This window comes from Leptosomus discolor, chromosome 1 (genome assembly GCF_034619465.1).
Source record: "Leptosomus discolor isolate bLepDis1 chromosome 1, bLepDis1.hap2, whole genome shotgun sequence".
NCBI classification, from domain to species: domain Eukaryota; kingdom Metazoa; phylum Chordata; class Aves; order Leptosomiformes; family Leptosomidae; genus Leptosomus; species Leptosomus discolor.
The window spans coordinates 140,016,612-140,160,790 of NC_141391.1; the positions used below are offsets into that span (position 1 = coordinate 140,016,612).

Here is a 144,179-nt window from a genome sequence, read left to right on the forward strand (position 1 = left end):
GATGGTTGCATTTTAAAATGTATTTTACAAGTGCTTTAGGCAAAATGAACATGAATTATCAGAAGCAGTAAAAATTCAGAGCTTTGCAAACGTTTAAGCTTATTTCTCACAATTTGCATGAAAGCTCTTTAGCCACTTAATGATGAACCACCAACTCCCTATTCCCTTTTAATAAAAAAAAACCCTTAAAAAAAAAAAAAAAAGATCTGATCACCATTGTTTGGAAGCACTCGAAAGCAATAAGATGGTCACAAGACTTGATCTGACTGTTCTGCCCCTTTACAAACTCAATAAAGCTTGCTTTTTATGACCGATTGCTGTGCTGTATTAATCCCCTAGCATATAAAACAAGCCTATTGGAGACCGGGACTCCACTGGGGGAGGACAGGGGAGCTGTTGTGTTCTAAGAATTAATCCATCTAGGAAAATCAAAAGCCAGCCACTCACAATACAGTAATCAGCATGTTCTCCACTGTGAAAGCCCTACATTTCCCATTTAGAAAACACAACTATTACTCCATTATGTACTGAAACACACAAAACCCTTTTATTTATTAGTGTTTGTTATTATTTGGCTTATATTTATGGGGTTGTGCGTATTCCATTGGTGGGTACACAACCATCAAGTTAAAAAAAAAACCAACACAACCCGTCTATTCCCAACTGCTTAAAAGGAAAAAAGGACTCCCACTGCTTTTTCCACAACCAAAGTTCTTTCTGGATTTGCTTTGTGAACAGGATTTTAACTCTTTATTACCCTAAATAAAAGGAAATTCTTTGCATTTTTTTTTCTTTACACAGAAAGTTAATTTTCTGTTCAGGATAATTATGTTATGTTTTTCTTTGTTAAATTATCTAACATGAGTTTCCTTAGTAGTGGTGCTAAAATAAAAAATGTTTAAAGTTGTATAATTACTCAATTGAAAATTACTTCACTTTAATTCTGGGTGCTATTATATTTGATGCTCCTTTGTTAACAAAAGTTTAATTATTTCCTTTTAAAAGCTGAATGATGCAGCCTTCTGAGTAAGACTTTTTTTTTTTTTTGAGTAGAATTCTTTTTTTTTTTTTTTTTTTTTGCCATTTAGGTGCTAGAAGTATGAATTTTCCATTGTGTTATAAAACAAAACCAGCTGTAAATCTTATGTGACACAGTGATTGCACTGCTAAATGAATTCTGGCCTAAACACAAGAATTAAGGCTTATGGAAATCATTGAGAAACAACAATCTGATAGACCATGTGCTCAAGATGAACGAAAAACATATATCCTTTCCACTTGGCTAGATACCTGTATAAGAAATGACTTTATAAAGCAGCACTTAAATACAAGTCTTTAATATCCGCTGAAATGTTCCTGTCTAATTATTTGAAAAAAGCAAATAAAGCACTTTGCTTATATTCATATTTATTCTTTGCTAAAACAAAGAACACTGTGCTCCCCCACTTGTTTTTAAAGAAGTCACTAAAAGCAACAAAAGTTATAGTCTTTGTTGCTATTGCCATTATCCTTTATATATATTCTTTACTTCATAAAGGGCTAAAGACAGTAGCTTTATATCATTGCCTTTAAAAAGAACAGGTGACTAAAATCCCACTCAGTCAATTCCCAGTTCCACCTGGTCAGCATGGTAGACACTGAAATCTTACAGTTAACTTGAAAAGATCTTCGTAGTCCAGCTATACTCACCATCAGTTTTAAGTACCACTATGTGCTTCTCATAGTTCAAAGTACCATGTGGTTTTTTCCACTTTTAAATTAAAAAAAAAAACCAAACCAACAAATAAAAAACCCAAGAGCTGATGCACACAGCCAAACATCTGTTACACGTACATGTAGTTTTAGGACTTAAACTTGCCTTTCCATTTAAGGGTGGTATTAAGTGACGACAACAACATGAACAATTTAACTTTCCTGGGACCTTCCCGTTGGACACACCGAAGATAACCAAATGACAGCCATGATACACAAGCACCATAATATTAAGCTGTAATTCTTGTTTTGCTTCTGCATAGAGGATTACATTTCTTGGCTACCAGGGCAAAGCTATGGCACAGACAGAGTTAATTGTGCCCCCCCACCCTTTCTTCACCCCCCTTTTCTCCCCATCTCATTCATGCCACATTCCACAGTGGCAGGGTCCAACAACAATATAGGAGGGTACCCAAAATGAAGAGGCAGGGCCTTCCATTCTTCTGCCTCTCTTGAATTAATTAACTGGAAATGAGTTTTGTCAATGTTTTGGAAAGGCAGAGGGGTGAAAAGAAACTGCTAGAATTAATCACAGTGAGAAACTACCTCTTCAGCAGTCTGCCAGAGTTCAGAAAACCCATGAGAAGTGCAAAATAAAAGGAAAGTGGGCTGACTTACCATCCAAAGGAACAAATAAAATTCAAACAAACACCCGAGTCTCCAAAACAGAGACATGCCCCAGTGCAAAGGAATGTAGCATCTGTTGCCACAACAGCTTCAGCTTTGTTTTTAATATACTTGTCATGAAGACTGAAAGGCAACAAGGTAGAAAAGACAATTTACTAATAATTTAAATACACAGAAGGCACATTGTGTTTAATTCACTAAATATTTATGTACATCCAATGTTCCACTGATCCTTATATAAGCAGAGATATTTAAGCACCATGACTGAAAACGAGTAAGTTTCATTGTTTAGCCCTGACTCAGCACAGATCTTTTAAACAGAGAAGGCAGACTGCAAAGCAGTTATTTCTTTGTTGAGTTTTTAATGATAGTTATCTCCAGGTTCAGCAATGGAAATTATAACAACTCAATACTGCACGCATGACATCTTTCTACTAACGAAACAAGAAAGTAATGAAATTTCACCCATCTGAAAGAAGGGCCTTTTTCCGTAGGTTTATTTACCTAGGTATTTAGAAAATGTGTAGGTGTCCTTTTGTTTACAACAGTGAGGCACAAGTATCATTTGGCAGTTTTTCTGAGAATGAACGTAACACTTCCAGCACACTGGAACTAAAACTGAAGAAATCTTGATTGCCCAAGCAAGGAAAAATATTTTAAAAGAGAAATCCTCTTTTAATGATTTGACTGTTCTTAATTCTTTATTCACGAGGGCTTTTTCCTGACAGATCTCAGAATTAACTTGTCATCTTGTTTCTCTACCTCTAAACCCATACTCTCAAGGGCAGAATTGTCTGCCAGCCCCTTCTCCTCCATCTGTGCAATAAGCTCTTGGTTTCTCTCATTCTGTTCAGTGAGATTTCGGATAGCATATACTGCCCACTGGTTCACAACTGTTGGACAAAGTTAAGGATCATTTATTTAAAGACGAAACAATGCTTACTTTAATTTATTACTGCATTCCCCTCCCCCTGCCACCCCCCTGCCCCCAATCCCTCAAACCCAGAAAAACAGTAGAAATCAAGGGTTAGCCAAAGTAAGGCATTTACAGGCAATGACTCTGAACCTGCAAATACTTGCGTACGAGGTAATTAAAGTTTAAATGAGGTATGTCCATTAACTTCAGGCAAGTTTACTAGGTTTCACCTTGAATTAAAAAAAAAACAAACCCACACAACATCAAAAAACTAACCCACCACAAATGAACTGCAGGAATTAAAAGGACATATTGTTTTAAACCAAAATTACAATTAATTTAAATGTTTCGATGATCTTCCTGGTGAGTAAAAAAAATAAAAATAAAAATAAAAGCAGTCACTGTGTTTACGATTCAAACACTTCAACACTATACTTTCAAGGACTGGCAAGGAGCCATAAATCAGGCACAAGACAGACAACTATTACTTTCACTGTACAAGCTGAAGTAGAAAAAGAGAATCTTACTCAGGTTAACAACTGAAAATAGCACAAATAATGTGGGAAACACTTAAAAATATTTAACTTCTAACGTTATCTAAACTCGGTTCTTTGTGCCTGGGTGCTTTTAAAAACTTGCCAACAGAACAGACGCTAAGATCACCAGCAGGTAGCTCCTGCTCGTGTTTAAATGGGCACAAGCCACAACTCATTCACCTTCTAAGGTGGTCCCTTGAGGCCAGGATTGAGGCACATGTCAGGGCCACAGACAAAGGATTTAAATTCCCAGGATTATCAGTCAGGCATCTTCCAAGTGAACCACAGTGTTCATTTTATGAAGTGTCAGAGATGTTAGTCCCAATTCCGCAGCTGAAAAGCTATGTTATGATACAATCTTTCCCAAGTTACCCATATGGGAGGCAAGCCATTCTGAATCGCACAAAAGTGGTTTGCCTGCAGGGCACCAATTATTTACTACATGTAGCTTCACATCCAGTAGACGAATATGCATAATTTACTCATCTCCTTGACGTCTTCTGGGTTGGACAGTGTCTAAGCGCAGAGATAAGATAGTGTTCTTACGGGCATTTGCCAGGGGGTGACTGCAGGGGAAAACTCCTCAGTTGTGGGAGATGGGAACTTCAGCCAACAGAACAGAATACAGGAACTGGACTTTCTTATACAATCTATCATGACAGCATTTGGAAAATCCAGTACCACCCCATGCACATTCTTACAGTATCACCCCATGCACATTCTTACAGTATCACTCCATGCACATTCTTACAGTAGCAGTCTTTTCAGTTTCTCTGCGCACCTTGCACTGACTGTTGTGCCTACCTTGCTGCCACCTCCAGCTACCCCTTAGACTTACACACTTACAGCAGAGGCAGTCTCTCAGGCTGGGTTGTTGGACGCACCAGGCCATGTGGATGAACAACAGAACGTAGCAGAGGCAGCTTGCTTAATATAAGACTCTGTCCTGCCTTCACCAGCTTACATTTAATTTACGAGATAGGAAGTGATAAACTGAGAATACAGGTGATCAAAAAATAAAAAGGTTATGACTATACCTAACCACAGCACTACTTAGGTGCTGTAAGAGAACAGAAAAGGGACTGACACATAAAGCACTGGAAGAATCTTCAACAAAGAGAGAAGCTTTTAGATGAAGAGCAGCTTGGACAAACATCAGAAGAAACATAAATGCCAGGAATCAATTCTGCACTGGCACGCATCAGTGAAACAGCCTCCTGCCTTTTAACAGCAGTTTATATTTACTTTCACATTTGAGCAGCCCAGAACTGAAAATCAAAAACGGCAAAGCAGTAACAACTATAGGGCTCTTTTCTGGCAGAGTTCTTGATACTTTGTCAGGAAACGTGCTGTACACCTCCTTCATTTAAAAAAATTATGGCGTGAAGTAATGACAGAGGAGAGAAATTAAGAAAAAAAATTATTTATCACATCAAGGCCTTAATAGGTGAACATGACAGAGAATATAAATATATTCTCTTCTGTCAGTGCGTTACTACTATAGTTAAGTGAAAAGAGAAGTGTCAAGCTACATTTAAGTTACATGAAGTATTTCCACTGAAGATTACATTTGATTATATAAAACAACAATAAAATACCAAAGAAATAAAATCATATATGAGCAGAATCTCACTCATCAGGTCCAATGGTGAGAATAAATTTCAGAATAGTAAAGCATGCAAGCCGATGAATGCAGATGAACAAAGGCTGATATCTAGCAGGTCTTTAGGAGGTCTGACTTAGGGCTTTTAATGAGTGCCAAAAAGTAACATGAAGTTCTCCCAATGGACTGTGAGAAACATGCTACAGCCCTCCCTGGCTCTCCTCCTACGATGAGGAGCAGACTTCTCTTGTTATGTCTCTAAAATACAGCTCTGCATAAAATACAGCACCTGCACAAAAGAATACCTCCCAAAAAAATAAAAGTAATTTTCAAAGAGTGACAGTTCTCAATCACGCCAAGTGCCACACAGAGAAAAAAAGTACTCTCAAAAATTATTTTGTGTATCAGCCTTGGGAACAATCCTGTTACCATCATCTTTATGTCCTTCAACACAAAACACTGCTAAACCCCCCAGCAAATTATGTTTTCCTATTATCATATCCATTCATGCTTACATAATATCTAAGACATCCCCATTATCTTATGAACTCTACCATCATTATGGCATTTATCATTATTGACTACTGTAGCTGAAGCTGCAAAATGGTTTCAATAACGTTTTCACTCACTCAAAAACTCTTTTCTGTATGTAGGTTTTCCATTGTAAATTCAGTCATGAATATGCATGATTTCCCTTGTTCGCATGCTGTGTGAGGCTAAGACCTTTGGATGGCTGTATGCAGACCTAGACAGACTAAAGTGTCAGCAGAGATTAAAGCTAGTCCCCAGCTAATATTCACATTACCCTCTTGCTCCTCTCCAAAGATAGAGACACAGAGAGAAAATTAAACATATTCTAGGGTCTCTAATCCTACCAACACTTTAAGCACTTTATTGTATGCCCAGCTTTAGAAAGAGAGCTTCTAAAGTTTCCATAGTTACTACAAATAAGAGCATGAGCCTGTTTGTTGTGAAACCGCATAAAAGAAAAGAAATGCAGCAAGCACAGTAGATCTGATTGTGTAGACTTGTCTAGATTTTTCCAAGAGGACATATTGCACTCTCAAATTAATTAATATTACAGACAAGGAAGTGAAGATTACAATATCTCCATCACAGCGCAGAGGACATATAAAACAAATAAAAATTTTCATTTTGCAGGAGCTTCATTACTAGGCTACCTGTGTTTAGGGAATGAAAGCAAACATTTGTATGCACTTACAGCAACTCTTTTCCAAAATCCATCAGTACTGTATGCTATGGGATTCCTATGTTGTTTTAACTCATATAAACAGTAACAAAACTGAATCACCTCGCCCTGTGTTCCATACTTGTGTAACATCTTCATACAGCAATTTAAAATTTATCATCTAAAATCCTTTCGGTTGTAACTTCAATTATTAGGGAAGGGGGCATAAAGGGAGAAAAGAAGAGAGGTGGAGAAAATGTGCTGGCATTCTGCCCTCGAGGATAAAAAAATTTTACTACCTAGAATCAACATAAACCATGAATATCTACACCAGTAAATTCTGTGGAAGTTTTGCCATTGACTGCAAAGGGAGCTTTTCACAATTCACAATTTCTTTTCATATGGATTCTGCTATAAGAGGTTGTTCCAGTCAATGCTAGCAATAACACAGGGACTGTTTTATAAATCTAAAGGTGTACGAAAATACAACTGCATACTGTCAGGAGTCACTAACCAATATCCTATTGTGATGCACTACTGGAGAGGAGAACTTACAAATCATTTCCCAAAGACAGTATTCCAGGTTTATCATTCTCATACTAGAAGGTCCAATTTGGACTAAATGTTATTGGCAAGTCTATTGCAGCCATCAGGACCTCTATGAATTGTTCTATAAAACAATTTGGATGAAAGATAGTAGACATAATAAGGTTTGAATCTGATAAGGTAGGTATAGAGCAATGAGTAGGTAACGTTGAAAGAGTGTTGCTTGAAAAAGGCTAGTAAGTTTCAAAAGTTAAGTGTTATCATTAACTCATATAGGATGCCGAAGAGTGGTGACAAGGACAACGAAATATGTACATCTGTTTTCTTAAGTCCCCTTGATATTTATTAATACTGAGGAATTTCTAAATATAACATCCTTGGTGGAGAGTTTGATTTATCACAGAGTGCAGACAATGTTTGGGTTTTTTTTTTAGTTAGACCATTTCCTGCACTACAGTTGACTATTAATAATTAAATGATTACTTAGGAAACTCTGAAGAGTCATTCGGCCTAATGAGAAGAAGAGGATATTCTTTGCCCAATTCTATTACCTATTTAAATCAGATTTTTTACTATTTAAATATTAACTTAATTTTAACCAAATATAAGAAGAGATACAAAACCTGATCAAGAAAGACAACTCACATGGATTAGAACCCTAGTCAAATGGGCTGTTTATGTGACAGCTAAAGCCACCCAATTTCTCCAAGAGCTTTTCTAGAACAGGACTACAAGGCTAAAAACCAGAGATAATGAAAATACAATTCCTGTTGATTATATTTCTTTCAGGTCTTCAACACGTAATCCAATTATCACTAAAACTTCTGTAGACAGGAATGAAATACTGAAGTGCCACATTAGAAGACTCACTTCCACTTAGAGACCTGACTGGACCACACTGAAAAGACATAAACCATTTCCCCTTCACATCTTCTAGTCGTTTTAAGTACTTTTGTTTCACAGCAACTTGAAGATAATTCTTCTCACCATTGAAAGAGGTCTCTAGACAGCTACCACAACTGTTAATCACAGTTCAGATCAAGTGTTGTGACTGACCACACGTAGCAGGCAGTCAGGATTTTGGTACCTCACAGTCAGCCAAATTGCTTACAAAGCTCTACAAGTTTCTTCCTGTTCGGGGTTTCAGTGGTTTTATGAGTCTTAGAAACTGTATAAAACGACAGCAATGCCTTACAACTCCTCCTTTACCTTTTTTACTTAACTTTTACTTCTCTCTAAGACATTACCAAAAAAAGTAATCACAGAAAATGGAAAGAACTATAGGTATTATCTTAATTTATTTACCTATTTTAAAGAAGCTAATTTGTATTTTTAGAATCAATATTTTGGATTCTCTTTATTCCCAACATTGAGTTACCAGCATAAGAAAACCTCAGAAATCCAGCCTATACAAACTTAAAATACTCTGCCTAGAAGTTAGAATAAAAGTCTGAAGTATTTTGGTTGCCTGTATTTTTATTCAATCCATATCAGTTATTATCATATATTATTACAATCACCATGTTCTGGTTTAAAGGCTAGAAAGAAGCAGTGTCATATCAGCCAGGAACGTTCTTTCCCCTGTTTGACCTGGCTCTTACAGAGAAGACACAGCATAACTCATCTAACCTAGAAGCCTCCAAGGTGGAGCAGTACCATGGGATGCTGGAAAAGGCATTTTATTCATGATGATACTTTTTAGGGATAAGATTTGTAACACTGAGGAATCTAAAGTAGAGGTTCATTTCTGCTACAGGTAACTCTCACCTGGTCCAAGAGATCAGTAGGAGGGCTGGACCATCCATTGCCAAACAAGCTTCGGTCTCCACCACTACGTGGCAGCAAAGCTTCACTGGAAATGCATTAAAAAAGACGCCTGCAGCCAGCCCTTTCCTACCATTTACTGGGACAGGAAGACCAGAGTGGGGCTGCTGATGCTTACTGCAAGCATCCCCCATACCAATTTGCTTCCACAAAATATTTTGGTAAAGCCAGAAAGCCTATCTCCAAAACCTGAACTGGGGTTTGCAGCTCGAATTCCACTCTGTAGAAGAACGCTGCTTTGCCAGAGACAGATCTCAAATGACACCAACTGAGAATAGAGAAATGGGCAAAACTACTCAGTTTAAAGTAATCAAAATAGTTTCAATACTGAGGCAGCATTCTCTGTAATTCACAGCCTACAGAAATTAGGAAACATCTGTAGCAGAAAATAATTCTACATTAAACACTTTTTTCCAGTTCCCAAGCACGCACTAACCTTAGGACATAAGTGTCTTAAGTGTGCTTTGTGGGATAGAGGTTTCTTTAAAATGGCATCTTCCGTATAATCCACAGACAGGCATGTTATATCTCGTGTAACTTTCAGTGAAAGCTCACCCACTTAAGTATCTATGGCCAACCAATGTATTTTAAGACCAGAATGGACGATTACACCTCTTTTGCCCAATACTTCTGCACGGAACACAGATAACCAAAGGTCAGACACTCTTGAAATCAAGCCTGCCAATCCTGTTTCATGTACAAGATTATTTTCACTCCTTTTTGTGAAAGACATCTGATGTTGACCAGGAGATACAACTGTGTCCCTAAATAAAGTGTTCCAGTGGGTAAATGTCTCATTCATTACAGCCCATGATTTATTTCTGGTTTAGTTTTGTTTAGAATTGTTTCCAAACACTGATTTTCATTACAGATTAAAAAAAAATATATAATTCACAGATCATACTCAAGGCACTCGGTAAGCATCTTTTGCATGAACTAAAGCGAGAAACTGAGGGAGATATTCCAAGCTTTGCATAATTCTTGTACCTCTTCCCTCCATTTGTATTTTTTTCAGCATCCTTTTTGAAGCATACACACCAGAGTTATGTAACAATATGGCTGATTACAGGTGTAACACAGTTGCCTGCTCCTTCTGGCTATTAATGATTCAGAAAAAGTGAAAAACAAAAGCTCACAATATTCAGTTGCCCTCTCACTGCTAGCTATGCTCCCACAAGTAGAATCCAAGCTCTCAAGGTCATTAGAATCACATTTTCAGCACTGTCCAATTCTGACACCCAGAGTCAAATCATGAGGCTCATTCTTAGTTCCCAGGCTTGACTGCTTTTAACTGCATACTTACTTAAGTGATGTCCAGCTAAATGGTACCCAATGTTCATTAAAAAGCTGTTTACTGCTTCAACAATTTGGGTTACTAAAACATTTCTTACCTAAAGCAGCGTGAGGATTTTTCTCCCCTGATCACTAGTATTTCTAGGTTAACAGATCACACAAGACACCACTGAACAGTATTATATACCGAGACTGCTATTAGTCTTTAATGCCTGACGGTTAAACAACATTTAATCCATATGTTATGTGCCTCCTTTCATGCTCTATGGGACTTAAAAGCACAGTGCCAACACACCTTAGTATACTATGAAATTAAACACAAAATTTTGGTCAAGTACTCCAGAGCTACCAAAGCCATAATACGAGTTCAGTTATATCAGGTTATTTTTATTATAATCTCTCTTATGCCAAAACTTACAGAACTTCTTTAAAAAAATTAAGCCATAACCCCTAGATTGTTTTACTTTTTCATACACTCAGACTTGTAATACTAGCTTAAAACCATGAATATGACACACTCATATTTGCTGCTGAGGCTGCCAATTTTTTAAAAAATTATGACTTACATTTTTAATAGAAACCCATAATTTATGGGTAACTATAAATCATCTGGTTTTAGAACAGAAAGAATCACACTCTTGATCAATCTCAAGCTAATCCTCCACAGTTATAATATTCTGTTCTTACAGTCCCTTCTATTTCACTAATCCCATTTTAAGAATTTATGACAACTAAATCTGTTAGTTATCTGTAAGAGGTACCAGAGAGTTAGCAGGTTGTTACACTAAAAAGAAAAGCTCCAATTGCTGTTACCTAACTGTTAAATATGCCTTAGCTTATCTTCTTTTCCCAGGTACAGAAAGAAAATACAAAATTCCATTAAGTTGAAACTCGTGAATCAAATTACTATTAAAACCTACCGCAAACATTGAGATGTAAAGCACTAAAGCACAGGGGGATGGTAATCGTGTTCACGAACTGATTAAATATTAGGCAGACTGTAGTAACATTAAATTTCCTTGGATATGTAAAGAAAATAGCTCCACCTACACAGAGAAATATATTCGTGTGCATTTATGAATACATATGGAAATAAATAGCTTTTCTAAAATGCTTTAAAATGGAAATTATAGAAGCCAAATAAAACTTTCAAAAATTTGCCACTAGACCTGAAAGCCCAACCTAGTTAATACCTGAGATGTGGTCAAGCTAATTATAATTTATCACCATAAGGCAGATGACAAGATAAGCTGACTCACAATTTTTCTATTTACAATCTCTAGAGATTCATCTACTTATATCGATTCAACAAGGATCTGTATGCCAGCTTAATCTTCAGCATTGTGCTTGAGTTCTTTATTGATTCAGGGTCTCTGAATAACTTATGTGGCACAGCTCCCACCTCTGCTGCTTTTGGTAATTTCAAATGTCACTTCATGACAAATAATCAAAACAATGAAGGTAAATGAAACTCCAGGTCCAGTCTCAGAGACACCAGATGATGTTCAGCATGCATCCAAAAATAACAACGATTAAATGGATGTTTTGAAAGATGAAACTAAATTATAACCAACTAAGGTTTTTCTTCCATGTTTTGCAAAACAGCCATTAGCCACAATTATATCTGCTACAATTTCAGGAAATGGTTGTTGCATCTCCTTGAAGAAATCTCAGAAAACCAAGAAATAAGAACAAATCAACAAGGTCAGTGGAATGGACTTCAAATATATCCTTGGTGAAAAAGGAAAAGTGAGATTTTGGAAACCATTTCAGAAATAGAAAGAACAAAGTCTAAACAAAGATCTGGGGAAGTGAGGGGAAAATGATTTAATGATTTAAGGATCAGGAAAGAGCTACACAGGACAGTGCATTCGCCAGCTGAAGTTACAGATCGTTTTAATAATAGTGACCAAAAAAGGGACAACAGAAAAATGTCAGAATAAGGATATTATGCAAAGCTTTGGCCATATGACATCTGAATAGCCTTTGGAGGCATGCAAGAAACAACGTCAAGACGACAGACGGAAATATGATAAGGTGGTTGTAGAAGGCATTCCATTCTCAACAATATTTTTGAACCACTCCTTGCTTTATCTAAAAAAATACAAAAACCTTTGGGTCTCATATTTCTAGTGCTCCGTCTCAGCCCAGAGGGGAATTTTTCAAAAGAAAGTCTACAGAAAAATCAAGTACGCTGTTTGAGCTATAAAAGCAGTGAAATATTATATTTTCTCTCTCTCTCTCTTTTTTTTTTTTTATTTTTTTTTTTTTTTATTGGTGCTTCTGGTAACTAAAGATCTGCTTTCTTTCAAGAACTCAAGCCTGTCATGGATTTAAATCCACCAAGAGGATTAGGGCAGAGGACAAATATGACAATATTTGGTTTAGAAAGAGAGTTATTAAGTTTAATTCCTCACTTTTACATGCACGAGTTGGTGCCAACAGAGATTACTCTTCTCAAGGGATTAGAAATATCATAATGTAACATTTGAAAGAGCCTTCTTGCATTCTGTGTACCTCTGTTAAACTTCCTTTTGCTCTAAGAGGAACCCTGTACATCACATGTGTCTCTTAATGAAGTTAGTTGTCACTTACTGGATCCGGGCAGAAGTGAGATAGTGAAGAACAGACTTCATATTTACATCTCTGCAAATCTGCTTTAGTATTTGACATACACTCAAGAAAATTAATACTACCCCCCATGAACTGTGAATTTCAGTATTTTAATCATCCTGCAGATGCACTAAATAAATTGCATCCCAAAATTATGGAATCAGCAACCTAAAATATACTATATTTTTTAAATGTTAAATGTCCAGACAAAATTTAATCTGTGGTCATTTCTGGAAGAAAAAAGAAGGGACAGCGCTTTCATTTCGCAGAGTATCTCTTCCTGTACTGCACACCGCGTTCCTTCTGTGCTCTTAGTCTTTGTCATATTAAGAGAATACTGCATTCGACAAAAGAAAATTTGGTCTTGGGGAACAGTGTGGATTACTGATAGAGCTACTAGATGGAGAACATCTCACAAGAAAACTTCATGTTTTTGTTTTCATTCTAAAGTAAACAATTTCTTGAAGTAAACTTTTCAGAAGTGCAGTCTTTGAGTCAGAATTTAGTTCTACCAAATATCATGCTTAATGTGGTAGGTTTTTTTGCTTGATTCTTCACCTTTCACTGAGTTCCGTTCCAAAGAGTTTGCAAAATACAGAAAAGATAAGCAATGAGTTAAGATGCGGAAGTTGTATTATCGCAGCTCTTCAGATGTGAAGTCAATGTCAAGAGTGATTTAAAATAGGATTAGGTTACACAAATGCCTCCTGTACCCTTTTCAACAGGGAGAATACACCTAGTTTCCCCTCCTTCAGAGCTTTGCAACAATCCCACTCAGGACACTTTATTCAGTATTGTACAGAAAAATCCTACTTAGACTAAAATCCAGACCTCTTTAGTCCATTAAAACTTCTGTAAGAACATACTTGCAATGCTTCTTTCAAGAGGGTAAAAACATCATGACACATAGGGACAGAAACAGGCACTAGTGGGCAGATGACCTTCCCAACTAAACCAAAAAAAACCAGTGTTTGGGAATAGCTGTGTTTTTCCCCTTTCACGATGAGAAATAACAAAAAGGTTGAAGTCTCTTGGGTATCACTCAGGAAACTGGCCTACTACTGCAGCCAAAAATAACCTCCCTTATCATACAACAGTGAGGGATTCCCTTGTGAGCCACACAGACCCTAGGCTCCATTAGTATCTAAAAAAAAAAAAAAGAAAAAAGAAAAAAGCTAAAAAATTCAACGCAACTTGCAGGAACAGGACAGGATTTGGTCTGCTGAACAAGGTGAAAGTAGTAAGCCTCTCTCAGACTGTCCTTGTTCAATGAATAGCCACACTTGTACCTGCTTCTAGTCTGATCAGTTCAGCCGAATATAATTGTAAGATACAGAGAAGCAGCTAAGGTTTGTGCATATGCCACAAACTAGAAATCCTCCACTCTCTCTTTAAAGAATTCTCAGCACACAGGAGTTGAATTTATCTGACCTGAAGTATGGCAATACAGTGATTTCTTCTCGCTTGACCATTTTTTTTCCTCTTCCTAGTTCCATCCATGGTAGTTGGTTTCCACTCAGCTGATAGTCTCTATTGTCTTTGGCACCATCAACCTAAAGGTTCAGGCTAACAAATTTCTGCTCTTTACCTGCGCTGACAAGTCCCATTCTTTCATTGCTCACCTCACCTGAGTCACTAAAAACTTACTATCTACCTTTTCTGTTAAAGTCACAGTGAAACAATCAGTACTGGTTTACAGAAAAGAAGATTCTAATAGTGCTGTGTCCATGTACAAGGGTTGCACCAGTAGCAACCTGTGATAATGCAAAATTGAAGCCCTCTACCAGAGAATAACACTTCCATTTAGCCCAGGTAGACTTCAAACTTACTTGTGCAGCAAGGCAAGCCTCAATGGGATGAGGAAAAGGCTAATTTCTTCCAAAGTGGGCAGAACTTGACTGGGCACGAGGAGGTGATTACCATTTTCATCAGCAGTCTAGGTCCTTTGCACTGACTATATCCATTGAAATAACATGATTTTATGTATGCTTATGAAAATACAGAATGAAATCGGTCACCTCAAAGTGCTAAATGCATTGGCAGTGCCTAAAAGTGAGCTTTCCAAAGAAAGGCAACCATTACTGATGTAATATTATGCTGTATTTTCTTGCCAACTTACATGAGATAGCCACATTTACATGAAAATGCTCAACTCTATGATGGTTTACTCTAAAAAGTCAACTCACACTCCTATTTTTGCTTGCTACTGGCTTCTATTCAGCTGTGAGGCTTTTTTACAGTATGTGGCCTGTTTTAGGTTGCACATTGCAACTTAGAAATAAAATGTCTGTCAGCTCCCCCAAAAGTCTTTGCTGGCATCTCACAAAAACAAACTGTGATTGTTGTAGACCATAGCAACTTGATTTCTTCTAGCTTTAGCCAAAAGTTTCATGAACCACAATTATACTTGCTGCTGCCATGAAGTCAAAACTATTTTCAATCTACCTCTCAGATGACTTTCAGACTGAATATAATAGAAGCAGCTCAGGGAAGGAGTATCTGAAAAATTAACTTATATTTTCTACATTTTCATCTGTTACCCAAACTAAGGGGCCTATGTATGGATATCCACAGCAACCATAGGTTTTCCTTTCACAAATGCTGAAAATTTTTACTCCTAAAACATAGCCAGCTGGGTGTTCACTCATATATCGAAACATATACATGTGGATGTACATCCCCCCTGCTCCCCCAAGCAGGATATTTTTCCTTCAAGTATGACTGCACTTTTGGCTAACAGAAAAACATGCCTGATGAGAGGTTAATATAATATGGACACTTACATATGGTCATTCCAATTAAATTCAGACATTCACAAAATCAATTTATCAAGAAATCTACTACAAGAATCTCAAAAGGCTAAGATGGGCAAGCATCCTGAAAAAAACAAGAATATTCCATCTTCAAAACTGCATTTCACTTCTGATTTTCAAGTTTTACCACTAACAGCTATTACATTGCAGTACTTTGGATAATATGTTTTTGCCCAAAGTAGTAATAAATACTTCTAAGGACCGCCATTAAATTAAAAAAAAATTAAAAAGCATATCTTTGTGTGTTACTCATGAGTATAAATGTTAGGAACTAGCAAAAAACCAGACAACTCAGTTAAGGTAAACAGAAAAGTCTTCAATAATAAACAGGTTAGTTTAATGTCCTTCATAAGCACCATTTTTGTACTATTAGGGTCAACAGTCTTTTGATCAGAATGGGCTGGTCTCCCTCCTTATGTTTGCCTTAAGCAAGTGGAATCTGTGAAAGGTCAGAAATGAAGCTGGAAGGAGCAGTAAGAGCTTAGGATGAGGTAAAAGACAAGAACAAAAAGAAGGGCTCTTGTCTGTTGCTAGAGCCTGTCAGAGATGAGGAAGATGGTGGCTCAGAGAGCAAAAGATATTTTAATTTAGAACATCTTTTCAACCCAAATAACCTGAAAAGCAGGATCTGGAGTAAGTTTTTTACTGGTATTACACAGATAGGCATCTCCAACCCACTCTGCTATTCTGCGGCAGGTTTAATTTATTTGTTTTTAAACACAGGTTACGTAAGTAAAGCACAATGCTCCCAACTTTTCAGAAGCAGAACAAGAAAGTGAATTTTCAGAACCAAAAATTTATCTCATGAAAGAACCTCTCCTTAATCTAAAGGTAAACAAGTTCACTTGCATTTTGAAACAGCCTTTTTTCTTTTGAATACAAAAGGACAGTTATGATTTGGATATAGCCAATCCAAGACGGGACACTCAGCCTTCTCTGAAGTTTAACTCTTCAGACCCCAAGGTCTATAATGAACTGCATCTCTCCTGTCTCACTCTGTTTACCTTTCCCCCTGTGCTAAAAGCCTAATAGCTACGAGTTTAAAACGTAGTACCTTTCAGCATTTCTCTGTTGAATTTACTTGGAATCACACAAAATTATAGTAGCCGAAAATTTAAAAATACCAATTAAAATAACTGCAAGAGGTATAGCAAATTTGTTTGTAACTGTTCATAATCATCTTCGAGTCTGTTACTAACGAGGGTGGGGTGTTTTGTTGCTTTTACTTGTAAAATATCCTCAAGGAATAAAATACCATTTGTTAGTATAAATGTAAAAGATGCAAGTCTGAGATGTAATTAGACAAGATAACAGTACTCCCAAACTGGGCACTGAAAGATGAAATCAGACCTAAAAAGTCAAAGCAATACAAACACGCCATTTGAATTTCAGCTAGCAATTTCATAAGCCATGAACCTCCTGATATTCCTACACACATTACAGAACTGTTCAGGATCTCAAAGGATGCAATTTTAATGACAAGTTTACAAATGAATTTATTTTAGGATAAGAGCAGATCCAATTCCTCTTTCAATATGCTTCCATACACTACAAATAAAAAGATTTATCGAAGAATTTCTCCTCTCAAAGGTAATAAAGAGCTCTTTTAACATCTAACACGTCAGTCCAGCTCCACCTGATGAATTGCATACTTTAGAGATTTTTTTTTCTGTCCAGAAAAAAAAAAAAGTATCACTTTTACCACAAAAGTTACATTTTTCTTTTGAAAATTTTGTATGTGTAATTTGGAGGCAGAACTTAGTAAAAGGTAGACAATTGGTATATCAACTCTGCTTTCAGTAGAAAACTTAATGACATCTTAACTGTAGAGGCTTGGGTGTCTCCAAAACAGATAAAGATCAAACAAAAATCTGCATCTACAAAGACTTTACCAAGAAATCTAAGAAGTTCTCATATAAAAAGTATCTGGATGAAACTTTTTCCAGTCAGCTTTATCCAAGGAGAAATTCAACTAACACAGGCTGAAACCACAAGAACAGGCACTAGAAACAAGAACATAAAGAGAAGTTTCTGGACATGACTCCCCAAAGGAACTGTGGCTAAAGTGCTTGACCAAGCTTTCCCTCACAGCTTTCTACATCACCTTGGCAAACTGCAGCACCACTGAGTGATTATATTCAAATTTCAACAACTCTCTCAACACCCAGCTCAAGAGCTCTCTAAATACTTCCCTTTAATTAATCTTCCTTGAAAAGAGAAAAGAGACAAAATATATTCACTTTGGATCACAAAGTTACAATCCAGGCAATTTTAGGATGTTTCGATTTTAAGGAAGTAGGTTTTCAAATCTTAGTAAGAGCATTGCTCTGGCTTACAAGCATCACAAAATGGATTTGTGCAAGACAGGACTGGGTACACAGAGGGAGGACAGAAACGGTCAAATCTCTTCAGAGGAATGTTATGCAATGGATTCAGGCACCTACATGCTACTAAGGGCTTGGTTTGTGGTGTCTAGAAGTAGCAGAATATGCTGCAAAGCAGATGAAAGTAGAGACAGATACAAACTGCAAACTCCTTTTCCGATTCCCTGCATAAGACATGCTGAGACAGAGCAGATGAGAAACATTAAAGGCAGGAGAGAAGCACGGGAGCATTAACTTCATGTAGCACAAGAGTGCCCGGAATAGCTCTAGGTCAGAATGATAAATAGAGCAGTAGCCAGCAGCTGTGCTCCAAAAGCTGATGCAGCAAACTTTGTCACAGCAGGCTAATTCCCCTTCTGCCAAAGTGCTACTTAGTTTTCCATGTTCCTCAATACTGTATGCTATGGATCAGTGGTGAAAACTCCTATTAAGAGGTGTCATTATGTCTACTAAGTCTTTAAAAACCAAGTAAGCAAAGTTTTATCCTCTGTTAAGAAGTTTACAGTACAGTCGTAAAACGTCAGCCTGTATCAAAAGGTTTAAGAAGTTCCACATTGCTCAAAATGCAGTAAAGGCTCCCATGGTATTTTATTTTCGTTTCATTCAAGATCGTAAATTACAACTCTACCCTTTGAAGGCCTCAAATTTTATTCTCTTTTACTAGCAGCTAAAAAGAAGGATTAATCCTAGAATGAAATTCTAAAAGTCATTGCACAGCTGTGCTTTCCAGCAAAGGAAGAGTAACTTGGGATCAAAACTCATTACAAGGTTTTCTCAGGGCTGCTCTTCTGCTTAAGGAAGGGTAACTTTCCCTGCCCTTCTCACCACATCTAGCAGTGCCCCTTACCAGAATCAGACTGTGGAACTACAACTCTGCCACTTGGTGCACTGTCAAGAGACACACTGTCAGGTCTCCAACCTGTATCTACAGGAATAGTGATGAATGTAAAAACCTTGCATATAAAGCAACAAAGTGAATAACTCAGAGGATACTTAACACCTATTGCTCCCCCACTTCAGCTTGTTAACAATTTGCTATCATCTGTCCCTTCATTATTTCATCCTTGTAAGATATATTTATATGTAGATGAAGTTCTACAGCACACAATTATGAGACTGTGTAACATTTTCACTTTTGTTTGTTTGTTTTTATGATACTTGTTTAAAAGTGAGCTTTTCCTGACAAATTAATTTAAAAAAACCAACCTTGTTTCATGTGTTCAGTATAAGAAAGCTGACATCACTCTAGACAGGAAAAGCATTTGATTTCCAGATGCACTTATCAGAAAGTTACAAGGAGCTTATGATCAGACGACAGAAAATAGCTCACAGCAGCAAAATTACTGTGCAAATTCATGAAGAGAAGGTTAAGTCTGCTTAACAACTGTTCATCTTCAATAAAAACTTATTTCCCTCTAATAGCAATCTATCTTGGAAAGTCTCTGCTCTTAAACGCCAGGGAAAAAAAAAATCCCAAATATGAAGCACAATGCCATTTATATGAAAATCTCACCAGCATTTCAGTAATCTGCATCACTAATTCTCTCAGTAATCTGCATCACTAATTCTCTCAATCATACCTGTTTACATTACAGCTTGCTAGCCTTGTCTCTGCTTAGAACAAGTTCTCCAGTCACACTTAATAAGCATATAGAATTGACAGGTACTTATTTCAGTCTACTGAATAGATTTCACATGAAGCAAAAGCTTCAAGATCTGACACAATGACCAACCACAGTCTTAATTCAGATTTCTATCACAGTTCACTTTCTGAATTGAGATTTGTAAACCAGTCATATTTATTATTTTAGGAAACAGAATATAACCACAGCTCAACTTACTTAGAATCCAGTTCATGAAAGCGTATTTCTGTTTGCTTGTTTCTGAACCAGGCATTTAAATACAACCTAGAATCTCATGAGGCCAGTTAGACTCAGGTACCAAGTGAAAGCAATGCTGGCATAAATATATTAACACCCCACCCCCCCCCCCTTTCTTAAGAGTAATATTTAATAATTAGAATTCTTTTGTAAAGGATACAAGGATTGTTGTCATCAATGCTGCAGTTGTCCAGGATCAAGGGGATGCCATCTAACTCATAAACCTAAATAAAAACAAAACTTTAATTTAACAGATGTCTTAACAATACTAACGATGTTTCATGCAAAAAATATATAAAAATGTAACAAGGATGTTTGCTCAATCAAAAATATTAAACATGTTAACGTAAATTGCAGAGTAAATCTGGTATTATCAGCAGTAATTATCACAAAATAGTAACACAAGTGAACATTAATTTCACATTCATCCTTCATTTAGCGTGCGTTTGACCTAGGTATTGTCTATGTTATGTTTCTCACACTGAGCCAGAAAAGCTATGCCTATTGACAGCTCTTGTTTGCTTCCAGAAGCAAGAACAAAAAGCTACTGAGTGAAAGAAATAGGAAAAAAAAGAAGTTTAAAAATACATATATTCATGCATGCAAGCTAGTATGGGGCCATGTGCTTTCTGTATCTTCTGTATCTATGCAGCCTTCAAAAGCAGTGTGTTACCTGTTTGTACCTAAGCATAAATTCTTTGTATCAAGTAAGAGCAACTTTTTTCCTTTCATCAGGTGGTCATGATGATATTAGCAAACCAGCAAATATGAGATCTGCATTTTTTATTTTCTATAGATACACATGTGAATTCACCAATTGCACTAATACATTTATGTGTATGGATGAGTTAATAACATATAATCCTAATAGACTCATACATACCTACACACATCCCCACACTAGCAAGAACTCAGGACAAGCTGATGTTAACAACACATACAGAGCATAATTATCCTAAGAAAAGTATATTCCATGAGAAATTTATCTAGACTTCTAAGGTCCACTGTAACATCATACATCATCATGCATATTTACAGCTTTACAAAGTGTTCCTTTTTAAATGAACACCTGTTCTAAATTATCTGCAAATTTCAACCTTGGTAATACCTTCTTAACATATATCAGTTGGGTTTTTTTTTTGTAATTACAAAAGTAGTTTTAAAATTACTTAAGAGCATGAGGATTAATTGTTTATATTCTTGTATATTATTTACATTCTTTAAGCCACCAGACACAGTCCTGGGCAATCTGATGTGCATTTAAGCAGGCAGGCTGGACAAGAGGTTCCTCCAGAAGTCCCTTCCAACCTCAATCATTCTGTGATTCTGTGATAGCCAAACTGTATGTGTCCAAATCGTAAATTCTTTAATTCCTTAAAATTTTATTTCAAATCAAGAACTGGCAGGCAAAGGAATTTAGACAGAACATCAATTTAGGTTGTGGCTTGATGATGGGATTCTCTCTTCCGTCTTTTTTGTCCAAAATAAGACACGTTTTTATGTACCATGCGAAATAACAAATCACACAGTTTACACTGCAGGATGGATCAGATTTCTGAAAGACAAGTTCTATGGTATGAGAGGAAAGGTGGTGGGTAGGAGGAGATTTAAATGTGAAATCCAAAAGAGACTATCGATCAGTAAAACTGAATTCAGAGACAAATCTGAGCACATCCCTCTTACAAGTCCCTTTTCAGGTAATCTTATTGCAGAGTCCCAAGCTAGAACATGAGAAAGTAACCATAACAGTGAAATGATGAACTGCACAAATTAATCTAGATTAAGTGCTGTCAACTGATATAAACCGCACAATCTGTTCCAGTTCAATTCAAACGAGATGTTCGGTTAACAGAGTAAGTATTTGGAGAAAGTAAAGTTTAATTAAGCTCCACACATGCTTCAAAATGTTACTATGGGGATATAATGAGATTCCCTCAAGGTTAAGTGGGAACAGAAGCAGCAAACCACAGCCTTGGTGATACCTTAACGTAAAAACCAGTTGCTGACTTCTACTGTCTCACTACCCGAGAGTCTCTTGAACATTGTATAATTAAACTGCACATATAATTTGACTGAGTTAGGCATAGCCTTTGTCACCACAACACTAGCTTTAGTATGTCACCTGTGACTTACTAAACAGTGAAATGAAGCAAGGAAAGGAAACCTTACAATGTACCCTCCCAAGACAAATCTATACACTTCTCAGAGTGACTTGTGAGGCAAAGAGCTCAGATTCCTGAGCAACCACTACTACCAAAGTTCCCGTCCATGCCAACTGTTCCTGAATCACCAGTGATCCACTGAAACAGCATTTCATGGTGACCTAAAATTCATGCCAGTGTACTGTAATAGTCTGGGCTGCAATGCTAGCCAGTTCAGCTCTTTGCACATAGTGAAGCCATTTCTGCAAGAAGAGTGCCACAGATAGTCAAAGGAAGGAATCGCTACCCCTCACCAGGTTGTCCCACTTGCATGCTGACAGTCTCTCAAATCTCACTCCCATCTGCCTGTAATCTCCCACACCAGCAGATTTTGTAAATATTGAGAAAACATCATCCTAGGTCTCAGCCTCTCACACAGATTATATTGAAACTATACTGCCCAATACAAAGACGTTAGTGAATGTTTCTTAGTAATTATTGGCGTCAGAGTTTTTCCTCTGAAAAGAAATATCTATGAAATGCACAGTGCAGAGTAACACAGTGGAGTCAATATCGCACAAGCCTCAAATCTCACTTTAAATAAGGTGCAAAAATATCTTGGGAAGAAAACATGTAGTGGCTGGTGTGAAACTGCCTGTAATCCATCCAGATTTTGGAAGAAACTATAGACATAAACTAAGGAATAGGACAGTTCTGATGTCTGTCTTGTAAACACAATTGCTCACACTGGCCTGTGTTGCAAAAGACCGCCAAACTTATTCTCCATTTACATTACTGACAACATAGCTGGCCAATAACATGGAACTGCACTGGACTGTAACAAAACCACAAGGTTATTTTATTAGAAAGAATGATAATACTGTATTCTGAACTACACTGAAACAGTAAATGAAGCTGCAATCTATGTAGGCTGAAAACTTGACCATGTTTAAGTTAATTACAAAGGTTACTTAACACAAGTTTAAACTTAAAAAAAATGCAGCTTGGTGCTAGTGATCTCTAGTGCTTCAGTCATGTCAGTACCAAAAATTTTGCCCTAATATTATGTCAGTTTCTGAAACTGTTTTCTAAAAAGCGGAAAAATAGAACATCCAGCATTCAAAGGCATGTATCCGTCTCTGCCACTTAAAAAGGGTATCTTTCATAACACAGATTTATATTGCTGTCCCACTTTTTTTCTGTACTTTGAAATACAATGAAGGTCGCTATCATGCCAGTGACAAATTTAAATGTATTACACTGAAAAGACAGACACTAAACAGAAGCCCATGTACGCAGAGGTGCTATATTAATATTAAACAAGAGCTTATGGAAGTGACCAGCCCAGATCATATATGCTCACTGCTCTCACAGCCAAGGAATACTACAATGTTTTACTTGGATGGTTTGGGACATGTCAGTCCTGAGGAAAAAAGCTGTGCTTTTTCTCTTGATAACCAATGAAAATATTCAGACCAAAATTAAAGCATTTCTGTTATCTTAGAGAATTCACTTTCATTGACCAATATATAAATAAGGTCACTAGCATAAATAAGGGTATCTGCCTGAACAGAACTAGTTCTGATAACCTCTCAGTATTTTCTTATGAAGCTCACAGAAGTAATTATCATTAAGACAATCATTCGCAGTAGAGCCCAGAAAAAGTATAAATTAACTGTAGACTGTTTCTTGAATCTTTCCCTCCAGCAGCAACAAAGCCAAGCTCAGGGGTAAGAATGCAAATTCTCTAAGCATGACCCTGCTTGTTGCCAAATCTGTGTGGATCTAGTAAAATATTACTACGATCTCCAAGTCCAGCAACTGTACAGACAGTAACAGAAAACCTCCAGCAAAAATAGTATCTTCAAATAATCATTAACACTTCAGGCATTAGAAACATTACCTAGTCAACTAAGAGAGTACTATTAAGCAAAAAGAATAGATAACAATAGCTCGAACAGAAATTATTCTTCCACCAGAATGTGACCAATTTTCAGCCTTCAAGTCAGAATGAGATAAGAAATACTATTTCTTAGAAAGTTTTTTTGGTCTAACTATAGATAACTAAAATGAAATGTGTTCTCACAAACAGAAGCAGACTACCAACAATTTCAGTAATCCATGACAAATTTCTAGTTTAAAAAGCAGTTGAGGGCGGGAAATACCTTTGTCGGTGACATGGACAGTGGGGTTGAGTGTACCCTCAGCAGTTTGCTGACAACACCAAGCTGTGTGGTGCAGTCGACACGCTGGAGGGAGGGGAGGCCACCCAGACAGGCTGGAGAGGTGGGCCTGTGGAAACCTCATGAAGTTCAACAAGGCCAAGGACAAGGTCCTGCACATGGGTTGGGGCAATCCCAAGCACAGAGACAGGCTGGGCAATGAGTGGATCAAGAGCAGTCCTGCCGAGAAGGACTTGGGGGTGCTGGTGGGTGAAAGACTGAACATGAGCCAGCAATGTGCACTCGCAGCCCAGAAAGCCAACTGTGTCCTGGGCTGCATCAAGAGAAGCGTGGCCAGCAGGTCGAGGGAGGTGATTCTCCCCCTCTGCTCTGCTCTGGTGAGACCCCACCTGCAGTGCTGCGTCCAGCTCTGGGGCCCCCAGCACAAGACAGACATGGACCTGCTCGAGCGGGTCCAGAGGAGAGCCATGAAGATGCTCAGGGGGCTGGAGCACCTCCCTGTGAGGACAGGCTGAGAGAGTTGAGGTTGTTCAGCCTAGAGAAGAGAAGGCTCCGGGGAGAGACCTTATAGCAGGCTTCCAGTACTTAAAGGGGGCCTGCAGGAAAGCTGGAGAAGGACTATTTACAAGGGCATGTAGTGATAGTACAAGGGGTAATGGTTTAAAGCTGAAAGAGGGGAGATTTAGACCAGATGTAAGGAAGAAATTGTTCACTGTGAGGGTGGTGAGGCACTGGAACAGGTTGCCCAGAGAAGCTGTGGCTGCCCCCTCCCTGGCAGTGTTCAACCCCAGGCTGGATGGAGCTTTGAGCAACCTGGTCTAGTGGAAGGTGTCCCTGCTCATGGCAGTGGGGTTGGAACTGGATGGTCTTTAAGGTCCCTTCCAACCCAAACCATTCTATGAAAGCACATACTCTAGAAGTCAAAAAATGGGAACAAGCAGGAAGCATTTATAAGGAAAAACTCCAGATAAAACATTCATTACAGATCACCAGTTTCCTACCAGAGAAAGTCTGTCTCAACAACTTTTAGCTCCAGAGTATTAAATTTCAATTCACATTATGGAACTTAAAACAAAAAAAAAGGTTTCTGGGAGCAACAAAACTGGCAAACTTCACATTTTATATACCTGTCTCCTTCACTCTTTGCAATGCTCCTAGTTCTGTCACATAGCTAAAAGTGTCAGAAAACACGCAAATAGCAGCATATGGTTCACAGATACAGGTGTGCTGATCAGTTGCCAAATGTCAGCCTTACTTTGCAGTGGAACAGGGAATAAGCTGCCACTACCCAACTTCCCCTATCAGAACCACTACTTTGGGTTTCTCATTTACCTATCTGCTGATTCTCAGGAAGCAAAAACTAGGAGTATACCAATATTTCTGATACCTGTATTTCTCTGACAAATTTGATTTAAACTGGCTAACAGATATAAAAGCTAGAGGAGGTAAAGTAACGGAAAAGGGGAAGAATAACAAAGCTGGGATGGCACGACCATAGAAAACATGAATGTATTAAGGTCACAGAAACCAAAATTATTTACTATATTTTCTGTTTTCTCTTAGTACCCTAGATTACTGAAATTATTACATCTCAACCTACTTCTCAAGAGTTGTATCATCAAGATATTAACATCCATCTTACATGAAATGACAGCATCGTAAGCTGTATCAACAGAAGCGTAGCCAGTAGATCAAGGGAAGGAATTTTTCTCCTCGGTACTCATTAGACAGCAACCTACTTAAGGGGCTCAAGCTATGCCATGCAAAGAGCAGTTGAGGTAATTGAGTATTTTAAGTCTGGAGAGAAGCCGACGGCGGCCTTCCCACACCTACAAAGAGGTTACGAAGAAGACAGCTGCTCTCCTGACTCAGTTTCACATTAGTTTAAATAGGAAAAAATACGGTCATAGAAATGAAACTGAGAAGGTTCTGACTGGATACAAGGAAAATTTTTTACTATGAGGGTATGGAGCAGGCTGCCCACAGACACTGTGGCCTTTCCATCTTGGAGACCTTCAAGACTTGTCTAGAAAAGCCCTGAGCAACCTGCTCTGAATTCAGCTTTGAGCAGGATGTTGGACTACAGACCTCCTGAAATCCCTTCCAGCCTGAATGAATGTGCAAGTCTAAGAATTTTCCATCTCACACCAACAAAAATGCAAGTTTTTCATGGAAAGAAGTGTAAGTCCATTCTTTTCCTGACACTAGTTCAAAAACAGATTCTTTGTACCCTAGTATGACCTTTTATTGGTTACAAAGCTGGGAAAAGTTGACAGAAACAATCCATCAGAGTATGAGTATGTAACAAACAGAAAGAGTTCTAGCAAAAAATATGATTCTTGCCCATTGGTGGAATAATCCTCCTTATTCACTGACTTCACATGACAGAGAAATCTTAAAATAATTGTTACTTTGGATGCCAGACTGTTCATATAAGTTTATTCCTATAAACTCATATAATTTCAAATTAATGCCCAAGAGCAAATAAAAAGGATTCCTCAAATGTACAAACTAAGACAACTTCATGTTTTCTAGAGTAGAAGGTAAGAATTTTGCACAATCCAATACACTGAAGAAATATCTGGTCTGACTCTGAAGAGAATAAAGAAAGGAAGAAAAGTGAGGTCTGAAAACCACAATTCATGGGGGGAAAAAAAAAAAAAAGAAAAAAAGAGATAGAGCATAAGCAACATGGTTGACCTATGGCAGAAGCTTGCTATTGAACACAGTAATCTTTTATCAGCTTCAAGGAAAAAAGTATGTTCCATCATCTACATCCAGGAGGACAGGAAGCAATGGGCCTAACAGAACATTCACATTACACATTCACAAAACATTTTTAACTGTAATGGTTAGTCAAGCTCTGCAATACACTGAAACATGAGTCTCAGAGTCCTGAGCAGTCTCCAATATTGCAAGTCTCCACAAATGACCTGGCAAACCTTAACCATAAATACTCTAACCAGTCCTGCCCTGGATAGGTAAATGGTTATGAGTCTTTGAATCCCTTCTGTCTCTACGTCTGGATGATATCCTCAGACAGAAAACTGATCCAATGAAATACAAATACAGGAATCAATTTTCCTCCAAGACCTGCTCAACAAGATAGGTAACTGGTAATTAGACCTCTGGGCAGAATCCAGCATTCTATTTGAGTAACAGAGAATTTAGCTTAATAAGAGTAGGAATATATCAACTAGTTAGGTTCACAAATTGGCTCCTCTGCAGCTACGACATTACCAAAAAAATGTTACTTCATTTTTTTTATTTGTGAGTCTTGGTTTTGGATTTTTGTTTTGTTTTGTTTTTCCAAGCAGCAGAAGCAACAGGAGAGACACAGGAGATTCTACTTCAAAGGACAAAAGAACACTTTAATCCCATGCTGCTAGTGGATTCCTAGGTCTACTGCAGACTACAGGCACTTTGGCTTAGAATAGAGGCAGCTGTGGCTTGCGGCAATCAAGTCTATTATTGGAGTTTACCACATCCTGCAGATCTACTGAAATTCTTGTGGACAGAGGCTCCTTCCTCCAGGGCATCACAGCAGACTTGCTTAGCTAGTTTGAGAGCTCCTTGCACCAGCATGAATGACTTTGAGAGCTAAGAGATCTTTATGTCCATTTCAGTCAAGCCAGTGTCCCCAGAATACTCTTCCACCTACTACACTGTTTAGGTAAGCATATATTTAACATTTTAATGTTTGAACTTCAGAAATCACAACAAAAAACCTTGTTGTTCCTGTTACCTTAATTTCAAATATATTCTCCCTCTTTCAGCATTATTTTCCAGAGAGACATGAGTTCTATTTCAAGTCTCCCAAAAGAGGTGACCCTTGTTCTTTCTGGGAGATTAAAAAAAAATAATTAAAAAAAATATCTTAGAATCTAAAAGTGTGATTCCTTTGTGATGCTCTAAAGCTCTCCAAAGAGAATTGGTTTAGAAGATGACGGTTTTGGCCTTACTGAGAGGGAAGGGAAGAGAAGAGAAGACGAAGGTACCAAGCACACAATCAGAACTGAGCCAAAACAAGCAGAAGCTAGACTGTCCAGCTACTAGGAGAGGGTAACAAGCCATCTCAGTTGCTGAATAACTTTTTCCACTAGTCTTTCCAAGAGCAAAACACAGGAGTTTCCAGTCATTGAGATGATAACATAAACACTTGAGAATTCAGAATAGGTTCCCGCAAGACACAGTAACACAATTGGTTCATTTGTTTTTTAAACAATACAGCTCTCATCATTCATTTATTTACAGTTCCTGAAACAGAAGCCACTTCTCAGTAACAAATAGATGCTGCTACGAGGAGCAGGCTCTTAGCTCTTTTTAGGTTTAGATCTGCTACTTAACATTGATAAAATAAGGTCCAACACAAGACTGATTTCGCTTGAAACACACAATATTTGCTAGTGTGGACTTTGCTTATCCTGGCAGCAACAGTAAGAGAAAACAACAGTACTAAGCATCATCCAGTATTAAACCCCTACACTTCATATCAGTTGAATTGGTATAAATTTGCATCAACAACAGAGTACATGTTTCTCCATTTCTAGTCACTCACTGTATTACTCTCACTCCACTAAAACCAGTAATCAGATGGTCTTAGTTGGCTGATTTCAATTCATTGCTATAGAAGAGGTTCTCTTAACTTTTTTCTTTCATCAGAACAAAAAAATAAGAAAGTTAAAGGAAATTAAGTGTAAGAATTAGCTACGTGACTAGGCCTGGGCTGAAGACAATTTATACAAGATCATCAAAATTTCAAAATTGTATTTTGTTCCAAAGCAGAGCGAAAACAGAAGACTCCAAATTACTCCAAAGTTCCAAAAAAATACAGAGAAAAAGGTTGGGTAAGTCATATGGTTCATTTCAGTCATTTTAATCACCATTGTAATAGGAAGTTCCAAGTCATTCTTGCAAGTTGCCAGTTTTGGTGGCTACGGTATTTTTGTCCACCACGTCAAGCTTAACAAAGCATTTTAAGGATCTCTCAATTAAAATGAGGGACTTTGTTGGTTGTGTGTACTGTTTTTTTGGGGGGTGGGGGTGTTGTTTGTTTTGGTTTTTGTTTTCAGCTTCACATTTTATATTACGTTGGAACAGCTTTTCTTCTGGAACAATATCACAGGCATTCCATTAAATATCCCAGTTTTGAAAATCATTGACATTGACAAATAGATTACCACAGAACATTTCTGTTGACGATTTCCTCATTATCGTTCTGCACTTGATCACACACTCTTCCAGCCAAAAGTCGGCACGACAGTCTTGTGGCTCTCTATTAACCTCTTTGCTCTATTACTCATGCCAATTTTGGTACTTAAATCATTTCTCCCCCTACGGCCTGCACACCTGCTTTGCTGCTACCTTCTTTCAACATTCCAGTTGGTCCTTGAAACCCAGTTCAGCTGAAATATGCCTGAAAACTACCAGCTGCTTACAACTTAGAGTGAGTGGGAATGGAGAAGGAGGAAAAGCAATTCAAATTCATACCCTCTTTTGATGAATACACACCCTCACTGAGGCCACATGTGTCATCAACTCTCCCACATTACTACTGTATTCCAAAATTGCTTCCACTCCCAACATCAAGGATTACAACTCTTCCTTGGAAACTTCTGAATTCAGCAAGTAAAAATAAATGCCAGTCAGATGTTCTAATAGATGTTCTAATTAGATGCTCTAATGATGACTTGTGTTATGTCCAGCATTACTTAGCATTCTCATTTTATGTCACTTCGAACCAAGGGTTTAAAAATATCCAGTGTCAGACATAGAAATTAATCTGTGGCAAAGGTATCAATTCTCAAATGATGAAAATAATGCATGAGAAAAGATCTACGATTACTTCAAAACGTACAATGATTTGTGCTGGTGATTGCTGCACTTCATGGTAAAATTCTGCAGCTCAATATACAACAGCATGCCACTTTGAATTGCAGTGCTTGGAGTGCACTAACAGACTCAAGACTAAAAGCAAAGTACCACAACCACCCAAGTGGTGGCAGTTTCCCATAATTCTCCAGAGTTTCCTTTTGCAATTATGAAGTGACTTTAGCAGTGATAAAATTTGTTAAGGAACTGTAAAGAATAAGTTATTGAGTATATTTCTATCGCCCCAAATTCACAGCCAAGGGGGCCGTGGGAGGAAAGAAAAAAAAGGAGGAAGCTAATAGGCTAGAAGACTGGAAGCAGCGCACAGACATTATTAATGACATCGACTGTTCTCTGTTTCCAGATTCCCTTGTATGCAGAGCTTCCAAAATTTTAGTGAAGGGTCAAAAGAACAAAACCATTAATTTCCTAGTATATGTGTAAAGGACGCATACACCGTTACCCGTTAAGCATAAAACTATTCTTGACGATAATCAAGTTTTTCAATAGGTTAAAGCATGGTAAAATGAAGCAAGTGTTTCAGGAAAGGACTGTAAAATGCCTTTCTGGAACTCTATAGAAATTGTAAATGGTAAACTGCAGGACCCGGCTGACTACTAAAGCTGGAAGACAGTTTAATGGTGTTTACTGCTTGCGTTTTAAACCAAGACTAGTCAGGGAAGCCTTCAGAAGTCAGTCAGCCATACAATTCCATCGCTTAATACCGCAGTAAATCGTACTTCTCACTAAGCAATGCCAATTTCATGCTCCATTTTATATGAAATGTTGCATTTTCCAAGAAATATATAAATAACAGAACTATGGTCCTTTTGAAGAAAATAAAAGAAATCTTGTAATTACAATAATTGCTTTGTTTCAGGACTAACAGATGTGGTCTTAATTTACTGCAGAGCAATACATACAGCCTACTGGGACGGCTTCAAAGGAGGCTAAAGCAGGTGCAAATCAAGTCTCAAGTCAGGAGGAAAGCAGCTTTAGACTTAACACTGTTAGATTCGTATCTTCTCCACAGTAACTTTTTCCTTTATGATACCTTCAAGAAACAGAGTATTCTCTACCCAAAATAGAACAGGTGGCACATCATTTCAGATACAAAGCAAACCAAGTACACTTCCTTTCATTTTTCAAAAGTAATTAACTGGCTTCCTTTTTATTTTATAATCCTGTTCAAAATATCTGTCCTAGTCTAAGTACCTCCCTGTAAAGCCCTTTCATTTATTCCTCCAAGACATTTTATAACCAAATTCAGCACAATTTTTATTTATTCAATGCTCAGTACGCAAATAAATCCCAACAACTTTCCTCAGGACGTTCAGGAAAGGTAAGAGAAGGCTGAAGTGTTCAGCTTAACTTCATAACAAGGACTAGGTCCTCTTTTAAACATGATCAAACACCAGGCTCCTTTCAATCCTCTTTCACAAGCTCTGTATACTCAGCTATCAGTTTCTGCCCTACAAGAACAGTAATTAAAACCTACGACATTTACTTCATATGTAGTAATAACAGACTGACTGACAGGTACTGGGGGTTCACATATTTAGATTTCTTACACCTCTTTTTGGTATTGTAGAAAGCATCTACTGCAAAGTAAAACAAATTGTTTGTCAAAGCAGTGTCAAAATAAGGAGTTACCATAAATTAAAGTGATTATAAAACGAACAGAGTAACTTTTGGTTCAGTCTAGCATTGTTTACAAGTCGGATTGAATTTATTTCTTCATGACCGAAATAATGCTACAAACTACTTCAGCAACATTTTTACTGAGACAACTATAGTCACACATTTCAAGAATAAAAACCCCTTATGGTTAAGAACTTTGCCTGAAGATATTCTCTTTAAAACAGAGTATCCCAGACAGACTAAATGACTTCTCAGATGATGAAACTGAACATTAAAAACAAAACAGAAGACTTTCAGTGTTGTATTTAAAAGATTTCATAGTATTAATGCAAGGGAAGCTGTGGCACGAGAGAAACACTTTTCAATGAAAAAGTGTTCAAATACATTGAGAGGCTTTATTCAAATTTACAATCAGTAATACGATGTGTCTTCCTTACTTTATGCCACCCTCTGAAAAAACAATGACTATTTTAACAAATGTTATTTTATAAATTTTGGGGTTTTTTTAAATTAAATTTTGTTTGATTTCACATCAGCTGTGCCTTATATAAACTAGTCATTTAACGAGAAGTAGGGATGTACTAATGACAGTGTTTCAAATTGTCAACCTGTTACGGAGTGGCTAGCAGCACTGTATGCTGATATGAAATCTAGAATACACCAATGTATGGGAAAATGAAAAACCAGCCCTTTCTGTTGTTTAAAGAGAAAAATATTAACCTAAGGTTTGTAAACCAGTGTAGTTGCATTAAAGTATTATTCTTTATCAGCTTAACTAAACAAGTGGGGCAAATCTTTGTGCACACATACTATTCAAGCATTCCTTGTTCACACTGCAGAACAAAAAGGAGTTTACTTTGGTTTGGGGTCTTTTTTACATCTTTTGTACAAACAGAATCAAATCCTCAACAATTCCAGGGTTTTGCTAGTAACGATGTTTCATTTTTAACTGAAAAAGAAATCTCAATGTTGATCTTTTAATGGCTGTTCATCATGCTTGATACTTGCAATGTAACCACAATTAAAAATAACTGCTAGAGAGTTTTTGAATGACAATCATTACAAAGTGTAATTCTGTCAGCATAAAGTTTTCATAACTTTTCCATTATAGTTTTGGAAAGTCCCAAATTGCCAAACCACAAAAGGATTCAGAAAGTAAGCAAAATTATACTCTAGGTTACACTAGTGTAATAGTTCACTACTCGGCCTCTTCCAGCAGTTACCTACAAACATAGAAATATAATAGAGCAGAATAAATCCTTGCACCTTACACTACACCCCAATGACACCTGAGGAAATCAGTTATCAAATGGCACGGTCCACTTACTTTAAAACCCAGCTCAACTGCATTCTGAAACGCCGCTGCTGACTCTGAATACCTATCCCCCGAGCACGCTTTGACAAAGAGATAAATGCAATACTTAAACCTCTCCTGCAGGCTGAGAGCTATCTGTGTTTTGAAAACTATTTTCAAGGAAAACAAACTACTGAAAAGGTTAGGAACTAGAGAATGTCATGAGGTTAATACAGGAGCAGGGCAGTGCATAGCGGCTTCAAAACCATGTGCTGCAATTAAAGAGATCTGCAAATGAACTAGCAATGAGTTGTCAAAGGCTTGCCTACACAGAATGTCTTGAGGCGGGGGTCTTCAGCATCCAAGCCAATGGGACCCAAGGCCCAATTTCTCTTACTGTGATCAAAATAAGTGCAAGAAACATTACAGGAGATATAGAACATAGGGTGGAAGGAAGGAAAAGAATCATCGACCTTATCTTAGGTGAACAACTAGCCTCCTCTGGACAACATTCAGGAATGGTTGGATATATAGTGTAGGCTATAGGCTCTTACCAAGGAGATGTATGGAAAAGGCAGTTATGTGATTCGATTTTGGTGGGGGAAGATTGAGGTGAAGGAAGAGAAGCCAATAAAGGAGAACGGCGTCACGCAGATGTGAACCATGCCAAAATCTGCAACTTGCCCTCAAGGCTAAAAATAGTCCCTAACACATTTTACTTGCTGTACCCACTAGGGACTGGCCCAGTCCTCATGTGACACTGACTGTGTATCTTTGCTGATGATCCAGACTTACAGGAAGTTGAGCAATTATTCTCTACATTTACCTGAAATTCTAAGAATACGCATTTTCTTTTAATGATTCACCAAGCATAAGCTTTGCACAGTATCAGATTCTCTTATTAAGATAAATTCAGCCACCTTGTTAAGATTAAGATCAACTTTACATTTAGAAAACACAAGAATCCTGATGTTGTGATTTATATGTCTGTAAAAGCCATATACTTAGTATGCACAAAATACAGTAACTCAGGTATGCATGCTCTAGGACTAAATTTCATGCTGAGAGCTTGCTAATGCCTCAGGCTGTTGAGCGAGATGATACATGAAGTGGTACATAAGGAGACTGCATACTAGTTTCTTAATTTACCCCTAAATTACAACTACCAGAGGTTTGAGGGTTTTTTGAGTATTTGTGTGTCTGTCTTGCAGTCTGATAATAACAATTGCAGGTATCATGAAAACAAAATTCCCAGCATATGCATGATGAACAGAATTCTAAGCTCTTAAATTTGTAAAGGTGGTGTTCAAATTGTTTTAAAAATTCCATAATAAATGTATCTTTTCATATGGTCAATTTACATAAAAATATTATTGTGCAAAACGAGGCCTATATACATATCCTCAGGCACCAAGCCAATTGTTTATAAAATTTTAAATGTTCTGTTTAGCTTTATTTATATTGTTATTTCCTTTCTTGCAACAGATCATTAATTTGATTACAGGTCTGTACCTATAAATCAGGACTGCAGGTTCTAACTAAAAACTAGAGAGTTCTTGTTTCAAGGTACGGTTTCATTACTCTACATTAAGTATATATATACACATCATGTTATTAAAACTCCGTTAAAGGAAATCTACACATGAAAAGCAAATCTACCTAGCAAGTCCATCAAAGAAAAAAAGATCTCATTAACAGAGCTGGAGGGTACATTTCAGTAGCTGAAATTCGTACCAAAATAAATACAATCATAAAATTAGAAACCTTGTTTTTAAAATTCTGTAAGTGACCTACAAGTCACTTTTTTTTTTTTTTTTTTTTTTTAAGGACAAAGAAAACTTCTGTAGGAGTTTATTAATAAACACTATTTTCTTTGAAGTTAATTTTCAAAGGGACGGGTCGACGCTTTCATAGACAAGCCTGCAGGAGCAGGTTGACAGTAATGGTGGGTCAGAAGGTGAACAGAGAAAAAGTGTTGAATCAGAACCTCAATCAACTGCCACTAGATTGATCTATTGTAGGGGCATTAAAAATGACATTTTTACTTTTAAAATTAAGAATGCATTTTTGAGCTTTTTATTCTCAGCAGCTACAAGTTCTAAAAGCACTTTCAAAAAATGCATTAAATGGTGAGGTGCTCATGAAATTGTATGACTCAAGAGCTGGAATTATAAAGCGACACTCCCAACCACCAAATATTCCAACTGGATCACAAGTTCCAGAAGAACTGGCAGTAGTGAATGCCCTCTCAAATTGCATCAGCTTCTCATGACTGGAGCTGTGGGGAACAGGCAGAGTTAAGACAACTAAATAGACCTGGTTGGAAAATACCAAGGTAGTTATGTCTAATTAAGTTCAAGGGAACATAAGTTAAACGCAAGTTCAAGGGAACTTACCAGTTTATTATTAATTGTCACTGAATGAACTGTTTCCATTTTTGTTGCAGGCAAAACATTGCCTCTTTTTTTTTTTTTTAAATTATTGTTTTATTTTACTACAATACTGAACAATCACCTAAAATAAAGCCCTGTGATATTTCCAAAGTCAAATCACAGAATCACAGAACGGCAGGGGTTGGAAGGGACCTCGAAAGATCATCTAGTCCAACCCCCCTGCCAGAGCAGGACCACCTAGCGCAGGTCACACAGGAACACGTCCGGGGGGTTTTGAATGCCTCCAGAGAAGGAGACTCCACAGCCTCTCTGGGCAGCCTGTTCCAGTGCTCTGTCACCCTCACAGTGAAAAAGTTTTTCCTTATGTTAATGTGGACAGGTAGCAGGTCCTACGCTCCAGCTTGCACCTGCTGCCCCTTGTCCTGTCACTGGACATCACTGAGAAGAGCCCGGCTCCATCCTCCTGACACTCAGCCTTTACATATTTATAAACACTGATGAGGTCACCCCTCAGTCTCCTCTTCCCCAAGCTAAAGAGACCCAGCTCCCTCAGCCTTTCCTCATAAGGGAGATGTTCCACCCCCTTAATCACCTTCACGGCTCTGCACTGGACTCTTTCACGCAGTTCCCCATCCTTCTTGAACTGAGGGGCCCAGAACTGGACACACTATTCCAGATGCGGTCTCACCAGGGCAGAGTAGAAGGAGAGAAGAACCTCTCTCACTCTACTGACCACGCTCTTCTAATACACCCCAGGATGCTATTTGCCTTCTTAACTTTGCTGGACTAAAGGGTGAAAGGATTTTTAGAGAAGTTGGAAACTGTACTATAGAAAATTGCAAGCCCTGAACAGATTCCATGGGTAGCACCCCCTCTTTTCTAGAAAGACAGGGGAAAACGTTGATTTGGACATAAAGGTTACCATTTACCCTTACGAAAACTCAAGAGAAACTCGCCAACTTCAATATGAATTCACTGAGCTACATAATGGTGCTCTAGAACAGTAATTTCTAGACCAAAACCTAAATCCTTCTTGTTTTGACATAGGCAAGATTAGTGTCAAACCAAAGCAGACTGTAATGCTGAAATACACAAAAAAGAAAGCAACTCAATACTTACTTTAGTTTATGAAGAATACAAAAATTTTTATTTTCTTAAGATGAAGCTTATCTTCATATTAACTCCAGTTTCAATATTTCACCTGAAATATCAGTCCGACTCTAATAATTCAAAAATATTAAAGCAACCTGAAATATTGCACATATGACTTCAAAAATTATTAGACTGAAATGAAGCAGACTGGTTATTTTTACTTTGGAGGCAGTCAACTATCTAAATTTATTTTGTTACACTTAAAAGCAGCAAAATTATACTAAGTTACACAAGCAGAATGAATCTCAAAATCAAATTAAAATACTGCAACAGCCTTGGTTATACTCATTCATATTGCAAATAGATCCCTTATACTGGGTGTTCTCTTCCTCAGGAAACTGTCATCAGGGGAATATAATTTCCATACCTAAATTGCACAGTGGGATATATACATTGTTCAAGACTCACACATTTTTGGCACTTGTAGTCAAAGTACTGCTGGCTTGCAAAGGAAGATTTTTCAGCCTCTGTAAATTCATATAATTTATGTTCATATGAAATTTTTCATGTTTTCAAGTATCAGTGTTGTTTTTCTTTTTTCCTTTTCACTTCATTAAGACTGCTCAACAGCTCACTTCTTAACAAAGTTCATTGAGAGATGCCAAAAGACATCTTGCAATCAATGAAAAAAAGATCTAACAAGGTACATAGAACTTAGTCTATTTTTTAATTTTGTTTAAATTTACTAACGCAACTTTTTCCCATGAACAGAACAAAAGTTTTGATTCTTACTCAAGAGATTAGTCTCATATTTGAAAAATCTCTTTACAGTATATATGAGTAATACAACCTAAACACTGTGGGAAGATTAGTAAATCAAAGATGTACAATGCATTTAGTTTCAACCAAAAATAACACCCCTCTTCTATATCTTTTCCAAAGAAGGCCCCACACAGTAGTATACTGATCAGTTTGTGTGTGTGTACATGTATATATCTCTCTCTAGATATCTGTCTATGTGTAATGGGTTTGCTTGGCAAGGTTTTGGTAGTGGGAGGTTGCAGGGGTGGCTTCTGTGAGAAGCTGCTAGAAGTTTCCCCTATGTCCGATACAGCCAATGCCAGCCAGCTCCAATATGGATCCACTGCTGGCCAAGGCTGAGCCCATCAGTGACGGTGGTAGCGCCTCTGTGATGACGTACTTAAGTTACTGCGCAGTTGCAGCCAAAGAGAGGAGTGAGCATATGTGAGAGAAACATTTCTGCAGACACCAAGGTCAGTGAAGAAGGGGGGGGAGAAGGTGCTTAATCTTACCTTACCGAGTGATAACCTTACAAGCCAGGAAAAAAATCAAATTGGAGGAACATGTTTCTTCTTTCCTTAAGAGAACAGCTTAGCATCAGGATATATGATGGAAGCAACCAGTCCTGTGGTGTTTTCTGGTGGACATGCTTGGAGGGAAGACTGAAAGAATCTTGCTAGCAGTCTCTAAGCAACTAAAGCTTAATAGATAAAATCAAGTCACCATCTTGGCTTTTGCAAGTTTAGCTCATTCTGCATTTCACAAACAGCAGAGGATTAATTCAACATCTCTTGACTTTCAGCACAGAAATAACTTGACGTTCTACTTTGATGAGGCTCCCACCGCTACAATATGTAAATATAGGCAGTGCTCCATTCAAGGAACTTAAACTAAAACCCAGTTGTTTTTCCAGTGTCTTTACTAGATCTTTGGTCAATGTCCTTCAAAATCTTTCCAGAAAACCACTTCTAACATAACAACCTGAACAAACTGCAGATTGACTGCAAATACGATGTGTGAACTTGGAGACATGCAGTTTTAAACATTTAAATGCTCACTAATGCAATTTTTATCTTTGCCATTTCTTTATGGAAATACTGAGCTTTTTTAATAAAAGAATAAATTTTTCAAAAAGCACAGTAAATTCATGTCCTGGTTTGAGCCTAACCCGTGAAAATGTGAATTGCGAAAATAAAGATATCAATAAACTGTAAAAGGAATATTATTAAGTCTGTTCTCCCTCAAAACAGAAGATGATCCTCACTATTTATGAAGTCCTTAAACAATGTGAGAACTGAGTTATTTTTCTAAAATCTCCTTAAAGATTACAAGAAATTCTCCTCTCTCCACCCTTTCTACCACTGCATAGATAAAAGAAGGTATGAAAAGCTAGATAGGTTTTATCCAATCATTGGCTGTAGATAGCAAGGAGATTAGATAGTCTATAGTTAATAAAAGGATGATGCAAAAGTGGCCACATGTTTTCATATTATTGCAGCCCTCTGATAGTATTAGGGCTTTTCAAAGAGCCCTGCATTTCAAGCAAAAAAGATAACTGAATGGAATTCTGCAAATACAAGTTGAACATGCAGAACCTACGTGGACATGAGCACCCTCATTTCTGCCCCTCCTCTCTGCTTCTGTAGCCTTTAAAAATGAGACTATTCAAGTACTTTGTTTCCCTTCGGGCACCCGCACCACCAAACTTCGCTCAACCATTGCCACGATGAACAAGGAGCAGAGTACTGCAGGTCTACAATTTAGAACAAACAGCATCACCCAATGGTAGAAATTCAAAACTGCAGATTACAGTCACTGCAATTTTCTTTCTCTTCTCAAAGACACAAAGGAAAAGGAAGAAAAGGTAAAAAAAGATAAGAAAACCAAATGCTCAGTCTCTGGACTCGGTTTCAGACTAGGTGCTCCAATATGGCCTCGTGTGCTTCAACAGGAGTTTTAGCAAACAATTTTCAGGCTGGTTACAGAAATTATACTGGCTCAAAGGCACACAGGCAAAGAGAATTGAAGGCTCACAGCTGCTCTTATGAGAAGGCAAAGCCAGGCTGAAGCCTGCAAGACATTACACCTCTACCAAACCTGATGACAGGCTGCCGCAGGAGTGGAGTGAGTTAATTAACTGAAACCCACTACAATGAAACAGAAACTGGACACCCGACTTCTGTAAGTACATTTGTAAGCTTGTGTCTAGCTTGATGCTTCTCTGATTTTGGTAAGAAAGTTAATATCGGGACTCAGTGGCATGCATTCAGCATCCTGCTTGCTGATCACTGCTAAGGGATCTTCCACTGCCTCCTTCCACAAGCCTTCACACAAGGACTTCTTCATGTCCTCCTCACCCTCAACGTAGCACAGGGTACCACTAAAACCAAGAGTTACTGCAGTAAACTCATCACAAAATATAGTCTATCACATATGTCATGCTCCATCATTTCCTCAATGAAACTATTTTACTGGTGCTTCCAAAATGTGAACTGAACTCACAAATTACAAGTAGTGATGGCCAAATCTCAACACCCAACAAAACAGAATTTTTTTTTTTTTTGCTTGTAACTATGTTTATAAACTTCATAAAAATACAAGCTGAGAAACTTTAATATTTCACAGTAACCAAAACTTAGTAACTACCCAGGAAACAGATGAAAAGATGATTGACTCCTGTGCCTCACAGGGCAATTAAACAACCTCTTATAAGTGGAAAGGAAGAGAAAATTTTATGTACCCAAAAGGGATCAGTTTCAACACTCACAGCATTATACCATCAGCCCATTGTGAACTCTGGCACAGCTTAAAAACAAACAAACAAACAAAAACCCCAACAAACACACACCACACCCCCAAAGAAACTGTGTGGGGAATGGCAGTCAAGAAAAGATAGGGAAACTCGAAGCTCATGCTGAGGTTTTAACAATGAAAAACAACATAGAAAACTCATGAAAATCCTTGTTATAGTAACGGAAAATCCATCACTTGTATCTGACACCAGTAAAGGTGAGAAGAATTTGGATTAACAGCTCAGATCTGAGATGGAGAAAAAGTATTCAGAAAGGTGGACTTTTTCCACATATGGTGGTCTTGCTTCCAGCTATCAGTAACACTGACAAAAAGCAGGAAACACAAATAAGACCCCTTCCTGCAATACAGGGTACAGTATGTCTTCTGAGGTTTGTTGGTTGTTTTTTTTTTTTTTAATATTAAATTAGTCATATCAGAAGGTGGTTATTTTAATAACAGTTTTCCTAACATTGAATACCCAAAACAAATCCAGTTCTTTATCACCTAGTAAAGTACCAAGAAACATTTTTGTTGACACTGTGCTCTTCACTGGACTGAGAATAATACATGGAACAACAACAACAACTACAACAAAAATCTCTTAACCCCTCAGAATATTTTGCAGGCTACTAGACTTTTAACAACCCATGTCTTACTGAAGCATCTGAATCCAAGCTGGCAAAAGGAAAAAAAATTGTAATGACTCCCAGACTCCTCCTTCTAGACAGCTAGGCCACATAGCTTCCCACCTTTATAGGCCTCGAAATATACACCTGAAAAAAGAAATGACAAGGCTGACGGAGATCGCTGAGGAAAGCAAAGACAGTTTCTGATTTCAGTGGACTCTAAATCAGGGCAATTGCTGAACAGATGCTGAGGCTATTCTTTAAGAGAGAAAGCGCCTGCAAAGCACCAGAGAAAACTCCTCTGTTTTACAAAGGCGGTAGCACGCCAAAGTACAGCTGTGACCCCCCTCATATGGTTCATGTTGGTGTTTACAGAAATTACTCCAAGCAGCGAGGACTGTCATACAAAACACCTTTCAGGCAGGTACCACATCAGGCCATTCTGCAAACTGACAAGTCTAAAAAAGCCTGCAACAGCACAGAACACTCTCTGGAGAACACCAAGTTTAATTCATGTCTGCCACAGGTATGATAACTACTGCTCAGCCCATCGGACCAGGAAAGAAGTTGAAAGAACCTCTGAGAATTCTTCCATAGAAAGGTCAATACCTTATTTTTTAGATTTCAGTCTGGCTTAAAATGAGTATTTTTATATGACCTGCTCATCTTAAACGGGCACATTAAATACCAATGCTATAGATGCAGTTTCAATTCTTAGAATAAGTGTTTACTGTGAGTTCGAAAAAGAACTGGAAATGGCTGTTTGACAAAAATGTGTTGAGCTTTCTTTAAAAAGGGCTAGAGTCCTGTGCTGCGCTGCAGTGGCAATAACTGGTTCAAAAACTATTCAGAGTCAAGAAGAGGCCAACAAGCCTATATGTTGGTATTCACTGTTTGGAAATGTATGCAGAGCCAGCTTGTTTTAATTTTGAACGTTGGAAGACATCTAGTCATCTTACTCCTTTCTATCTTCCCTCTGCACTATAAATCAAAGCAATTAATTTCTAGAGCTATCCAACATCTTAATTTAAAATACTATGAACTTCACAAGAATAATCCTCCTCCCACAGTCTGTCTTTTACTCCAAAATGCCCAAGTCCTGTTCTCGCTTTTGGCAAACGTACGCTGATTAAAATCATCGTTCCATAGACAACTTCACATTGGCAGAAGCCAACGTAGTTTACACTTACATATATTCAAGATTTGGTCAAAGTTTCAGCCTACGATTCATCAGAACATAATAATATACAGATTGATATTTATACTCCTTTATCTGTTAGATGGTAATCCTCCACATAAAGCAGGCCAATAATACCAGAAGGCAAGTATGGTATTGTGCATATGTCAGCCTTCACCTAATCATTGAGGATATCCAGACAATCAATATGTGAAGATGTGTCTGTGTAGTATGCAATTTAAATATCAAATGAAAGCTGTTTAAAATAAAAACTAAAAAAAAAATTAAAAACCAGCTTATGCACTATTAAAATTACCTTTAATACGAAACTTTGACTGTACCTAAATGCACTTAAGTTCCTTGCAAGAGAAAACTTTCTATGCATTGTGTGATCAAAGCTTCCAGTGAAATTGGTCAAACTGGACAAGTCACAAGGAACGACTGGATCAACTGTATCAATTGCCAAAAATTGGTGGAGCAGAAGGGGGAATAGCAGCAGGACAAGAGGGAATATTAACTTGTTGTCTATAAAGGGGCAGCAGAACAGAATAAAGCTTTGTATTATTCTCTAACAGCAAACGAATAACATTATTATAAAAATAATTCAGCACTTTAAAAGCTATACTGTATTAAGCATGCATCTCTGACCTCAAAACAAAAAAACAACTCAGTACCAACACTTTATTACTCATATTGTCCCACCACTTAGAGATCTCATGATGCTTTTTTGTTTAACAGTCTCTGGCACTTTGATGAAAATCTTGGCACTGCATTAGGGATCATGATTGCAACAGAGATGAAGACTAACATATAAACATATAAACTAGCCCCATCCAAGCAGTGGAATCATGCAGAACTTTAGCTAGGTGTGCAAGCGGTCACGACTTCAGAGCATCCAGATCCAAAAGGCTCCTCCTTTTTTGCTCAACTCTAAACCAAGAATCTCTTCCATTTTAGGCCTATGTTTAACATTAGGAAAATACAATAATCACAAATATGCAGGTTTCTAACGAAGAAATCAAAGTGGTCCATTTATCTCCTCCCTCTCTCAACAGCATATGCAGATAAATGTGGGATGCTCTTCACTGCAAGTAACTCCACGTCCTGCCATGCCAAGAAGAACATAGTTACTTCAAAACCATAAAATAATCCTGAAGAAAAAGAACAGATAAGCTCACACGGCCTTTCTGAAAACCTTACGTGAGAAAGAGCCAATTGTTAAATGAAACAACATATTTGTCTTCAGTTTGAAATTTTCTATTTTATAATCACTACAACAAGAAGATTAAGTTAAGGAGCTGAATGGTGACGATTTGATCTATGGATTCTGGCATTTTTTTCTAAATGGATTCATTGCACACCCTACCCCAGTGGAAAAAAAAAAAAAAAGAATGGAAAACTGAATTCCAAACAAGTAAAATCTTGTTCTTACTTTCAGGCAGAAGACTCTTCAAATTAGGGAGCTAGTCTCATATAAAACAATTTGGCTTAGATGTATATATATATAAAAAATAATTCAAGTTACATTAAACACATTAAAGAGAATCCAGATGTTTCACTTGCTACTTTTATTAAGATTAATTGTAAATGTAGAATCTTTTTTTGCTTTTTCCCCCCCTTTTCTCACAGAAGACTTCCTTTCTCAACTCTGCATTGACAAATACCAATACAATTGCACCAGAGGAAGCACTGCTGCCTCCTCAAATGAAAAAAAGGCATATGAAAAAATTTCCCAGATAAATTGTTCATCTCATTAGAGCAATTTCATTCAGGTAAGAAGGTGCCAGGTGCCAGTACCAATGACAAATCTGTATTTAAATTTTTCCCCTTACATAAACAACAGAACAACGTTACCAATGAAACATACACATTCCAAGACTAATATCCTATCATTGGGTCTAAATGATACCTAAAGTGTCCTTGGTGTAAGGGTATGGATTGCTTTATTTACCCAAGGGGATCGGTTTTGCTTTTAACAGGTTGATTAAGAAAATGAGACAGCTCAAAAATATACTTGTGCATATTCACTGTTCTGTAGGGGACAGAGATCTCTTGGCCTGTATCAAATTGTCCCAGCATACTAAACATTATTGCTAGACAAAGTAAGCAGGTAGCAATACAACAAAATACCTATCCTATTAATAACAAGAGTCAGGTAAAGATGGCAAAGCCAATGCAATGAGATTACAGCACTAAACCCAAGCTAAGTGCTTTGTTCTTACTAAGTTAGACTTAACTTTGCATTCAGAAACATCACAATTTTTCCCTTCAGGATCCCTCTCAAAAGGCCAGTGCAGCATGATCTCAGCACACAGATGTTCTGCCAGCTCCCTCTCTGCAAGGAACGCATCTCATGTCTTGCATCTAGCTTGTTCCAGACAACGCTGCATCCTTTGGTAATAGTTTTCACAGGACAGAACCCCCAGGCAATTCAGATTCCCCCATCTGATCTCAGAGGTAACAATGAACTAAAGTAAATAGTGAATAAAGAGTGCACTTAAACTTTGTCAAGCTTTCCACTTCCTTTCGATTCCCTATTCACTAACTCCAGCAAGGTTAAGTAATTGAAGTCTATGTAATTCCTTTCTTTACAAGAGAGGAAGGGAAGCAATGCAGAATAAGGCCTACATTATTCCATTGTTCATTCAAGTACTGATGACACTTGCAATTAAATCAAGTATTTTAAATAAGTCCTACTGCATAAACACCTCACAACATAAACAACAGTTTTAGGGAAATGTAATAAGGTTATGTAGAGCAGTGCTATCTGTCACAATAAGGCAGAGATTAGGCATCTTGCCTTCCAGTACACAGTCCTATAAATGAACAAAGAAACAGGTGTGCAGATTAATTGCTATGACCTATTTTGTATCTGTTTCATTTCTACAATAAAGGATTATATCCTCTATACTTCATCATTATGTTTCTTCCATAAGTTTTAATCTTTATGAAAACAGTTCTACCATACTAAACCAGCAGAATGAGCTGCATTGAATCCATCACTTCATAGCTTTAAAAGTGAGAGTGGAAAATAAGCACAGAAAGCCTCCACCCAAAAAACCACTATAAATTCTGTCCAGATGATAAAACTGAGGTCTTTAGAAGGCAAGCCAAATAAGGTGAGGGGGTGTACGGAGGAATTTTCACTTTTTTCCTTCTGATAACTTCATTCGTCAACTACCAGCAAAAACCTCCACTCCTTGCTCAGCCTGAGAACCCACCTCCTTCCTTCCAGTGTACTTAATAAAAACATATAGCGCATCCTTGTAAAGGAGACATAACAAGATACAAGCCACAGGACTGCCCCACATGTATGACAAGAATTCTTGACAGCTCCTCCTCCTACAGAGAGAGAAAGCACAGTAGAACTGCACATCCACTGCAGGCTCTTGGCAGGTTTAACACAGAACCAGCTGAACACTTAGTGTCCTACATGCAGCACTTTTATTTGTTCATCTCTCCTCTTAATGCGAGAGTGTGTGGAACACAGGACATGCATGTACCCAACACTTATCAGTCCAAAATGAACATTTTATCAGACACTTCTCCTACAAACACCAACCCATCCATCCACGCAAAACATGCAAGTGGGCAGTAAGCCTGGCAAGACCCATTTTAATGACTGCATCTCAGTTTATGGCTTCAATGTCTGCCCACTCCCTCGTATCTTAAGAACTTATCAAAATAGTGTAAATAAAACTATGAGGAAGAAAAGATGTAAAGAACACATTCCTAACGCTAACAGAGTACAAGCTAAAGAATGCTTATTAAAAACAAAGAATGGTTTTAAACAGTAAGTGAAGCAGCAATAAAGCACTACTAAGACATTTCTCTGTTCCAAGCTTTACAAGATTTTTCACCACTGCCAACAAATCAGTGCACTAATTCCCTGCAATAATTGTTCTTACAGCAGGTGGAGGCCATAAACAGAGATGAAGAAGCAGCCTTTGCAGAGCAATTATTCTCCCACTCCAGGCACTCTCTGTTGCTTTAACTCCATCACTAGTGCCCCATGCAGTAGTACTCCCAGGGAACAAGCAGGTTGTCACTCGACTCTTGAAGAAGCTCATGAAGACAGTGATGCAACTGTGTTCACTTGGAGGGCTTAGCCCAAGCCACCATTTGATCCTCAGGTCTTTGGGGACCACTTATGTTTTCAGAACATGTCAGGCAGACCAACACCAAGCACTAAGGTTATATCACAAAATTAGGGGCTATGTTTTTTATTATTTATTATTAGTGCTGTGCTACTACTCCATTTACTAATGCATTATCATTGTTACTGGGAAAAGAGCTCTAATGAACCTGGAAATTACAGAAAAATATTAGAGAAACAAGTGTGAAAGCCTCAGTTCATTGAAGAGTCAGCACTGTTAGTAGTGCTGCTCAAGAGCCTTTGGTAAGTGGTGTGAAGGCCTCTTGTGCCAAACATCCAGCTAAACTGACTGAAGAGAAAGCCACTTCCCCAGCTTGCCCCTACAATTCACACGGTAAGTCACACAAAAGCAACAGCCAATGGTAAATCCCAAAGTCTCTCAGATCCGTTGGTCAGATGGCTTGTTATATAAAAAATACAATCTACCCTGTATGACATTACTTTTGAAAGTAAACTCTATAAACCAAATAATGGATATAAAATACGACAATTTCACAAAGAAATTGTGAAATACTACTCTGAAGAGAGATGTGGGAACCCAGGAACTAACCCCATTTTCATTGAGTTCTAGGCCTGACCCATGCACCACTGAACAATCCACCCTCATCTCAAAACTTCAGTTTTCTCACCTAGGTGATAATATGGGCTGCTTGCCCCATCCTCACAAGCAGGTGTTTATGTATGGAACTGCCTTAAAAATGACAAGTGCATTTACTAGAACCAATTTAAATAAACCGAAGGTACAGATGATATACTACATCACAAATAAAGGTACAGTTATCATACTATATCAGACAAATATTGTACTATTGGCATTTATAAAGTTTCAACAGCACTTAAGTAATGTTCCATGATATCACAAGCAAGAATCAAAGTAATTTTCAAGACAGCATAGAGCAATAATATTTGCGGACAGTGAAAGGCAAGTTAATCATAGAATCACAGAATGGTAGGGGTTGGAAGGAACCTCTGGAGGTCATCTAGTTCAACTCCCCTGCCAGAACAGGATCACCTACAGCAGGTCACACAGGACTGCATCCAGGCGGGTTTTGAATATCTCCAGAGAAGAAAATTCCACAATGTCCCTGAGCAGCCTGTTCCAGTGCTCTGTCACTCTCAACATAAAGAAGTTTTTCCTCATGTTCAGGCGAAATTTACTATGCTCCAGTTTATGCCTGTTGCCTCTTGTCCTGTCACTGAGCACCACTAAAAAAAATCTGGTCCCATCCTCTTGACACTCACCCTTTAGACATTTACAAGTTCCCCTCTCAGTCTTTTCTTCTCCAGGCTAAAGAGCCACAGATCTCTCAGCCTTTCCTCACAAAAGAAATGCTCCAGTTCTCTCATCATCTTAGTAGACCTCTGCTGGACTCTCTCTAGTAGTTCCCTGTCCTTTTTGAACTGGGGGAGCCCAGAACTGGACTCCAGTACTCCAGATGTGGCCTCACCAGGGCAGAGTAGAGGGGGAGGATGACCTCCCTCGACCTGCTGGCCACACTCTTCTTAATGCACCCCAGGATACAATTGGCCTTCTTGGCCATAAGGGCATGTTACTGCTCATGGTTAGCTTGCTGTCCACCAGGACTCCCAGGTTCTGGAAATGGATGTAAGTAATCACAAAAAATGGGATGAAGTAATCACAAAACAAATAAATAAATTAGGAACAGAAGCTTCTAACAGAGATTAATTTTTCAGTAGTCAATGCCTCGTTACCTCCTTAGCAACACAGAATTAGACTCAAGAGTATCTCATCATATGTAACTTCCTGCAGAGTAACCAGTTAATACTGTATTTTTCGTACTTGCTGACATGGACCTCATTCCATCATAATGGAATATTTTTACTTCTCTCATCTCCTTTACTCCTTCTTCAACACAGCCTTTCTTTAGTTTTTAATTTCTTCAGCCTAAAAACTGCTTCCTTGAAAGCAGGTGAAAACTGATTCAAATTAATAAAGAAAGGAAAGCAATCCCTAAGTTACAAACTGTTGTTTGTTCAATAACAAATATCAATAACAAAGCGTACTCAAGACCACTTCCTTACAGGACTGCCATAAGGAAAGACAATTCTAAGAGAAAAGGAAGATATGGGAATCAATAGAGGGTTTCTCTACAATAAGAAACTCACAAGGAAGAACTAGAGCAACAGAAACTTTCACTAAGCTGAGGCTGCTGTAATACACTAGGTGGTTACTCAGGCCAAATGAGAAAAGTAACCTACTTGACTTTTGGAAGGGCTCATATGAACCATAAGACAATATTATGTCATGACTGTTTTTCTTGCTGAAATTAGTTTAGTCTAACAAGTCCTGGAGGAAACCCACATCTTTTATCACCCTAAGAAAAAAAGTTTCATATTTTAAAACATGCTGCTGTTTTTTCTTTTTTCTCATTGTGGAAGCAAAATTGATTTTCCATACAGGAATTCTAAAGATAAAGGGTTCAAAGTGATTTGATGGAAGCAGACCTACGTTTTTAAAGTGGCATGAAAAAATTTAAGCGGGAGGGGCATTAGCAACTAATTCAGAGATTTAAAATTAAGTTAATGCAATGATTTCCATCCATTTCCCTTCAAAGCGAAGCTGAGGTTTTGTCTCAGACATTTTCTTGTCAAAGAAAGTGCAAATGTGATAACAATAAAGGAATTAGGCACTGGCTTGCATTCTATAGGACTGAAATAAAAGTTAGACAGGCACTTAAAAAAAAAAAAAGAAAAAAAGAAAATTACCTCCTTTACATGACCAATTCTAACCTCTATTTGCAGATCAACAATATATTTTCACCAGTAAAGTATGGTCAGGCATATGCATCTGTTCACATGTCAGAGTTCCGCCAGGAAAAAATATATAAACTTACCTTGTCTTGGTTTTCCTTATTTTTGTAACACAAATTTCCAATCAAACGAATGAGATGAGATTTAAAACCCACAGCTGGATGTGAAATTTCTTCCTGTGCTGTCATAACATGTGTTGCAGTGAAAATATTTACAGCCTGTTTCCCAGCCAGATGAGTTAATCTCAGGGTATCTACCAAAACCAAGAATATTTTAATTAATTACCACATGAACATTAGTCTCACTTTGGACAGAGCTTTACTACTAATTGTTAGGTTCAAAGTTGACCAACATAATTTTGGATATTCAGCAATACGTCATGAGAACTTTGAAAGTTTTCTTCATTTCTTAATTTGTGCTAGTATAACCATAAAAGGCCATCCCAAGGCCCGACGGTCTTTTTACACATTTACATAGTTCAGACACAAAGTCTGAAGGCTGGTGCTATTGGTCTCTACTTGGAGTCAGAATTCGTAGGCTCTTGCTAATTCTGGCACCATAAATGTATTGCTAAAACCAAGTTTTTTAGAAGACTTCCTTCAGTTCAAAATTGTCGTAGCAACACATACTAATTATAGAATTACTTTTTTCTCTCTGTTCCTAGCTCTGTAGCATGAGAAAAGATTTCAAGTACATCTAGCACCTTGACACATGTTTACAAATCCTTCAGTGCCATAATCTTGTCAACTAAGAAATACTAATGTTCCTGTATGTTAAATGCTAGTTTAGAGCAACTAGGATTTTTTTTTCTACAATGGTCCAGAGAGAAATCAGGGAAAAGGGAAACTAAAATCAGTGATAACAATATCCCACAAAGAGACCATGTCCAGAAGAAAAGTTGAAATCACGTGAACACCTGAGAGCTCATACAGTTGAGAAGCACATTCATTCACTAAAGGCTGTGCCTGTATCTAAAAATTAAGAAGTGTTTCTCCTCTAAGCAACCTGCAATACTGATAAGTGCCCTGGCATGCCAGCGTCCCCAAGATGCTTTATGCAACTTACTGAACCAATAGAGATGTAACAAAACCAGGTTATAGCATAGGACAGTAATTAAGCTGTATGCTTCTTCTGCTCTAGATGTGACAACATCCATAGTGGAATAGGCACTAGATTTCCTGGGTTTAAATTAGAAGAAATGTCATAGGTCCTCATATTGTAGTTTCACTCCCAGATGACTGATACAGAAGAGAAAAATCTCTGTGCTGATGGAGATAAGTATGTTTTTGGTAGTTCTTTTAAAAATATGAAATTATAATAGGGCCTAAAGGCCTCCCATATGACAGCTACAACTTATATTTGTTCATATTCTGAACTAGGCAACCTCAATTGCCCCTAAAAAATGTCATAATAAAATAGCTTTTAACACAATCTTCTTCCATAGAAACTTGCTTTGTAAATTCACAAAAATCAGCAGCGTCTCACATCAGTCTCACAGAATTACACTTTGTGTGCTTCCTTGCCTTACAGCCTTAGTATTTTCCCAGACAAACACATAAGAGGGAATTCCATGGTTTTCCCAAACCTTCTGCCCGCCCTTAAGAGGGAACCCTGAACAAAAGGATTAAAACCAAAAAATGAAACAAAACAAACTATAAAAGGGGTTTTGTTGCCACAAAACACTTCAAATTCTATTACAGTTCAGGAAAAAAAATGCAATGAGCAGTGCACCTACTTGGAAATAGAAGTACAAGAAAAGGTGGAAGAAAAACAGCCAAAACCAATGACGCCAATCCAGACAGAACAGTGCTCCTCCCAAACACTGCACATCAACACAACACAGCAACTGCTCCCGGGATGTCACCCGTGCTCCCAACCAAAGGACACCTTGGTCTGCCATGTTCTCAGTAATCCAAAGAGCAGTTATTCCAAAATGTCCCTCGGTTCAAAAGACCATTTACCTCCCTGGTGATACTCCCCAAACACTGTGCAATCAAGCTGTTAACAGGTGCTAAAGATATGATTTACACTGCAGTATTACTGTCTAACTTAATCCAACAATTATCGGAAAAAGCAAAACATACTCCTTAGTTGATACTTAAAAGGTCATTCAGATATTTTTCAGATCTTTCAATCAATCTTTTAGTAACCTCCAATAGGAAATTTCTCATTATATAAACTGAAGAGAAGAACTGCTTCATCAAAAGATCTATTAGATGAAAATATTTTGCTCTATTCATCCTTACTCTTCTGGTTTTCAGAACTAAATATGAAAGGCGGCATAACACAATACACAGTTTTTCACCCTTTCTGCTAATCCAAGATTAAAGGAGTCTTGTAGCAAAAAGGTTGTCTTAAAGAGAAAGTATACAAGTTGATAAATTCCTGTTGGCTGTGGGAAATACATAGGACGCACATGGTAGCAATGTTCTAGCCTACAACCATTTTTATTAGCCTGCAGAGAGCTTCGGAGAAAAATCAGTCTGTACACAGCTAGAGAAAGGAGAAGTGGCCTACAGGCCTACTAACTGATCTGCAGCTCCTTAAAATTCTCATTTAATTTGAAAGACATACAAGCATTCAGATGATACAATGCACAACTTTGAGTCTCCTCAAAATACACACACTCAAAACAGATCCTGTTGTTAGTCATCTTACTGTAAGCAATAAAACTTTGAACCTGTCATCAAAAATAGAGGTTTGGTTGTTTTCTGGGGTTGGGTTTTTTCTGTGCGTTTTTGTTGTTGTTGGGTTTTTTGGTTTATTTTGTTTTAGCCAAAATATTACATATTTCTGTTTAAAATCCATGAACTTTAGCAGTTTTCTCAGAAAACGGTGGCATACCTCAGTCTCACAAAGTGCTAAGACTTAGGAAGGCACAGGTCAGTATATGTATACTCCCTCCTCCCTGAGTATAGAGGGTCTCTCTGGACCATCCTGGCTTAATTTTCTTCGTGTACAGCCCTTCATTTGTTGTTTCTTAGCAGGAGAAAGCTTCTTTCAAACCGATATTTAGAAGTCACTGAATTTCATTAAGAACATTCAAACTGTACTTAGTTTCAGTTTTCAGGAATTTGGGAAACAGAAGGGAACGGGCATGGAAAAGTCCTTTTTCTACTGAGGAAACTTCTTCCACACACATTCAGCCAGTGGAAGAACCTAGGAAGCAGCTGTCCTTTGCACAACTCTTACTGTATAAATAGGGCATTGCTGACAGTTGAATCAAGGCTTTGTTGGGTAATAGGAGCCAACAGGGCAAGCAGAGAAGCAGAAAAATTCCACGAACAAATCAAATATTTGAAAATGTAGATTAACTCAATCTTCTATTTATTTATTTTATTAAAAGGTCAGAATTATAATTACCAACAGTTTTGAAAAACATGTTTTCATTCACAGAGCAACATGATTTGGAGCAAGCCAACAGTTAATAAACCTTGTGGCTTTTCACTCACCTATGGCTGTTTCAAGCAAACTAGGCAAAGCCTGTAGATGTTCTAGTTGTCCGTTGTTCGATGTCATTTCACAAAGAACGTCAAGAAGACGAATTGTAACCAGTGCTTCCTGTAAATGGAAATAAAATTTCTGAAAAGGGCTTATGAAGGATACCATAAAAACATAAAACTGATTACCTAAACAGAGGACAGGAATCTCAGCACCTCAGGTTCTTTGCGGATCTTCTAAACTGCCAAGAATAAATCCATATAAAATAAGGAGGTCTTTCTACAATAACAATCATGTATTACACTGCAATAATTTCTTTTTTACGGTCAGTGTTATATGTGCCCTGAAAAATCATGGGGAAACCAAAACAGAGCCATAAGGGATAAAATTTTAACAAAAACACAGTAGCTTCCAAAAGCAGAAATGCCGAAAATTACTAGCTGAGAAAATTATTTCTGTATAAATGTTTTCTTTGAGTTTATTCAGTAGGAGCGTCCCACTTTAAAGACACAAACACCGCCTGCAAGACACCAATTTGTTATCCGCAGGAATTCTGTAAAGTTCTGTGGTCAAATGAACTTTGGCTGCGAGAATTTACATTATTCTTGGGTAAATACGATTGGGATCATAGATGCAGCATTTTGGTTAGGTACCAGACACACAATTTTATTTGCATATTATTTATTCAGCCAGAGAACTATTTTTTCTCACAGGCTATGTTGATGCGTGCTTATAATGACAATCCAGCACTTACAGAAACTACCTTAAGAGCATATGGCGTAATTTGGAACACCACACATTGCTCAAGAACTAGACTGTGACTGCAAGATGATTCCACACAAGGTGTGGTATGTAAACTACAAGTAGCCTTGAAAAGGCTCAGACATAGGTCACAGTGACTATTCCTGCCTTGTCTGGTCCAGGACAAAGAGATGTTTACTTACCAACAGTATAATATTTTTCAATCCATATAATCAATTTAACATAATTGAAGTAATCAACAGTGTTCAGTAATTAAGTACTACAATTATATCCATTCTTTGCTCCTTCCCATGCTCCTTGAAGACAACAAATCGGTCCAGGTCCTAAAGCTGAATTTTCATTTTTCCTCACACAGGTGTAAGAAGGCACAGGTCTCACCCTAAGTTATACAATAAATTGCTTCCAACAGCACAAAAACAGCCTCTTGAATGCATTGGTCATTGTCCTGTTATAAAGCAAGAATACCCCAACCGTATTTCAGAGACAGTAAGCAGGTATTTACAATTCGTAAGCCATTTTGCATTGTTACAAGTCAGTACCTTAACCAAAAGCCTCTTCAGCTCATACACTTAATACTTACCTTTGCACAACAAAACAATAAAAGGTTACACGCTTTACAACCCTAGAGCAAACGGGTATCAATAGGCAACTATCAGTCACACCAGTAAGGCACAACTGCCCTTGTTGCTGATGTGTACTCCATGACCCACGTACATAACGCACGCTCTGTAGCAGCAGATACTATGAGGTATGGCTTTTTCTTTCTCAGCCTTATCCTTTTTCAATACCACTGCCAACCCTCCCCCCCCTTTTTTTTTTAAAAAAAAAATGCCTTTCTTCACTGTCCTCTACATATTTCTTCCCAGGGTTTTATACTACCATCTCTCCCTTTCTCTTATCTCACCATCTGGCTCAGTTCAGCAACAGCTCCAACTAGATTTGAGAAAAGGAACAGATTGTGTAAAAAGCACAAAAGAAGCCCCAAATTCTTATCTACATTAGAAACTTGATACTTTCAAAAAAACTGCTTAAACATTTCTGGTTCGGATCCCCCCCTGCCCCGGCCCCAATTTTCCAATTTTAGTTTTTTTTTGCCCTCCACCTGTACACAAAAAAGGCAATAAAGCAGAATAGTTTCTTTAAGTTCAGCCACAAGATGCTGTTCAAACCCCAGAATATTTTGAAATCTGACAGCAATCTTGATGTGGATATAATGTGAAAAGGAAATAATTGAAGAGATTTTAAATAAACATATTTCGAGAGAGACTTGGAGAAGATGTTCCTTATATAGAGATGAAATAAGAACTTACAATCCAAGGGAGGACTTTATTTTGCAAGTATGGTTGAAAGTTAGTGAAAGCAAACTGATGCTGAAGTCAGGCTTATAATGGAAAAGCTATTTTAAGCATTGGTTTAAGCACTGCAGAAGCATATGATTAGCTTTTCATTGGTTTGAGATGGAAACTACAAGACCTGAGGTTCCTTAGGCAAAAAAGGCAGTGTCTACATATAATAAATTAAACAGCGGATGGGACACCCAGACAACATTTTTGGGAGTCAGGCCAGTTCAAGGACTGTTCCCAAATGTGGCCTTGCAGTTCTGGAGACCAAGACAGCTTACTGGTACAGACACAGCCTGACCAAGGTTCTTGGCTTCAGGGCCACAGAAAAAGTCTAGGCACAGTTTAGTTTCATACCATAGATGTTGCTTAAAGCATTTTTAACGACAAACCCTGCATGCACAATTGCATTTTCTTCAGTCAAGTACAACTCTTACGCAAAAAATAAAATATTTATATAATTGAGGAAAAATTCGTTCGTTTTTTGATCATTTCCAGTAAGAAATTAAAGAGTTTTATAAATTTAAGCTGGAATTTATCTTTTCCCATGGCAAGAATATATTATGAATAAATGCGTACACACAATACGCACATACACACATTTTTGAAAAACTATTCTTGTCATTGCTCTCCATTTATTCAGCTGCTATGACTTATATTTTGTGCTCATTAAGTGATCCACATTTCCCACCAAATAGTGATACTCATCACACATCACGTTTATGTGACAGAATGATAAAAAATGTCAAGCAGGGCACGTTTTACAGTAATATTCTCAATACTGCTGTCCCAGCACCTTCAAGTTGGACAGAGAACTCCTTCTGCTAGGCATACACAAATGTTTTTTTCCAAGAACTGAAACCACAGAATACTTGGAAAGTAACCACACAGGATTTAAAAAAAAAAAAAAAAAAAAAAAAAAAAAGGGGAGGGGGGGCGGAGCAAGAGCAACAGGGGTGGGGGGAGGAAGACGGAGTTGTCTCAGTATATGTCCTCTTACTGCCAAGCTGATACCTTTTCCAGTAGTTGTCAATTAAGTTTTCTAACATAACTTAGACTAAGCAGTTGAGGGTGGGGAAGCTGCGCTTCTTGGATAGATAAGAGACCACTGTGTGGTCAGGTTTTCTTTTATGCATCCAACTATCATCTCCTCATAAAGTGATTTTTTATAACTTTTCATAACGCCTCTCAACATACATTTAAAATTCTTCTGTCTATTTAAACAAACAAACAAACAAAAAATCAGCAGGTAAACCACCATGTAACATTATGATATAAAAGCATTTAAAGATCAGTATTTTTTCAGTTTGATAGTTAGTTATGACAGCCGTTCTCAAGAGTTTCTACAAATGAAACCACTACAGGTTAATTTTATTTTAACAATAAAATGCTTCAGATTACACGTGACACAATTTCAACATACCACTGTGGTCACTTGGCAAGATAGAAACTACATGTGACTTTTTAAAAATATCTTTCTTAATACCTTAAGAAAATACACTAACAACAATTCTGAAACTAAGCATGATTAATCAGTGACAACCAGCTGTCCTGGGTTACAGTGTAAAATGTGCCAAAAAGAAAAAAAATATATTCTATTACCATCTTCAGGAGCTGTTGAGACCAGGTGGGGCGGTGCTCCCTGCCTCCCCCCCTCTGGACTATCTCCTGTCAATGGGCACAACAATGCCTTATCGCCTGACCCATCGGTAACTCGCTCCTGGGCTATCTCCTGTTAATGGCCCATCAAGGAACTGCCTCACGACTCCCCATCCCATTGTGAGATGCTCCGCCCGGGGAGGGGGGGGGAAGGAGCCAAGCAGTCCATGCCAAATAAAAACGGAGATTTTGAACACGCTAGCCGCCTTTCTTCCACTGGATTCCCAGAGGAGCTTTCCCCCCCCACTGGAGTTCCAGAGGACGAGAGCTACCTGCCGACCACTGGACCTTCGGAGGAAGACCAGACTCTTTTACCTGATTGCTGCTTCCACAGAACTACACCCATCACTTCAGGAGGACTGCAGCCAGCATCTTATCGGACTGCTACTGCCACCCTAACAGGGTGTCAGGTTGTATTCCTGACTCTGTCAGTGTAAACCAGTGGGTTGTTTGTTTTTTCCCTGCCTTGTGTTATATATATATATATATATTAGTAAAGAACTGTTATTCCTATTCCCCATATCTTTGCCTGAAGGCCCGTTAATTTCAAAATTATAATAGTTTGGAGGGAAGGGGGTTGCACTCTCCATTTCAAGGGAGGCTCCTGCCTTCCTCCACAGACACCTGTCTTTTTCAAACCAAGACAGATTTTGGCGCCCAACGTGGGGCTCGAGGGCATCGAGAGATAAAAGGAATAACGGTTCTTGTGCGTTGGATATAGATTCCTTGTTAAGTGGCATCATGTGGGCTAGCTTATCCCGATTCGTGTGGCATGTGGTGGTGGCTGTATTTCTCCCATTTGCAGGCCCTTATCTAAACATGGGTCCTATAACTAAGGCTACCGTGACTGTTATCCAGTTTGTTTTATGGATTAATAAGGTGAGGAATTCATGGCTTATTAACTTCCTCTGGAAGGCGGGCACATGGATTCGGAGCTATCAAACACTAAATGTATGCTTTTGGGGTTACTTTAATAATGGTACCTACTGTGAGGAAATGACACCGGGAGAAACTTTCTCCCAACCCCTAACCCAGCTCTTTGGGTCTACTCCACCAGTTTTCGAAGGATTCAGAGCTTTCCTAAGTGCTAATGATATCATACAGTGGCTGGTGTTGCTGATAATCCTGTTTTATTCAGTATTCAGAGATCAGGGGAGATTGGCTTGGATAACTACCCTGACTAGGAATGCTGCTCCAGAATCTGACCCTGCCTCACAGCTCACATCAGAAATGAACCACTCGGATTGGGTGAAGGAGATACGTGAGATGGGCCAGATGCTGAAGGAGTGCATTCTCTCAGCTGCTGGGAATCCCTCCTCCTGCCTTGAAGAGGGAGAGTCTAATGGTGCAGCAGTAGAACCCACAGACGTTACAACCGTCGAGGTTCCAGCTGAAACGCAAGGGCAGTCAGAGCCAGCAGCAGTCGCCCCTGTGGAAACGAGGAAATCTAAGATGAAATCAGACCACTCAGTTAAGAAAGGAGGGCCCTCAGAACCTGCAGGCGAGCCAGTGGTTGAGATAATCACAGAGTCCCTGACGTACGACAGTCTCCGTAATCTGCACAAAGACATCGTACGGCGGGGGCGTGAGGCTTTTACAACCTGGTTACTTCGGGTCTGGGATCTTATGGGTACGGGTGTGCAACTGGATGGCAGTGAGGCAAGGAATTTGGGACCCTTGACTCAGGACTCAGGTGTCAATCTGGTATTTGTAAGGGAGCCAGGGACCCTTTCCCTCTGGGAGCGGCTTTTAATGAGTGTGAGAGAGAGGTTTGTCCACAGAGAGAGAATGCAGGAGCACCATCATAGAATGCGCTGGAAGACCCTTGAGGAAGGGATCCAGCAGCTGAGAGAAGTGGCAGTATTGGAGGTACTCTTTGGGAGGGATGGACAGCATGGTAATGACCCTGACAAAGTCAGGTGCACAGGGCAAATGTTGTGGAATCTGGCAACTCTAGGGCCATCCGAATACTCCACCTTCATTGCAATGATTAATGCAGATAACGACCGAGAGACAGTGGGTTCTGTCACGAGCAAGCTTAGAAATTTTGAAAGCATGATCAATGGCCCAATGCAGGCTAACGTTTCTGCTGTGATTAAGAGCCTACAAGAGGAGATGAGGGAAATAAAGCAGGAGGTGAGGAGGAGCAGTTCCCATTTGGCACCAGTACAAGTCACAGGCCCCAAAGTCGGAGCCCAACGTCCCCCAGCTAGAGGGAGAGGGTACACCCCACGAGCTGAGCTATGGTACTTCCTGCGCGACCATGGGGAAGACATGGGAAGGTGGGATGGGAAACCCACTTCTGTCCTGGCAGCACGGGTGCGTCAACTCAAGGAGGGAAACACTAACCGGGGGAGTAACACTAAAGTGAAGGTAGCCTCAACCTCCCAGGACCGAGCTGCCAGATATTACAGAAGGGAGGATGATCTGACAGATCCCCTTGAAGGAACCTCTAGTATGTATGTCCAGGAAGGGAATGGTAACCAGTGCTAGAGGGGCCCTGCCTCTAGCCAGGGAGAGGCACGGGAAAACCGGATATTTTGGACGGTGTGGATCCGATGGCCTGGCACGTCAGAGCCACAAAAATACAAAGCGTTAGTTGATACTGGTGCGCAGTGTACCCTAATGCCATCGGGACATGTGGGGGCAGAACCTGTTTCCATTGCCGGGGTAACGGGGGGATCGCAGCAATTGACTCTGTTGGAAGCCGAGGTGAGCCTTACTGGGAAGGAGTGGCAGAAACATTCGATTGTGACTGGCCCAGAGGCCCCGTGTATTCTGGGCATAGACTTCCTCCGGAATGGCTATTACAAGGACCCAAAAGGTCTCAGGTGGGCATTTGGGATAGCTGCTGTGGAGGCAGAGAGCATTAGGCAATTGAACACCTTGCCCGGACTATCAGAAAACCCATCTGCAGTAGGACTCTTGAAGGTGGAAGAGCAACAAGTGCCAATTGCCACCTCGACAGTGCACCGCCGGCAGTATCGGACGAATCGAGATGCCGTGATCCCCATCCACAAAATGATCCGCGAGCTGGAGAGTCAAGGGGTGGTCAGCAAGACCCACTCACCCTTCAACAGCCCCATTTGGCCTGTGCGCAAGTCTGACGGAGAATGGAGATTGACTGTGGACTATCGTGGCTTGAATGAAGTGACTCCACCGTTGAGCGCTGCCGTGCCGGACATGCTGGAACTCCAGTACGAGCTGGAGTCCAAGACAGCAAAGTGGTATGCCACTATTGACATTGCCAATGCTTTTTTCTCCATTCCTCTGGCAGCAGAATGTAGGCCTCAGTTTGCCTTCACCTGGAGGGGCGTACAGTACACCTGGAACCGACTGCCCCAGGGGTGGAAGCACAGTCCCACCATCTGCCATGGACTGATCCAGGCTGCACTGGAAAAGGGTGAAGCTCCGGAACATCTGCAGTACATCGATGACATCATTGTGTGGGGGAACACAGCAAAGGAAGTATTTGGGAAAGGAGAGAAGATCATCCAGATTCTCCTGGAAGCTGGTTTTGCCATCAAGAAGAGCAAAGTCAAGGGACCTGCCCGAGAGATCCAGTTCCTGGGGGTAAAGTGGCAAGACGGACGGCGTCAGATCCCCACCGAGGTCATCAATAAGATCACTGCGATGTCTCCACCAACCAGCAAGAAGGAAACACAGGCTTTCCTAGGCGCCATAGGTTTTTGGAGAATGCACATTCCTGAGTACAGCCAGATCGTGAGCCCTCTGTACCTGGTTACCCGCAAGAAGAACGATTTCCACTGGGGCCCTGAACAGCAACAAGCTTTTGCCCAAATCAAGCGGGAGATCGCTCATGCGCTAGCCCTTGGCCCAGTCAGGACGGGACCAGAGGTGAGGAACGTGCTCTACTCTGCGGCCGGGAACAATGGTTTGTCCTGGAGCCTTTGGCAGAAGGTGCCTGGAGAGACTCGTGGCCGACCACTGGGATTCTGGAGTCGAAGTTATAGAGGGTCTGAGGCCAACTACACTCCCACAGAGAAGGAAATCCTAGCAGCCTATGAAGGAGTCCAAGCTGCCTCGGAAGTGATTGGCACCGAAGCACAACTCCTCCTGGCACCCCGACTACCGGTGCTGGGGTGGATGTTTAAAGGAAAGGTTCCCTCCACCCACCACGCCACTGACGCCACATGGAGCAAATGGATTGCCCTCATCACACAGCGCGCCCGTATTGGAAACCCAAATCGCCCTGGGATTTTGGAGATAATTACAAACTGGCCGGAAGGTGAAGACTTTGGCCTCACTGACGAAGAGGAGCAGGAACAAGTGATGCGGGCTGAAGAAGCTCCACCGTACAACCAACTACCAGCAGAGGAAACACGATATGCTCTTTTCACTGACGGTTCCTGTCGCATCGTAGGGATGAACCGGAAGTGGAAAGCAGCCGTATGGAGCCCCACACGACAGGTCGCACAAGCTACTGAAGGAGAAGGTGGATCAAGTCAACTTGCTGAACTCAAAGCCGTTCAACTGGCCCTGGACATTGCTGAAAGAGAGAAGTGGCCAAAGCTCTACCTTTATACTGATTCATGGATGGTAGCCAATGCTCTGTGGGGCTGGCTGGAAAGGTGGAAAAAGGCCAACTGGCAGCGTAGGGGAAAACCAATTTGGGCTGCTGATGAGTGGAAAGATATTGCCACTCGGGTAAAGAAGCTACCTGTGAGGGTCCGTCATGTAGATGCTCATGTCCCCAGGAGTCGGGCTAACGAAGAACATCGTAACAATGAACAGGTAGATCAGGCTGCAAAAATAGAGGTGTCCCAGATAGACTTAGATTGGCAACATAAAGGAGAGTTGTTCTTAGCTCGATGGGCCCATGATGCCTCAGGCCATCAAGGCAGAGAGGCCACTTATAAATGGGCACGGGACCGAGGGGTGGATCTAACCATGAACAGTATCTCCCAGGTTATCCAAGACTGTGAGACCTGCGCTGCAATCAAGCAGGCCAAGCGGGTGAAGCCTCTGTGGTACGGTGGACGATGGTCGAAGTACAGGTATGGGGAAGCCTGGCAAATTGACTACATCACTCTTCCCCAAACCCGTCAAGGCAAGCGATACGTGCTGACCATGGTGGAAGCAACCACTGGGTGGCTGGAGACCTACCCTGTGCCTCATGCTACTGCCCGGAACACCATCTTGGGCCTGGAAAAGCAAGTTCTTTGGAGACATGGCACCCCTGAGAGAATCGAGTCAGACAACGGGACACATTTCAAGAACAGCCTCATAAGCACTTGGGCCAGAGAACATGGAATCGAATGGATATATCATATCCCTTATCATGCACCAGCTGCCGGGAAAGTTGAACGGTGCAACGGGCTACTTAAGACTACCCTAAAAGCACTTGGAGGGGGGACTTTCAAAAATTGGGAACTGAACTTAGCAAAGGCCACCTGGATGGTCAATACCCGAGGGTCCATCAATCGAGCTGGTCCCGCCCAGTCTGGACCCTTGCACACAGTGGACGGAGATAAAGTCCCTGTGGTACACACGAGAGGTATGTTAGGAAAGACTGTTTGGATTAATCCCACATCAGGCAAAGGCACACCCCTCCGTGGGGTTGTTTTTGCTCAAGGACCTGGTTACACTTGGTGGGTAATGCAGAAAAATGGGGAAACCCGTTGTGTACCACAAGGAGACCTAATTTTAAGTGAGAACTCTGTGTAAGGTTTCATTGTGTATATATGTATATATGTATCTGTAAGGGGGCATTGGGTTGGGTATGGTGTAGATGGTAATAGAATAAGGGGTGGATTATGTCCTGGGTTACAGTGTAAAATGTGCCAAAAAGAAAAAAAATATATTCTATTACCATCTTCAGGAGCTGTTGAGACCAGGTGGGGCGGTGCTCCCTGCCTCCCCCCCTCTGGACTATCTCCTGTCAATGGGCACAACAATGCCTTATCGCCTGACCCATCGGTAACTCGCTCCTGGGCTATCTCCTGTTAATGGCCCATCAAGGAACTGCCTCACGACTCCCCATCCCATTGTGAGATGCTCCGCCCGGGGAGGGGGGGGGAAGGAGCCAAGCAGTCCATGCCAAATAAAAACGGAGATTTTGAACACGCTAGCCGCCTTTCTTCCACTGGATTCCCAGAGGAGCTTTCCCCCCCCACTGGAGTTCCAGAGGACGAGAGCTACCTGCCGACCACTGGACCTTCGGAGGAAGACCAGACTCTTTTACCTGATTGCTGCTTCCACAGAACTACACCCATCACTTCAGGAGGACTGCAGCCAGCATCTTATCGGACTGCTACTGCCACCCTAACAGGGTGTCAGGTTGTATTCCTGACTCTGTCAGTGTAAACCAGTGGGTTGTTTGTTTTTTCCCTGCCTTGTGTTATATATATATATATATATTAGTAAAGAACTGTTATTCCTATTCCCCATATCTTTGCCTGAAGGCCCGTTAATTTCAAAATTATAATAGTTTGGAGGGAAGGGGGTTGCACTCTCCATTTCAAGGGAGGCTCCTGCCTTCCTCCACAGACACCTGTCTTTTTCAAACCAAGACACCAGCGATTAACTAATTCTACATTTGACTAAAACAGATTAGATTTCTCAGGCTTTCTGTTTGCTGGCTAGTTGTCCTAGAAAACAAAAACAAACAAAACCAAACAACAAACACAACAAAAAAGCCCCCAAAGAACTCACCCCTAAATCAGCTGAAAACCTTAAAACTTTATCTATGCGAGAGGGGCCAAGAACTGAGACCATTATGATCTCGCACTGCCTTCTCACAACACGATGACCTAACACAGCACAAATAAGGTCACTGCAAGTTACAGTGCAAGCTGCTTTCCGTATTACCAAAAATGTTGTTAGATCTTCAAGCATCTGGTGGAAAGTAAGAGGGAAAAATAGAACATCAGATTATTTGAAGAGACCTCTACCCTTAGATGGCCTAAACCTCCTAACTGCACTATATGGTGCGGCAAGTAGCCAACAACTCTTGGATACTTCATAAGGAGGAAATAAAGTAAGGCCATCCAGGGCTCAGCTCTGCATCAGAGGTTCCCAAAGTGCAACCCACAAACCATCTGTGACCCATAAAAGCCTTCCTATTTAGCTTGCAAAGGGACTTCATTGTGGCCATCCTCAACAGAACCAGTTCATTAAGTCTGAAGCAATAACAGATTTCTTCCAAGTGGACTGCAGTTGGGGCAAGTGTCTGGGTGCTCAGGAGACAGGAGCCGTCTGCCACTAGGCGCCCAGCAAGCTCTGCAACTTGATGCTGTGGACACTAGCTGGCCCCAGGAGTGCTGCCTTATCACAGCCATGCGAGGTCCACCGGAGAGCCCCAAATCATGGCGAAATGGAGAAGAAAGCCCTTGCTTGCAGGGAGGATCACTACACATTTCAGATGCTTTCCCTGCACTGAGCCAATCATAGACACCCCACAACTGTCCATGATCAGAACTTGATGTTCCAGGTCCCAAACAGATCAGGAACATCTGCCTTAGAAGTAGCCACATGCATTTTCAAAGAACGAGTACTCAGGATCTTAATGATATATTCATTATCAAGTTATCATCAGTTATTTAGGTTTTAAAACCCCCTGAAGATTTACTTACTTTAGTACTGCTAGGAAAAAAAAAAGCATTTACTGCATTTTAACCCAAATTTTAAGAGGGGTGGGGGTGGGAAGATGCTGCTTCCCACCTATACATAAAATAAGTATTTTCAGTTTTGATTCATATTTGACTAAAATACAGTTCACAACCCAAAGAAATTACAGAAGTGATCCTTAGTAAGACCATAATAAAGCATCCAAACATGTGATAACTTGAACACTTTTAAAATCTTGAGATCTTTACAACGTGACAGTTATTTCTACCTCAAAGTACTGTATTCTTTGTCATCCTCAAATTAAAGGCAAAATTGGCCTGCTGTCTTACAGATTCTACTGCAAACTCTGCCACTGCTTTCCCAATATAAATAAACGGCGAACGTACTCAACTGCCACTTGTGTAATAGCAGCAATGAAGATGCACCACTTCAGATTCTAGTACTATAGCTTTTTTTATCAGTCATACCTCATCTTCTGTGTCTGCTGCAGAAGTTAACTTGAGCACAGCTTCACATTTCTCCTGGAAACAGCCTGCAAGGAATTCAGCGTGTCTCGTGAACACATTCATTTCTTCACTGGTAACTGGGTTCTCACTTACTTTCGCCATCATCAGCTCTAACAAAGTAACTCTAGAATGAGAAAACAACTTGTTAATCAAATTCACTAAGCCATATAGCATTATCAGTAGAATAAGCAGATGTAGTTGTTAAAGATGATACAAACAATTAACACGCTACTAACAGAGCTGATTTAAAAATTAAGACGCCTTATGAACTCCAGCAATCAGTTCCTGTTTGCTGGTTTATTTCTGCACACTATTAATTTAATTCATCATTAAATTAATACAATCTGGCCAGACAGTCAAGTCAATATTTTTCTCAAGTCTATTTCAATTTCTAATTTCTTATGTCCTAACACAACATTACTGTGACTGTGTATTCCGTATGACTAAAATTTCCACCAAAACAGCTCTTAAAAGCTGTTGTTAAGTTCAGCAAAATAAACACAGACTATTTGACAGCTTCCGTTCGAAAATACCAGCTTTTCATAGCCCTCACCGTGCACGCAGTCCTTCACTGATTTTCCTCCCCAACCCCAAACCAATTCTGAGCAGGAACAGGGGAAATAAAAACTGTTACGCACACTCGGTTCTTTACAGTTGTTTTAGAATTGCCAGTAGATGGACTACAGTAAATCCAAGTTAATTACTCATATACCCAGCAAGTTACTCAGTGTATTAAACCAGCAAGTAAGTGGATACATAGCGAAGCTGCTCTATAAAATGTATTTGGGTCATTTATTTTAACAGCTTTAATGCTGTTTCATTTCCAATATCCCTGCATGTTGTTAGGGCAAACTGGGAGTATTTTGTGGAAGCAGGACTTTTAACGCAGCAGAGGCCCTCCGACAGCTTCCCTGTTCAACTCCAGAGCAGAGAGCACGTGGGTTAGTGAAATCCCACTGTAATTCTCTCAGCCTGAAAGAGTGCTATTTATTGAATGAATTCAAGAGCAGGCTCAGGGTTTTCTTTCACTAAAATATTTGCAATTCAGATGAAAGGACTGACATTTAAACATGCGAAATAGTTCAAATGCTTCTTCTTTTTCTAAAAATTTACCAAGCGGGTTGTCACAAGGGGAAGAGAAATGTCTTTTTCAGTGGAAAAAGCACGGTCACTGCTTTATTAACCTCCAAGAACCCACCCCTATTAATCACGTAACAGCTACTCAGTTCTTGCTAAACTTAACCCTCAATGTTATTTTGTCTTGCTAAACCTAACCCTCAGCTGCATTAAACAGTTATCTGAATGAGGACAAAAAGCTTTTTCATCACGGTAGCACAGAAATGTGCTCAACACATTTGGGAAAGGGTGGACTCCAGACAGAAGGCTGTCAAACACTGGTAACCTCTCTCACAGGCTTCACTTACAGATGTGACGCAGCACTGACACAGAACAGTTGTTCTGTTTATTCTGCAGGTTACAACTGGGTACCACACGTTTCCCCATCTACAAACTACCAGAGTCCAGTTACCCAACATCCTTAACTGAACGAAGGCTTTCAGATTTGGCATACTATACAGAAATCAAGGTAAGTGCACAGACATGTCATTCATCCCCAAGACAGGGCCAGATTTTAATGCCAGTTTTTACCAAGTTTAGAGCCTTTCAAGCATATACTCAGCTAAGAAAACAGGCTGCTCATAGACTTCATGATTACAGGAATTATTCCAGTAAAGTATTCCCTTCTGCGTAACAAAATCCTAGCTCTTGCTGCACCAATAATCCAAATAATACATATTTTTAAATGATAAGCAATCCTTCTGTAAGAAGCTGGAGGGTCACCACATACTTCCATAAACTGTATTAGTGAGATGAAATTGTTGCCAATAGGGAAATTTTTTGCATTACTCTTCCTCTTGCAGTATAATCAGGTGCCCTTTTAGACAACCATAATCCTTCATGAGAAAGAGGAATGACATTAAAACACCAGCTGTGTGTAATTTCTTTTAAAGTTTTCTGTTCTCTTTAGGCATTCACATCAAAACTGTTTTCCTGAGTTTTCTTCCAGACGCAGTCATTCAGGACATGCCCATCTTTCCCCTGAATTTCAAGCAAGTCTTCCCATTCAGCCAACAATTTCCTGAGAGCTATGCTTTTTGTTCTGGTGCAAGTTGCCTTACATTCCTTTCTTCTATTGTTTCTCTCAGTTTTCTTCCAAGACTCACCCAATTTCTTCCAAGTTAGTTCTCCCACACAATGCATTTTGCTCATTTCTTTTAAACAATCTCACAACTATTTACCCATTCAGATGACAGTCTGTTCCTACTTGTTTGCCTATAGCTAAATACAACACGGATCACAACTGTTAGTACCAGTTTTAGCATGTTTCATCATGAATTTTTGTAACACTCAGTTCAATATCTAAAATATCATCTTGTATATGATATTGATGATTATATTTCTATTTGGAAATGAACAGGGCATAAGTGTCATCTTCCATTTCTTTAGGCACCACTTAGGAAGACTTTTTGTCAGTCTCTTGCTTTCCCCCCCCCCAGGCAAATTTAAACCAGTTCTTCCTGAAGCCGACAAAATCGGCAAGAACTTAGCACAACTACTAACAAGTATTTGCAATCATCAGTAAAACACATTGCTGTCTCCTACAGTTTGCAAATAAACCACAGCATTAAAGTGCAATTTAAATCTGGAAGCTCATTATTACAAAATAAAGTGATGTCTTTCTAAACATGTCTAAAAATAGTATTGTAAGATTCTATCAATTTTATTATCACCAAACAATATTTTGTACCAAGCATGCTTGGTTTATAACCTCTTCGCAAGTGCCAGAGACTTGGGACATTTTTTTCTCTGAGACTGGGACTTCTCTTTCCTGAAACACTTCACTGACAGCAATGGTTCTATGAGACAAATTAGGTCCTTCCTTGAAACTTCCAACTCTTTCATCTTGGAATGATACTTGTAAACATCCTATTAAATGAAAACTATAACTCAATGCTACCTTCAGCTATTCTGTGTCTGTGAGCGTTACCAAGACCAAAAACCCACCACAACATTGACATTAGCAGCCCTGTAGCTGAACACAAGCAAGAACCGGTGCTGCTTACACTACTTGAGTGCCCAGTTCCTGGCTGGCAATTCGACCAACGGCTACATCATTCACTGAGAACACTTCACAAAAAATAACACAAAAATCAAAATCGTTGAGCATCTTAAAAACACCTGAAGCTATTCAGTTGCATTTTTGTTGCTGTTAATTAAAGTAAGACCCTTTCTTAAAAGGGACAATACAGATGTACTCATTTTGAAGATTTTACAATGCAATTAAGACTATCAAGGCATTAGCTTACATTGTCCATGCTCAAGGCTAACTCAGAATAAAGCAAAGTAGGCTTTTTCTAAATACTCCTGCCAAATACTTGCACATACATGCAGGGAAATCTCAAATCTGGCAAAGAATTCAAGAATCTACAATCTTTTGTCTCAATACCGTACCCATATGTTTCTGCAATAATCACTTGCATAGAAACAGCAGGCATTGTCACATCATCATATACTTTTCAAAGCCAGCATACCATTAAAAAAGCTGATCATATTATCACAGTCAGGCCACTTGCAAACTCAGACATGCAACACCAAAATGCCTAAATTTGTTTGGAAATGAAAGAGAAAGGTGTCCAGAAGTCAGAAATTTTTTTTTTTTTTAAAATTCAGATTCCAAATCCACTTCTACAAAAAAGAACTATTTCATGGCACGCACCATGGCCACTGTATCACAAATGCACAGATTTCAATTACAGGAAATACTTTGAATAGTGTGAATACTGTGAATAGTGCAAATAACTGCGGTTATGCAACTGCATATACTTTGGTTATCTAAGGCAACTGCCAACTTGAAGAGTCACCACTAACATATGTATTTGCAAGCTTTCTCAGCATAGCTAATTTAGTTTCAGTAAATACATTTAAAATTAGTGTACTTAATGTGCACGATAGGCAATACCGTAACTGAGAGTTACCATATATTCATGAGCTCAAGCTGCTTTCCCCAGACACCTCAATACCACATCTGTCCCTTCTTCATTTATATGACTTAGTCAGCCTTATTGGACACCCAGTGTGGCAACTCTTGCGGTGAAGGCTCCTTGTCTCGTTGTGAAACAATGAATTCCCCATGCTTTGGTTTATACGGTTAATTTTTTCTCCAGTTAATGACAGACAAAATGTTTTTATCTGAATTGGATTTGTCTCCTCATATATCTCAAAAGAATGCATTCTTAAATATGCTAACTTTATATAGGAAGATGCCACGGCACAGTTTTCCTCTATAGCTCTGATGCAAAAGGACTGTTTCTACATCACTTACATATGTCTGACAGTAAATTAAGCAGTACAAAATTCATAATAAACTGTACTGTGATTTTTTGGAAAAACTTAAATTGAGTTTACTTGATTTGCAGAACTCTTGGGACTGATAATAAATTCAGTGAATATGCTGTGACTAGCCATCCCATATGTCATCATCCATAAAGCCTTTCAGCCTTTCAGTCCAAGTAGCCAATCACAGTCTGTAGCACGGTGCATGAAACAAATCTAGCCTAGATCTTTCCAGAAACTGATTACATCTATTGCTTTAAGTACATCTGAACACCCTAACCCAGTCCTGGCTGTCCTCAAGGGGATTATGAAAACATACCAACAAACTTCCATTCGTGACATCCCCAAAAGAATTAAATCTAGCTCATTTACTAAAACCGTCTTTCCTGCTAACTGGTTAAGGAGCCCCTACCTCCAGACACAGTAAGCACACAGCTCATCTTCGTTCCCATTTGGTCAGCCTGAATAAAGGAGGAAGACAGTGTTTCCCTCCTTGTCATTCCCATCCCTTGTTTTCCATCCCATACCTATGCATTAATGATATTTTATCTATGGCTTTCAATTTATCATACACTCTTTCATTGCCTGCCATCCCTTTTGTTTCTTTATACTCTCTAATCAGTCTGCATGCCCATTTGTAATAACACTGTGGATTTAGTCACAGCAAAAAACAAAGGGAAAAAAAAAAACATTAAGGGAATGATTTGTTTACTACTTTGTCTTTCACCTGCAAAAACTACAAGAGGAACTTGCAGTCTCCCTGGACAAATGGGGAACAAAGTAGCCATGTTGAATACCTAAACAAGATCACAAGAACTTCAAGCAGCGGGAGGAGCTGTAGAATTAAGGATTTTCCAAAGCTGATTATTCTAACAAAAATTTTTTTAATCTTCCCTGATTCCTGTTAAAGCAATTGTAAATGAGCATTTTCCCAATTATACCAGTGGCCATTTCCCATCAGTTCAGCATACATGTACTCAAACACTTAAAAGAAAACTAGCTGGTTTCTTTCAAGGCGAAGGTTTGTTGAAGCATTTTATATTTTCAGTGGTGGAAACACTAAATGATTAAGTAATCATGGGCATCTGCACATCTACGTTTTTTAGGTTCTGATAATCAGTATTAGACACACTTCCAACTTTATAAAGGCTCCCTTTTAATTTCTTGTAATTACAACAGGAGAAGGAACAGCTGAGGACATTTCAAATACAGTTCTAAAGCACTGCAGGGTGTGGTGCTCTTATGAAATCAAGACACAGGCATAAAATCTTGTCTTTTTTTTTTTTTATGTATTTCTTTACCAAGTAATGGCGCCAACCTGGATTCTGCAACCCTACATAAATCACTGCCAGTTGTGGCTAAGCTATAATGTTAACCAACCAATTTAAAACCATTACTGACATAGAAACATGTATTTAGAGATTTTGTGCCAACTATGAAACCACACAGTTTTTCAATCATGTGAACAGGATACTCTATATGGAATGCTAAATACTAAAAGCCACATTGGTTTTTGGGGTTACCTTTCTTGATTGCTCAGTTTGGCATAGAGGGCTTTTACCAACTCTGGACATTTCAGCAAATGGTCTGTAACAATCAAGAACCTAAAAAAAAAAAAAAGTGTTACTGGTGCTACAAAAGCAGCATCTATATTTCATCCAAATGGTGCTGGTTATTTTTACTTGTAGATGACTGCATGACATGCTTCCTGTCCCATTTGCCAATAGATACAAATTGTCACAAAATAATTGCTCATTGTTCTGCATTATTTTTCCTAACACAGCAATGGCCATTTCCCATCAATTCAGCACACTTTTACTCAAATGCTTAAAGGAAAGATGGTTAGAGTTTTTTGCCAGTTATACAAAAGGCATACCACAATTCAAATAATAAAACACTCATCCAATTGTTTATGCATCTCAGCAAAAAGCCAAAGTTCAAGCTTGAAAACTATTACGCTACTCATCACAACACTGTTTTTAAGCCCACCAAACAGTCAAAGAAGGGCCCAAATAATTTGTCTTTTAAAAAAATTTGAACAAAGCATCAAAGCAAATGGCAACTTTGTCATACGCAAGGCAGCAAAACACTGTTCTGAACTTACAAAAAATATCCTCCTTGTGTAATAGGGACCCAAGCTGATAACCAAATCTAACTCCTTGCTCTACGAGGCAGGTAGGTATGGTCAGTCTACTCTTGTGCTAATGCCAGTATTTACACTGACCACTTTCCCAAGCGCCATTCACAGCAGTCAATAGCAGATGCTAGTCATTTAATTTCAACCCAGACATGTACTCGCAGCATTATGGGAAAAAACAAAGCATGTAAAAATATTTTTCTCCTCAAATTACATTCCTAGGAGTACTGACAGTGTTATATATGCTGCATGGGTATACACATACTAAACTATGCATTTTTTAAACAGCATGTCTACCTATTAAATATAAAATAATTACAGGTCAAATCTCAGATCATCCTCTGAACCGATGAAGCTATTGAGAAAGAATAGTTGAAACAGTAGGAAATCCAAGCGATTTCAATATTCCCTCCCCCTCCTCCTTACTCTTCACTTTGCTGACAGCCTTTTATTTTGTGTATCCGTAATCCACTACAAGGCTAACAGGAAGATCACAGAGAAGCCTTCCAGCTGCAACAAAGTATTTTTTGGACAAATACTCCACAACAATTGGGGAAATAGGAGAACAAGAGGTCCAAAAGATTAATAGCTACTATATTGCTAATGTTAACTGTGGACTTAGCCAGCATCTGGTTCAGTTACTGTAAACTAGACATTTTTAAGACGGGGAGGGAGAAGAAAAGCTATTTTTTGCTGAGCATTTTTACTGATGTTTGTACACACATTCAAGGAAAAAAATAGCATAGGTGTAGGGAATCATCAACTTAAAATTGGCTTTCTGAGCAGTGTAGCATTAGTTCAAGAGTTTCTCACCACAAATTTGAACCTACAGACTTCCCCAAAGTCAACAGCACAAATGTATTCCAACTGAGCAGCACAGACTCAGCCATAACAACAGAATAAAGCCATCAGCAGAGCAGTCAAGGGGAACACTTCTATAGTTCCCGAACCAATAACTCATGGCACATGAGCCATCCACAGTTAAACATTCAGAATGGTAACAACTGACTTAATTTTTCAAAGATTTGAGTAGAAGCAAAGGAGCAAAGGCTTTTATCTGGAGCTGCAAAAGAAAGAAGCATAACAATTGCGTTGTGCAGAATACAGTACTTAGCCTCATAACATACAAATTTCAGCTGACAATGAATTATGGTAAAAGTGCATTTAAGCAGACAATCTGAAGCCTGATTTTTCAACTTTTCAGTTGGGACTATGAATTTAAATCTTAATTTTCATCATTAAAATTACTTTGAGTATTTGACTATTTGCCCTGTACTTAAAAAGCAATCAATAATTATCAGAAAAAGCTCTAATGCTACTAGGTGCACATTAATCATTACTATTGCAAAGTGGAAGAACTGTATTTTAGTCATTACTGGGGTCTACACTCTTAATATTTACTAACACACAACTTTCATGTTCTGTGGACTAGACCTCTACTGCTTGAGGCACTTGCAGTATTTCAGAACAAAGCTTTTGCTTATAAAGAAGCACAAACTTCTGTACATGCTTCTTGCCCTTTTAACACCTCAGAAATTTCTGCTTCTGTATTTAAGTTTCTCTTTTACCTTATCCACTTCTTGCATTACTGTATCACAAAAAATAGAGCACTAGCATATTTTACAAGAGCATCACCAAGAGTTACCAGAAGCATTAGTAATGGAGCAAAGCACTTTCAACTCTTGCTACCATGCCCAGAAATTCTGGTGGTAGTTAAGCAAGGATGCAGCAAATTAAATCTAATATCTTTAGTCCTCGCCTCTCCTGTTTTTCATTTGGGGCAGGGGAGAAGAGGAGGAAAAGTAAGACCATCCACAAATGAAATAAAAAAAAGACATTCAGTTTTGGGTTACTGACTGAATGTGGCATTTCAGATGCACACGAAAGGCTTTGGTAGGAGATTTTAACTCTCTTTGGAGGCCAACAGCAGAACCACTGGGACAAACTGAGGACCACTGTAATCTAGCAAAGGAAATGGTGAAAATTAAAGTTGTTATGCAAGCGTAACACAGTAACAAATGAACAGTGTTAAATATGCCAATTTTCTTGACTTTTAAAAGATTGTTTGGCTAAAATCCTAAAAAAATCAAGTGCTTACATAGTAGATAAATACAGGAGGAGATGTTCAGCAAAGACTTTACAATAGCACAAGGGCTGCATTGTACCAAGCTGAACTTGAGAAGCAGCCAAGATGAAATGGTATAAGCTACATTTGTGCTCAGTATATTCCAAATGACCACTAAGCCTGCTCCAATCAAAGGCGGGTGTAAGCAATCAACTTTATTATCAAATGTCATGCTCCATATTAGGTTGATTTGATCCCATTAGCAAGTTTAGAGAACAGTGTCCTTGGTCTCAGAAAATGAGGAAGAAAACCCCCATAAATGTTTCAGAAGAAAGAAAGAGACAGGGCAATTCTCTCTTTGATCAGCAAACTTCTCTTCCGATCTCAAAACCAAAAGCATTTTTCATGATCCTACAATAATGCTACTCTATCCAAAATATTTAGTAAGAACGAAATAGTTATTTTTTATTGTAGGTTCACAAACAAATGTAACAAATTATCCAAATTTTGAGGAAAAAAAAAAAAAGAAGAAAATTTAGACCACTAACCTTTCAAAGCTGTATTGCCAGCCTTTTTAGATGCTAAAAAAGCAATATGCTTCATGAGGAATTGTTTTGGACCAGAACCTATTTTAGAAGCAGAAGTAGTTTTTGCCCTTATGCAAGAATATAAGCATCCTATCAAAACCATTTAAAAAACAATTACAACTATAAAGCTATCTAATAACAAATGGAAGACACATGCTGTCACAAAGACCTCTAGAAACTAGGGAATTTATTCTACTCAAACATCAGCACTTCTCGTTCAAAAGAAGAATAAGGAAACACATTTCCACATTTAAGGCTCAACCCCAAGTATAAAGCATCACAATACCCCTCTCCTGAGCTCAATCAAGCACAACAGTGAACATCCTTCCACCTTCAATAGGCATAATGAATGCATCCCCCTTAGAGGCCACAATACTGTCCACCAAGCCAACCCTCAGGTCTAGGAGACCAAGTTCAGATTATCTGTACTATTTCTCTGATTCAGAAGACACTCACATTCAATTTGATAGCTATATCTGAAGAGATATTTATTTTTACTCATGCGTGAAGTTGGAATAATTTTTTTTATGAAGCGCGTCCAAGAAAACCATGGAAGATGATTGCCGATACAATCACTTCCTGCTCCCCTCTCTCCAGAAATACACAAGAAGAAAGAGGTGACAAGATAAATAAATGTGTGAGGCTGGGCTTTGAAAGGCTGAAGAAATTTGTGCCAACACACTGCTACTGCAAACAAGAAGTAGGAGCTACTCATCTCTACAATTAAGGAAAACTTTTCCAATTGTCAGTACTATTTAAAACCACAGTTGAACTTGGAACCTGCAACATAACTCCAACTTTCCTGGAATTAAAAATAAGAATTACTTTCTGGAGAGTAAAGAAGTGGGTGGGGGACACCCTAAACTGTTAGAGAGAAGAGACAGAGTTGCCAGCCCAAAATGAGGAAAAAAGGTAACATTTTCTGGTTTCTCCACCACATGCATACCAGTTAAGCAACAAGCTCAGCTCTATTGAGGAGTTCCATCTTTGCCTTTAAATCTGTGCCCATGGGCGAGACTCCTTGCCACATGAGCACTAGCTTCTGTCCACACTTCTTTCCATAAGCTAGGACAAAATAACCAAAGGCAAAAAATGGGGAGAGGGAGCTCCATATCCTAATCTTTACAGTCATCATCGAGCTGTGGTTTCAAAAAGAGAAAGTGAATGTTCAGAAAAATCTTACTTCCAATGCCAAACAGCTGACCACACTCTTCATATCATTTTTCTGGAAGTCAAAAAGCATATTATGCCTCTTATTTTAAAATGGTGGATTTTTGTTTCTTGCTCTTCAGGAATCAAAAATACAACCTGCTTCTCCTTTCTGAAGTAGCTACACTGCCCCATGCACACACTTGGAAAAACTGATGACACAAGCTATACTCTCATCTCTAATGGAACCACCAAAGTATTTCTAAAATAAACAGCTTTTAGAATACACATTGGTCTCGGTTAGGATAAATTATAATGTAATTTTGTACTACTTTTTCCTAATTATTTTACAAAACACATATGTTTGCAGGTTCAATATTCTAAAATAGATCTCATGTGGCATTCTGTGTTGCTTTCTCTTCTAAGTACAGTAGCTTTTAAACTGTGTGACACACTTTTCTGCTGTTGATTAATACAAACCTGAAAGGGAATGGATGTGGATGTGTGGGGAAACACAGAATGACTCTAAAGGCTCCACAATTTTCCAGAGCCTAAGGCATAGCTCTCTGCATGTTTTAAGAAAAAGCCTTTACCAGAAAAAAAAATTAAAAACGGCAGTACTTGGCAAACCTTTTCAGCATACTGCACATATGACCTGAGATACTGCTTGTGCTTTCTTCTTCTTTTGGAGCTGCAGTTGAGTTTTTTTTTTACAGAGGACTATTCAGACCTTGCTAGTGATCACACAGAAATACAGTGAGTAAGAAATATATTTCAGTTACGGAACAGTGTGTTCCAGCTTTGTTTCCTAAAGGAAGGGTATGTCCAATTCCTTGAGAGCACCCTTTGGTAGGCAGTAGCTGTTGGAAGAAAGCAGCACTGGAAAAAAAGAATTAGCTTACGGAGTAAGTATATTTGCTTACCTGTTTAAGATATGTTCAATTTAGTATGTCAACACTTCAGAATAATTAAATCAGCATACCATTAGAGAGGTATATTGGAAAGATGGAAGATACACAGGGATTGAACATCATGCTCATTCCTTTGAATAGAAACAGAAGATGGAACATAGAAGCAGAGGAAGTAGAACCAAAAGATGCATAATGCAGAAAGACCGATCACAGTTTAAGAGACAGATCTGCTGCTGCCAGGGAACAGATAGAAAGGAACTAAATAATATCAAAAGAAAAAAAAAAAAAGATCAGAAGAGGGTGGAAGCAACAGAACTAAAGTTGAGAGGTTTAAAAACTTTCCATATGCAAGGAAGTATTTTAGAGTGAATGTTAATCCCACAACTGTGATCATGAGCAGAGCAAGATGGAAGCAACAGATCTGAAAGGGGGAGCCTACATTAAAGGACAAGGTCTCCGAACTAAAGATAGGACAGGAATGGTCACTCATGCACCAGGCTGTAGCAGCATGGAAGTTTTTCACCACAGTTAGAGGGTATTAATTCCTAAGCTAACAGCCTAGATAGTAGCTGCATGTTGCAAAGAACAACATGTTTTCTAGAAGACAACCGCACAGCAAAGAACTGTCAAGGAGATAGGATCATTTAATTAGTGTATGCCATAAATCAAATCAAAGAAAGGAAACGAACTTGTTTCTGCAGAGCTAGTGTCTTTGCAAAGACATATGCTTTGAAGTATGTTGTGTAACATCATACTCCTTGAAACTTTCTGAGAGCAGCAAGCTCTGGGCACTCTTTGCAAGCCCAGCTACAGATCCAAACATTCAGGACAAGACAGGTAAGTTTCAACGGCTTTCAGTCCTGAAAAGTTCCTGTTTCTTCTTGCTCTAAGATTTTAGCCAAAAGCTACAAAACAAAGGGGTATACAGCCAGTCAGGCAATGTTTTGAAGAACCTCAGCTGGAGATATACAATCTGCCTCCTCAGATCATGGCTCTTGGGAGTTAGACCAGCAGCAACAACCTCAGAAGAGGTCCTAGTATTCAACATTACAGGATTGCTAGCCTGAAACAAGTTCACAAGCTGTGTTGACTAGAAGTTGAAGAAGTTTAAAAATGTGTCATCTAATATACATTCATTACTACTATTTTAAAATGCTATTCAGCATCTAGTATTGAAGATGGCAAAGGTAGCAACATTAAAAAAACCCTGGAGCTGTTTAGAGGATCAAGCTTCTAAAAGAGAAAGAGGAGGAGGTATCAGTTCTTAAATCAAGAGAATATTTATTAAATGTGTCAATTACATTTTACAACTTCACAGATTTCAGAGACAGAAGAATTTCTGATGCTTACAAGTAACCACAAGCTTAATGAAATGAGCCTTCAGACCATCTGGTCTGGATAAAATGATGATCATACAAGGACTGAATACAAAATTTGACCAGGGCATTCCTTATAGAACTGACTTCCTTCTTAAATTGACTAACTCCTTAGCTCATAGCATGCCACAGAAAATACTTAATAAAAAGGGTATCATTCATGAAGACGCACTTAGGTGCACACCACAGCACTGTTACCTCCCTTTCTGCCAAGTTCTGATGCAATTTTTGTTATGCTGTCAATCTACAAACACATTTTAAAAATCCATTAGTGCTTGTAATCTCAAAATCTCACTATGCTGATCTGCAAAATAGATCTCCTCTGTTTCAAAAACTGCATAGAAAGTGGATGGTTTGGCTTTCCATAGCTGATCAGATTCAGAAGTTGCTAAACTGAGGCCTTCTCTCCCATAACCCACCCCTCTCAGGAAGCATAGCAAACACTTCACACATTCCCTCTTCCCTGACAGGAGATCCTTGTCTTCTACTGAACCTCTTGTGATTCGAGAAGTAAGCAATGTGACAGGAAAATTCCAGAAAGCTACATCCTGCCTTTAAAGACACTTCCCCCAGAACTACTCAGAATAATCTCAGATTTCTCTGACAAAAATCTCCCTACAAAACTGCTGCAAGACTGGAGGGAGAAGCCAAACGCATCACACTTGGAAAGAGGTTCCTACTGAACTTTCCCTAAGGACTTTTCCAGCTTGGAGATGGAAAACTGGACTCTAAACATGAACATGGGATCATGAACAAAGGAGGAATTCCCAATTCACCAAAAAAAATTTTTTTTAAACATGTGCTTGCCCTTCTGTGATGGGTGAAAGAAGAAAACCTAACATGTGCTAGCTGAATGGAGTAGCAAGGACCCCATGGGAGAGACTACAGTTCAGCCAATGGTTTTAAATCCCAGTATTTGTTCTGGATGTCCTCTCTCTGTCCTAACGGTTCATGGCAGGAACTGCAAAAATAACTTGAGCATCGTGTTTATTTGTGGAATTCATTAGATACTAACATTAAGTCATAAATTTCAGTGCACAAAAGAAAATGGAATAAAATAGTGAATAAAAGTTCTGCTTATAACCAAAACTCGCCTGGGTATTTAAAGAAAGATTTTCAACACCTAAAAGCAGCATTTGACAGCAGGAAAGCTCAGCCAAGAGGAACAAACCCATGTGGCATTCACTTTTTATTCAGTGTAATACGAAACCAGATGCTCCAGCTGAGAGACAAGAAGGTAGGCAGGAATTAAGTAATATTTTTAACTTTAAAAGTAAGAACATCTTAATTTCAGTCATTTGTGAGTCCAGCAGTGAGCATAACCTCCTGGAAGAAGAATTATTCGTATTTTGTCTCAGCCATATAATGCCGTAACAGCTACTTAAAAAATGGTTGCTGTGCACTTTGTTAGCTGTGGCGCAAGGGACTCAACTCTTTACAACAAAGCCCTGGCTCTGTTGCAAATACCACGATTATGTAAATTCATTTAAGCAATCTTAGTGGTATGTAATTCAGTGAGAGCTGAAGTACAGCTCCAAATTTTCAATTATCTGCTGACAAAATATTTTTTCTACAGTCCAGCCAGAGGCACGTCCAAAGCTTAGCTTCGACTTCTTAAGGGACAGAAATCTTTCAATGCACTTTTACCTGACTACATCTCACCCCTACTCTTCCATATCAGAAAGTATCATAGTTCTTCGATGAGGAGAAAAAAGGAAAAAAAAAAGGTGCTTTAATAATCAACCAAGAATTAGTTCAAACCAGGAAGATCATATGCAATGATACAAATGGACACCAAAGCAAGAGCAGCAATACACTAGAATCCAAACTTATTCTAAACATATCCTCTGTAACTAAAGCTAAACTAAGAACAACTTGTTGCCTATGAAATACATGCTGTGTAATACTGCCACGATAACAAGAAAAAAAACCCTCCTGATAATTTGCAAAAATAAAAAAAAATTTAAAACCGCAAGACTTTACAATGATTGTTCTACTTGTAACAAGACTAACTTCATAGGCGCTTCCAAACTTTTAAATACACAGAAATACAGGCTCATAAGATGCATGTATCATCAACGATAAAAGGATTATGTTAGTGTAACACACTGACCTATGGCTAAGTGGAAAAGGGGAAAAAAAGAAACAAAAAAAAGAAAGAAAAATCATAACCAAAACCAGAAAAAGAAAGTGTTTAATTCAGTGTTGCATAAGGAATGGTACACACTAGCAGATTTCCACTAAAAATATGAAAAGCAAACCTCTTACAGCAACCTTTCCTTTTTTTAATAAGAAAGGATGTGAGAATGTTACTTTCTTACCTCCCTCTCCACACCAAGGAGACCAGAGATACCACATGTACTATACTATGTAAATACAGTTTATTTCTTTTTTTTTTAAAAAAAAAAATCTAATATGAAGAAAGAACCTATTTTGCCATTTAAATTACCCTCAGCCATGACAAGTATTATCTCACAATACAAACAGACAAACATGAGGGAGAAACAGAGAAAAAATGTGTTTCTTGAGATGGGAGATATAAGAAATGGAGTATTAGAAGAACAAATGACGATCAAGACACATGGGGAAATAGGTACAAGATAAATCAAAAAAAGGCTCTAGAGCTACAAACAGACAGAAATATCAGTCCCCTTCTAGCAAGGAATTATCTTTTTCACTTTCAAGGTACTGCTGTTTGAATACCTGTTCAATGCTTGATACTGCGCTGTTGCACTACACTTCTTGGTTTAGATTTTGCACTTGTGAATGCACTTCAGCTGTGTTGCCTTGAAAATAGTGCCAACATTATTGAAAAATTTACATTTCTAATTCGGTTCAAGACGACTGTATAAAATGCCAAGAAACTTATACTACAAACTCATTACTTTTTCTTTCATTTGGGAAAACTGATAATGAGCTTTGAGACTTAATAGCCAGTGCTAAAGTACTGTGAAAGAAAACCAAATGTATTATTTTCTTAATGCCTGGAAGATATTCCAATGCTTTTTTTTTTTAATATTCCCCATACGAGGAACTCAGCATTCTGACAGGAATTAGAGGACAAATGTTCTGCAACTGCCTTATGGCAGAACTAGGATTACTCTTTTCTACCCATCTCTTTTCCTTCATCGTGGTTTTGTATCTTGTATAGAAGTTTGCCCCTTCTTAATTTCAAGACTGCTCTGAAGAGAGATCATTTCCCACCCACATTAAACATCCATAGTGGAGGTAAGACATTTTCATCGCAACGTCAGCAGAATGCACTTCAGACTAGAAAAATCAGGGAAATAGATACTTCAGCATTTATTTTGATGCTCCATTTATTCTGCAATTACCTTCAAAATATAAATTTAAACACCAGACAACCTCTTCCAGCTCTCCCTGGCTTTCATATCTCAGTCAAAATACATCTCAGCATATCTTCAATACATAAAGAAAGTGAAGGATGATCAAGATAATTACCTGAAAAGCAATCTTTCACATGTGTTTATATTGACAGATGCCAAAACTAAAGACTCAGATTGTCACTTTTGAAATAGACGTTTGTCCACCTGACCCTGAAACTTTGCTTTCTGAAAGCTATTTATGTCCTAAGGAAATTGACCTGGTTACAAAAAAAGTCCATCCACAAACAAATGTTACAGTCATGTTTTCAGTACAAAAGCATACTATTAAATGACATCTGCTTTTCATTCAATCATCTCAACTCTGTTTAGAGACTTTCCAAATAACTAGTAAAATCCCGACAATTCTTCCTAATTAAATTTTGAATTTAAATACGTCCTCCAAAAGAATGCTACAAAAACATAAAAACTATCCTTTTTTCTCCCCTTGGAACGCATCATATAACAATTAACTGAACGTGTATCCTTACTGATGCAGGGCAGAACACTTCTCATATGCATAACTGACAACAATATTTACAAGAATGGCGGTAAGCAAAAAATCTAAAAGCTCAATGGAGTAATACCATAACACCACTGATTAAATTCTTGTATGAAGTATGCAAGATTCACAAACAAAATGTCTTCTCTGTTTTGGTACAAAAATGATTGCATGTTGCACTAGACAACAGATCTGTTTAAAAAAAAAAAAAAAAGAAGAAGAAAACAACCCTACATTGTATGTAGTATTTACAATCATTAGCCATACAAGTCTTCCTAGCACAACCCAATAACCAAAGTCTGTAAGACTATATTCTGCATTAACTTCATTTCAAAAATGTCCACAAACCAGCACACAAGTATAAATTAGTTTGCATTCTAGAACCCGGTTTCATTGAAAAAAAAAAAAACCAAACCAACCAACAAACCAGATCATGATTTTAAAATTCCTGCCTATATCCTCAACAAAAATGTAGCCTTATTTTAGCAGCAATCAAAACAGTCAGCGAAAGTATCATGAAAATTATCTCTATACCAAATTACTAACTTCTAAATAGATCTTCATTTACTACTTACCAGTGTCACAAATTTAGACATTTTAAGACAGAGACTTACACTACAAAAACATCTAATTAAGGGGAAAAAAACCCTAAAGATACATACGACCACTCAGACTCCAACTGCTCTTTGTAGACATTCAGGACATGACGAGCTACAGTCAAGTTCCCAGGATCCAGAAGTTCTCTCACTTTCTCTGAATTGAGGCAGGTGAACAGGACCATACAACAATAAGCAACAATCTTCTCATCACTGTATGTTAGGCATGTCCTTCAAGAGAAAATAAGGAGTTAAGAGAGTAAGTTAAAACTGACCCTGGAAAAACAGACTAGTGACAGTCAGCTTGTTGAATTGTTATTCTTTGCTGTCTTTTAGAGAATCATTAGTTTGTCATTGTCTAAGAGGGACAGAAGTCATTTGCAAAGAAAGACATCTAGCTCCCAGATGAAGGAAAAACTTAACAGGCAATTTACAAAACTACTGATAAATCAGAGGTAATTTGAGATCTAGAAATTTGGTGAATCCGTAATAATCATCTGCTTCTATTATTACAAGGTCTTTCTATGTCTAGTGCTGACAAGTGGGCTCCAAAAACACACTCAGAATGATTATCAAGTTGAACGAACGTGCCTTTATTACTAGCTCACTACAAACAATTTGGCCAAACACATCAACAATGTTGTCATGTGTCTGCACAAAACTGTTTATGTGATACTTCATTACACGCATGTCCTCAAACCTCCAGGAACATATTCTCCTGAGCTTAGTAGGGGGGCAAAAGGATTGGAAGACACAAAGATTAAGTCACTTTTGTAGATTCTATCTGATCCCCACATACTGACAGGTCTGCACAGTAGCAACATGAATAAAGAAAAAGCTATGTTCTTGAAAATGAGTATAACTACTTGAAAATACCTCTGAAATAAAGCTTATGTTTGAAGCACATAATTGGAAATAGTGTTTTCTTCCAGTTTCTGTTAAATGAAATCAATTTACTGTTAGTTTAGAAGAAGCAGGTTTTTAAAGGTCCTGACCCCTGCGGTTGACTAAAAAAAAACCAAAACAAAAACCAAAAACCAATAAACCACAACATCTACAGGATATGGTCACAACCATCCCGTTCTCACCAAAGTAATTTTTCAAAGCTTCACGGTGCTAGTCGAGGCACAACTATCATGTACAAAAGATTTGAAAATAACCACAGAAATTACATTACAAAAAAACCCCGCATCCATGCTTACAAGAAGAGATCTGGGAAAGCACACTTCCAAACACTATTCTGGGAATCTCCATTTCCCGCTGCAATATTTCCAAGAAACTGGAGACTACAACGAAGAGCTGAAAAAAACACAGAGAATATATTAACAGGAATTCAAAGCAACACTCATGAATTTCATATAAATTATAAACTTCAGCACTACAGCTATATACTACAGAATCCATCTCAATTAAGCTTTGGGTGGAGTATTTCACTGCTACTGTAGATAAATATTTGCATTTTCTCTTCTAATGCAAATAATTTTACAAAGTATTGTACAATTATACCCCCCCCCAAAATGTTGTGTTTTTCCCCCCCCCCCTCAGTTAGACTTATATGAGTATCAAACATTGGTTACGAGTGATTACATGAACTAATTGTCAAGGATTAAGACAGATTGAAATCAATGAAAGCTTGGAGCTTTCAATGCCTTTAGCAGAAACTGAAGCAGACCCATGCTGAACCAGTGGCTGCCACATGGCAACAGCCATTTTGCCTCTTCCGGATCCGAGGTGGCTTTTGTCCTCATATTAAATTAACACAAGCAGGCTGCCTGTCATCATCTGAACTCTGCAAGTGCAGCTCTGCCTGCTGCTAAGAGAGCTCCCCAGGCTCCCTCAAGCTGCCCAGAGACAGATTGAAAATTTCATTGCAGCAGGTAGAGCCAGAGCAAGAGTACTGAATCTGTTCCCTTGCTACCCACATTAAATTCTATTTAGCTGGCAAATCATTATATAATATGATGAGCTGCTCAATACTTTCTGATTTCTATCCCAGAAAAATTAAAGGCAGTACTCCAAGTAACTTTGCCTCCAATTTTAACACTGAATTCAATATGGCAGATTTCTACTATTACTACAAAGGATCTATTCCAGTCTCCCCTCAATACTGACTTAAAATATGGGAAGATGATATTTCATCATACCAGTTAATATCCTAGAGCCTGCCAAAAGATGTAAATTCATGAAAAACATAAGCATGAACCCACAGACCTCATAAAATTAAAACACTTTTTTTGGCCCTATTGACAGCTCTCAATAGCCCAGCCCTTATTAATAGGTTGGCAAAGAAACTTGAAATTAAATGTTAAAATGCAGTTTAACAGATATTACAAACAGCAGCCTGTTACCAATGGAGGTGGCTGATATTGCCAGGTTCTGAAAATATAAAATAAGGTCTCTTTTGAAAGGTGCTGTGCCAGCTGGCAGCCAGAATTCTGGGCATATGTCCTCTTGGGAACAAAAAGAAAATAAGTTTAAAATGAGGTCGCTTGGGTGTAGGGAATAGTAACTTTTTCCCCCCATATATATATATTTTTAAGCCCAAAATATGTATGTCCTCTATATAATGAATTTTGAATCGCATTCTCCTTTATGCTTTAGTTCTTAAGATCTCCGTTATCTCTCCCTGCACATCTGCACCTTTTTATTACTTTCTGCTTGTCATTATGCTTCCGCTTCTCCCACCCATCTGGTTCCCATCCTGCTGACTCAGAATTTTTCTAAAGGACAGCGAGCATGGGCACACTACATTTGTAGAAGACATTTTATGGAAATACTTCCCTGATACAAAAAACTAACAAGGCAGTAAATCCTAGGAACAGGGTATTATTTCTCTTGGTGAACTCCTTACCTACTCTACTACGAGAAAGATCTCTCAAAGAGACATGAGGTTGGTTGATTATACTCCAATCTTTACCCGAAATTTGCTTGACCTTTTTCAGCTATCAGTTACGTTTTCGCTTTGGTCTTTAGAAATTAAACTGCCAAAAAAAAAATACTACAGACTAGGGAAAAAAAAAAAGTTAAAAGAGCCTTTAGAAGTTGCCATCCTTACTGTAACAAAGATGAAATGCTGTGAACATGTTTGCAGTATGATAATGAATATCTACAAATTCACCATTAATCACACACTGGAGTCTTAATATTTCTGAAAACTGTCAATGCTGCCCTTGTTCAATTGTGATGTCCTGAACAAGCAAGAAGGATCTAGGAAAAGGTCACGATTCTGTGAATATACTATGGAAAAAACCCAGTTTCATTCTGTGTTTAACCAGTAATGGTTAACATTTTTCTTTTAATTAGAGGGCACAAATCAATATACGAGCAAGCAGATAATCTGTGAGACAAAAGCTACTGTATCTAATCACAATTAAGCGGAAAAAAGCGTCTTGATAATACAACATTTCCCTACACGAGCAATCTCACACAACAAATCTCAGCAATTCAAAAGAAAGATGTGATGCTACAAACACCTGAGGTAATTGAACTATACCAGGAGTACAGATTACACACAACAGGACCTAGCTCACAATCTGTCCAATCAATTGATGTGCTCTGTCACAACTGCAATGTAACTGCTGCACTGCTTCTGCAGTGCCTGAACTCCTTTTACTAACCAAATAAATAAATAAATATGTAATTCATATTACAAAAAAAAAAAAAAAACCCAACCAAAAAACAACCCAAACAACTATCCACAACAGCCTCATTTCAGAGTACTTAGTGTGATGCCAGGTCAATGAGGTCAATGACATATGGTAAATATGGTTCACGTACTGCAGTGTGAATACATATGTTTTGGCTTCTATGATCACAGATCTACCTCTGAGAGGCCAGGTCTGCTAGCAGCTGACGAGATTCACCTGACCAAGTGGGACAATAGGGTCTTCACCAACAAGCTGGAGAGACTTATACGGTGAGACCCCACCTGGAGTACTGTGTCCAGATCTGGAGTCCCCAGCACAAGAACGACATGGATCTATTAAAGCATGTCCAGAGAAGCAGCACAAAAATGGTCGAAGGGCTGGAAGACCTCTCCTGCAAAGAAAGCCCAAGACACTTGGGGTTGTTCACCCGGAGAAGAGAAGGCTTCCAAGAGATAATATTGTGGCCTTTCAATATATAAATCATAAAAAATGATAGAGGGAGACTTTTTACCAGGGCATGTAGTGACAAGACAAGGGGCAACAGTTTTAAACTGAAAGAGGGTAGGTTTAGATTGAATATAAAGAAGACATTTTTTTATGATGCAGGTGGTGAGAAACTGGAACAGGTTGCCCTCTGGGAAAGCTGTGGATGCCCCATCATTAGAAGTGTTCAAGGTTACATTGGAGGGGGTTTTGAGCAACTTGGTTTAGTGGAAGATGTTGGACTAGATAATCTGTAAAGATCCCTTCCACCCAAACCATGCTACAATTTATGTGCCATGTACAGCAGTCACAGATGGAAAGCCAATGATGAAGAGGAGCAAACAGCATTAAACTGGTTGTGTTATGTTATAACACCACCACAACTAGAGTAGCTCATCACAGCATATTCTCTGAATCACATCACAATAGTATCTGTGTGGTTACGCTTAAAAAAACCAACCAACCAAACATTCCTCCCCAAAAGCCCACAGGCGCACCTGGTGGTCTTGGAGTATGCAAATGTCTCATATGCAGTGTTTCTCTCCAAAGACTATTCCAGATAAAATGTACTAGCCTAGCACCAAGCTACCAAGTGAGTGTGAATTTTGATATGAGCACTGGAAATCTATACTTTGGTATTTACACTTTAAAAAAGAAACCCCCCAAAAACCTAACTAGAGCTGTTAATTCACAGCAAGGTATGCGTGTGTTAAAAAATTCAAATGAGACAATAAAAGTGAAGTATTACATTCCCAACTACGGAAGTCTCTTCACGTTCAATTTCCATGATTCTCTTTTTTTGTTTGACCTCTATTGGACTTGACTGCTGCAACATTTGATTAAACTATGCTTAGAAATCTGTACAATACAGATACTGCTTTTGTCCTCTCCAACAATTTCACTGTCCTTATAGCAAAAGCAAGAAAAACTAGAAACTAATTAAGACAGCCTTCATTGCACAGTATACCAACTGAAACCATTTTGCCAACCATTCAATAAGTCATATGCTTTCTGAAAAGGGGAAGAAAAAAAAAAAAAGAAAACAAAGAAAACAAAGACGACAAGACTATTTCACTTTTCCCCTGAAAACGTACAGATCATTATGAAGCTAAAAAAAATTGTCAACCACTCTTTCCAGCTGCATTAGCTAGCAATTGGGAAATACTACCCACAACAATTATAAAAAAGTATGTCTTCTCCATAGGACTATTATTTAACATCTTACGTCCATCCCCTAGCTGCTGGTGTCTATAAGCACTGACTTCAACAAATAATTCTGTAGCTATTGGCACACCTAAATTTTAATTAAAAAAACTTATGCTGTGTATGGTCAACAAGACTATTTTTAACCTGATGGTCAACCACCGTGAAATTACGCATATAAAGATGTAACTGCTGATACACTGATCGACCCTAGAGCTGAAGAAATTCTGCCCCCTCCCCCCAAGATTTCAATGGTTCCTATAAAAGCAGGATGTTCTTTAGCAAATACAAATACTCAGATTACATGTTGCTTTCACAACCAGCCTGCAATGGAGAATTTTCTAGGTTCTACAAAATCACCTTTTTATATAACATGTACAAGGGGAAACAGTGACTCTTTTCCTAATGAATTTTGGTACCTAAATGGTTGTCTACATGTAAACTGATCTTTTAGAGTTGTTCAATGCTACCCATGCAAAAGGTGAGACAGTTGATACTTTATGCTCCTGCATGAGGATGCCTTAAATGCACTCCAGCAGTGCAGTACCTTCAAGATCACAGCTCCATTTGTTCCTTTCAATCTCTTATGATCATACACTAACTGAACCAAACTCTAGCACACGGCTTTCATTTAACAATGGTATTGCAGTACTACTCATATGGTCTGAAGGACACACCCTTTCACAGGCCTGACCCCATCTTGCTCCTCACAAAGATGTCGTTTCACACAGCGTCATCTGCAGAATCAGATTGTGTATCAGATGAACGTTTAAATCCTTGAAGTTATTAGGACAAAGATTTTAAGCGTTATGATTTTAAAACACAATACATTGCTTCCTTCTGCTCCACATGGTTAGGTGATAATGGTTCAAAAAAAAATTATTAAAGCAGTTCCAGTACTAAAGTTAGAAAAGTTTATTGCTGGTAAGCCTCTCTCAACAAGATCAACTGCAATTTCTTCCCCCTAGTATCTTTCCTGATTAGATTTCTATATGCAAGCATTATGTTATCACACAACATAGTTTGCTGTAGTGAGTATTATTTACATGTTTATATTCATACAACACATCTTGAAGTCTTCCTTACAGAACATGAGCTTTTCCCTGGTGGATAATCAGACTTAACTTTCAAATTCCTACTACAATTTCTCTAGTCAAGAACAGAAGCCCATGAACATGCTCACCAATCACTCTGAAAAACCTTGACCTTGGCTGCAGAGGCTTAAGAAGTCTTACGCAGTCATAAGAAGAAATTTTCATTCTTTTTATTCGGGGCAGACAGCCCAAAGATAGTTACAAGTAGAATCCTCTGCCTTTACTGCAGTTACCTAGAGATATAAAATAAATGCAATCAAAGCATGTATGAAGATGTACATCATCGCTCGCCAGACTGCAAACAAAAGGCTAGCAAGCTTGCATATCTCTTTTTAAAGCTTTGCTAACCATTAACTATGCATGAAAGATATAGCTGGTGTGCCCCCTCTACACTGGGGGCATGCACAAAGGTTTACAATTACTTTGACCAAATCACAGCCTCCCGACGGCCTGTACACCTTTTAAGTCGCCTGTGAGCTTTGCAAATCTAAACTGTAGACTGCAAGCCATTACACAGACCATCTTTGGTTGTTTGTAAACAATGGCAGAATGTTTTGTGATATATTGCCATCCTTGGAAAAATAAAACCTTCAACTCAGCATAAGGTGTAGACCTCTATTACTATAAAATGCTACTTTCCACCACTACCATCCGGTCATTGACTTGTTTCCTTGTGGCTGCAAGTTAAAGCAACTTCCAGTCATAAAAAGTTATTTGCCTCTTCACCACCATGAATCATACCACAAATATTGATGAAAATGTATTTTCCTTGGAAAACAGTCTGTCTAGACTACTCAAATTGAATGTACAATACATATAAGGGCTCTGCCATTTAAAGTTATTAAAACAGTGCTTAGTATTTTATTTCTGTAAATAAAATGAACGTCTAGCTACCGATTATATTTCCGCCTTGATCACACTGCACTTGCTGCAGTGCAGACTAGTAATCCATTTTCACCATCTGTGGAATACCAAGAATGTTGTGTTTAATAAGTTTCTGTTCCCACTCCTCATCTCCTCCACCTCCAGAAGAAATAACTCTCAATTTTTTTTTCTTTCCCTTCAGAAATGCCAACTCTAATATTAACGGAACATTACGTGCACTGACTGGACAACCATTCTGTTCTTGGAAGATAAAAGGCTAGGCAAAATATCAACATTTTGTTCTTACTAAAAAGGAGAATTTGACTCAAAGGCAAGAAAAATCCCCACCATGCTATTAAAAATGTGGATCTACAAGCGAGTTAGAAGGGAGCTGGAAGAAACCATCAGACCACTCATCAAATTAGCCTCCAACGCAAATTAAGATCTAACGAGATCTCATAATGGTAGATTCAAAAAAATGTATTTGTTCATGTCCCAGGAAGAATCAGTTTGACAGCCCACTGCCTGACACGAGATCAGTTTCATACTGACTCTGATTCATACAACATTTAGCAACGCATATTAAATGCACTAACAGGATCGCTCTCTTTATCTTCTGGTATTTCAATTGCATCATTTTATTTTTAGAAAGTAAACATCACAATTGTGTTCATTTCTTTAATACATTATCTATTAAAGTCTAAAGGCATAAAATGGGACTCCTGTTATACCCCCACAAATAGCAAAAACACATGCCTGAGATTAGTCTCCTATGTGAAGTAAAACACGTGTAAGTGCTTGCAGACTTGGGAGGTGCATTTATAAGCTTCCTGCACGCGCTAGGATGTAAAATCTTTTTCTTGAATCAACCGAAAAGTTGAGCTTAAATGTAACAGACAGTGTCTCTTTAAAGACCCTGCTGTAGCAAAATCAGCAAGTTGGAAGTACTGTGGAGTCTCAACCTGTACTTAAACCATGCCAGGAAACCAAGAAAAATAACAAAAAGGACTGGCCACCCACTATGCATTATTCGTGGTATCTAACCATATGACATGCTACTACATGATACCTTGTACAGGTCTAAAAGAAAAAAATTAACATGTAAAATACTAACCAAGATTATGAGCAAAATTTCTCCAATTATTTTTGATGGCATACTGTGGATGTTGTTTCATTTAAACCAAACTTTCCACTGAAGTGCCTATATTTTCCCTAGAAAAGCTAAATAATCTTTTTCTCTTAAGTCTGTGGAAAGGATATCAGACTTTTTTTTTTCCCCCTTAGACCACTTATTTTCTGTATCTGGTTAATAAATGGACAGTGGTCCTTTTGCAATAGATGAAGATCAACAAGTAAACTTACATTTAGTATTTTTACTTGCATACCCACATTAATACACAGCAACAGTTTTAGCATCCACATTTTTGGACTTTACCATTTATTTTTATTTATTTTTTTATACCAATAAATGTAGCGTGCCTCTTCTCATTCCCTTATTATGGTCCCTTCTGTACTACACGTGATATACGTCCAGAGGATGGAAGAAAGGGAAAGAACTTGACAACTCCTGGTACAAATTGTGTATCTTTTCCTTTCTACACTGGCAATATTCCCTAAAATTCTCCCTGAAAAGTAAAGGGCAGACACACGGCATTGCTCTCCAAGCTCAAAGCTGCCTTGTAGCTTGTGTCTGGAAAGCCACAGTTACAGACAGCCCCCTTCCTTTTCCACCAGAACAATGCTCATGTAACTTGAGAGTCCGGAAGGTGTGCTATGGCTAACCAAAAGTTTGAGAGAATGCCATGGTGAACTTCTGCATAATTAAAACTACTTGGATTTTTATCCAAACAGGGAACAGTTTACCTGAAGACAAGGAGATGCCTCACATTATTCTCTTTGCCTGGATCTTCCTCCATCTCCTTTCCATCCCCCTTCCATCTTCACTTTCCCTGGAAGAAGAACTATAGCACTCTTGGGCCTCTTTGGGAGACTCTTTAGTAGGGGCATTTCCTCTCACTACATGTGAAAACAGTTAAGGATGCTCCATCTTCAGGAAGCTCTCTGCATTAAAACGTTTGTTTGCCCCATTGTTCGCACCTTCACCTTACGATCCTGACATCCCTGCTGGGAAAAACAAAAACAAGCTAGATCTGGTCATATCCTGTAAGAACATAATGTAATGCTTAACATTAAATGTACCCTTTATCTCCTCCTCCATCACAGCCATAAGGCTTGCCAATGTGACGCCCATCTACAAGAAGGGCCGGATGCAGGATCCGGGGATCTACCGGCCCGTCAGCCTGATGTCAGTACCAGGGAAGATTACGGAGCAGTTCATCTTCAGTGTGCTCATATGGCACGTGCAGGACAACCAGGGACTCCGGCCCAGCCAGCATGGATTCATGAAGGGCAGGTCCTGCTTAACCAACCTGATCTCTTTCTATGACCAAGTGACCTACCTAGTCGATGAGGGGAAGGCTGTGGATGTCATCATTTGGACTTTAGTAAAGCCTTTGATACCATCTCTCATAGCATTCTCCTAGGAAAGCTGGCAGCTCATGGCCTAGACAGGTGTACACTAAGCTGGGTTAAAATCTGGCTGGACAGCTGCTACATTTAGCCTGTACCTGGGGCTAAACCTAACAGTCACTCTATCACCTGATGAACCCTCACCAGTCAGGGAGGGGAATCTGGAAAAAGGAGAGGACCCATAGGTGGAAGTACAACAGATTTAACAAAACCACCACAAGTACAAACAGAAAATACTTAGCCGAACGAATATGCTGTCGCCAGAGCAGTCATCACCAGAAGCAGAGGCGTAGGAGGAACCCCAGCAGGAATAAACTCACAGGAGTTCCTGCTCCTCAGTAAACCTCCTCCCTTTATGAGCATGACATTATGGTATGGGCTACACCTGTAGCCAGCTCAGGTGAGCTACCCTGGCTGGCTTGAGCCTGCCAATGGCTGGCCTATGATTCTATCCCAGTCAAACCAGGACAATGGCTGAGCATAGAGAATTGTGGTGAATGGAGTTAAATCCAGCTTGAGGCTGGTCACACGCAGTGTCCACCAGGGCTCAGTATTGGGGCCAGTTCAGTTTAATATCTTTATCAATGATCCGGATGAGGGGACTGAGTGCTTCCTCAGCAAGTTTGCAGATGATACTAAATTGGGTGGGAATGTTGATCTGCTCAAGGGTAGGAGGGCTCTGCAGAGGAGCCTGGACAGGCTGAGTCGATGGGCTGAGGGCAAGGCTATGAGGTTCAACAAGGGCAAGTGCCGGGTCCTGCACTTGGGTCACAACAACCCCGTGCAGCACTACAGGCTTGGGGATGAGTGGCTGGAAAGCCGCCTGGCAGAAAAGGCCGTGGGGGTGCTGTTTGACAGTGGGCTGAACGTGAGCGGGCAGTGCGCCCAGGTGGCCAAGAAGGCCAACAGCATCCTGGCGTGTATCAGAAACAGTGTGAGCAGCAGGAGGAGGGAAGCGACTATCCCCCTCTACTCAGCAGTGGCGATGCCACACCTCGAATACTGGGTACAGATTTGGGGCCCTCACTACAAGACATTGAGGTGCTGGAACGTGTCCAGAGAAGGGCAACAAAGCTGGTGAAGAGTCTGGAGAACAGTTCTTATGAGGAGCAGCTTAGGGAACTGGGGCTGTTTAGTCTGGAGAAGAGGCTGAGGAGAGACCTTATTGCTCCCTAAAACTACCTGAAAGAAGGCTGCAGTGAGGTGGGGGTCAGTCTCTTCTCCCAAGTAACAAGTGATAGGACAAGAAGAAATGGCCTCAAGTTGTGCCAGGGGAGGTTTAGAGTGGACATTAGGAAAAAATGTCTTTACTGAAAGAGTGGTCAAACATTAGAACAGGCTGCCCGGCAGTGGTGGAGTCACTATCCCTGGAGGTGTTCAAAAAATGTGTTAATGTAGCCCTTCGGGACACGGTTTAGTGGGTGTGGTGGTGTTGGGTTGACGGTTGGACTCTATGATCTTAGAGGTCTCTTCCAGCCTAACGATCCCATGATTCTAAGACAGGGAAGAAGCACGTGACCTGCACTATGCCCATCACTGTCAATAACACCAGGGTCTATTAGGGACAGTATATAATTGGCAAACCCCATTGCTGCCTGCCCTTTTCTGGCCAAAGCATAGCAGCACATTATGAGATAAAGACTTGTTCCTTTTCCTGCCTTTGATGTAGAGGGAAGCTAGAAACAGCCACCGAGCAGCTGCTGCAAGGTAAGCTGATCAGAAATATGATGGCCCTGCTCAGAGGGCCCTGCAGCTGCCGATTCAGCACATACTGTCAGAGCAGAGCAAAAACACCACAGCTTTCCATCAAAAGAAAAAGGCAGGGAATAAATTTTCCATCCATAATAGAACAGCAATTTTTCCCCCCCACACCTTTACAGTCAACCAATGGCGACCATCTTAAATCTATCGATAGTTCTGCAAGTTTTGATTCACATATATTTATGTAGATTAGAAACCTGCCTTATTATGAATCTTGTTGACATTATTTGCTGGTAGAGTAAGGGACAGCAAAGAGCAAGGAAGGAAGGAAGGAAGGAAAGGGCTTACAGAACACTGTATTTAAAGGTCCACAGAAATATAGGCCTTACTGTTCATTTCAAGCCTCAACCAAAGTAACCAGAAACCATTCTAATTAAATAGACATCAGCAAACTCCCATTTCCTTTGTGCTCCAAGTGGATATCAGTCCACAACATAAAACCACTACGCATGTGTCACAAATCAGCAACATCTTGGCAGGCTGTACTACAAAGCCTCCAAATTGCAGAAGCAAGAAAAAAAACAGAACAGCTATACACACTGCCTAAAAGCAGTACCAGCAAAGAGAAGAGGGAAACCTACAAGGCAGCCCACTGACCTACTAATTGTTACAACTTAAGGATATTAGCTCAGGTTAGCCTCTCTCCTAGAAGGAGCAAAATGATTTACATTGACTTTGAGACAGCCACCGCCTTTGTCTCCCAAAAATTTTTCCATGAGTACCATGGAAAGGACAGTTTCGATCATCAGTGCAACCAACATTCAACTGTTGGAAAGCATCAGCTTTTTTTTGTCACTATTTCAAAGTCTGCTTCCAATGCCATCCACATCACCAGTATCTGACAGGTGAAGCTCATTAGGCAGGATCTGGTCTGTAGTTCAAATTGTACCTCAACAAGCTGCTGCAACAATACACTTTTACACTCACAGTCTGTGGTAAATAAAGCAATTCAGCTCATCACAGCTAAATCAGTCAGTCACTGCAGAAGCAACAGGACTCATGTAGTGACTCAAATCCAAGGTAGGCAAAAACCCTACTATCAAGAACCACTGGATTCAAACTCAGTAGGACATTTAGACCAGAGTCAGGAAAAGGTTTTCAAGTAAGTCTTCCACAGGACTAACAAGGGAAAAACAGCAAGCTGGAGCTTACTATATCCAGACATAAGGTCCTACAACTGCAGCTGTCTGTGGTATCAAGGGTCTAATAATGATGACCTAGGCCCTGCTGGAAGTTGGAAGTCCCACTTCCTCCTTTTTTTCCCCTCCCATTAAGGTAAGAAAATGTTGCATCTAAATAGTGTCTCTGGTCCTAAAGATGCCGTTTTCAATGCATCTGAACTTGCTCTGCTCAAACCTCACTCCACTCCAGATGTTACAAAATGAGAAAAAGAAATCAAGGCATGTGTAAAGTTTCTGTATTAATTCCAGAAGTCACAGCCAAGCCATGCACACGAACACAGATGTGTCAGCCTGAAAGCAATGGTAATACTGGAATTTACTCAAAATGGCAGTCACTGCTGCATCACATAAATAGAGTTTACTGTGCTAACCCCACAGGGCAGCTAGTTGTGCCTGTACACACTGTGCAAGATTCAAAGTGTGGGACTCTCAGTGCATGGAGCAAGAGGTAACCACTGCAGACAGGGGCAATACTACACACACAAGAGCTAAAGACAATTCAGTGTTTGCTACTCAGGACAATTCATCAGTTTGACTCATCTTAGTCCAGGTTTGGCTCTTTTCCTTCTGCAGACAGCTGAAAGAGGTGTAAAAGTTGGCTCCCCATTTTACAGTTTCTGAAAAAAGGCCAAAGAACAAAAACCTGGAACAATGACCTGCACCAAGGCCCACCCAAATCACAGTCTCTCCACACCTTTAACGGATTTTGGATGAAACTATGAGGACCAAGAGATCTTTCTCAGCCACAGAAGGTGGCAATCAGGTTGACATGCTTAGGAAGGGTGAAGCTTGCATGGCTGTAATACTTGCTGTAGGCATTCTGAAGACAGACAGTTCATTAAAAAGCTGTGGCAACATTCACCAAAACACAGCATAGACAGAGCAGCTGTAAAGTTAAAACTGCAGTATAGGGCAGGACTGAAGTATTTTTGCATCTGGTAATTTACCATCGCCCAGCAGCAAGAGTGCCTAAGAGCCTGTTCCATTAATTAGCAAAGGGACGAGTGTCTCTTGTTAGAAAACTTTGTACTTGCTTCCCTGGCATAGATGTTTTTGGGAGATGCTCACAGTACTTTTCAAAAGCAGACTCATTTTCAATTAAAAAAAAAAAAATTAAAAATTGAGCTAAACACAATCAAACCAAAACAACCCCAAATGGTACCAAGAGAACAAACCAATTACTTAAAGCTTAACTGTTTGGTAAAGTAGAAAAATGCTCTTAGCTATAATAATTAGGGGATAGCAAAACTCAAGAAAACATAGGATTTTCTTAAGCTATAGAAACACGAAACCAAAATCCCAATACAAGTGCAAATAGCAGTTTACTTCTACCAGATAGTGTATCAACTGATTGTTACGGTATACACTCTGCAAATGCTACAAAGACCATGAAAATCCCAATATTATTTTTACAGATTGGAAAAACACAAAGGCCAAAAACAACACCAATAACTCAAATAAAAAACTCATGCTTATGTTTACATAAAAGTTTGATGAGTATAATATATTCATCACACTCCCACAATTATTCCCCGAAAATACTATAAATATTATTTTGACAATGTAATTATAGCTTTTACTTTAACAGTGGCAGCAAACTACTGGCACCAATCCCCCATACAAAAAGCCCAGACAGACAAAGCAAAGATCACACATGGAAACTGGCAACTCTTAAGATCAGGGCTGTCCCCTATTTATATGGCTAAAAAAAGTCTGTTTAAATTAGCATCTGGTTTATTTAAGCTGTAAAACATAAGTAGTTTAATTATGCTACTAGTAAGCAAAAGGAAACCCCAAACACAAAAATAAACGGAAGTGCAGATTTTTAAACTCTCTTTCCTTCCAAGCAACTGAGGCATGCTCCTTTCATACTACTTTTTGGAAATTAACCCCATGGACTGTGAGTCCATTCAGGAACTGCTCTCTCCCACTTCCTCTCCCTTGAAAGAAAAGCGTATGTGAATAGGAACTTAAATGGACAAATGTCACCTATTAACAGTTCATGATGTTTTGACTCTGTATGAGAAGTAAAATGGTTCAAACTTGATAACTACTTAGTCTCTCATTCCATGTAAATCAACACATAACATATGACTTGTACAACAAATCTGCAGCGTCAAAATTTGCTCACAAAAAAACCCTCGAAAACAAACCAACAACAAAAAATCCCCAACAAAACAGTATGTCTTCTCCTCCAGAGATAAATATAGAGGGCACTGATGTGGGAAGAGAGGAAGGATTAACTTTTCTTCCTTAGTCCTGTTAGTCTAAATTTAGAAGACATTGTGTTTTGAGATTCTCCAGGATACAATTTAAAAGCTACATCTTCTCCAACTGTAGTCACATTACAATCAAATCTAACCAAGCCTGTGTGGAGACACTTGTTCAGACAGCAAAAAGCACCTCTGTTTATAGGCAATAAAACTTAGAAATGGTTTCCCAAATGCATTGGGTGAGCTCTGGATATGTGCACAGCTATGATGTCTGTCTAGTAAAAACTTACCATTCCATCACACTTTCCAGGCATATTTTAAAATATTTATTTTTCTTGTATAAAACACAAGCAGTAATTTGGAAATTAAACCACTCAGTGCAACATGATTAAAGAACTACAAAAAGCAGTGAAAGGAGAATGCAAGTATTTTGATGAATAAAACAGAAACATGAAAGATAGCGATCAGGAAATAAAAGAGAAGCACAAAAGATAACTGGCTCCTTTCATCAATATTGGCATTTATTAAAGAATATTTAGGTTCCATAGTTGGCCACTCTGTTTCTCTTTCCTGTTAATTTAAAATACATTGCTGAACGACCACTCATTCCAAATAATAAGGTGCAGGGAAAAAAAGAAAGTATCAAAAATAGGCCATAGATAGTTAGACTCCTATGCCAGTACATAGGCCCTAAACGCCACGATTTTCAAACTAACTGGTTCTGCAAAGGTGCCACTCACGATGCATTCTGAAAAGGTCTGAGTATTTACTTCTAGCTCGTCTTCCTCTGCCAAGATACAGTCTTCTTAATGGGACCAAAAATAACAGTGCTGCTGTTGCCACTGCCTTCTAGGGGAAAAAAGTAAATAGATAAGTAAATATTAGTAAGAATCAAGAAATGGTTAAGGACACATGGCTGCTTATTTAAAAAAGGATAAAGGAAAATCAATTTAGTGTCCTTTGGCAGCTTTGAGAATGTCACTTTTCCCTGCTTTTCCATATCCTCAAAATTAGCCAGTTTCAGTTTTTCAGTGCAATTCCAATTCACAAACGGTTAAGTGCAGAACTAGCAATAGGTCAGAGCAAAGAAACATCTCATGTTTCTTTTCACTGAGTGAGGACAGAACTGAAAGGTTTATTTCTCCTAGCCTTTTCTGAGGGAGTAGAAATTATTTGAATCACTTAACTGGCATTCATTCATTTCAGTTTTCAGGAATATTTTTGCAAACATAACAACTCAAAGCTCCCTGTTTTACTCAGATTCTTCTTCAGGAAAACAAAAACATTTCCTTTTCTGTAAAGCGTTGAAAATTACTTTCTGTTAACAACTTTTTAGAAGGGATAAGCTACCCAATGCAGCTGCTGGGAATTTCTGATCTGCTCTTGTCCATTTCTGTTCAGGGATCTCTCATAACAAAATGTCAACATGATTTTCTAGTACTACATGAACTCCTACAGCTTATAATTCAGGGGCTTTTTAAATACAGCATGCCTTCACCTTTGAGAGTTTACAAAGAAATCAAGCACCCTCCTTTGCTCAGTCGTGTGATGTCCTCCTTCTGCAGGCCTTAGGAGAAAGTTTTTGTCTTCCAGTTTCGTCAGAGATGAAACGCTTCCATCCCACCTGGCTTTTGCAAGAAATATCATCTCTGGAAGCTATATATAGCCTAGGTTCCTTACCTCTTACTTTTGAGGCACACGCACACCCTTATGCCTTTTTTAAATTTTTTTTAATTTCTACGAAGGAGTGATGTTGGTTCTATTTTTACAAAGTTCTGAATTCCAACGTTACTTATTGCCATTTCTTCTGCAGAGTACTTGTCTTCCACACCAACAGATTAAAAAGTACTTTTCAACGCACTTTCTTCCTAGCCCACAATCAACTTATGAGGCAGTAACGGGTCAAGAGCCATTGTTTTTTCATTAACTAAAAGAAAATACACATGATAGCTAATCAGATCCAAATCAGTTTGAGCACTCAAAGAACGCTGACTGAAGCTGAACATAAGCGAACCCAAATTATTATTAATGCTCCTGGCAAGTAGGGGAGGAAACAAAAAAACAAACAACAAACCACCACCACAACCACACACACACACAAAAAAAAAACCCACCACTGAAGAAATTGAAGATTCATTGTTGTCGTCTTTACCTGAACAGCATCATCGGCTTTCTCCTCTTCTGCTCAAAGCCAGAAACATTTCTTTATAGCTCCCTTGTAAGTACATGGCATTTGGAGTACTTGAAAAATGTTTAAAACCAGATATTCCATATTTTCCCCACACATCCTCCCTCAAGAAAGGAGGTGTGAACAGATGTTTGACATACGATATTGGTGTTGCTGAACATCCTACCAGAAAATGCTCAATTTACTATAATAAGCACAGTATTAAAAAATTTACATAGAGTCACCTTTCATCACTGCTTTTAAAGGAATGTTTTAAATTCTGTTCTGAACAGAGTATCTGTAGCAGTTTAACTACTCCTGAACTCTTTTCAGAAAATTAGAAGCAAAGTCAAATTCCTGTTCAAGGATTTAAGTTTATAATCCACTGTAATCTACCCAACAATTCTGGACTTCGTAACATTAAGAGCAGCAAACGACCTAAACCTCTGTATAACAGTGTCCTGGTTTGGCTGGGATAGAACCACAGCCCAGCCATGCTAGGCAGGCTGTTCTCAGTTTTGAGTCAGCCAGGGCAGCTGACCCGAGTTAGCTACAGGTGTAGCCCACCCCATAATGCCGTGGTCAGTACAAAGGGGGAAGCTTTTCTGAGGAAGGGGAGCTGCTGTGGGGTTCCTGGTCTTCCTGCTCCTCCCTGATTCTGAGGACTGTTCTGCTGTTGATTGTGACCACTACATATTCATCTCGCTGAGTATAACTGTACACCTTTGCTGGTATCAGTGCTGTTTCATTAAATCAGTTTTCACTTCAACCCACAGGTCTCCTCTCCTTTTCCCAATTCCCCTTCCTGGATGGTGAGGGATCATTGGGTGATAAAGCCATTGTTATCGTTTAGCCCCGAACATGGGCTAAACATAGACAAACAGCTAGCACATCTGGACCCTGATCTTGACTGAGATCTCCAGGAGCACCCATGACACGAACGTATGCTGTTAACATTCTCCCATTAACACATTTTTATGCAGCTTACCCTGGCTGGTTAAAACCCCTAAAAACATAAGAGGCATGGCATCAGCACAGCCTAACAACAACAATACCCACACTACTTGGTTTAAAGCTAGCTCAAGTATCACCAGCAGCCTGGAACGGAGGAATGCTGGCACGATGCTCAGAACACCTCTCTCAGGCACACACAAACAGAACAGTACTGCTCTGCAGCTGATACAGTGCAATTGCACTCAGTTCTGCTCAAAGAGGACAATCAACTCATTCAGAGAACCTGCACAACAAATTGTCCCACACAGGGCAGCTATCAGGCATTCAATGCCTTTTCATCCTAGAGCACAGAAAAGTATTTTGGCAGATAAATACTTTTTAAGCAATTATGTTGGAATTCAAAGCACATTCTTCAGCATCGGCAATATTTTGAAGCGGTGAAAGGTTTGAGAAGATCTATTTACAAACAAAAAGATTAAAGCTCCTTCTGTCCAGGATGGTGTGGGGATGGGAATCAACGAAAGGACCAAATGGGACGCAGCCTGAACATAAGCTTGCTTCAAAACAGGCATGCCCTCACTACAATTTATTAAGGAGAAACAAAGACACCTGTTCTTTCCAGATTTCAGAAATTAATCCTAAATCCAGATCTCACACTCGAGAATCTAAAGATCCGTCATCTTGACAAACCTCAACATACCCTCCCAAAGGTCTGCTAGATTCTGCTGGAAAGCTTAAGATTTGCCATAGGAAAAAGGAAAAAAAAACAACTCAACCCCACAACCAAACCAAGACACATGCTATGAAGTGAAGGAGATTTTCTACTTGGGCTTCTGACAAGGATATTTCCTATGTCTGCTGCAATCCCTAACATACTGAACTACTTCTTAGCTCTCAAGAGATCTGGGTCTGCTTTAAGTTCAGTTAAAGTTCATCTGGCAGCTTCATCAGCCTGCTCCTCTGGCACGTGTTCTTGGTACCCACAGCAGAAAATAAAAAAGCTTGTTATGATGAGGCTTTTTTTTTTTTTTTTTTAAATAAAAATAACTAAAAATGGATGTAGAGAGGGTACTATGAAAATCCATCAAATCTATAATCTGCAGAGACTTAATTTTCTTCCTAAGATTCAAAGTAAAAAATTGAGACGCTTACTGGCTATTTGTTGGAAGACTGTGGTCTCAAATAAGTTAACAAAGAAATGTAATAGACCTTCTTGAATGCAGCATTTTCACACAAGTACATACAGTTCCTGCATCTTCAATTCCTAGTCAAATTAATTCTGAACCAGGCAGATGGGTGCAGCATTTGTCATCTTCTCTGCCTTCCCACAAGGAATAGCCAAGCTTCATAATCTAAAAGCTTAAGTACCTCCTTACACAACCACCCACTTCCTAGACTTCCAATGTGTATAGGTTTACGAACACCAAGCTGAAGTCCAGTTTTCAGGTACTGTCCAAGAACTGTAGCCTTTGAATTTTTCTCTACTTGACTGGGAAGTTCTGTCTCTTGCAGAGAGAAGGAGGGAAGACTGCTGGAGCAGTAAGAAAATAGAGCACATTTACAAGTATGTGTAACTTAGCTGACACAAATCAGTCTTAAGGATGCCCAAGTTAAACACTTGTTAAGCATCATTGCCCATCAACCCCCTGCACTCATCTAGCTGTTGGCTTTCACTGTGCAACTCCTTAGAGCACGTTCCCTTCTCTAAGTACTACAGAATATGAATTGCTCGAGACAAGTTACTGTTACGTATTGTAAGCAATTATGAGAAGAGAAGCTAGGCTATGGAATGCAACTAAAACTAACTTGGGAAGTGAGAAAGGAGGAGGAGCAGGGACAAACAGCTCTCTGTAGCAACACCAGACTGGAAAGGCCTAAAAGTGTTCTTTTAATATACATATTAAAAAGAAAGAAGATTATTATCACAGGGATGGCTGGCTTGCAGGTGGGGTTGGACAATCTTTATATGCCATATGTATGAATTAACCAGTTATTTTTAAACCTATCTGAGGCCTTAAAGAGCTATTTCAGGACAGATATACTAACTCACCTTCAGGTTTTCTGGCGCATTGCCTTAGTGGCATATCATGTACTCAGAACAACAGCTTTTTTCCACAGCTAGCTGGGACAAGTACATTACAAGCATACTGGAATTTATCTAATATTTTATAGCATTAAAAAAAAAGACGTACGCTGAAAACTTGCAGTAGGGTTGTTTCAGTAAATATACTGAAGTGGGGAGCCAAATTAACCATGTATACTTGGGCCTAAGATAAACTATTTTAAAAGTATTTCTCCTAACAGACAAGATGCAAAGGAGTCTGGATTTAATTGAATGAATCTTAGCAACAGTTTTTAATCACACCACTTCACACAGCACCTCCTTTTTTGCTGCTTTGATCACTAACGTTTTTAGAACAGGCAGTTCATCCACTCCCTTAGAACCACCACACTGGTCACAGTAGTGGCCAGAGAATATATACTTCATTTCACTTCTGGTTTTATCCGTTACAAATTGTACTACACTGAATTTTCCTACAAAAATTACCACATCACTCAAGACTTACCAGTCTTAATGGTTATCAATGGATGAAAGAGTGAAAACATACCACAGACCAGGTTACACTAATTTTTCAGTCTGCACACAAAGAATTCTCAATCTCTTTTCTTCATGAATACAATAATGTTGGAATTTTAAATTTATTTAGCCTACAAAGCGATTTGCTCTGGGAACTTTTCACAGAGACATGAACCGAAACATTATTTAGTGTTGTTCACTGTGCAACACAGCGCTACCTCTTCATCCTTGTATTTTGTTGCTATGGAAGCAACACGAAGGTATTTAAAATACCTTAAGGATATAAGCAGGCACTGAGAGGGACCATCAAATCCAAGCAGCCATTTAAGAGAGGAAACAGGACACATATCCAAATGGAATATTTCAAGTTGTTCATTTAACACCTAATTATCTGCCAGAACAAAACACACATGCTACTTTAGCCCTGTGACCCAATTTCCTATATGAAATATGAGGATTAAAATCATGAAGCAGAAACACAGTTAATAAACACAGTAACATTTACTCATTTCATGGGTTTCTTTTGTTTCAACAGTGCTATTCAAGTCCAATTTAGCAATTCGCCTCACTTTTAAAAGTATGGCTAACAATGCACAGTTGAATGTAACTGTTAACTTCTGAGGTATAACCTGTAGAAGGAGTTGGTGCTCTATGCAGTAGCTGAATTTTCACTTGGAACAAAGCTCAGCGGATCACTCATCAAGGAATTAGCAACACTTGCTTGTCCAAAGTTATTTTTGTTGTACTAACAAAAATAGAATACCTAAGCCATGCTCATCCCAGATGCTTCCCAATTAGATCAATACTACAGACAGTATCGAATGAACCATCTATCCTGAGTCAGTATGTCACATTTTGGTTACAACTCAAACTCATTTATTGAAAAGCTATGTACAGTAACAGTCACAAACCACTTTTTATCAAAATAATGTTAAAAACTTTCTGGTCAACACCCCCCTTAATTTTCAACAGTGATAGAAGAGATTTTACAGCATCCTCTGGCTAAGAAAAAGAGTCTGAAGCAGTTCATCAAATTACTGGGTTCCACCGCCTCCTTTCTTTTTTGCCAAGTAACATTCACTGCTGCTTCTTCAGATCCCAGCAGCAGGAGAAAAGTGCACATGCATACGATAACCCATCAAGGAGGGGTCAGCAGCCACAAGACTAAAGAGGAAACCTCAGGCCATGAATGTAACCAACAAGTGCTACATCCTGCTCTGTCTCCTGCAGATGCTGAGAGGCACCAGTGAAAGATTGTACTCTCACACCGCAATTCCTGATGCTTTAAATAAGCCAAAGGTGGGAAGTCCACCTCCCCAGGACAGCCTTTCAAGCCTACTGCTGTCAAGGATCCTAGCAGGGACAATGTCAGGCTGGACAAAACCAGCATTTCAGTTCCCATCGCTTTTCGTTTTCTCTTACAGGTCTACTAAGGGATTCACAACTGTGGGGCAGGACATTCTTGCTCTCCATGCCTTTTCCCAGTCCTCCCTGTCCAACCATGTGACACTGCTTTAGAGTCACTCCTGCGTGCTATCAGTTCCTCCCCTTTATTGTCATTGAGCAAGCCCTCTTTTTGCCACCCACAGGGTTTAGTTCTGGTCCCCCCACACTGTGCTAGCATCACTGATCCTTCCCTGGAAGAAGTATTCCAGCAACGGCTGAAGGAGTGAACATGGCTTAAGCATAATACCATCACATGCCTGAAAGGCTCAGTTTTGAGCCAAATATAGCAGCAAAAGGAAAAACAGCATCCTGGACTTCACTGCTCTTTCCCAGCTTCATAAAGGTGTTTGAGGGTGAGTTACTGTATGACAGTAGTTTCACTTGCTTTCACAAAATGATAGAAAAGCAGCAACAGGAACCCAGTAAAAACCTCATCCAAGTAATGGGAGTGAAAAGAAATAAAAGTAGCAAGAGAAACCAAATGTTTCCTGCTTTCTGCAACCACAGATGGTAAAGACTGAGGTCCAATGCCCTGTATCAAGCTCCACATGCGCACACAGGGAAACACAGATTGTGAAGAAAATTACTGAAAATGCCTTAATATCCTGTGAAACGAGTTTGGTAGAAATTGGTAGCAATAACTGCCATTAAGGAGGAGGACACTATAGTCACATTTTATCTTCACTGCATGAAACCAAAAGAAAAACACTCATCCATTAAGGAAATGTGAACAATACTCAAATCAGTACTTACATCTTGGCAGACACTACCCTGACTGGCCAGCAACCACAGTACAGAAATGAAAATTAAAAAATAGTCTTAAAAAAGTCACAGCCAAATTGGTTTCCTGGAATCAGATACATTATTTCAAGCATCATCGAACAGAAAAGGAGCATTTCTTCATCTCACTAGGTTTGCAGATCAAATAAGAAGACTGTAAAACAGCAGAACGTATTTTGAATTGAGGTATTACAGGAACTCTTCCTTTTTGCAATTCAAATATCCTGGTTAATTTTAAAGAATTTTCCACATATTTTTCCTTTAACAATCTACAGGAAACAGTGGAGGTAAAATACAATTGGACTAGACTTTGGGCCGAGAATTTTTTCAAGCAGCATAAGAGAAAGTTCTCCCCAATTCTTAACTGCAATTCAAGAAACAACTCAGCTTATTTATTAAAAATAATTAAAAAAAAATGCATCAGCAAGGTGACATCATACCACCACAAGACTTCCCACACAAAAAAAGGTAGTGCAGGCTATATATTTAACAAAATCCACAGCCTTACCAGTCAATAACAATTCTTCTTTGACTTGTATTCCATGAAGCAATCTGATCAAATGGACAGATGCAGAGATGAGACCCAAGTTCCTATTGTTACATTGGGGGAAAAAAAAAAAAAATCACTTGATATGAAATACAATCAAATAGTGGAAAGGCTTTTCACTGAGTTAACAGCAAGTCTTTAACATCTTCAGAAACTCTGAAATAAAAAGCAGTTCATCATATTTAATTGTGCCCAACTATCAGTAGCCACAGTACTACCATCAGAAGCAAAATGAACAGGTTTACTGTATCAGCCTGTATATTAACAATTTTGGATACAGTACCTTCAGAGCTAAGTACCCTTTCTTCGCTTTTTACTATTCTTGTAAACCAGATGTCAAAAATTAACAGGTTATTCCTGTAATTTAAACAGCTTTATTTGTGTAAAAACTTTGCTTTGTTTGAAGTTCAAGTGTTCAGGGAAAGTGTCAATGTATATTACTTAGTAATAAACTCTGAAGATTTTAAATACCGGCAAAATGATTAGTGACGGACTTCAAATGAACAACAGGGCCAGTTCAAAGGGAATACAAAACTCCCAGAGGGGAGCAGGGAAGGTCAAGTAATCATTTATCGTTTCTCCAGTGAGAATGAATCACAGGTAGAATCTCAGAACGGTTTGGGTTGGAAGGGACCTTTAAAGATCATCTAGTCCGATCCCCCCGCCATGGGCTGGGACATCTGCCAGCACACCAGTTAGCTGAAAGCCCCATCCAACCCGTCCTTGAACACTTCCAGACATGAAAAACATGGTGATAGTGAAGATAAATCAGTGAAGTGAAGCCATTTGGAAACAAAACCACCATAATAATTCTACAGCCAAAGATCAGCAATCCTGGAGATAAACAACATACACACCAGTATGTGTATGCAACAGGAGTAAAAAAAAAAAACAAGAAACACAACAAACCAAAAGTCAAAGCATACAGTAGAAGCAGATGGAAGTTTTCAGTTTTTAACTCATTTGTACTTTAATAGTCAAGCTTTTTGAGAAGAGATCAGCCAAGACAGGGTGGCTGAAACTTCAGAACACAGCAATATCATCTCTACCAAACTTCCACACCCATACATGAGTTACTTAAAAAATACCATATCATCACATATGATTACAGAATAATTGCCTTCTGCAGATATTTTCTAGACAAAACCATACTCCTTCTCAGTAAGTTCCAACACAGAAGATAAGCCAAACGTACATTTATAAATATATAATACATACATGCACACTGGTATACATACAACCTATTAAAACATTTCCCATTCCTTCAGACCATAAATTTCTTCACAGCACGCAAAGAAGAAAAACTGACCCTGGAAGGACCAAACCTTCATAATCCCCAGTAGTTTAAAAATCTGTTACACAATCCCTGTGTTACAATCTTCATATTCTTTCCTAGAAACAATCAGTTTTAATTGTGATAAAACAATTTGTAGTTTGGGGGGTTTTTTTTGAATACCTGAATGTTGCACGCTTCAAACCAACAAAGGCGCATAAATTTCCTTCCATTCACAACTTCTGATCATTCAGGACATTTAATTCTAAACAAGTTGTGCACTTGCAACTGTTTAAAATCAAAACAAACATATGGCTACTACAGAGCTGGCTCAAATCTCTCAGTGCGGTATTAAAAGGCGCATAAATTGTTACACTGCTACAAAGTGGAAACAGTTTCCAATGAGTGACCCACTGAGTCCTTCACTGTTAGAAACATGGTCAGAACTTTCTATACACACAGGTCTTCCTCCTCCTGCAGTCTAAAGGAAAGTACAATTATTAGCACCCAGCTTCCTAAATGAGGAAGGCTATGCCAACTGCCCAGTGAGGGTAAGTACGCAGCACAAGTATAACCAGTGCGGAGCACATTTTTTTTCAGAAGCAGGCTGGATATCTGAAATCCATTAGAAAGTAATTCCATTAGTTTTACTGGCTTGTATTCATCATGCTACTGAAAAGGGCATTCCTACCAACTCCCAGCCACGCAATTGTGTTCCCCCATTTTGTTAACATGAGTAATTATGGAGCTACATTAACTTATAACAAGGAACCCAGTCTGGCTAAACATTCACCCAGCCAAAATTTATAAACAAGCATATAAATTTTCTGTCAGATCAGTTCCTTGACCCACGAGTGCTAGCACTGCCAGCAACAAAAAAGGTAAGAGCCTGAACTAAAGCTTTACCTTACACTAAAACTAATGCCTTCTACAAAGAGTCCTGCAACTTTTGTAGCATTAACAAAGTTCCACCCCAGCACAGAAGTTGTGACTTTGTCCCATGTCAAAATTATATTTAGTTCAATACACCAAATTTGTTAAGTCCCAAGAAACTAAATTTTAAGACTGTAATCCACAACAGTTCTTCGTGATCTAACAAACTTGTAACAGGTTTTTGAGGTTTTTTTCTGGTTGGCTGGTTCTGGGGGCAAGGGGTGGAGAGAGAGCTGTTTGCTGTTGTGGAGTTTGGGGTTTTTTGGTTTGGTTTTTGTTTTATTTTGTTTGTTTGTTTTTTAAACAGCAGGTAGACTACCAGGTTTTCAGTGACTACAGCTGGCTGTATCCCAAGCATCCCCCCAATGCTGCAACAGACACAAGCAAAAAAGAAGCAGCTAAATAACTTAAGGAGCCAGATTGACTTCTTATTATCCATTAATAGTAGTTTATCTGTCTACGTATCAGGGTTGATAGGCACAATTCTACATGCTATACTTTGCCACGAGTGCCAGACAGATCTAAACATACCTTAAAAAAAAAGATACTAACTGATAATTAAGACTATTTACTTATTATGTTACCCAAAAAAATTAAAGAAACGAAATAGCAAAAATCATAGTTCCACAATCAGACCTCCAAAAGGCTTATATCACTTGCACAATCAACTCGCCCTAAGGACACAAATACTTTGTTCTATTATTCAGCACTGCCCCAAACTCTGACCTACAAATAGGTCAGCTATTTTTGTTTCTTGCATACTTCATTTCAAGTGATTGCATCAAGCCGGAAGTACCAGTTAATAAATCAACTAACACAGCAGTGTAAAATAAGAATCTCTATATAAAAACCACACAAACATCAGAAGGTTATATTTTTGTATGAATTAAAACAGATCATAACTATACCTCATGACATGTTGATTCTTGGCACACTCAACACAGGCATTCCTCAGACATCTGAAACACTCTGCTATGAGCAGCAGGCAGGTGTCTAGATCCACCAATTCACTGCAGTCCTTACAGGCCTGCTCAATTTCACTTGAGGCGCTCATCAGGATTTCCAGGAGATCCCGAAATATACTTCCATTTGCCATTTCTCTGAAATAAATAAATTTGTAGTGAACAACAAAAAAAATGGACTGCTACCAAAAAGCCTATATTATGACAATTACACTTCTTACTGTAAACCCAAAGATGTTTCTGCAACAGTCTTTAACTATCCATAGTATACAAGTTCTTTCAAGCAGAAAGAGAAAAATATATGCACACAATCATCCCACCAGCCTTTTCAGAAAAGAGGCTGTCAGTCTTGTGTTGCCTTAGCATTCCTCACACCTTTCCAAGAGCTCTTCGGATCTTAATTAAAAAAAAAGTCTCCCTAATGCATATAGCTAAGTTGTTTACACATGACATATTGAAGAATTAATGAACACAGTTCAGATGTTCAGCACTAGATGTTTCAGAAGAAGGTGGTATCAGAAACTCCATTAGAAAATAGCCTGCCAAAAATCTCACCAGAGGGAGAAAGAAAATTTGTGAAGAAAGCCAGTGGCTGCGCTAGCATCATTCTGAAGTGCGTGAATCAAAGCCAAGGGAGAAGGTCAACTCTTGTCTACTTCAGCAGACAACTACCCCAACATAAAAAATACCATGCCACTTCTTAGAGTATCAAGACCTAGGAAAACAACACTGAAAACCATAAGTGTATAGACAGATACTATATGAACAGACAAGAGTGCTGATGCTGCTGCACCACGTAGATTCACCAGACTCCCCAGAACTGACACAGAGATCTGCAGATGATCTGCACAACATTTCTGAACTACAGCTATTCACATACTCTGTCACCCGATTTTACGTTCGGAAAGAAGATGGAGGCAACACATTAAACACTGCTAACTCAGTTTTGATACTACATGAAGAGAAGCCACACCGAAGAGTGTTTTATGGCACTGCTACAGGAAAGATCAATAAATTTACTTGTCCGATACTTCTGACCAGAGGCAAAAAAAGGGAAATCCAGACACAGCCTCCTTGAACCCTAAAGAGACTTGCGTACTCAAGATCAAACAGGAAAGTTAGGATCAGAGACATAAGGTTGAGAAATACCTCCTAAGCTACGAACAGAAGAAAGCGAGATGAAATGGAAAGTAGTATTAAACAAAACATGTTCACACAGAAAACTCTTCCTAAAGGAGAATTAAAAAATTTCTTGATCAAACATTAGTGGATGATACAGTATTAACTGTGTTCTGCTGCTCGCTCAAATGTCTAAACATTTGCACAATTAGAAATTCTACCTACTCTTTATCATAAGTGACCACATGTTCATAAACCAAACCATAGAATCACCTAGGTTGAAAAAGACCCTTAAGATCAGAGGCCAACCATTAACCCAACACTGACAACTCCACCACTAGACTATGTCCCTAAGCGCCATGTCTACATGTCCTATCTGTAACAGCCTTAGACATGTCTGAAGACTGTCATATTTCCCACCTCCGCTCCTGCCATGTTCTCTCCCTATACTAAACAAACCCCATCTTCTCAGGCCTTACTCACAGTTCATGTTTTCTAAGCCTCTTATCACTCTTGTTGCTCCAGTAGTGACACTTTCATGTTCATCTAAATCTTACTGATAGTACAGTGCATCCAATATTGATGTCTGTTAGGGTGTGGAGTAGAGTTATAAAGAAGGGAGAGCACTTGTACTGTAAGATATACGATGTACACAAATACAATTAAATTACTACAAATTAGACTTCAGATCTCCAGGAAACATGTATTTTATTATACAACCTCACAGTTGATCAAGGCCAATGCACTTACACAATCTCCATTTACACTAAAACATTAAAAAAACACCACAGCGTCACTGAGAATTATGAGGGGTGGTGGGGGAAGCTACATTTTACATTGGCATAATACTGAGGTGAATATACCAACATGGCACAACAAAGACCAAAAGTAGAGCTGGCCATCAGAAATAAAAACAACAGTGGAGCTTATGCAACCAGAAAGAAGGTCTGGAATTTGGTTTTAAGACATTCATGGGATTTGAACCTTCAACTTACAAGCATTGGTGCAAGTCCAGCTGCTTCATGACAGGCATGTGTGCCAAAAGAAGATTCAGCGGCTGACATACCACAGTATGCATGGTAAATGCATCCAGACAAGTTTTTCTAAACATCAGGCAAGTTATGGTCTGATAAAGGAACATCCAGCCAGGCCCCATTCCAAACACACAAAAGCCATGTTTGCTCTGCTGAGTGAAAATGCCATACAGAACCATCAGCTGCTAGTCAGCTGAGTTTTTAAACACTGAAATTACTCTAAAATAGGAAAACTCTCAGTCCAACTGCAGTTTTCTTTGTATTTGGCTATGCCATGTACTGGATTATCACATGAAACTCGTCATTTCCTGACCCAACTTCAAAATACAGAAATCAGCGGTCAGTGAAAGACATGTACTACTGTACAACATCCAATTATTTGAAATTGGTAAAACAGAAACGAAAAACGCTGCAAGTACTTTTGTGCGCGTTCTTACGACGCAACCAGTAAAATGACAGCTTAAAGTTATTTTTATCCTGCGAAAGTTTCTACTTTCATTACAGAGCTATGCAGCAGAAGAAAAGTTTTAGTCAGGTACTGGATCACAAGCATACTGTGCTGTTGTGACAGCTTTTCTTTACAGTGAGAACAACTCTTTAGATTGAGAGTGGGGAAAAAACCTAAGAGTGTAGACATTTCCAGTAAAATACGAAGATGAAACTCTCATCCTAACAGAGCAAGCATGAGGTACACAAGGAAGTGCCTGTCCTCACTGTGAATGTGGAAGTAGATGTGGATTTTCATATATAGGTAAGGAGAGACAGAACTCCAAACCTCTCTCTCGCACACTATGGAAGAAAATGAATGTGTTCATGCCAGATCTTTCTGGGAGAAGGGACAAGGCAGAAGGGAAGAAAAGCCTCAGTGAACAAGCAAAAGTTATTCCAAATGAACAAGGAATGACTTAAAGGCTATGGTAAGGCAGGATTTAATTCAGAGAAAATTTAAATGCGACTCTTGGACTTAAGCATTTATACACCATTGCAATTTGAGTGTGTACTACAAAGTAACTTCAATTAAAATCATCCTTCTGCACACAGAGACGAAATTCTCAAATTAGTGAGGAGAGCAGGAAGTGTTTTTCTAACATTAAGAAATCAGTCAAGAGTGACTTCAGGTAACTGTTCCACAGCAATGCTTACAACCACTTTTTTTTTTAAAAAAAAAAAAAAAAAAATCTTTTTCCAGCAGTATGACAAAGATTCACATAGAGATAAAAATAGCAGCTACTAGTATTTAAAATGTATTTTTGAAAAAGAAAACATTTTCCTTCCCTAACCTTTTCCTCAATATTTAAATATTAATCTATAAAACTAGCAAAGAGCCTACTAAGTAGCTTTCAGACTAAAAAAATACCTTCTATGGTAAACAGGCCTTGAAATTCATTCAGAACAGCTCTGTGGATATTCCACAAACTTCTTTTTCCTGTGTTTTGTTGCCTAAGACAGGATATTCACAATTTGCTACTGCCACCTGTCCTTGATTTCAGCATCAAGTATTCTGCAGGAATACAAAAGGAAACAGAATGAAAGGGAAGAGCAGCCCAGCTCTCAGACAAGGAAGACATGCACAATTTCTTGTTATGTCAAAACAAAGAGTCAGAATTCATGTATTCATGCCAAAAGGAAGATTACTATCACTCCCTGCTAAACCCAAGTGCTTGACTCTTAAAAACAGACACTGTACAAGATAATATCCTAGTGAACACTTAGTTAAAAGCATTAAAGGAACCCTGTTCAAAAGATGAGAGATCCAAAAATCATTAAATTAGTCAGGAATGATGTGAACAATCCAGAAGTTTGCAGTTCTATATTTCTACTCTATGTTTTAGGTACTTACACAATTTCACTCCTGTAAGAAGAGTTCCCAAAAAGCCATTTAAGTATTTATCTTCAGAGTATTACTGGTAACAGAATAAAGCCATTTTCTTCTTTTTGGGTATTAGTAATGGAAGCATAAAGAAATCAAGTCATCTGCTGAAAAGCATCGAGTTTCAAGTAAAGCACACAGCTGAATTCAAGTCTCCCAAATTGCCCACCATGGGTCATAGTTGTGGCATTATTTCCTCACCTTATTTGCTTCTGAATTACAGACCACTAGAACTCACATTTTCAAACTATTTTGTTTCCACAAGCACTGAACAATCACACAGTAACAAAAAAATTGTCACTAAATATCAAACCTTCAAATACCAAACATCCACTGGGCTGTGTGTCAACAGCATCAACAATAGTATATTCCACAGTTGACAAATTCATTGGCAAAGTTGCTCCCAGATCCATTCTGTCACATCCTATAAGAACTAAGCTAATAGTACAGCTTTGTCCTTCTGGAAGGGCAATTACAGTGTCTCTCTTCCAGCTCACCTGCACCCACAAAACTTGGCTATTTTGGGGAATATCTAATCCTCTGTCAAACACAGTGGCAGAGGTTTCAGGGAGGAAGGCAAGAAACAGGCAGAGAGAGCATAAGCACATAAGCCCAAAATTTGCACAGCTCCCCCTCTCTTCCTAGGGAAATTGAGATGAACACCAGAAGGTCTCTTGTACACACAAAGATCACAAGAGAATATTTGTAAGTACATCTTCCCCAAAATCCGACTTTTAAATGAGGATTTAATTAACAAAAATAGTATTGGAAATTTAAAATAAAACAAAACACCACCACAAATTTATGCTAAGCTAAAAAGTTTGATTGCTTCGTTAATAACGAAGGTGTGATAACCTTCAAATAGCTATTGTTAGGAGAAGTAAGCACAAGCTTCACTCCTCCCACCTTCCAGGAAGAGTAAAAACCCTTACTCCAAGCCCAGTCACACAGCTGAACCTCTGCATGCCCGATCTTTGCCAAAGCCAGCAGCGTTACATGGTACTGCAGAGGTGCTCCTGACATTACAGGCACAGCAACACTCCATACGAGCCCTGTGCTTTCTCCAGTAACACCACGCTTTCCTCTCCCTATCTTAAGAGCTGCTACGGGGCATCCAACCTTTCCTCCCACTGAAGCCACAGCAGCACGTGCCCTCAGTTGCTGAGGCCTACAGCCACCACCCTCGTCCCAAGGCCTTGGCCTTGCATGGGCACGAAACCATCGCCCAGCAAGGCCTCGCGGGGGCACATCTCACCCATTTCTAGCCACCCTGCAGAGCTCACCGTGGCTTTTTGCCCCACAGTGGCTGCTCCCACGGCTACAACCCACCTGAGTGTATATGCCCAGGAGGGCGACTGCTGCCATTTGTGCCTGGGAGACACAAAGCTTTCCTCTCTGCCCTGGGCCTGCCACAGGGACACAAGCAGACTGCCAGCCCCTCATGGGGCCCAAGGGAAAGGAGGGAAGAAAGGACAGGTCACCCCCGTTGGCATCGGGCCCCACAGGTGACTCTCGATCCCCACCCGAACAGCCCCGGGGTGTGCACAGATTTCACAGCAGGGACAGCGGCACCCGGCCGCCCCTCTGTGGGCACTGAGGGCCCCTTTCGCTGCGAAGCCCCCAGCCGACACCCCGAGGCACAGGAGCGCAGTCGGAGCTGAAGCGAACCCTGCCAGCCGGCACACGGACCGCCCAGGCCCGCCGGCACCGCCGCTTCCCGCGGCCGGAGCTCCCTCCCCCGGCCCACGTGGCCGCAGCGCGGCCCCTCCTCCCCGCTACCTGGGCTGCGCCTCCCGGAACAGGCCCGCCAGCGCCCGCACGCTCTCCAGGCGGGTCTGCGGCGCGGCCGCCACCGCCTGCCTCAGCCCCGCCGCCGCACCGGGCAGCATTGCTGCCGCCGCCGCCGCCGCCATCGCCTGCCCCGGCGCGGCCCAGCCCCGCCCCCCCGCCCCGCGGAAATGGCGGCGGCCCGGCCCCGGCGGGCGGGAGGTGCGCTTCACAGGGCCGGCGCGGGGCCGGGCGGAAAAATGGGTGCCCCGCCTGTGGCGGCGCGGGCCTTGCGTTCAGAGTGGGTCCACGAGGCCTAAAACTTTCCTCCCCCCCCCCCCCCCCCCCCCCGGTACAAAGCTGTCCGCGGGGACAGCTTTCAATTCCACCTCCTTCCGCGGAGCCGCCCCCCCGGCTCTCCTCAGGGAGCTGGTGAAGGCCGGCTGCACGCCACAGACCAAGTCTGGGCTTTCCCCCTGTCCCATCTGCGTTTGGAGATGCCTGCCTTTAAATGGTCCAAATAAACATCTCTCTATGTTCTAAACATAGGTGTGAAAAGTTAACATATGTACATTGGGGGGGGGGGGGGGGGGGGGGGGGGGGGGGGAATCGAACTTCCCATGAATAAAAAGACTAATTATGGCCAAACACTATAGAAAGCATCATTAAACTGGAACTAAACTTAAATTTACCGAAGATACTTGAAGGAACCTGAAAGCAATACCCCCAACAGAAAGCATATGGCAGGACTTGTGGTTAATTTCTCCTCATTCACACCGTCCTCCCTGTTTCCCCCTGTGTCCCTGGTACCCGAGGCGGTAGAAGAGGTGCCTGGTGCTGCGGGCAGCAGAGGGGATCTCTCTGCCATCCCAGAGCCAGCCCCTCCACGGCTGGTGTCTGAGGGATGTTTCCATCTTTTAGAAACAAGCTTGCATGTCTTGGGTTACCAGTGGGGCAGACTTCTTATTAGGTCTGCTGTCAAACCTGTTCATACATTAGCAAGTGCCATTTCCAGGCCTCTTGCTGGTAATTGTTGCATATTACTAATGCACAAACAACTGGTTCCTGACAGCTCTATAGCAAAAATAGCTTCAAACAACAAGTAGAAATTAAATAAGTAAAAGATGGTAGGCAGTCATGCAAGTTCTTCCTTCTAAAAGTTCCTATTACTTTAAAGAATTTCCTGTTCATGAACAAAGAGTAATTTGTTTCAAATGCAATGAAACTTGAGTCTAAGAATAGTGCAGCATCAGAAGTGTCCTGGCTGCAGCTGAGTAAGTTGTGCCTGACAGTGATGTCTCTGGGGAACATACAGCTATAGCACGTAACAACATTGTTCTGCATGTTCTTGCTGACTGATTCAGTAGGTCTGAGCAACCGACAGATCACAACTTCAATAAAGGAAGCAGCAGAGTATATAAAATCCAACAAGATGGTCACATGCGCTCTGTGACAATTACCTGCAAATACATAATTTTGTGTTTGGTTCTATCCTACCCTGTTAGGGAAGGGACACAATTTGCCCGGCAGTCCAATTTAACTCACTGTCTTCATCTTTTAGCTGCAATTTTGCCCGTCTTTTGTCAAAGACAAATCTTGTAAGCAACAATTTCTTGTTTACCCCTTATAAACATATCTGTTTAGTTTGTTGTTGTTTTTTTTTTTTAAACATCTGACATGTTAAGGTGACCATTAACCAGCTGGTACTCCATTAAGTATACAGATTTTTCATGTAGTGTGTTGGTGAGTTACACTGCAAAATCTCTCAGATCAAATAGCTGAAAATACAAACTAGACCACAGATGTCCAAGACATCAGTATGGGGATGCATTACTAGTTCTCTTAATTCAAACTAGTACATTGTTAAGGCTTCAACTTAAGTCCAGCTGACATAAAGGAAGACAAAAGTAACTCATGCTGATGCTGGGGCAGGGTTAGCTTGCATACAGCAGCTCTGGGTATAAGTATTTTCTTTTTAAGAACACTTAGAAAGCAGTGCAGAACAGAAAAGTCCTTTTTTTCTGGCAATCTTAACAGAGTCCTGATCTTGGTGATATCTTCTACCAACAATTTCCATAGGCCAGCTTTACCCTGCTTAGACTTGCTGCCTATTTCATCAAATGTCTCCTCAATCAGTATTATTGATATTACTCATGGATCCTTGTGAAAAATAGTTTTACCTATGTATATGCTCTCTTTTGAATTTTTTTCTGCTTTAAACAGCCACAGTGTTTTCAGTTTTCCTCATTTTATTCTTTCGATGCTTTCATTCATTCTCAACAACATACTTGAAACCACCTTTATTGCAAGTCTATGCAATACTTCGAGATAGCCTTCTCATAAGGGAGTTTTGCAGGATATCAGGGGTATCAATTATAGAATTTGACAATTTTTACCAGATTACAGATATTATATCTTAAGATCATATAATCTGCCCGATTCTGTGAACACACACGCAGATTCCTTAAAGATACAGTTTTTCCCCCAAAGAGCTTACAATCTAAATAATTTCTCAGTACAGATTTAGAGAACTACAAGAAGGGAAACAATCCACCTAGAGCTGACTACTCCATCTGAAAATAAAATGATGCAGAACCTATTTTTTAGAGTTCTGCATCAAATTAAGAGGTAGACGAGTCTCTGGAAGCTGGATGCAGGGAAAGATTCCTCTCAGCTGAGACTCTGGAAGCAAACAGTTGCCCTATTTCAGCAAGCACTGGCTCTGCAGGAGGCAAAGCAGGTCAAAGACTTTGAATTCCTCACGTCTCAAATGTTAAGAGATGGCTGCTTGTTCTAATCACAACGTGTACTAGCCTTGCCCTTTTTTTATTGGAGGTAACTTCCATCAGAAGATAAAATTTGGGCTCTGGAAAAAGTTACTTTACACTAAAGAAGCAAATCCTGCAGAATGTTATATTTCCGGCGTAAATATTAGTTTTCCATCTCTTATTTTGGGCCTGTATTAGATTAAGTATGACTTGGGCCACAGAGCTTTGAAGCTGTAGACCAAAGCTTTTATTTTTGGTCTAGCATTTAATAGGATCCAGTGAAATTGATTGATGTACTCGGGAAAATGCTTTTGATTAGCCTTTGTTGCTGAGCAGTGAGCCCCTCGGTGGATCTGCTGAGCTGTGGAGCACACCGGACCCTTGTGCTGGTCCTCAGTTTCGTGCTTACACCAAGCAAATTACAGTAATGGGCTGAGGAATTCTGAACACCTGTGTTAAGACGAGGAAGAGTATGTCTGAGAGGAGGTAGCACCATCTTCTTAGCCACCAGAGGTGGAACAAAAAACAGCTTCTAAGTATTTTAGGGGTATTCAAGAGAAATGAAGAATCCATGTGAAATAGATACTGCAGACTGTCTTAATCCCAAGAGCAGTTATTGCAGTCCCAGGCCAACAACTCCAGAGGTTATTTGGCTTCAGATGAGATGTTACACTTGTGTGTAACGAGGGCCATAAAAGAACAGTTGCACTTGATGTTGAGATGTACGTGTCACTCCTTTGTTATGTAACAGCAGAAATAAATTTAATTCTTCTGGAAAGAAAGCCTGCAAGACCCTGGAGGAGGTGTTCAAAGTGCTTGCAGTTTGTCATGGAAACTAATGATGTCTTCCAAGAAGTAAACATGCATAAAATGCTGTCCACTGTATAGTTGGCAGGCTTGGAGTCACTGCAGATACTCTCCCCTGCTTTGTTAGATTCAGTCTGATTTCCAGAGTGAATGAGGAATTTTGTAACTGGCATTTGCCCTTCACAAATTTTTTGTGCCACATCTGTACGGAGTGTTTTTGTTGGGATCAGCATTATCATCATCATGTTGGGCGACTGCATGAGCATATGGAAGGACACAATCCTCGCCCTGTTCAGCTGGATTGGAGAGATGCTACTTATCTGGTACCCAAAGTCTATTTCCTTCATAACAGAGGAATTTTGTGGTATGTGAATTTCACCTCATTTATGTATCAGTTGATTTATTTACCAGGACTGGGAGGAACCCAGTGGCAAAACCCGTACTGACTTCTGTGTTGCAGGAGCAGCGTTGCACACAGGGCTTGCTTGCTTAAAACCCCAATGTCTGACAGGCACAGCAGGATCCCTTTTTTTCTGCAGCACACAGCACCCACCACTACAGAAGTGAACGCCCAGTTCAGTTTGTGCGTGCCTGCATGTGTGTTTGCACCTGCTTACGTGGATAAAACCATCGCATGTGGCATATCAGAGACAGGGAGGCCTGTAAAAAACATGGGGAGTTGTTCTCTGTTGTTGTACAACACACACTAAATCTGGACTCAAATTGGCATGTGAGGAGTGACGTTCTCATTTTTGCGAGAGCCAGCGTGAGTATGGATTGGGATGACTAAGGAGGTAAAGTGTAGCCAAAATAGATTGACACATAGAGGAGAAGGCGGGAAACAGTCCGCTCTCTATCAGACCCTCTGTATGACATTTTTCTTTTTCCTGTACACTGGGGTGATGCACGTTTGGCTAAAACTAAATCTTAAAAAAGTCACTGGCTTTTCCTCTTTTTGGGTGTCAGCAGACAATAATATAGTTTAACACTGTGGCAGGGAAAAAATTTTGTTACCACTATTTAATGCCTGTGGAAAGGACAGGGATGCTCCAGGCAATACACAAAGCAGGGAAGGACATCACTGTCCACAAGGCAGGCTGCCATTGACTCTGATCATGAGACTAAAGAAGAAAAGGTGGATGTGGGGAGAGTGACAGTAAGCAGCGGGTTTACAGAAAGGCGTGCCCAGAAATGGATCGTGCTGCATAGAGACAGGATATCTGAAATCATTTATGAGCATTTTGTGTAAGGTTTTGTGGGAAAGGAGGATTCTTGAGGAGGACTGTGAAGGTGAGAGCGTGCAGTTACTAGTCTCCTTGTGACCTTTTCAACTATCCAGTGTTATTTTAAGTCCTAGACTCCCATGTGAAAATGCTCCCACAAGCAGTGCTAAGTTTGAAATTTGTGCCACATAATACGGATTTCCCATACAAGTACAATCGGATCTCATCTCTCATGTGAGAATCTTGGCTTTTCCTGTGTTTTGATAGCAGCAACAGTTTTTATGGACTTCATCAGCCTGGACAACTGAGCATCCAAAAAGTTGCTATTAAGGAAGTGCATATAAATCACTCCTGTGCTCTATACTGGGCTCACCAGGCTTTTGTGCACACATCGAGTAACTCTGTGTCACAGGACAGAGAGTTCAAGCAGACTCACTGCTTTTGCATGCAGTGTGTAGTAACTCTCCACATGCACATTAAACCTGACATGCCGGGCTTGCATCATGTTTGCAGAGCTGTACATGGGAAACTTACCTTTTCAGGGCTGCAGAAGCCACCCGTTAGCATATGTGAGCAAAATTCTCAAAAATCCTGTGTACAGTCCTGGAAATATTATCCTGATTCCGCTGCTTGGGAAATTTAATTCACCTGCTAAGCCTGCAGTCCAGCCTGGCTCCTTCAGCTGTCCTATAAAGGTACTGTTGGAGTGATGAGAATACTTTCTGAAATTGAGTCTTCTTCCCGGAAAATAAAAATAAATATCCCTACTAAGGAACAGAGGTAACCAAAAAGCTCCTCACCACCTGGTCGCTGTCAGGGAGTAAAAAGGCATTCACCGGAATATTTTCGAGGAACTCACAAGTGAAGTAGTCCTCCTGAGTAGATGTGTCAAACCTGGCCCCTTATGAATGGGTGAGCAAAGGGAAATGCTCACAGGGAATCCTGTGTTACTCGGCGCTGCTCCCATTCATCAGCATTGGTGGACCTTGTCAATGCTGAGAACTTTACTGCAGGGAAAAGACAGGGACTAAAAGAGCAAAGAACAAACCCACAAAGATCGTGACTCTGAGTATCTCCTGTTTTGGGTTACTGCTGGTGACTGGAAGTGAAGAATTGTAGCTATGATCCTGACCATGCTCCTTACTATGAACTAGTGATTAAACCCCTCCAGCTCCGTCAACAGACTGACATCTAGTGGAGGTAAACTAATGGGCTGCAGAACTCAGCCTAAAATCATCTCGCTGAATAACTATACTGAGTTCATGTTACTCACTGCAGATGTTCCCCTCGTTTAATTTGTTAATTCCATTTGTGAAATATAAAATAATTTCATAAGTGAAGCTATGAATCTTTACTGTAAACCAAAATCACAGGAGATGATAGGTAAATTCACAGCATTTTGTTTAGCCTACACAGAAATAAGATTAGGATCTAACTAAATCACAAAACCCCAAGACTTTAGAAGGTTTTCTGTACTTACAATAATGTATCATCAGATAAGCTTTGTAAAACAAGGGCAACAGGACTAGGATTTGTATCTTAGGTGTTAGGAAACAAATACCTACAAAGTTTGGTTTTGGAGCATTTATGAAAGCCAGTCTTACGTCACCTTAAGAAATAATGATATTTGAGAAGATGCTATTGGTAACTCGGAAGTTGCCACATACATTGTCTGTCTGTCTCTTAAGGACAAAATACATCCAATTATATAGAGAGAGCTATTAGACTGACTGACAGAGAACTGAGAAATAAAGGGTTGAAATTTCAATTCTCCAGAATCTTTTTCTTTAGGTCTTTGTCAATTTTTGAAGCTATAAGAAAAGTTTAATAGTCACGAGACAAGGGTAGTGAAAATTGTGGGTGTTAATTTTGATATAATACTATGAAACTCATGAAGATCTAGTTAAAAAATCTCATGTCTTGTTTTCGTAGAATTGTCCTATGTTGGCTTTATGTTCGTTTGAAAGAAACATTCAACCTAAACTTTAAAAAAGGGAACAAATACTGCTATTGAAGTAACATCTTCAGAAGATTTCGGAAGATTTGTGGATATGAGGATGTTTTATTGCCTTTTAATTTCAAACCCTTAACACACCAAGGAAACATCTGATGAAACTTGCTGTCGTACCTGTGGTCTTGAAAAAAAGAAAATTCCATTTCTTTTAAACCAGTATGTAAAGGCTGTCCAAAAAGTTCATCTAAGTATGTATCTGGAGAGAAGCTTTGATCTATTCATGTTTTGTATGTTTTTTTTCCCACGAGATTGTGTTGGTAGGCTGAAGTTAAGTGATAAATACATTATTATTTTTGTAAACCACCCTCTTGACTTCCTTAAGCAGCCACAAATATAAATGAAACTAGATAAATTCCTTCTGCATGTGCTGATTATAAGACTTGGCCTCTGCAGGAGTCGTTATTTGTATTTACATGACAGGATTCTGATTTTCTAAATTTAAAAATCCCCACTCTAATGACTGGGAGTAATAATTCCATGGAGCTATAAGTTTCCCAGCTTACATGGAGATAAAAACAGATTTTGAAGGAGGGGGTTGTCCATCTATTCACCTGTGCAAAGTCCTCCTTAAGACCCAAACTCAAATAAAATCAGCCCACTGTGTCTGCATCTGTCTACCACACATTATCCACTTGCTAGATCTAGGCTACATGGGGTTTATTAGCCTCTCCCTGCATCATTTACCAGCCTCTCGATGTGCCTGGTACCTCACTAACACTGCATGAGGTTATTAAGTAATGTAAATTAATAATTAAAATAAATATTAACTATTAATACTGTGCAAACACAGACATGTTCAAGACACTGTCAGGGATGGGCGAGACTGCTTTTTGATCTGAGCAAGTGCTGATATTCACCAAATACAAATAGCGGTTTCACTGGAGGGGTAAGTAAGGAGAAAACCCAGTGGTGAGTCAGAGGTGAAGGCTCAGTTGGCAAGAACTGGGTCTGGGATTATGTTAGTCTAAAGGCCCTCCCTACTTCTCTCTTCCCCTTGTCCTTGCCCATCATTTTTGTTACCTGGGACTCTGCAGCTGCACAGGACTCTGGGTCTTCCCGTTAGTCTTGTTTGTCTCCCTTTCTGCATGGTCTAGTTTTGAGGCGGGATGAGAAGGGGAATAAAGCAGAACATGGCATTCATGCCTGCTAGCTTCATTTTTGTCTTTTACCCGTGCTCGCCCCACACTGATGAAATAGCCATCCTTGCCTGCAGGATGAATCAGCATAGCAGGCTCATCATGCCTCTGGGGCTATGGTCAGATGTAACAGGCATCGGGATTCACGCTGCCCAGTGCCCTGGTTTGGGGGGACATACAGGATGAGATATTTCTCATCTAATTAATGCAAGGTAAGAGGCCTGAACTCTGTGGACCACAATCTCTGCTCTTCTCCTTGTCTTTTATGCCAACGTAATCAAAAGCATGATCTAGCTGGGAAAACAATCCAACAGATTTTGTCTAAGACTAAATGTTTTGGGTTGTTTTCCCAGCTAGAAAATCCATCCAGCTACATCTGGTATAACTTCCTAAACTAACATTCCCTTACCTCCTAAAATGTTATTTACACCCGCGCATGCCTGACTTCTGAATACAGACAGTAGTTTCCCAGCACTGTCATGCTCAGTTGAATAAAAGAGGAGTCCCTTGATAAATCAAAAGCAGGTAACAGAGTCAGTTTTTCCTTGCAGAAGACAAAGGTTTATAAGACCTTCATGTTAGGTGAAGAGTTTGAGTATGGTGTGCACCATACATTCATTCCTGAAGCAAGGAGTGCCTCTACCAAGGAATCTGTTATAAATCACATTTTTAGTGAGACTGGCAAAGCTGCATAACTCTGGCCTCGGGGAATCTGTCTAATTTGTCAGCTAAAATTCAGTCTCCTGATAGAAAACTAGTCCATTCATGCTTCGTGAAGGCTAATTACCCATGGAAGGAATCTGCTCAGGGAACTGTCAGCAGTGATGTGGTGTGGCACCTTCATCCGGCTGGGAGCTTCCCAGGGAAGGCTGGCAGAGTTCTCCCTCTGCCTTGTGCCGAGCCTTAGCTGTGCGGCCACTGTCCCCCATCTTTCCTCTATACATGCACGTTGCTTCATGGAATGGTCAGCAGGATGTCCTGAGAGAGAAGCGTCCTGATGTGGCGCTTTTGCAGGGAAACCCCTGGCTCCCAGTAGCAGTCTGTCCTCTGCATCTGGAAGTGGTGTGAGTTTGCTGGAGTGGGGTTGGTCTAAAAGAGGCAAGATTTGCAAGAAAAGGTGTGTTTTGTTAGACCATTAACAAAGTTGCAGAAACCAGAGGAGTTCTTATGTACCCATGTCCTCTTCACACCTGCAACAGAAGCTGCTTACAAACTCGCTGTCACTTATGTGTCAAGACAGACATGTGTACAGCAAATAGAAGCTTCCAAATATAATCCTGGGAAGAAACACTACTTAAATTCTTAAGGAATTATTTTTTGTAATCATTCACATGCATTATGAACCGTAAAAACTCCAGCATTGAAAAAATTGACACAGATTTAACACTTCCCATATCAGAGAAGAACTTTGTTTCTCTACTGAATGAATAAAAGTAGTTACAAAGATTTTCTAACTACACATCTTAGTTTAATTCCCTTCCATAATTAATGTTAGTCATGCAGTGTATTTTTTTTTTCTTCTGTGAAATAATCCTCTGATGTTGGTCCTAAACTTCGATAAGCCAAGTACCTCTAGGTCTATTTGTTCCATCTTGGTAGCACTTTTAAATGACTCTGTGTTAGCATTGCAAAATACGTAGCTCAGATTTTGAGTATGTCACTAGAAGAACGATGAAAATGGGAAGAGATGTTAGAACAATGGTTGGATCTTGGGGAAAAAGTTATTAGTCATTAGCAACCATTAGCAACTAGAGATTCAGCGTTGGTCAAGGCCAAGTCATGATCCTGTAAGAAATCTCTTCCAATTGACTGTTCAACTTACTTTAGGAGTTATTCATCATGCAGTTATGAAGAGGTCTCCTTGACTGAATTAATTGTATTAAACAAGGCAAACAGGGTATGAATAAGAAGATAATTGCTTGGAAAACAGTTGTGTCCAGCTCCAACCTATCTATAGGCACATTTTCATTTGTTATTATAGACTTATTTAAAAAACAGTGTTACAAAAAATTGTTTGCTGCAGTTAAAAAAGTATAATGCAGATTGACGAAATAAGCCTAAATTCAGCAGGGTGCTGAAACCAATGCAAGTTTGCAAGAAACTGAGCAGTCTTGGGATGATTAGTAACCTTAAAGTAATGCCTGTGTTTAAGTTTCTTGATGTACCAAGGCTCCTCTGTTCTCTTTGACTCCATCAAGTTTGTGTGTTTGTTCTATTAGATGGCATCAATAACCAGTCTCTTCTCAGAGTGCTGTGTAGAAAAGGGAACATAATTGCCTGAAAAGAGGCCTATTAAGTGTTTGCTTTTAAATCAAAGAACACTTTTGAAATATTAAATAAAGAGGGACTACAATATATAAGTCACTCCAACCCATCTGAAAAATACTGATGCACATTAATGATTTACTTTGGGCTTATACATCTATTTGCTTTTTTATTCAAAATGCTGCATTGTTACCTTGGTAACCTGAATATCTCACAGAATTTAGCTTATTCTCTGTCTAAAGTAGACCCTCTTAAGGAAATTCATAGAGGTTCTCATGAGAGCACTTTTCCCTTTTTTCCCCATTGTTTGTAAGGGAAGAAATAATGACTGGTTTTATCATGAATGGACCATTTTTGTCTTTTCTTCCTCCCCTCTCCTATCCCATTAATGATAGCTGAGATTTAAACATGACAGCACATTCAGCAGACAACTGTTTAATAGTGTTTCCAGTCTTAAATGAGTTTGGCTTCTTTACTCCTGTATTGATGCATATTGATATGCCACAAAGAGCCTTTCTAAGAAATTCCTCTCCTTATTTTAGATACCTTCATTCTTAACAGTCTGGCCTCTCATATATTCCTTTAAATGTAGTTCTGCTCTGGTATGCTGATATTTTACTGGGGCATCATTCATTGGGGCATATTTCAGCCCTTTCATACTGTTCAGGGCTCTTTCAGCCCTTGGTGCAATGGCAAACATCAAGAAGAGGTTGCCAGTGAGCCTCACAGCCCCGCTTCTGCCCCATGGCATTCCCTGTCAGGTAGACAAGGATGGGAAGAAGAGCAGTAGATACCGTGTGGGAGACTGTACCTCTCAGAAGCCAGAGGTGACTTAAATCATCTGCGTTGAAATTGTCTGGCTTCCCTCCTGCGCTGGTGGTGATTGCCAATCATCCAGCTCAAGGAGTTGAGCCAGGTGAACACGATGGCTGCAGACTGATGTTGGAGCTGACAGCTCTCGGAAAGGAGCAGTCCTGCTTTGCTCCAGGTGCCGGTTCCCACCCTTGCTTTGTTGTTTGAGGTCTAGCAGTCAGCCTGCAGAACAACCTGATTCAGAGGGCTGATCCAGCAGGCTGATCCAGCAGGAAGGCTGGAAGCTGACTCCAGGACTCTCTGCCCTCCTTCCTCCTGCCTGTTCTTGGTTGCTGGTATCCCACACCTCCCTGCCTCCCATGCTGTGCTGCTGTGAGTGTTTCTGTGGCCACACATCTGTCTGGGTTCATGAGCTGATCTGACCATTTTGCTTTTGCCACATCAGATTCAGACTCAGATTATTGTCATTATTTTCATTAGTTCCCAATGCCAGTCCACCGCGTGGTGGCTCAACACTCACCTTAACACAAGGGAGGAGATGGGGACCTGCAGGACTGAGGGACAGGGAGTGTGAGAGGGCAGGACATGATAACTGGCATTGCCACCCTTCCCGCACGGCATGAGAAGGCACGTGATTTTGGGGAGGCAGATCAGAGCTGGAAAGGAAGATAAACTTTGCAGTTTGTGCTGGGCAGACAGCTGTGACACAGCCCAGAGCTACAGCAGACCCAGCCCAAACTAGACACCAAGCAGGTCACAGGCAGCTCCTGAACCAGAAAATTCCATCTGCATCCCTTCTGTCCCCTCCTGGCACAGGGCAGCATGGGGCTGCCCACACCTGTCTGGGCACAGGGCAGAAAGATGCCAGTCAACGGAAAGCTCTAGAGAATTACGTCCAGGGAAGAATGTTCCCAAGAAGGGGTGGATGGACAAAACCCTACAGAGTCAGTCCCCTGAGCAGGCACAGTGCAGGCATAGCCACACGCTCACCCTCAGCACTCTGCTAATGCCAGAAAGAGCGAGAAGACTTGTCGAGCACTGTGGTTTACATGACAAATCAGTGTTTATTCCAGATGTTGATTTTTTTAATTAGAAAGATTTATTCAGACCAATGCAGAAGAAATGAAAGAAGTAAATGCAAGCTTAAAGCTTCAGAAGAGTTTCAAAGCTCATTACTCAACATTAGTTACTTGCTACATAATCTCTTCTCATCACTCATTGACCTCTGGCGAACAAAGAATTGAGCTGACAGCAGCTTCCAACTTCCTTCCTCAAACCAAGGTTCTTCAAAATACCTTCTTTTTTTAGAGTTGTATTTCAACCTCTACAGTCCATCTATCCAATAATCTCTCTTAAAAGTACCATCCTACTTGTCGTTCGCATTTAAGAAATTTGCTGAAAGGACTTCACAGTAAGCTAGGTAGGTAGGTTATTTTTTCTTAACAGGAGTAAAGGGAAAAATTCCAAAAGAAGTGAAGCCAACCTGCTTGTATAAAGACAAAACCTTTTTTCTTGATTTTTTCCTTTGATTTGTAAAATGTCTTGTTAATCACTGCAGGGTTTCTGAGGGAAAAAATGTCCGAGATCCCTACGCAGCAATATAAGTTAGACACACATGAGGCAGAAAAGAGAAGACTGACTGATTTAATGATTAAACAAAAAGAGGATGTGTAAATGACTGAGGAATGTATCAGGGAAACATATTAACTGCAGTTTCACAATGTGTCTACCTTTGCATTCTTAATAACTCACTTAGAGGAGATGCTGAGATGGACTGTCTCAGTTAGCTGTTGCTAACCTTAAACGTAAAGAGGTTTTATCCATTTCAATCGCAAACCCCCCTGTCAGACTGTAGCCACTTTCTGACAGTTTATAAATCCGTCTGTCTCAGAGGTGATGAAAGCTTTCCAACTCTTGTATGATGTTGCCTTCATAAACTTTTTAATTTGGATGAAATAAAGTATTTTTCAGATTTTTTTCAAAAACAGTAACAATTTTTTTTTCTCAGATAGATAATTCTCTGAAATTGTACAGGTTTTGAAGCAGGGATGAAGAATGTTTATGAACATTTTAATGTGAAGAAGGAAAGACATTTTCATTAAAAGCTTTGCAGCATTTGGATAAAACCAGAGAGAATAGAGTACATCTAGGTAGAAATGACAACACATATCTACTTTTATTATCACAGTTTAAGCATGGAACTGCAAATACTAAGTGCCAGCAATCAAGTCTCAAAGAATATTGTGAAAAAAGCATAGAACGAATTTGATGGTTTAGCAAAAGAAATACTTAGTCTCACTGAATTAATGGGTCAAATGACCTTAGTGAGCTCAAGTCACACTGCACATGGAGGTATTTTGTAGGAGTTACCTCCGGGAGATGAACAACCTTCTGCTGAGCACAGATGGAAAGTAAATGGTTTTGAAAATGGACGTTACTCAGGCATCTAGAAGCTCCCATTGACCTCAAAGAAGGACGAGTGTCTCTGACTCCTGTGCATGGGAGCCGTTCCCACCTTCTGTTTCCCACCCATCTGATTACTTCCTGCAGCTCTGAGCATCACTGTTAATGCACGGGGGCTGAACCTGGACTAGTTTGCTCTATAGTGACTGGCCCCTGGAAAGATTTGATTGACGTATGCTCACACAGATTTCATCTCCTCCTTACATCTGTCTGTGTGTATGTCTGGATTTGTCCTTAGAAGGAGTACAGCACAAATACTGTCAGGGCAGTGTCACAGGAGCTTCTTCCATGCTAAGGGACAGAAATAGCCTGGGTCTCAGCTGTCATTCAGTTTCTAGTACTTCCATTGATGTCCCTCCGCAAAGGTAAACCCATAAGATGGTGCCTGTTGAAATATGATCAATTATCGGCTCTATTGGCACAGGACCAGTCTATCTCAGGCAAGCTACCAGGCAGGGAGGTGTTATTTGTATTGGATGTTGGGGTCGCAGTGAGAAAGCCACGATTCCCTGTAAAGACGCCCAAGAACAGGCGAGTCTCTGTCTGAGGGAGTCTGGCTGCTACCAGCTTGGGTGAGATCTGAACTGATGACCAGCAAGTCAAATGGTTCTGCAGTTCATTAGTTGCTTCACGTGCCAAACCGCTCTGTCACACCATTTTGGATTAACCTTACTACAGAACAAGTCTTTGTATAACGAAGTGGAGTTTTGCTTACTGCAATAGGCGAATGTGAGTTACTGCTAGCCACGGCTAGGTGCAGAGCTACTCCAGGAGCACACGAGGAATAAAATCGGGATACAGAGTTATAATTGCCTCCTTGGAGTATTCTCTCCTCCTGGTTCCAGTTGGGAACGTGCTCAATTACTACCCATATTAGGGGCATATTATCTTCTCCTCCATGAAAGCTTAGCTGTGTTGCCTCGCAAATTATTGGGAAAAAAGCCAAAGCGCCATCCATTTATGACTGCTTCCATGTTCCTCACCTCGCACCCCTGCAAAAGCTTTCCCACAAAGCTTGCTCACACAGCCCTGACTGTCCCTAGTGCTGCGAAGCGGTCTCGATGTGTGCTTGTCCAGAGCGGTGGGATGTAAGAGAGGAAGCCATGGCTACAAGTTAGAAAGGAGAAGCTTGAAGCGCACTTTCCTTCTAGCCTTATCGGTTTGGAGGGGTGGGGGGAGAAGGTAGTTTCTGGTTGTAGCGCACATTTTCCTAGCTCAGCTTAGCTGGAGTATGCATGCTTGTGGTTCATCCTCACAAATGCCATGTCAGGCCCTGAGCCAATACAAACACCAAGTCTGTCTTCAACATATATAGTGAAAAAACTAGTTCCAGTTCCCTCCAAATGTTTGCAGAGAGAGGGAGAAAACAAGGAGGTCTCTGGTAGTTGTAGCCAAATAATGCTGATCTCTGCCCTTAATAGGTTATGTTGTGGAAAGCTCAGCTATTTTCCCTATCTGGCATGCTTTAGAGTTGGTTATAATACAAATAATATTGCATTCAAACACACCAAGCTGAAGATCTCGAAGGAACATATATTAATTATGTAGGATAAGAGTTTTCACAGGACTGTGTGGTAATTAAGGTGCCAGCACTCCCCATAATTTGGCGGAGATACAGGTGCTTTATGCCACATGCCAGTGTGAAACCTCCAGTGTTCATTCCTGATAAAGACATAGTAACAAGCGATATGACATTTGTTGATTTTGTCTTTAAAATATTCCCATGTTATAAAAGTCTGCAAAACCACTTCCCTCAAACTCAGGTGTTGGTAAAAACATTCAAACTTGACATTCAAATAGGCTGAGATCTTGAAATCTTTTTAGTTTTCTTGCGCCTGGAGTTCCAGTCATCCATGAAGCAGAAATAGAGTAAATAAAATAAAATACAATCCAAGAACTTTGCAAGAAAGGCAGCAACTGAAATAGATCCTGATGAGTGTTTGATCACAACTGAAGAAAGGAAGGAAAAAAAAGAGAAAAGTTAACTTTGTTTGCAGGTCACTAAAAATTAAATTGAAAACAAAAAAGACCATATAAATTAATGAATTATTCATGGAAATTAGTTTGCCAAGCATAAATCCATGCAGTTTTCATTAAGAATAAAGATCCCAGTCTGGTTTCCTGGCCTGATTCCAGATAAGGTAATTACGTTGTGTCTACTTAAATTTCCCCTTCAGTTCAGTATGATATATGTGTCTTCCTCTCCAAAAACTGTTGTCTAACAAATCCAAAGCCTGCCACTTGCCTTTCGATGTTGGATAGCCTTGGGTTTTGCTACCGGACTCTATAACTCTACCCCACCAGCCTTCATATTTCTTAGCCTGATAGCATTAAAAAACAGAGCTTAACCCATAGCATTGCTATATCCTAGTATTGCTAAGATTTTTCATACAATTAAATATTTTAATGCTCGAGTCAAAAGTTTCAGCTGTGCCATGAACACACAATTCAGCCCAGAAAGGGCACTGGTTTTGCCCAGTCTCGAAAAGCTGCTCCGTGTGTTAGTTAGGAACTAAATTTCAGTTGCGCTACCCTCGGCAGATACAAACCTTGCATCTTAATGCTTCCCTGTGGGCTGGGGAATATCCACACGTGACTTCAAGTTTTGGAGCAAGCTTAAAAACATCTCAAAAGCAGCTGAAGGCTGTTCCTGCAGCTCCACCTTTTGGGAGTTGGGGATCAATCAGATTGCTTGAGTTGGTCATTTCTTTACTAGAGAAGGACTTAACCTTGTTAATACTTAACCTTGTATTTGTGGCTGACCTTAATCTCTAAAATATAAAGAATAAAGCACCTTGGAGGTTTTAAAGATTCGTTGATTCCTCACAGAAAGCCCTAAAATGCATTAGGATAGCGGTATTTTTACTCTGAGTAGTTTCTGAAGGCTACTGGATATATGGATATATAGGACCCTGATATATGTACCTAATCATCATTGTAATAAAACTGTTTTCATCTGGGTTTTCTGCTTAAGATTCACTTGAAGTCATTGTGCCAGACTGAGATCTGATGTAAGCAGACCACATCAAATATAAGAGGTCCACATCAAATTCGATACTCTTTTTGCACGTTTGAGTTGGATTTGGTTTCTAGTCCTCCACATGCAGACTCACAAATGATTGCAACATGGAGACTTCATGCAGTGAGGTGCTGAGTACCTTCAGCACTGTTAAGTAATTTCTGTGCTCCAGTGGGAGGTCAAATTATTTGATCCCTTATATAGAAGGCCCTGCACACAGAAGGAGATGGTACCCTGTGTTGGTGGGCTGAAGACATTTGAAACATGCAGAAAGCAACCTGGATGCCATGAACTTGCAAAACACCTGGATCTGGGCTGCAACACAAGTCTACCTCTGCTGGAAAAAACAGGGGTATGTTGGAGACTGCTGACAGGACTGATCCAGAGCCCACTGGAAGTTATGGCACAGACTGCTTCCACTGGGACTTGAATCAAGTCTGCGGTGAGCTTTAAGATGAAAGGATATTGCGGTGGCGAACAGTGACCTTTAAGAGAGGAGAATCCCCCCAGAATAAATATCCTCACTTGTTGGTTCCAGAAAGTGAAGGGATGAGTAAAAAACTTAATAACTCACATATCAACAACATAAAATCCTTTTTACCTCTTTTCACTCCTCAGCTGTGGATTAAATTGCTTTGATGAATATCAGACATGTATTTGCCTTTCATCACTTTTCATGTTCTAAACCTTGCCCCCAGATTCGGCATCTCTGTTTCAGACTACTAAATATTATATGTGCACAGGAGCAATTTGGTGTATATAATGATAGGCATGATTGTTAAATTGGTTTCCAGTGTCTTTCAGGCTACATCCCTGCAGAATTGCAATTAAACACTTGACAAACCACAAGGCTATGCTAATCCCGCTTCAGAACTCTCTGATGGCAAGGATGGCAGTCTGCCTTCCTTCTCCACTGAAAGACGGAGAGACTTAGCGTTACTCAGGCTCTTCTTAAAAATACTCTGTTTTTTCCATTTGGCTCAGTGGTTCATATTTCAGCTGTAACATTCTGCCTGAGTTCGCTATTGCCATGTAACAATCTCCTCTTTGTTTAGCCCTGCTACCTCATTTCTCTCTATTAGCCTTTAATCCCTGTCAGGGTTTCACCTTTGCAACGATGAGGTCACAGCTCACGTTGATTGGGAAAGGAAATCCTGATGATTGTTGCTGACAGAAAGCTGATAATGCTGGTTTGGGCAGTAATAAATTCTCAGTCTCTAAATGAAGACTAATCTTTGAGCCAGAAGTCACTTCTTTCAGTAGTTTTTTTGGGCCTCATTCACAAATATTTTCCCATGCTCAAGCTGCTTGACCTTTGGAGCATTCAATGCACCTATGTTATTGTGCAGAACTGTTTTCCAGGGATCAAAATAAGCAGCCATCTATCAGTGAGAAGCAGGTGAAATTATGAAATAAATCAATGATGTTATCCTCATTGGGAATGTAGCACTTTGAGCTCTCTGTAGCCTCTGCAACTCTAAGTGCAAAATTGGTATCTGCTGCTGAGCAATTCTGTCCTGTCAGCATTTTTATTTCTTCAAATGACTGTTGTTGTCAGGACCAGTTATTTTTATTTTTTCAGGACAAAAGTACATCATGCAGAGAGATAAAAGAGGTGAGTGGGAGGGGTTGTGCTGTTAAGTTCATGTTGCTGACCTGATGAGTGATTCAATAAAGATAGTTCTTAAATAACCCTGAGCAACACAGATGCTTCTTTTACAACATCATAAATGCTGTCTTTGGTGCGGTTCACCACTTTAAATCAAATATGGCCATTGAACTGGCCCTTCTGCCCTGCAGTATCCACTATATGCAAACTCCTTGCACAACTCCTTGCCAGCAGCAGGAAGCAAGAAAGTTCACCAGCGGTTGAACAAGGAGAACTTTATTGGATATCCAATAATTCAAAAAATTGACACTACGGTCAAAAAATTAGCTTCAGCACATTATATTGTTTTTTTTTCTTTCTGTTCCTCCTGCTGTTCCTGAAAACACATGTTTCTTCAGTACACTGCAATCTACTCCTAGCGCCTTATCTACCTAACAGAACCTCAATGCTCCCAAATGCAGCTTCTTTGTACACTAATTCACTCCTGGACAGCTGTAGCCAGGCTCAGTGCTCCAAGAAATAAGGAGCTGCTGGTTGAAAACTTCAGCTCACTCTCTGAAGCCTGCCCAATCTGGCTATTGTTTTTGTCTCTGCAGCAGGCTATACTCACCCCTTTGATCAAAATAACTCTGGACTTTGGTCTGAATGCAGATTTGAACTTTACAAATTGGGTCTCCCCCAACTAACAAAGTGGGCATTTTACTCCCTTTCCTGCTAGCAGTAACAAAACTCCCTGCTTCCGTGCACAGCTGGTAGCATTTTAGTCCAGCAATCCCTATATAATCTATTATAATTTTTTTCTTCCTTCCACAGTGTGTTGGTCTTCCCAGTGGTGAAAATCCACTATTCCCTGGCCATAATTCTCTCTGAATACAGGCTCCAGCAGGGCTCCTGAGGGGAGCAATTCAGGTGCCTGAACACAGATGTGCAGCACTATAATAGACGATTTAGGCTAGCCAAGATACCCGCACCGGGCTAGCAGATGTGATGTAGGAGCTACGGAAGATACACAGCTTTCTGGAGGGGCAACTAGAGCCCAGGCAGGCTGTAATACAGGCTTGAAAAGATCTCAGCTAATTTCAGACACCTGCAGCCTGTCCAGGCAACACTGTGCCATCAGAGGGGCAGATTGCTTCAGTGCTCATTAGCTGAATGGGTAAGTTTGCGCTGTACATTATCAAGGGTCAAAAATGGATCATTACATGATGGTATGGGAGCCACCACTTCCGTGTTTATACTGACATTCCCACCTTTGCAAGGACAAACATCAGTATGTTTGTACCATAATTCTTATGCCTACAGGTAACTGTGTATCTTATACATGTCTGCATCTGTCTGCATATATCAGATTTTCTAATACTTTTGTCAACTAAATCTGCTGGCCTGTGGGTTAAACTCTTCAGAGGAGAAAGGGAAGCTTTGTTCCTTGAATTGTTTCAACTTTAGGATTCATTCTGATCTTGGTTTGGTGAAAACTCTAGCATTAGTTACTCTGTGTGCAAGAGAAATTTTTAATTAGAGAAATTTGGCTGGACCAAGACTCCTAAACCTGCCTCTCATCCCCAGCCGAGAACACCTCTTCACACAACCGCATCCCGCTTTTTGTCAGGGACAGCTCAGGAGCTCCGTGACAGCAACAAACACAACAGCTGCGGGTCAGACCAAAGGTCTAGCTCTCCTTCTCAGACCGTGGAGTGTAAGCAGATACCTGGGAAATGCTTCGGTAAGCTCAGCCCAGGGTCCAGGGAAGCACCATTCTTGGAAAGCAGAGGCTGAGGAGCCAGTGCACAGGAAGTGGAGACCTGACATCTCTTTGGGGCTGGGGGAGCAGTAAGGAAGCGGGAAGGGTAAAAGCAGGAAAGCAGCTGTGATGCAGAGAGCGCAAGCAGAGATGGTGGCCTGCTTAACCTGGTTTCCATTACCTGCCTTGACTTAATGTTCCTTAATTGCAGGAACATTATCTCTGCAAGGGATTGGGTTGGATACTCTGGCTCTTGTTTCTGCCCTTCATTTGTGTGCCCTGGGACGCTGGAGAGACAGAATACTGCATAAATGCATGGGTAAATACACTGCAGCATAGCAGTCAAACTCAATGGGACCACAGCATCATTCCCCCCGTGCTCCCAGGAATCGACTCCAAGTTAAAGAGCTCACTGTTCGGTGCTGACTCCTTTGAGCACCTGGCCATTTTCACAAAATTCAAACCTCAAACTGAAAATGGACATAGTAACACACCCTGGACAGGAGATGTGGGTGGAGATATGCTAATTGCTGACAGATTAAAGACCCAATATATGGCACTTACTTCTCCCAGACCACATCAAACTTCCTTCCATGCATTGCAAACAGCTTTTCATGTGCATCCCTTTACAAGCAGCTCTTAACAACACACTATCCTTCTTTTCCTACAGATCTGTTGCTAAAGGAACATGTATTATGGTTTTAAAGTCACTTATTTTGGCATCTTACATTTTATGTATCAATACAACATAAAAGCTAAAGAAAAACAAAATAATCCTGATGTTGCTGAAATATATCTAACCCATCCAAACTGGTGTCCTGAATCTTATTGCAAGGAAAAAATAAGGAGCTCAAGACATGGAAGACCCTTTAAGGAAGAAAAATTGGGATGTCAAGTATGGTGCAACTATTCTGCAATGCCATTTTAATCCAGCTACGCAACTAGAACTGAGTAATTAAAGTCACCACAAAGCTTTCTCCAGCTCTGCACTGAATTCATTATTCCCATTTCAAAATATAATCACTTAAGCTAAAGTAACCACAGAATTATTGTCACAGCTCTGTGCCGCTGCAGCTAGATAGGGTACCTTTGACCTTTCTCTAGCAATATAGTTGAAGGCAGACTTTTGCAGCAGAACAGCTTGAATGCCATACCACAATTACATGACAACCTTTGGGGCTGAGAATTGCCTTGGGTTTGGGAGATTTTATATAAATAAATGCTCTTTCTTGAAAAACACAGTTAATTTCATCAGTATTTTAACCCCATTGACTGCAGGGATTTTTCCTTTAAATGCCATTTTCTATTCTAAGATTTCTTTTCTTTTTATCACCCCTTTTTGTTCAAAGGTTGTGTAACAATTACGACCAGGTCCCCTTCAGAATATTTGGCCTATCCTAGAGGTGGCTTATAATTACTCTAGTATAGTGCCTGAGAAGAAAAGGGCCTGGCACACCTGACAAACTGGGTTTTCCAGGGAACTGAGAGGCTGCAGAGATGCCTGACCCATGAATCCCTCATAACCTAAGGCAAGAATTTCAAAGGTCAGATTGACACTTCAGGGCATGCTCCATGGCAGAGATTTAAGCTTCTAGCGCTCTTGGTGATGAAAACTTAAGATGATTCAGTACGGAAGATCCTTGGTGAGATACGATGGTTTCACCTGTAACAGATGTGCACCTAAATTCTACCTGCTTAAAAAGATGTAGTGGCTAGGTGCTGAAGCCTAACATAGCCGTATTGACTGAGCATTTGCAGGCTGCTGGTTCTCAAAAGTTTCTCAGTTCTTGTATTTTTGTAGATTTCCTTGGAGATGAAAAAAGTTTCCTGCTTGACAGAAAGGCCATCCCACCTGGGAACTAGGGAGCGCTTGCTCAGCAGCCTGAAAGCATTCCAGGAAAAAAAAAAAAAAAAAAAAAAAAGAGAGAGAGAGAAAGCCATGCTTACTTTAATATAGGAAAACTGAAAATTTAGACTTTTCATTAGCAACAGGCAGCACATCATATGCCCCTCCGTGGCAGAATGCATGTTTACCCCCTCTTCTGGCACCCATCAGCTCAGGTCTATGGTCAGTCTGATTTGCCACAGCTTCGTGCTTGAAAACATCAGGCTTATTTTGGCTAAGAAACAAAAACTGACCTGAGGCATAGAAAATTCCAGCCCAAAGAGTAGGATTTTGCCAAAGTCCTAGCACTGAAGAGAGTATCATGTAACAGGAGGGCGTGTTGAGCAGAAGTAATGGTAGGCTGCACTGCCAGCTCCTCCTATAAAGCAGAAGAGGGGAGCTGGGAGTTTGCCTCTTGCTATCAATTATCATATATTTCCTTTTTTGCGACACAGGGTGCTTTTGAGCTGTGCAGCATTCTCCGTACTTGTAAACATACCTCTGATAAAGAAAATGCGCTTTCAGGTAACTACTCTAAAAGGATGGGGTCAGGTTTAAAAAAAAATTTACTCAGATTTTACAAACCAGGAGGCTCACAACATGACATGATTTTATTTTTTTTTAGTTTAGCTGTTGTTAGAACTTATTCATCCCTAGGTTGCAATAGATCGGTACCAGTTGCTTCACTTCTGTAGATGGGATTTCCTAATCGCCACCCCCTAGCAAAAGTTTCATGGCTTGGGACAGACAGGTCCGAAAGGAAAAAAGTGCCAGACCTCATCCAGTCTATGGAGAAGGTGTTATACTGTATTTTCTGCAATGTCAACCAGGTTCTAGCCACTGGTTGATAAAAAGTCCACATTTTGAATTGCGCCAAGAATGTAACTTGTGCGTGGGACTGTGGAGGAAGGCTGCTTGCTTTGAGGCCAAAATTGGGACAAAGGAATTCTGGTCACTACACGTAGGCACACCAAACTGCATGTACCTTACTTCTGCGATAAAGTGAAGGTAATTTTTTTTTTACACCTTTGTGCTGTTATTTATAGCTGCTTTGCTGTGCTTATATGATCTTTTAAGGTAATGACCTATATACTTGACTGCTAAAAGCACCTGGGTTAAAACACCTTCCATAGCAAAGCAGTGATTTCTTTTTTTGATAGAAACCATGTAAAAGACCTGGTTTACCACACAAATTCTTAAAGAGTTGCATCAGCCATAGTGATGGGACAGCAAAGCACTGCACAGGGTTTGAAAAGATTGCTGAGGAGAAGGCGATCTTCAAATTGAGACGGAAAGCAGTCGCGGGGTATATAACCCCTCTGAGTATTATAGATCTGCTCTCTCAGACATGGTTTGAGCCACCAGAACATCTGATCCCCTGATGAATATGGAAAAGTCTGAACTTGGCTAACAGTGACACTAGCTGCTTGTGTCCATGTAAGCTGTAGATTTATACTGCATCACACATTTTCACTGAAGCTTTCCACCAGTGGCATATTAAAAGCTTCAATGTGAGCTAGCAAAACCACCTGTTGTTTGGTGGGATGCTGAGATTTGGACTTAATAGATTTGTTTTTGTAAAAAGCATCTGGGTTCTGGGGAAATTGCAGTTCTGTGTAAAAATGTGAGTGCCCAGTCCCAAAACACTGAGGCTGAAGTAGCAATATTCAGTTTTCAGTACTCTACCACAATACTGAGACAACAGAGTTTGTGTCCTTTCCCATCATGGACCACTTCCCAACTTTGGGGGAAGAGTTGTGGTGTTATTGTGAGACTGGGTCTGTAGAAGGACGTCAGCTTTTCTGGAAGAAGGAATATTCAGTTTCCCTCTCCCTGGGGAACCACAATATTGTTTCCAAAGAGACGTATTTCAAATAAAAATAATTCAAAACCTGAATAATTGAAATTAATTATTTGAATTATTAAATTTGAAAAATCTAAAGCCTGTTAAAGAAAGAAGTGATCAATTCAAGAATTGTTGTAACATGTTAGATCAGAGGTCTCTCTTGCTCCATTACCAGCCAATACTGGGTACTTGGGGCAACCACTTAGTGACTATTCCCAGGGACACTCTCCAATCCTCCAGCAATTTGCAGCTCAGAGTTCCTGATACACAGGAAAAGTCTTGAATATCCCTCCATGTATTTTATTTCTGGGAATTTGTGCAGCCGCTTTTGCAACATTGTGAAGTTTTAGTATCTACAATATCCTGTACCAAGGAACCCCACAGCTTACTTACCCGTTGCATGACAATCAACCTCCTTCTTGTTATCAGTCTAACCTCTACTAATTATGCACCTACTAAACATCATTTAATCTTTGCTTACGTATTGTCAAGTGAATGCTGAAATAAAATATGCTATCACATCTACTATAATTATCATAGTAGCTCAACAGGTCATACATAAATGAACCTAGTAGAGCAATATCCCTATGAGACTGCAGGAGTAAGGGTTATCTGCATTGGCATTTCAGTTTGCACCTTTAGTGTGTTAATCTAGTTAATCTCCTAGTTGTTCCCACCTACTATGCTTTGGCTTATACTATGGAGGGGTCGTAAAGTAACAGCTGGATTCACCCTGGATGAAGCTAAATCAGGATGCATACCAAGAGGGCTCCTAATGCACTCCAGCCTCATGGATGTTCAGTACAGATCAGTTTTGGAAAAAAAACCCAACCTGTAGGGCTTGTGTGTTTGTGGAGGGTGAACATCAACTCCTTACCTTCAACTGTTTCAGTGTGTAGATCTGATCCTTTTATGCTTCATTGCTTGCTAGCGTAGATGAAGCCTACACAAATTGCTCAAGGCCATAGAGAACATCAAGGACAGTGAGAAGATGAAGCTCAGCCCCCGTGAGCTACTTCTTACCTCTTTGAGACATGTAACAATTAAGTGTGCAGTTATAACCTACTGCTTCCAATGTTTTGGGCTACATATAGGTTTATATCAGGACACACATCTGATCTGTCACCAGCTGCAGTCAGACAGCTGCCCCCATCACATGGGCCTGTCCCTCTCATCTTTCTTTCTTTCCCGCAGAAAAGTTCTTTTATTTCCATCAGTGAGCTCCACAGTGATCTGGGACAGTTCCACCCACTGGCTTCTAACAAACCAACTTAGCCCTGGATGACAATATAACTTGACTAATAATAGGTCAGCAGTGCAAATACTGTGAGGCCAGAAATAATATAGCGTGGTGATGACAGTCTGTCTGTGCTGAAAGGATAAGTGGGCAGTATTACTTTTCAAATGAGATTTATTGACTGTAAGCTGAAGGTGAAGAGGCTGCGAGTCCTTCCATCAGCAGACTTTCTTCCACTGTTTAACAAGCGATTATTTGCTCGGCGGTGTAGGTGGTTTACAGTTAGTTGAATCATATTGCTTTGGTATCTTACAGAACATGAGCATTTCTATTCCTCAGTCCCAGTGTCAATTTCCTTCAAGTTTCACATATATACTCTCTGGTTTAAATTTAAGGGTGGGCAGTGGGGAAGTACAACATTACTTTCTAGAAAGTCCACTATATTTTATTTTCATGTTCTAGACAGGAAAGAATGGCATTTAAAAAAATACCTTTCTGTAAATACCCTAGCAAATACTTTCTTATTTGTTATACAGCCAAATTTTGAGGAGATTAAGGACTAGATTAAAAAAAGCATTGACATACCTAAATATCACAGATAGCTAATCTGTCTTGACTCTATGACAATCTCACTAGGCATCTGCAGATCTTCAGAAGTCTGGCCATGTGGAAAATTATTTCAGATCCACAGAGCCTATCAAATATTTGTTGAAGTTTCCCCCCTCCACACACACCCCCACCGCATCCTTTTTGGCAAATAAAAAAAGTACAGTTGATGTGTTATAGAGGGTCTAATGCATTTATAGAAGAATCAAACAAAAAGAAAACTTGCGGCAGGGAGCAGTGGGAGAAGAGAGAGAGAAAGAAGTTCTGTCATTAATGAAATTCTCTGATCAAAACTAATGGCAATGCTCCATTGACTTCAGGAAAGCAAATTCAGGCCGTGAACCACAATTGGAAGAGAATAAAAGCATATTGTCTGGACAAGACATATGTGCAGTGTAAGTTCAGAGATGGATGCTACACTGTTATTTCAGCATGTTGCATTTACGAGCCCAACCCAGGGCTGCAGTTACCTGAGGACTCCTTATTTGAGTGTGAATTAAGTTTCATATAGCATTTACTAGCTGCAGAACAGAACAGTGCTTGTTTACATCGACACAATATTCCAAGGAAATGCCGAAGAGTGTGGCAGGTACTGAAGAGCTGTAGAAGGCAGGGAGGAAGATGACTTGTGTATGTAATTAAATTGCAAGGAAATTAATTAAGCGCAACATAATTGCTAGGTTGGTATTTAGCCTGTAAACAGGCTATAATACACCTGCTTTTACAGACCCCTCCCTCAAAAAAAATCTGATGTAAACTCTTTAACATACTACAAATAATTACATTCTTGGATTTCCTTTAATCTCACATGTGTGGGACTTAAAACCTTGAATGAGGCACCTGTGGTTTGAAGCTAATTTGTTGAACTTATCTGTATCTGATAGCCCCCAACGCAGCATGGTAAATTAGCTATGGCTAATTTGGTTATAGCTATGTTTTATCTTTTTTTTTGGGGGGGGGAGAGGGTAGTATGACATCCTCTATCTCAGAATGAGCACTGTCCTCACTGCATTTACATCATCTGTGTTTACTTTTCCAAATGCTCATGATCAGGAACAGAAGTGAAAGAAAACAAGCATTTATAACTCCCTCTTTTCTTGTCAAATCAAGACTGCAGCCTCCCTCCCAGTCTGGGAATCTGTCAATACCATAGGATTATCTTTTCAGACTCCTCTTTTTGACTGAAGTCCTCAAATTCCAGTTAAATGGAGCAGAACAAGGTAGTTTTGCATTTAAAGCTCACACCAGTTTCCATAAAAAGACCTTGATATTGGAGTGAATTCAGTTCAACAGCCTTTTTAAGAGGATTCATTTACAGATCCTTGCTGGCCCTCTGGTAAGACTCACTGGGCAACGGAGATTACAGATAGAATTGAGTTGCTTCAATGACAGTTTCCTCTGATAAGATATTGATGGTATTTTTTTTTTTTATTTATGACATGCTGTTTATGTGGTTTCCTATATTGTTGTACTTATTATATTTTATTTTTGTAAAATGTGTCTGTATTTCATATGTATATTTTTTTTAAATATTATTTTAATAAAAAGATACAAATTAACTGAGACTAATAGAATGACTTAGAAGATGAGATTTATTTCATTCAGGCTTCATCAATAAGTCATCTTGCACCATAATCTTGATGTGCTTTCTGTGGATGGACTGGAAAAAATATTAATTTAACTCTGCTTTTTCATACGTAACAGAAGAATAACAGGATTTAAACTTCCTAGCCTGCTATTAGTGATTCCTACTGATATATCCAGAAAGGTGGATCCCATGAGACCCTCAAAGGTACTTCACACAGAGGTCTCCCTGGGTACAGCTTTTGGTAGGCTGGGAGGTCTAATTTGGTTTCTTTGTGACAAGAATCAGCCAGGTGATAGCTCCTCTCATTCATATACTGGAGTTTGTGGTCTATAAATAACTCATTATTTGATTTACATACAGGTAGCTACCAAATGTTCTTCTCTTATCTGAGTAGTTGCACTGATATCATCCGGCAGCCACTCAACCACTTAGATGTAAACCCACTGCACTGAAATTACTTTAATCAGATGAAAAAGGGAAAAGCAAACCCATAACCTGCCAACTCTCCCCAGCTTCTTGTTCAATCTTTCTTTATGCCTGCATTGTTCTCCCATTTTTGTCAGTTCTCTGTTGAACATTTTCAGCCTTTTGCCCAGTCACTTCCCAGTCTGCATTTTCCATCTTCCAGCTAAGAGAATACTGAAAAAAAATTCTGCTCCAGTTTTTCTTCATTGCTTATAGACACCTTCCTCTACTGGTAGCATCTGCTTTTGCTCGTCCTCTCTGAGGAACATTGTGAGATGACAGAAAACAGGTTTTTTTTTTTGTCTACACAGTTCTGTATTTTCCCCATTATCTCTGTTAGATTAGACCTCGTTTTCCCTTTTACAATGGCTTGTTGACAAACGGTTGTGAAAGCCCAGCTGCGTGAAGCTGCGCTGGCTTTTATTCTGCTGAATTCAGTGGTGAAAATCCTGTTGACACAAACAACTGGGATCTAGCCCCGCATGAATAAAACCAGCTTTTGCATGTTGGAGACAGAACAGCACCACCAGTTTAGATATGGCTGTACCAGGTATGCCCACCCTGTGTGTCCCCAGCAGAGGAGGCTCCAGGAGGTCTCAGTGTGTTAGGGTGCCCTGGACCCGGCACTGGGGATGAGTGTTATGAAGCCACCCTGTTAGTACATGTTGATGAGCACCCCTCAGCAACACGTGCACAGAAGTGTGGTCTCTGCAGAGGTCAGGACTGCAGAAGATACTTTTCTTTTCGGCCTCCCCAATTACTATCGCCACCTTGCAGTGATCCCAGGCAACCATTCCACCGTTTCTGTGCAGTTTCAGGGTTATGAATTTAAGATGTTTCCAAAAACTGTCTTAACATTTTTATATAGCTAAAGATGCCTATTAAGATGAACCAATTAATAAAATTTACGTGTTCTTCCTTGAAGTCTCTGCTACCCAAGGGTTCAGTACAACTTGCTTTTTTAATGAAATATCAAAATGTGGGTTTTTCAGGTACCCATCTGTATAGTCTCCATAGACAAAAGAAATGTGTAAAACATGGTGTGAAGTGGTAAAACACTTGCCCAAGGTCTCTTTATAATGTTAGGTGCCCGGCAAATCAGGAGCTTTTAATTAACTTCAATGAACACCAATTATTGCCAGGAGATGAAATAGAAGTCAAAATGTCCTGACCTCGGTGTAGCCGTGGAGAGTAATTAGATAATACAGCTTTAGATAGCTTGAGAACACCCCACTGGACCTCCTTGGTTTGCACTGGAGAAGCCATCCAGACCCCCGCCCCAGCAGCCAAGCAGATAGGAAGTCAGGTCTGGTACAATAAGCACAGTGTGGAGCCAGCGTGGTTTCCCTGTATGCCTGGTGTCGCATAGAGAGCAAAGACATGAGCCCTTCCCCCATTACAATCGCGTTCCTCCCCTCCCTGGGCTCACACAGCTCCCCTCAGCTGCTGCTGGACACCCTCCCACACCACCACTGCTGGCTCTGAACAATGCACAGCCACCCATCCAGCTCGGCCCAGGGCATCCCAGCTGGGAGATCAATCCTGTTGCCTCATTTTTCCTCCTCCTTGCTTCAGTAGGAGCATTTTCTTTATTTCACTAGAACATAACTGACTGCCATGGGAAAAGAGGATGAACCAGGTGGTTTCCAGTCTGCCTTGCCAACCCACTGCCTCCATGCTTCAGAGAAGACAGGGGTCCAGAGCAAGGGGGGTGAGTTTTGCTGCAGACATTGGAGAGGCCCTGCTGACCAAACTGCTTTTTGAACTGCTGTTCTCCCTCTGGTCTCCTTACAGAAAGGCTCCTGCAGAGGCAGCCTCTAGACCAAATACCAAGTACAAAACCAGCACTGAAGAGGGAATCTCCAGATCCCACCTCACCTGACCCCTTGTGCCTGGTCAGAGTCCTTCTGCCGCTGCCTAGGTAAGCCCATCTCTACCCTAGACACGGAGCTCTGTTTTAGCTCCTCTCTAACCCTGTCTCAGTAAGCCGTTCATCTGCAAATCTGGGAAACCTTGTGGGTTTAGGGAAAAAAAAAAAAGTAAAAAGCTCATTTTGTCAATGCCCTTCAATAAGAGCAATATTTCAGCCACCCACGCCTATCAGCTAACTGTGTTTGGCCAGACATCAAAAAGTCAAGCCTGAACCACCAACGAGTTCAATATAACCTTTGCCTAGGAGGGGTTCAGGAAAGCCCACGTGTTTTCAGACTGCATCAATGCCTGCTTCTTGGCTTGCTAACATAGATACTTTCCTGTATCTAGCTGCCTGTCTCGTCCACATAACCTTCTTCCCTGGGTCTCTGTCTGACATGGAGCCAGCAGCTCTACAAACACAGTGGCTTATGGGGACATCTCATTTCAGACTGACTAGCAGGCATCAGCAGCTGAAATACTCTTTCCATGTTTCCAGGTGTTCCACATCTGAGAAACTTAAGGAGGGGGGAGGTGGAATAAGGGGTCACATGTGAATCTTACTCAGGGTAGGGGTAAAAAGGAATTATAATCATAACCATTTATGGAGAGAACAGCTGCTGAAGGTACATGACTTAGAAGAGAGTTGCGTGCATGAATTGAAGAAATATCATTGAAAAAGTCCAACACATATAATGCAAGACAATATGAAACTCATTGTTACAAAAGAAGGCAAAGTTTATCATGACCTGTTAACTGATGGGGCCTGACAAAAAAAAAAAAAATTGGTGTCTGCAAATGAGGCCTTTAATCCGTAAGAGGTGAAGTGCATCATAGTTTGAATGCTGCAGAGTCTATTTTTCCTTATGTTTTGTACAGCTGTTTTACAAAGTATTTTGTCATTTGTTGATACCACAGGTAACCTGATGCTTCCTGGTAGAGCTGGACAAATGGTCACCAGCTCAATATGTACAAATGTACAGCAATTTTTCCACTTTGGAGGGGAAAAAAACATTCTTTTCTAATTTCTAAATACTAGACAGCTGGCCACAGTTAAAACACCATC

General features: G+C 39.8%; 1 protein-coding gene across 1 annotated transcript; it reads right to left on the bottom strand.

Moving 5' to 3' along the window:
- Window positions 1-3,084: 3,084 nt before the first annotated feature.
- On the bottom strand, window positions 3,085-113,863 carry ATXN10 (ataxin 10). Its single transcript, XM_086461085.1, has 11 exons — window positions 113,730-113,863; window positions 107,874-108,065; window positions 104,721-104,803; window positions 82,515-82,611; window positions 81,379-81,543; window positions 70,130-70,210; window positions 64,176-64,338; window positions 52,369-52,477; window positions 49,000-49,169; window positions 20,137-20,200; window positions 3,085-3,272 (listed from the first exon to the last, which is right to left on the bottom strand). Exons 1-11 carry the CDS (start codon window positions 113,861-113,863, stop codon window positions 3,085-3,087), a joined length of 1,446 nt encoding a protein of 481 aa, XP_086317211.1.
- Between the last annotated feature and the right edge of the window lie 30,316 nt (window positions 113,864-144,179).

What these genes read in the sequence shown, in the direction of transcription:
- ATXN10 (XM_086461085.1), bottom strand. Translation starts at nt 113,863, where the DNA reads ATGGCGGCGGCGGCGGCGGCAGCAATGCTGCCCGGTGCGGCGGCGGGG. An exon ending in GCTTTCCCAGATCTCTTCTT is followed by an intron (nt 81,544 to 82,514) that starts GTAAGCATGGAT and finishes TTTCTCTTGAAG; the next exon opens with GACATGCCTAACATACAGTG. An exon ending in CAGTTGGAGTCTGAGTGGTC is followed by an intron (nt 70,211 to 81,378) that starts GTATGTATCTTT and finishes TTTTTTTTTTAG; the next exon opens with GTTCTTGATTGTTACAGACC.